The following is a 144,179-nucleotide window of genomic DNA, read 5'->3' as shown; positions in this document are numbered from 1 at the left end:
ATTGGGGTCATACTACTTTTAAGTCATTATAATTGATACTTCACTGTATTTTTCATTTAGTCTACTCTACTTTACTGAACTGTTGTGAACAATTTAAAAAAACCTGGTCTGTAAGCTAAATTGAGAGCACTACTTAAGTTGTATGCTTTTATTTTGGCTCTGTCTAAAGATTCAACCTCAGATGTTCACAGCTGTTTCTTCTACATGCTGTTTACTATTAATAAAGGCATGGTTAGGAAACATTTTAAGTACAAAATGCTCCATTCTATGACAACATGTCACTTGAAGTCTCCAGATTAATTACATCCCAGATTCCTTTGTAAAATTGAAGCTACATGTTTTCTTGCATATTTAACTATACAAGTATGGTTTAAATGTCCTTCAGAGTGAAACACTATACTGCAGGTAGACCTCAACTTACAACAGTTCATTTAGTGGCCGTTTGAAGTAACAAAGGCCCTGGAAAAAGTGACTTATTACCATTTTTCACACAACCTTTTCAGCCTGCCCCATGGTCATGTGATTTATATTCAGATGCATGGCATCTGACTCACATGTACGACTGTTCCAGTGCCCTGGGGTCATGTGATCACCTTTTACAACCGTCTGACAAAGTAAACGGGGAAGCCAAATTCACTTAAGCATGTTACTAATTTAGCAACTGCCACAATTTAACTAATGTGGGAAGAAAAGTCATAAAATGGGGCAAAACTTACTTAACAAATTTCTCATTTAGCAGCATACGTTTTGGGCTCAGTGGTGGTCATAGGCGAAGGACTACCTGTACTTGTATTTCTCTGTGCCAGTCTGCTGGGAAGAAGACATCTTGACAGCAAGCTTCTTTCTATAATATTGTATTATTTGTAGAGGAAAGCTCTTGTTTTTTCATTTATCTTAACTGGGAATATGATCACATGATCTTTTATAGAAGAAATTCTTTCCCTTATGATTCCATAGAAGGCAATCAGAAGAAAGTTTTTTTCCCCTTTCATCTTCTTTACAGGACAACGTGAATTAAGAAAGTGGTAGGAAAATGTGGGAGTTGATAGCATAGTCTGTACATTCATAGTTTGCTAAGCTAGAATGCCGCAAGGCTGTCAGGTGGTAATGCTTCATCTATGTCCTTAGTCACTGCTTGGAAAAGTCTACCTATGTGTGCAAAGGAGCCTACCTCAGCCAGATGCATGTGCAGCCCCCAGAATTGGTCATTTGGATTGATAATTATACATCTGTACTTTTGATGTGTCTGGAGGTCGGGAAAGACTAGCATAATACGTAACCAGGCACGAAAGCTATAGTCACTCCTCTTCTGCCTATCCTCTTGGCTAAGATGTCGCTGTGTCATAAAAGCCATCCTCTCTTAAATAATGGAAAATGTTGCTTTACTTGCCCCATCTCTTATTCCATATGAAATGACAGCTGGACTGAGTGGGCGCAATGTGGAAATTAATGTGTGGAAAGACATAGTGACTCACCGGAGACTGTTTAAAATCAAGCCTTCTCCTCCAGTGTTTTAGCACATGGCTTCTCTTCAGTTTGCTCAGACAGGGCAAGGGGCCATCTGTGGGAGGGAATGGGTAGGAGAAGAGGGCTGAGAACTCAGGCAGAAGGTTCAGCATATTAAAATGAAAATGGATTCAGCTGAGAAGAGGAAATCTTTATTTGTATTTCTAGCCAATATTAATTTCAGGTTGATAATTTCTAACAAGCAGATTCCCTTTGTGGTAGTCACAATCCATTTTTGTGTGTAACCCACACATATTTTAATAATGGATTTTGGAGGGGGGGGGGAAAGTATACTAATGCCATTGTGAATTATGTATCTTTGATCTTTAGGTAGAAACTAACTGTTATTCTTTATTGTGAAATAAATGTGTGGCTTGAGAACGATGTTCTTGGATTTGTTGGTGCATTTACAGAAGAAGTAGTGGTTGGGTTTCATTCCAAGACTTACAGTTGAACCTTTTGTGAGCTTGCTCAGAAGTGAATCTGGTGGGGTATAAAATCTTACCAAGCTTCATTTCACTGCAAGATCACAGTCTTAGGCACACAGAGTTGTGGCCGAATCCCAAATTGAAATTCAAATTAAACATACATAACACATATTTTCTTGAATTTATAGCTTGGATTTGCCTGAAAACAGTTCTACCACATAGCTGAGACAGCAGTGAGGAGACATGGTTTGTCCTGAAGACTCACGTCATTCTTCCTCATTGCCAAGTCTTCTTCCAGCAGTTCAAAATAGCCAAAGAAGGCATGTTCTGAAATAAATCAAAGTGAAGCAGTGTAGCTGCTTTGCTCTTAGAAATTGGCATTAGTGTTGGGGAATATTATTAGGTTATGGTTCAGAAATGCTTCATTTTCACAATGGTGTCAAAGCTCCATATATGTGTGGTATGTTCAGTTTCCCAGTAGGCATAGTTCGATGAGGCTATATAAAAACCATAACTGCTTTGAAGTGAATACTGTGGAGCCCATGAAATACTTTCAGATAACTTTCTTCATGAGCATCTTGAAATGATGTCCTTAAATAATCTTTGTAAAAGGTTTAAGAAATTAAAACCAATTCCTTAATTTGTTAAATAATGAATGCTTTCATCTTTTACAGTGTATCAAATCAGAAAAAAAATCAAAGACTGAATGCATAGGTTTTAAATCAGTCCAAGTGATTAAGGGAAGCAAGGGAAAACCCCAGTTTTGTTGCTCTAGGACAAAAAAAAAAAGTGCAGCACTGTTTCCAGTCTCCTTTTTTCTAAGAAAGGTAGCCAGGCTTTCCATGGCATCCTACTAGTACATTTAAGAATCGTGATTACTAGTTTGGCATGTAGTAATTTTACCTTCAGAATTGATTGTGCATTCTGTGTTGCTTCTGTGGGAACATGGGAGACACATAGGTACTTATTTCCTGATTGTATCATTTTTATTTCTGAAGGTATTTCCAAGCCAGCAGAAATGGAACCACTGAATGGAACAGATGGCCAGCCCGAAGGACAAAGCCAGACAGAACCACCTCTGAAAAGGGTTGAAGTGTCTCCATACCATCGCTGGGTGACCTGGTGGAATGGGATGGCAACAGGCGGAAATCTGTATCTCTTTATCCTCTCACTGTTCTTGGTAAGGATTCCATCTTAATTGGGATGGACATTGCTTTCGGACAAAAGAGAAGGAAAACATTGCTTTTGTTTTTTTTAGATTCATACATTTTAGGGGCAGATTTCCCACGTCATAAATGCTGATATAGCTGAAATTAAATCAAAAGATGTGCCGTGTTACATCAGGTAACTCAAGTCTTTTTATTCAAGTTAATTTTGCAGCTGCAAAAAGCCTCTGTGCTTTAAAAATAGTCATGGTTATAAATAAAAGATTATTAATTGAAGTCTTGGATTTGCTATTTAGCATTTAAAAAGTGCAGTAACCTCACTATTCATTATCTGTTTAAACCACAGGTTTTCTTCTTTATGTTTTGGTGTGGTGGATGTGAGACCATCCCAGCTGTTCATGATATTTTGGCTGTCTTGCCCAACTTATTTCTTCCATCACAACAGTTGGATTCAAATTCTAACCAGGTATGTTTGGTGATTTCAGTATATTTCAATGTGGGGTATCAATGATCTACTTGGTAGTGCTAATATCTTCTTGGATAAAATATTAAAATGGATGTAATACATAAAGTAGTGTTTGTTCTAGATTATGAATAGCTTCCCTAGCTAAATGATGAATAAAGGAGCAGTTCTGAACTTGACATTAGCAGTGTACAGACCTCATTGAACAAATGGAAATTGCATAATATTTCCTGCTAAGTGCACCACAATGTTTATAAAAGACAGGAAAGAATATTTGATTTGAATGAACATTTGTCATTTATTCCCCTTTTCTCAAAATGTTTGGAATCAGAAGCTCTTAAGCTACATTCAACATCACATGACTGAATTTCTATTTGCAAATAGTACTTCCCTTTTGTTTCTGCCCCACCTTCCTCACTGTATCCTGTGTGCTTTCCAGATCCATTTCAAAATATCCTTCTGCGCAGATCTGGGTCTGTTAAGGGGGTACCAGAGTGAAAGAAAAATTTCATCAGTCATGACTGAATATAACTTATTATAATTTCCTGAACTTCTTAAAAAACCCAATGCACATCCTGATTTCATAGATCAGTATATAAGATAAATGCAATAGTTTTACTCCTTGTGTAAAAAATGTTTTACTCCTGCTTTATTCATACCTGAGTTATGTCAGTTCAGGAAAACTATCTGGACACTGTATCACAATGATAATATAAAGTATAATCGGATTGCATTTTCTATGATGTGTTGTAAAGATTTAATAGATTGGAGTGCTCTGAGCTATTGCTAGATCCTTATTAAGCTGAGTCCCTTTTCTTTATTCATTGCTCTTGGCTATGACTCATTTCTTCTCTTTTATTGGCCTTATGCCACCATACAGATTGGCAGTCCTATCGTAATCACTTCCTTTCTCCAAACTCTAATTGTACATCTTTTGCCACTATAGTTGCAGGACTCATTTTCTTTGTAGACAGCAATGTGTTACAAAAAGAACATTAGCAATAGACTTATAACAGAATAACAGAGTTGGAAGGGACCTTGGAAGTCTTACAGTCCAGCCCTCTGCTCAAGCAAGAAACCCTCTACCATTTCAAACAAGTAATTGTCTAATTTCTTCTTAAAAACCTCCAGTGTTGGAGCACCCACAACTTCTGGAGGCAAGTCATTCTACTGATTAATTTTTCTAACTGCCAGGAAATTTCTCCTTCATTCTAGGTTGATTCTCTCTTTGATTAGTTTCCATCCATTACTTCTCATTGTGCCTTTAGGACCTAAACTGGAGCAATTACGATTTATCTTTTACCCTCTTCTCCCTAGAAGTATGGAGCTTTAGCTGCTAACAGGAATGTAAATAGAGCTCTCTGGTCCCTTGAGACGAATCTTTCAGGCAGGGGTCACATAGATAGGGTGAATGAGAGTCAGGTGCTAAGCCTCCTCCTGTGCCAAATGATGGATGGATGAGAGAAGAATAAGAGGAGAGACATGCAGATTTTTGTTTCCTGATGCTGCTGTTGCTCCTATTGCAGCAGTAGGACCAAACCACACAGAAGATTTACAAGACAGTGGCCAGCAATGAGAACTGGAGAAGCTGCCAAAACTTCTTAGAGCTTTGCCCCTACCACATGGTCTAGTTCTTCTTTACTGCTCTATTTCTGGCTAATCTTAGGAGTAGCAATGATGATGGAAGTGATTCTGTAGAGAATAAAGAGGATGGTCTTGGTAAGAGAGGAAAATCAATGATCAAGGCAACAAGTAAATTTTCTTACTATAGCCCATCTAAATAAAAATAATTTTAAGCCTATGTGGCATGTTTCTTGGTCTGGTTTACCTTTTCAAGAATAGAACTCAAGAACGTGAGACAAATTCTTCACTCAACAGAAGTCTATTCTCAAGTTGCTTTCAGAAGTCAAGGAGGAATGGTAACAAAGACAAATGACTTGTGCTGAACAGAGATGCTCTCTTGGGAGTGGACTAATGTCAAAAATTAATTCACAGGAGTGATCAATGCTGTCTTTGCCCTATGCCAAAGTTTGGGTCTGGATTCCAAGGAATTTAGATCATCTTTTTCCAGCATACTCCAGAATTGTCCAGTGACCAAAAGTAGGTTATAGCTTGGGCAATAATTATGAAGGGTGTCTGGGTTTGAAGAAGACCTCCAAGGAGTGGCAAACTACAGCCCTTTTTAAAGTTGCAAATTGTACCTTCTTCAGAAGTTAAGCCTTAGCCATTGTCTCATCTCAGGACCTTTTCTCTATAGAGTGAACCTTCCATTATCTATTTCAGAAGTCAAGAAAAGCATGCTTAATTACCACACCTGTGAAAGTAGCAAGTTTTTGACATTTATCCTTTCCTTGATTTCTTCTCATTTTTGATCATATTTCAGAAACTCATAATTTCACTTTTTCAATAACATTGTTTTTTCTGAATCAGTTCATAACATCATAAATGACTTAAGTAGCCCCTAATTATCCAGGAGAGCATGTGCTGTAGTTTGTTGAACTGCCAAAAAGTTTTTATTTTAATGAGTGAGAAAAATCAGTTATTTTCAAGTTTGAATTGTTAAATGTTGGGTCAAAAAATTTTAAACGATTTACATAATTTTAGAGCCACCTTCAGAACAATTTCCTGCATTTTCTTGCATGCCTCTCTGGGTCTTTCACTACCCTAAAATAACTATAGGCTTATATTCTTCCTTAGAATCTGATCAGGGATGAAGGCATCACAGTGTCTCACCTTCTGCTGTCTCTGTTCTTCCTTGGCTTGCTACTCGTAACAACATTGGTAAGCTGACATCTCGGAAGCATTTAATTTCAGTTGAAGAGTTTGCTGAATAAATGAATAATTTCTGAGTTTCCTTAGACTGTTCTACTGGTACATATGGTGAAAAATAAACTTAAATAAGCCCTAGAAATGTATGTGTACTTTCCCATAAACATTATACTCTGATAGATTCTGGGAATTAGACAATTGTAGGGTGCCCTCTGTTACTTTTGCAAAAAGAAGTGGTTTTTTAAAAAAATAATTTACTAAAGAGGGTAATTAGTTATCCCAATAAGAGGACTGATGTGGGTAGTAAGATTAGCTTTATTTATTTATTTATTTATTTTAATCCCATTTATATCCCGCCCTTCTCCGAAGACTCAGGGCGGCTTACAATCTAAGCACAAATCAAATGTGCTTAGCAATAGCTTTGCTGTACAGTTAATTTGCTCTTTGCAAAGCTCTTATTCACCAGATTTATTGTTTGATCAAATAATAAGCTACTACTGTAGAGCAGGCTAATCGTGCATATTAAAATGCAAAGGATGAGCTTCTAAATTGACAGTGAACTGTAAAAGGTTCAAACCACTTCTACAATGAGATACTCCCTGTTGTAGCGCAAACACAGAATAAGAACAGTGGGATTAGTCCAACTGAATTTTCTATAGAGTTCCACACTTTTTTCCTATTTAATTTTTAATTAAGAACATCAGTAAGTAATAAAAAAGTACAGGGAAAGGTTCTTACAGTGTACACCAATATTAGCAAAATATTTGAAGTTTTTACATTCAATAGTTCATACAATCAGCCAAGTTATGAAAATACTAGACTGTGTAAAGTTATTATCGGTAAGTGTTAAGTAGAAACCGGAACCAGCCTAATTTATACAATTAAAATGTTCCTTAGTCGTCCTACTTTATAGAGAAGAACCTAGATTTGTCATATCTTGAATATTTAGAATATATAGTTTAAAATTCCCCCATACACTACTATTTCATATTTTCAGTATTCAGTATTTGTGAAGCTCCCTTATATTTCAAGTAACAAAACTTCCATTATTCTGATTTTCTTGAGAGTTCCACAATATGCAAGGCAGTGTGTTTTGTTAAATTGGCCAGATTTTATTGCAACTGAATCACATCTGCTATGGAAGCCAGTGTTTCAGAAATGGCTATACAGTTCCTAGGCTGATCCTTCCTTTCTTACAGTCTCCTCTGTCCATGCTCCACCCTACCAGGTTCACCATGACTAATTACATAAAATGAATTTAAGGAAGCTTCTGATTGAAACTAGACAAAATATGTTCCATCAAGTGCAAAGGGATTTTTGCTTAAATATGTATGACCAAAAATTACAACCTGAGTTTCAGGAATGCTAAATGTTAAGTCAACTACAGATTTATTCTGATTTATTTGTTAAAATCATTTGCTGCTCATCTCGCCGTGGGGCTACTTGGGTGGCTTAAAACAGCAAAATGGGAAAAAATAATACACGGAAACATAAGAGTAGCAAAGCAATGAAACAATAAAAATAAACTAGGAAAGTACAATAATATGAATTAAAATATAGGAGAAAGAGGAGCAGGAAGCACAGGGGGAGATGGGGTCAGCTGATTAGTCTAATTAGCCTAGGTTATTTTATATTGCTGTCTAAAGCTTATTTATGTATAAGTAGCCCTTGACTTACAGCCACAATTGAGCCTTTCTGTTGCTACCAGGATAGTTGTTAGGTGCATTTTGCTCCATTTTGCTGTAAAATGGGGCAAAAAGCATTGGTGGAGCCTTGGTGGAGCCTTGGTGGAGCAGTGGGCTAATGCCTCTTTAAGTAACACCAGCTGCCTGCAATTAGTGCAGATTCGCATCCCACCAGGCTCAAGGTTGACTCAGCCTTCCATCCTTCCGAGGTAGGTAAAATGAGGACCCAGATTGTTGGGGGCAATAAGCTGATTTTGTAATAATGCCGCTTGGGGGGACCCGAAAGCCCTAATAAGCAGGCATATACATAGAATGAAGGCTATTGCTAAGCACATTGATTTGTGCTTTAAATTGTAAGCCGCCCTGAGTCTTTGGAGAAGGGTGGGATATAAATGGGATTAAAAAAAATTGCAGTTGTTAAGTTGCTAAGTTAGTAATACAGTTGTTAAGTGAATCTGGCTTCTCCATTGACTTTGCTTGTCAACAGATCACAAAAAGTGATCACATGACCCCGGGACACTACAGCCCTCATAAATATGAGTGAGTTGTCAAGCATCCAAATTTTGATCCCGTGACCGTGGGGATGCTGCAATGGTCATAAGTATGAAAAATGGTCATAAGTCACTTTTTTCAGTACGGTTATAACTTCGAACGGTCACTAAAAGAATGGTTCTAAATTGAGGACTATCTGTATTACTCTTAATTTGAGATAGAGGAAGAGGAAAGAAGGCTTCCTTATTAAAAAACAAACAAACCATCCACCCATGTCAGATTATGTTCCGAAAATATTCACATTTGAATAAACAATGGTAAACATCACAAGAGTTAATATGGAGTTAAGAATGTTTTATCTGTTAAAAACAGTAAAAACTATATCAGAGAAATAATTTCCCTTTGAGTAATATTGTTTCCTACAAAAAATATTCATGTAGGTAAACTTTATTTAGGAAAAGCAATTAAAAAATCAGGACTACTGATATATTTTAACCTACATGATGGCAGGACAATAAATAGAATGCTCTGCATTTTTCTACAAGGCATTTAAAATTAGGCCATTTTTGTAGTAACTACAGGTGTTTTGTTGTTAGTTGCGAAGTCGTGTCCGACCCATCACGACCACATGGACAATGTTCCTCCAGGCCTTCCTGTCCTCTACCATCTTCTGGAGTTCATTTAAGCTCACGCCTACTGCTTCCGTGACTCCATCCAGCCAACTCATTCTCTGTCGTCCCCTTCTTCTATTGCCCTCAATCTTTCCCAGCATTAGGCTCTTCTCCAGTGAGTCCTTCTTTCTCATTAGGTATTGGACGCCTTCCGACCTGAGGGGCTCATCTTCCAGCATCATATCTTTTTGCCTTTTGGTACTGTCCATGGGGTTTTCATAGCAAAGATACTGGAGTGGGTTGCCATTTCCTTCTCCAGTGGATCACATTTTGTCAGAACTCTCTGCTATGACCTGTCCGTCTTGGGTGGCCCTGCACGGCATAGCTCATAGCTTCACTGAATTACGCAAGCCCCTTCACCACGACAAGGCAGTAATCCATGAAGGGGACTACAGGTGTAGTACAATATAATTCTTCATTGATTTCAGTGGTCCAGTTACTGTAGAGACCAATTTTTATAAGGTATAAAAGGGAGAAGTTGTACGAATGACTGCTGATTTCTTATTACTCTAGCATGTATCCACTCTATATCCAGAGTCAGTATAAGAAATAGAATATATGCTAAGTCACTGTATGATTTGTGGACTTCAACTCCCAGAATTCCTCAGCCACAAGTCATAAAGTGGCCAAGGTTAGGGACCTCTGTGCTAAGTGAAATAAGATCTTTGTTTACAATAAATCTGAGTGTTAATTTGGTCATGTAATTGCTTTCTTGAGTTGAGTGTTCAATGTGATTATGAGCATATAAACAAAACATCCCTATTCTGTGTTTGCTAAAAGAAGTTTCAGGGGTAAGGTTAAAAAAAACTGCACACAATAGCACACACTTCATTTAGCATCAAATCGGAAAGGACTGCAAGATTTAGGAAGTATTTATAGTAGAACCTTAAAGCCTTTTAAATGGCAATGCATTCTTCCAAATACACATTAGAGGGAGAAATTGTTCACCGAATCTTCAACTCCTCCACAGTGACCATTATCCAGTTTTGGTGGAGGGGAAACCGCTAAATTAAACCTGGTATACATTTATCATACAGGTCATCTTCAGTGTGTATCCAGGGTACAATTATTTTGCCGTTCCTTTCTCTTTACTTTTAGATGGAGTTGAGGGTTAAGTGTGATTATGAGAGCATATAAACAAAACATCCCCAATCTGTATTTGCTAAAAAAAGTTCCGGGGTAAAGTTAAAAAAACTGCACACAAACAGATGCCTAAAAAGAAGGGGAAAAAACTTGATAATGAAATCAGAAACAAATCAATGGCCGGGAAATAAAGAGCTGATTCCCCCCACCCCTTAACCTAAGGGTACAGTAGTATGTACCTTTTTAATGCAGTGATTTTATATAAATAACAAAAGAGAAGTAGAACGTGGAACATACTTTCCTCTACCCAGCCGGCAGCTGAACTATGGGGAAAAGTCAGCAGGGAACCATGGATTCACTGAAAAAGAAGTCAAGAGGATTCATGCACACTTCTAAAATAGGGCAGTTCCCCCCCCCTCAAAGTCTGCCTATCCTTATCCCTTTTCCTGATTAAACCCAGCCTTGTTCCTAATGTCAGGTTTTGGGTGGAAACAGAATAATTATTGATGGAATTGGAAGTTATTTGAATGCTGCATTTCTTGCAAAGATGCTTACACACATATTTCTTTACCCCTCTGTTCCTTTTTGGTTCTACTGGTTTTTGCAGATTTTTGAAATAATGTAAAAATCATCTCATCAGAGATTTTAAAAATTGGATTAAGTCATAAGGAAGCGCTATTTCAAGAAGCCTTCGTCCCTGTCAATGGAGAAAAAGTTGTTTTCAGAATCCAAGAACGGTTCCTGGTAATGACCTAGTTCATTTGTGGTGGTGGTTGTGCATCTTATGACAGTGGATCCCTGTGTAAAATACATGTAAGCATTTTCCAGGGTTTCCACTGTATTCAGTGGTAATTCTACTGGGGAAAGTACTAGGCGTAAAGCTTTCCACCTTGAGTGCAAAACTACAGTATAGTGGACCTTTCTCTTGTGACATACAGAGGCGCTGCATAGCATTTCCCTGTTCTCTTCAGCAGAACCCGTAGGCTTTCTCTCTAGAGAGCATTAAATGCAGTCTAGTTTATTTTCCCATAGGTTTGGCGTCTTGTGACGGCTCCTCCAGAATCCCCATTTCCCCTCCAAGAGGACAGGCGACAGTCTGTAAGCCGTCAACCATCGTTCACTTACTCTGAATGGACGGAAGACAAAAACGATGATGACTTCCTTGATTTAGATCCTGTACCAGAGTCACCTGTTTTTGACTGTGTGATGGATATAAAAGCAGAAACAGATCCAGCAACTCTTACAGTTAAATCTGTAGGGCTGCAGGAAAGGTAAGGTAGCACGTGAAGGAATGCAATCAGCTGATCGCAGGCAGGGGAAGCTTAGCCATTATGAACAATCAACTTAATTTGGACCAAATAAACTTAATTTTCTTTAAAAAAAATAAGCAGCTTCCCCCTCAGCTCAATCATTAATTAATTCCCAATAAATATTTATCAATATACTCTATGAAGCTGTTATGGATTTCTCAAACTGTATTAACCTTGTTAAAGTGTTGAATTTTCTGGCTATTGAACAAAAGTAAATCTACTTTTACTTACTGGAAGAAAACGATCCATTTGTTATTTATAGAGTTCGTTTGCCATTGGTGCTTTTCCCACAGTTTTTGATTTGGTTTGATAATCATTGGCAGTAAAAGATTGCTTTGGAAGCAAGAATATGTCATTTGAGAGGGTTATTTAACCCTATCCTCATGTCAGCTTTCTCAGCTATTATAGTCATTCCTCTACTAGTCTAAATCTCACCATTATCTCCATGGGAATGCCATGCATGGAAAAAAAACAGTGCATGTTGCATTCATGCCTCTTTTCTTTTGCTGGGATGGATGATCTGAGAAAAACCTTAGACAGGGAGGTTATCATCTTCTAGGTCTCTGTAGCTCTGGTCTTCAAGGCAAATCAAAAAATAATCTTAGAAAAGGAAGAAAAGGTAATTCTATTTGTGGATCTAAAGCCCTTGACGATATTTTGAAATAAGGGATGTAAATTATTATATTGTCTGTTATTCTTCTAATAAATAAATAGGTTTTTCCCTGACCTGTGTTCCAGGAGTGTGAATCTCCATTCCAATATTTTCTAGCCAACGTAGTGTTAGGCTAACCTTCTTTATTAAATTGAATTATTTGTTTTAGCTGGAATGTTTTTCTCTCTTAAGTAGCATCAAATTTCAATATTCTAAACTCAGAAGGATAATATAATAACAGGTAGTCCTTGCATAGTGATCACTTAACTCAATGACTGTTCAAAGTTATAACAGCACTGAACAAGGAAACATATATCACCAGTTCTTGAAGTTGCAGTCATCGCAGTGTCCCCACAGTCATATAATCACAATTTGGGTATTTGGTAACGAGTGCACAATTTTGACTCAAAGTCACATGATCCCCATTTTATAGCTTCACTGCTACCTTCCAACAAGCAAAATCAGAGAGGAAACTGTCAGAAAGTCACAAGTCACAGTTACGACTTGTGCTTAACAACTGCATGTGAATCACTTAACAACTGCAACGCGAACTGGTGGTTGTAAGCCAGTGGAGTCATGTGATTTCTCACTTTAGGACCGTGTCTCTCCATGATGGAATTGCCGTTCCCAATGAGGACTACCGAATTAATTTTTGGTGATTGCTAGATGTATTTGATTACAGGTCCCAGCTAACCTGGTCATAGTTTATTGACTGGATGTACCGTATGTGAAAGGAAATGTAATACAATAGATCCAGAAGAATGAAAAAGATTGTGAAGATACATCTTGAATTTTTCATGTTATCTGGATCTCGGGGTGAACATCATACAAATAAGGGAAGTGAGTGATTCATGTTGATTTGTTTCATAGCCATTAACGGTTACCTCTGTATGTCCAGGCGAGGTTCAAATGTTTCGCTCACGTTGGACATGTGTACTCCTGGCTGTACTGAACAAGGGTTTGGCTATATCATGTCTCCCAGGGAACAGTCAGCTCAAGAATACCTCCAGAAAGCATCAAACATTCTCTCAGAAGAGGAACTGCACAAGAAAGCTTTAGATTCTTTTGTTCTCCAGGCAGAATTTTTTGTAAGTATTTTGGTGCCCCCGTTTCAGAAATAAAGTGTTTCTATTAGCACTGCCCCATACTGGAGCATATCAGTGCTCATAGTGATCTGAAGAAAAATATAATATTCAGTGAAATCGACTGCATTAATTTAAAACAAAAGCATTTTTTTAAAAAAATAAATTCATTAATCTCTGGAGAAAATCTAGTTAGAAGAAAGGAAAAGATGTTTTTGGTGCCCTGAATCTAGATTTGGAAATATTTCAAGGATGGCTCGACACTTCCCCACCCCCTCATTTCATCCATGGATTTCTGGAAACAACCTTCCTTTTAGGACAGCATTCAGCATGTACTTTTAACTTGCTGTTTGAATCAATGTCTGCATTTTGAAAGTTTTAAAATATATCCCAGCTATGGCTGAATAGGGAGGAAATATGAACAGTTTTAGGAGACAAGATCTTGGCCCGGCCGAACAGCTTTGAAAGGAAGCAAAAGCAAACATTCATTCTATATGTCATAAATATACAACAAAAAAGAAACCCATATTAGCATGCAGCACTTGCATCTATCAGAATCAGATTTTTGTTCATTTATTGGAGAGTTGGGGCATATACCAGTAGTAAGTTATGAAAGAATGGAAAGGTGATTTGAAGTCTAGGAAAAAATGGCTGAATGAGGGGAACATACCTTGGTAATGTAATTTCCTATGCTTACTCTCACTATATTGACTAACTTAACTTAGATATTATCCATTGCACACTCAAAAAAAACCTACAAGTTCTTGCACCTGTTTTTATGAAACGTTGCAGGTTTCTTCCTGGTAGGCATTGCTGCAACAGATCGTTCCAGCCTTATTTGTAAAGTATTATCACCAGATGGGACTTCTGCATCATCAAAACACACACAGTCCTTTATAAATACCATACAGTAATTAAAATTAAATTAATTAGATTTACTATTATTTGTACAGTGGTGCTTTTAATGACTTGCATTCCCCCTTGGTCTTATCTTGAGTAATGAAGTGCATAAAATTAACATAGATTTATTTGATAAGCCAGAAGCATAAGGATTTTTTTTACTGTTTAGCAGAGGAGTAACTATATAGTTTGAGCTCCTATAAGGTTATCCAGTGATCAACTAAGTTATTAAAAAGTTCCAGTAGAACAAAATATTAGTATATCGAATGTTAGATTCAGGTTCATAAAAAAGATCACCCATAGAAATTCACTCTGTCTCAGTGCAGTGCGCTGCATATTTTAATAAAGAGAAGGGAGAGCCCCAATATAAACTGCCTTTTCTTCCTGGAGAAAATATAGAATATAAATCTAAAAATAAGAAAAAAACACAATGTTGTACTTTAATCCCATTCATATTAAACTAAAATAAAAGGGCTTTAAATATATCTCACAGGCCCATCACATTTCCTTTAGTACTCAAATTCTCCAATTCACTGGGTTTGAATCTGGATTGAATGAGTTTCCACAATTACAATATTCTTTTTTTTAAAAAAAAAATCCACTTTCACTTTTTAAGTGAAAAGCTATTAGGATTGTAATATGTCTTGGAGTAAATTTCTTGCTGCCAATAATTCTTGTTGAAAATTTAATGATAATAATAAATTGTTAATTTTTATGATGTATCTTTTAACAGGAAATCCCAATGAACTTTATTGATCCAAAGGAATATGACATTCCAGGTTTAGTCCGAAAGAATCGCTACAAAACAATTCTCCCAAGTAAGTACATAGAAATCCATTTTTAGTACTGAAGCATTTTGAACTATGTGTTAATTTATATGTTTGTGAACTTACAAACAGTTTTAAACTTGATGGGATTTGCCGTGGTGGTGACTTGATAGCTATTTGTAAATGTCAAGAAAGATCACTGAGTTGCAGAAGCATTTTGGAGTTGTTTTAACCAAACTCCCACAAAGAATGCGGATTAAGATCAACAGCGCAATACAAGTAGTCCTCAACTTACAACAAGTGAGCCCAAAATTTCTGTTGCTAAGTGAGACAGATGTTAAGTGAATTTTGCCCCATTTTACAACCTTTTCTTGCCACAGTTGTTAAATGAATCACTGCAGTTGTTAATTTAGTAACACGGTGATTAAGTACATCTGGCTTCCTCGTTGACTTTGCTCATCAGAATGTCGCAAAAGGTGATCACATGACCCCGGGACACTGCAACCGTCATAAATACATGCCAGTTGCCGAGCATCTGAATTTTGATCACGTGACCACAGGGATGCTACCATGGTCGTAAATGTGAAAAACAGTCATAAGTCACTTTTTTTTCAGTGCCGTTGTAACTTTGAACGGTCACAAAATGAACTGTTGTAAGTCGAGGACTACCTGTACGTACATTCCCAGGCAGTAAGTATGAATCTCCCAATTTGAACGTTGTGTGATTACAGTACCTCTCAGAGCTTGAGAGATAAATCAGTCAAAATCATCTGAGATTTTATTATTTCCTACAATTTTTAGAATTTCTGTTTTGGAAGGGTCCAAGGTTATAGTGTTAGACTGCATTATATTTCCTGATATGGAAAATGTTATGTTGGATGTTGGTATTTACTATTTATCTGGTCTCAATCATTGTTCTGATTGTTTTAACAAAATGGACTAAAAAATTATATCAACTGTTTAAAATGCTTCCTGAAATGTGTTTTTCTTCTGTTTGAAATACATCCGTGCACTGAAACATTTGATCTGCATTAACACTTTACAATTGTAATTTCATTCTTTAAAAAAGCTTAAAAACAGTTTTCAATTAGACAAGTTGCCCACAAAACAGAATACGTTATTCTGAAAATAAAAGAAAATATTTAAAGTTTTCAAAAATAGATGTTCATTCCAGCTAGAACTGAAAGATAAATAGGCACTTAACTTAATGATCAGTTAGTTTCTTGCAACGCTATAGTTAATTGCAGTTAGCAAGAAAAATGATAATAGTCTTTAATTCAGCTAATGTATACTGCATTTCTTTTGCAGATTTACAGATTTGTTGTGGGTAATTTCTTTTAAGCCTTTTGTCTCAAAAATTCCATCCTAACCATATGAAAATGGTTTATTTCAGAAAGCTCATAAAAATACGTTACTGCTCAAAAGCAGCACAACATTAAATCCTATAGAATTATAGCAGATCTCTGCACTGGTATTTAGATCAGGCTACATGCAACGTTAATAATGATTAGTTCTGCAATAAGAAAGAATACTGAATTGTAAAAGGTGTATTGCAGCACCCTGCTTCTTCAGCATTGCTGTGTTCTGTTCATTGCTACAAAATGTGGTAAAAGTATTGACTAATATGGATTCCAAGGGGAATTAGAAAGGGATGTTAAGCCTCTTAATGGGTACTAGTAATAGCATCTAAATACAGCCTAGGGTTGTATCCCACTGAATGTTAGCTGTAGGTGAGCAAAAGCAATGAATACTTTCTACAGGACATCTGTATTGTAACTGTGGGAAGCAGAATTCTGAATTAGGTAGACCTTTAGCTAAAACCATCAGGGTTCTCTTGTGTTTCTTCAAATCAAACATTTGGACTGTTCCTACAATTGCAAATTAAGGGTCTGTTGTGTAATATTTTTGTACAATTCATGCTGGAAGAGAGAAAACCTTTTTTTTCCATTCCAGTTTATAACTCAGCATTGTTGCTTTCCATTTTCCAGATCCTCACAGCAGAGTGTGCCTTACCTCAGATGATCAAGACGATCCCCTTAGCTCTTACATTAATGCTAATTACATCAGGGTAAGACTGGCAGTTCCATAGAATTTTTCTGTAGAAGTGGTTTTGTTGGGTCTCAGTTATTTTTCACTAGTTTCAGAATTCCAGTTATTACAGTCCTTCCAACATGCTGACAGAGACATAGATTCAAATCTCAAAAGTTGTAAAATATACATGCGGTGATTTAAAGTGTGACTTGCTAGCAATCTCTGATAGTGAATTACAGTCATCTTTACCATCATATTCTTTACAATCCAACCAGGCCCCAAAATGGGGTGCCAGATAAAGCTCAAATGAATTCTCACCAATTCTCGCCATAGGAACTGTTAGTTTTTGTATAAATCAAAATTATGTCACTTGTGCTTATTTGTTTCACTGCATGTGAAGAGTGAGTGAGCATATTTCTTTCTAATTTACCAAAGAGCTTCTGAGGGAAAACTGAAGGACTGAGGTATACGTACATTTCAGCACTCATGATTCTTGTCTTTGTTTTGTTTTTTTGCTAGGGCTATAGAGGAGAAGAAAAAGTGTACATTGCTACTCAGGGACCCATAGTTAATACTGTCAGTGATTTCTGGAGAATGGTATGGCAAGAGCATTCTCCAATCATTGTCATGATTACCAATATAGAAGAGATGAATGAGGTAATGCTGAATCTCTCTTTTCTATTTTTTTAATCCTGTTTTGTGCCTTCAGTGTGTTCCTGAATGAAATATGATTCCATTCATAAAACTAGTCTGCTTTGTAACATCAGTAATCAAGGAAAAGATGGAATATAGTATAAAGGTTTGATGAATAAAAACTTTTAACATATACTTGAGCGTCCCAAAGGTGCTTTTTCAAAAGGCAACTGGACTTTCTTTGTTTTTGCTTGAAGACATTTTTGCTTCTCACCCAAGAACAAGCGAAAAACAAAGGAAGTCCAGTTGCCTTTTGAAAAAGCTTCTTTGGGACAGCCATGAGCTGGATCACTGAGATTCTCCATAGATGTATATTTGAGCCACTCCCGAAGTACATTTCCTATTTTTTCTTTTTGAGATTAAAATCTTCTCTTTTGAAATGTTCCTGTTGCACATGGATATTTAATTTTGTTATTAAAGTAAATGTGATTCTTGTCCTGCTATTGCTTCAGCTGCAAGGATGAATACTGATCAGAATGTGATTGATTGCAGTAGAGCTGTGTCGGAAGCTAGAAAGAAACTTTGATAAGTAAATAGTTTTTCTAGAAAGAAACTTTGATAAGTAAATAGCAGTGATGGCCTAATTTTTTTTTATTTTTTTTATTTTAATTCCGTTTATATCCCGCCCTTCTCTGAAGACTCAGGGCGGCTTACAAGCTTAGCAGTATGACTTGTGGACTTCAACTCCCAGAATTCCACAGCCAGGCCTGCTGGCTGAGGAATTCTGGGAGTTGAAGTCCACAAGTCATAAAAGAGCCAAGTTTGAAGACCCCTGGCCTAACGCTATGTTAAGACTCTACTAATAGAGTACGCGGCCAGCAAATTTTGTGGCCCTTGATTCCACCTGTTGAACACTTGTTTAGTTCTGCATTAGTAGCTTCACATGTACTTTGGCTTCTCTCCTTGCTGCCCTTTTCAACTGAGCCATAGGAATCATGAGCATCTGACTCAGCTTAAAAAAACCCTAAAGTCTGGTTGGCAAAATATTTGACCAATTATCTAGAAAAGTAGCATAAATCAGCTTTTACCAATCTAGAAAGCTTTTGGTCGACTGCCATGTTTTCATTCTATTCATCGCAATTTATAGCTGCAACATTATAGCGTTATTACAAAAGAAATGGAAATCTTACACGTCTCGAGCTCTCTGTACATACTTGTGCTTTATCAGAGAGACATGCCTTAATGAAGTCATTCATTGTTCAAGACTCTGGGACGCTTCACAATTTTTCCATTAAAAAAAGATGTGATTGAATTGTGTTGTGACTCAAATATAAATATAGACTACAAGAAGAATCTTTGTGTCCACGCTATATACATTAATTCTAAGAATACAAAGATTAAGGCTCCAGTACTGTAGCGCTCTTATAAAATGTAATGTGAACTGACAGACAGCCCACGGAAATGCGTGGGTGTTCTTCATTTCAGCTGTTCCAAGACTGAGCTATAGATAGCTACTAGCACTTCTGATTATGGTGTGTGTATGCCCCCCCCCCATGGAATGGTGGAAGAAACATTTAGGATACTGCCTGTTCCTCACCAGGATAGCTCTTCAGCATAGAGGAGAATGAGACATACTTCGGTATGGAAGGAAAAGCAAAGGAAACATAGATTGTGGTTAAAATGAGCCAGACTTACCTGGGGGCTGTGCAGGAAAAAAAATCCCTTAATTCACTCCTATGGGGGATGCAATTGAGAAGTGTTTTGGATGATTTATGAATATTGCAATCTAAGCCCACTTCCTCCTGGTAACAGGGCACAGGGCATCCAAATGCAGCCCATCCTGTGCATCTCAGTTCACACATACAAACACAGATGCAATATGAGGAAACAACAGAAAACACACACACACACACACACACACACACAGCGAGAGAGAGAGAGAGAGAGAGAGCGCACAAATGTTCCTGATTTGACCTCACAGATACACTTGTACACATACACATCTAACACTCTCTGATTAGCCGGTAGAACAGAAAGTGCACATCACACATATACTAAGAGATGAAAATGTTTCTTCATTGCAAAGAACACAGATACCCCCTATAGCTACTGTTAGTTAAGGGGGTAGAAAAAAAATCTGGATGCTTTCCCTACTTTGGTAAAAAAAAAATGCTTTTTTGACAGTGGACAAATGTGATTGTAGAATGGGTAGACTCCAGCAGATCGGGGGGAAAAACTGAACATTGAGCAGAAGAAATAGTTGGCATTATAGGACAACAGCATTTCTCATCTATCTGTCACATTCCACACCAGCTGCAGTTTTCAAGTCATCTTCAAAGCCAACCCATGTAGGGAACATTATAGTTCTCAAGGTGAGTGGTAATGAGGGCATTACTTACAGATAGTCCTGGACTTACAACCATTCAAAGTTAAAACAGCACTGAAAAAAGTGACTTATGACCATTTTTCACACTTACAACCATTGCAGCATCTCCCCTCCATTCCCCTCACACATTTTAATTCTCTATTTTCTACTTTCTTCTCTGCTCCTTGTTTGTCTGAGTCTTCTATTCTGGGAAGTATACTTTACTTGCTTGGGGAGAATTCTGAACTGTCTATAAAGTTATGTCTTATACCCTTGTATTATGCATATGACAGTGATAATATAAATTTGTTCCAATTTTTTTAAAAACAAATTCCTGTAAATATTCTATCCTTGCTGTCTGCATCTCGTTCTTCCAAAAATTAAATGGCTCCAGGCATGATGGTGATTTTCTATTATAGCCTCAAATGGGTCTAAATTTAATTTTGTTGTTTTTGAACCCTGAATCTTACATTTGAATTTAATCTTGTCATCATCAAAGTTAAAATCTGAATTGAAACTTGGCTGCTTTGCAAATCCCTACTGGTTTCTTTTGTCGCTGTAATAATGACATGACAAAAAAAAATGTGATAAGATTTTCTCATTTCTACAGTTCTTAAACCAAGGAAAATATTGAAAAATATATGTTTTAATGGGGAGCCAGGGGGAGAGAGCCAAACATTCTGACTCAGGTAAAATACCACTTTACATCAGTTAATACTTTTACTTAGAGCACAACTGATTTCTGAAAACATTCTGCAATAATTCAAATGTATACAAGTAGTTCTCAACTTACAACGTTCATTTAGTGACCGTTCAAAGTTACAGTGGCACTGACAAAAGTGCCTTATGACCATTTTTCACACGACCGTTGCACCAGCCCCATGGTCATGTGATCAGAATTCATATACTTGGCAACTGTCTCATATTTATGACGGTTGCAGTGTCCTAGGGTCATGTGATCCCCTTTTGGGACCTTCTGACAAGCAAAGTCACCAGGGAAGCCTGATTCACTTAACAACTATGCTACTCACTTAACAACAGCTGGGATTCACATAACAACTGTGGTAAGAAAGGTCTTAAAGTGCGGCAAAATTCACTTAACAACATAGCTTTTGGGGTCAGTTGTGGTCATAAGTCGAGGACCACCTTTTCGCAAGCTTAATAGACCACATTTACTTTTTTGCAGACTTCTGCCTTTATATGTGTGATTTAATTTTTGCCTAGAAATGTACAGAATACTGGCCAGAAGAGCAAATTACCTATGAAGGAATTGAAATTACAGTTAACACAGTCATACAAGCAGACGATTACCGGTTAAGGCTTATTACCCTAAAGGTAAGATATAAAGTAAGGGGTTACTCATAGACAATTCAATAAAAAAATTAGAAATATTCTTTTCATGACCCTGTCGATGATGTTGTTTCTAAATTCCATTCAGATAAGCAGCACATTGTGTACCTCGGGATCCAAAAGTTACAGCCTTTGCGGAGCTCCAGACTGAAGGCGGCTTCAGTAATGTTGATAGGCCTCTTAGAAAGAATACGTGTAATACGAAGGCCATCAAGCTCTTTGTAGAGCAATTCGAATGATGAGTCATTCCACTCAGCCGCCTACTAGCAATTTACTACCACACGCTTTCTCAATAGGCATTTATGATCTGCTTTTGTTACATTCAGTTTTCCTAAATGTACTGGCTTTACAATAGCCTTAGTATTTGTACCATATCTTTATTTTTAACCAGATTTCTACATTTGAGCAGGTTAGATATTAAAAATTAGCTCTATAGGATCTTTGGTGTGACTGGTATTAGTACTGTTGAACCTGTGTGGGGACCACAGCATGGAAGTACCTGCACTCTGCAGCGACCTTCCCAATTGCCAGAAAACCCTCCATGGACAATTTTATTTTCTGCAGATACACTCATAAAATTTTCAGTGCTGGTTCTCTTAGACAGCAACATTTCTTTCATCCTCAAGATCAATCCTTCCAAAGAGAAAAACAAATATTTATAATTCATGCCTTACTTTAAAACTGTTTCTGTAAAGTGAGTTGAGCACAGAAACAACAACAACAAAAAACATGTTACAAAATCATCTACTATTTTAGCAGCTTTTTTTGCCTGGAGAAGTGAATATTTCAATACTTACCTATTCTAAAAACTTAATGTAATCTACCAGCTAAATGTATATCTCTAATCAAAGCCTCCCCGCCCCCCGCCGCCAAAAAAAAACAACCCCTGGAATATAATCCTTTTAAGATAGAGGTAAACTCTCTATAATAGCAATGACTAGTGGAGTAAAATGTGCAAGGACTCTTATTATTTTTTTTACCTTTTTTAATATAGTAGTGCAACCTGAATTAACGGACAAAGCAACATCACAATGTAAATTATCCTCACTTGCTAGTTGCATGATGTTACGTGAGCCAGTTTAATAAAAAAAATTGCATCAGTGTTCTATTGCTGCTTCAGCTGCTGTTGCTCTTGATTTATTCTAGTTGTCAGTATGTTAATAAAAAAATCAAAGTAGCCCCCATTTAAAGGGATTGCTAACATGCTAAATAATGATAATAAGTTTTGGGGATGGAGACTGTCGAAGAATACACAAGAGGCATAGAACATGGAATAAAGGGTTGGAAGGAACCTTGAAGGCCTTCTAGTCCAGGGGTGTCAAACTCAATTTCATTGAGGGCCGCATCAGCATTGCGGTTGCCCTCAGGGGGCCGGGTGGGTATGGCCAGGGTGGGCGTGGCCTATTGGGTGGGCGTGGCTAGAGTGCGTATGGCCTACTGGGTGGGCGTGTGCAGCTCTACATCGTTTGCATCAAGGGTGCCTATGGGGGCCTGGGCAGGAGTGGGACAGATCTGAGTGTCTCTGGCAAAAGGAGGGTCTCTGGACCAGGGCCAAGGCAGTGGGGGCCGTTCCCTCACTGTTTCCAGGATGGCTTTGCAGGCCACATGAAACCACTTCGTGGGCCGGATCCAGCCCCCGGGCCTTGTGTTTGACACATCTGTTCTAGTCCAACCCTGTGCTTAAGAGGAGACGCTATACCATTCCAGACAAATAGCTGCCCAATCATCTTCTTAAAAAAGCTCCAGTGACACAACTTCTGGAGGCAAGCAGTTCCACTGATTGATTGTCCTCAGCATCAGGAAATTGATTGGTTCTTTCTTTAATGACAACCAGTAGGATTTCCTTATGTAGGTAGGCATCTCTCCTGGTTTGTTTCCCTGCAGAATTCCCTTCCTGTGCAGAATTTTCAGTATTCAAAAAATCCTCAACCCAATACCCTAAAGGTATAGAGTCATTCAGCTAATTTTTATCTAAAATTTGGAATGCAAATCAAGGAATTATATGGTGCCATATTTTCAGGAGCCTTTGAACAAATGCCAGTTGATAGCATATTTTGAGGAAAAGTCTGAGCCATTAGAACAGGGGTCTTCAAACATGGCCCTTTTTATGACTTGTGGACTTCAACTCCCAGAATTCCTCACCCAGGCACAGGGGAAAGGGAGAGGTTTCCAAGCTGAGCCAGGCTGGCAGGAATTCTGGGAGTTGAAGTCCATGAGTCATAAAAGGGCCGAGTTTGAAGACCTCTGCATTAGAAATTCTTACCTTTGGAAATTCTGGGCTTTTTGAGGTTTCTCTAATGGGAGATTGTTTCCATATCTGAAAACAAATTCATGTGGTTGCCTCTAATTCTCTTGCTCCCGATTTTCTTCCTCACTGTCTTATAGAATGGTGAAGAAACAAGAAAACTGAAGCACTACTGGTATACATCTTGGCCAGACCAGAAGACCCCTGGTCACGCACCACCCCTGCTCCAACTGGTTCAAGAAGTGGAAGAAGCCATGCATTGTGCCAAAGAAAAGAATGCCCCAATCATTGTTCATTGCAGGTAGATCATTAAACAATGTCAGAAAGAAATGAGAGGGGGGGGAAAATGATACTTAGGTAATTTTCCTATGCCCCTGCCATTCATTTGAAACATCCTTTGCTTTTAATGTTATATTTATTTATTTATTTATTTAATCCCATTTATATCCTGCCCTTCTCCAAAGACTCAGGGCAGCTTACAATCTAAGCACAAATCAATGTGCTTAGCAATAGCCTTCATTCTATGTATATGCCTGCTTATTAGGGCTTTCGGGGGGGGGCAAGCGGCATTATTACAAAGTCAGCTTATTGCCCCCAACAATCTGGGTCCTCATTTTACCTACCTCGGAAGGATGGAAGGCTGAGTCAACCTTGAGCCTGGTGGGATGCGAACCTGCACTAATTGCAGGCAGCTGGTGTTACTTGAGGAGGCGTTAGCCCACTGCTCCACCAAGGCTCAATATACAATATACAATACTGAGCTTTGCTTTCACTTTATCTTTGACATTTTGGACACACCTTTTCTATGTGTCCACTCTTAATAGTATAGCAAGGAAATATCCCCTACATCTAAGTTTGTTGAGCCCAGAGGAACCAAAATTACCACATTAGGTTTCACTGTAAACTAGGGCACGGTCTGACTCTCTTGGGTGCCTGTTACGCAGTGCAGATGAAATGTGAACCGTGCAGACATTTCATTTGTCTGAAACAGTCTGGGGCCCTGCTTGAGCAGGGGGTTGGACTAGAAGACCTCCAAGGTCCCTTCCAGCTCTGCTGTTCTGTTATCTGTTGTCGTGTTTTAATAATGGGCTTATTGTGTATTTTTATTGACCAATCCTGGATCTGGTTCACAATGTGTGGTCATTCCCCATCATTCTTCTCTTTTCCCCTTATTGTCCAATATAAAGTGCTGCAAATACTACAGAGATCAGTTTAAAAATATGTCTCAGTCATCAGTTATAAGTGGAAATCAAACATTAAAGCATCCCACATAAAGAGCCCTGTCATATCACAAGTGCTTGGGGTGGCTAGCCATCCCCAATTAAAAAGCAAGTCTTTCCTTTGAGACAGTGTCACCCAGGAGTAATTAATTTTCAGAATTTCCGGAAAGACAGGAGCACAGCCATCAGTCAGTCTAGCTATCTCTCTCTTGTCAGCAAGTGAAGGTCAAGAACAACACACCTAAAGAGGTGTTGCTTTCTGAGAAGACTCTGACTCTTTGGAAGACCTGTCTATGATTTTCCACGCCATATTGCAACTACTGAGTATACAAGGGAAGCCCCTGATTATAGAGGCAATAAGCAGATTTCATAGAAATCTTTACAGGACTCGTGACTACTTACTGATTAACTCCACCCTTAGGAAAGTATTGAACAGAGCTATATAATTTGAGGCATAATCATTGCAGATATGTTTCTGATTTATTTTTCATACAATTTGACTTTGGTGAGCAGAAAGGAGCATTTACGTTTTGAAGCTAAATTCATTTTTAGTAAGATTACAAAATGAAATCTTGTATAATGAATATTCATGTTGTTATGCAAGATTGCTGTAAGTGCCCCTTGTACAAGGAGATTATGGATGATGGGAGAAAGGTATAATGAGTCTCTAGCATTTTTCATAAACCATGTGAGAACATAATGGGCTATCATAATCTAAAGTAATAAAGTACCATTTTTTTCTGAATATTCTAAAAGTATATTTTTTTCTGTTATAATGCAGTCAGATAGCTGTAATATTGTGCACTCTAAATTCAGCATTTCTCTTTTAACAGTTTGTGTTGCTTTAAATTTACATTAACATAATTCTTTACAATCTGTGTAAAGGCATATTATTTGCAACTTGCTTCCAGTGCTTATGTATTCCTTTTCATCATTTTTTTTCTTGGAGATTACATTTATAGCATTCATTTCCATTCTTCTATATATTTGCATATATTATAGCATTCCCATACAAATCACTAACATCACTATAGCATTTCCTTGTTTTAATTTCTTCCCAAATTATTTCACGAGGTCTAATTTTAATTCCATTTCCTGCTTGTCTCTCTTTGTTTAGCGTTCTTCACTCACTTCTAAAACAATTTTTAATGTCTTATCAAAATGTTCTGCCTCTTTTAATCTTAATCCTTCCTTGTTCTCTTCATATGCATTCCTCACAATTATCTTTCCTTTCTGTACACATTATGTAGCATATTTCATGCTCAGTTTTTGCAGCATTTACCTACAGCCTCTTCATCATTCCACCAAACATCAATTTTCATACTTAGTATTCATGCAATCCTATGTATGTCTTGGCACTTAGTAATATAATTCTCACTGTGTTCCAATCAAATTCCACAATCTTTCCTTATGCCCACTTTCCACAATGAGGGATTCTCTTGGCAAGGTTTTTCAGAAATGGATTGCCCTTGTCTTCTTCCTAAGGCTGGGAGAGTATCAGGCCCAGGGTCACTCAGCTGACTTAATGCCTGAGATGGGACTATGGTAGAACTCTCAGTTGGTGCCTTAACCATTGCACCAACTGGGCTCTCTGTGAATAGAATTAGGCTCAGACTACATATTTAAGACAAATATACTTTTGCTTTCCAAACAGGTACTCATAAAACAGTCACTCATATATTCTTGAGGTTTTGAAATGTCAGTCACTCTTTCTACTCGCTCTCTTCTTCTTTACACTCACCTGTTCATGCCAACTAAGAGAATATTTATTTCACCTGATCTGCACTTATTTATAATATTGCGCAATTTTTCTCAAATCTCATCTTTAGTTCTTCAGGTATCAACATTCATTGGAGTGTTAAATACAACTATCACCAATGGATGAGTTTCTACATTTATATGCATCCACAATAGCCTAAACAATGTACTAAATCACTTGTTCTTACACATTTTAGCTGTTTCATTCATATTTAAACCTACACCTTCACCTCCCTGCATAATCTGTACTCCATAAGATCAGATCACCTTAACTCAAATCTATTAATTTCTTCACCTTTCTCTTAGTTTCATGAATACTAAGTCATTCTTTCTTTACTCTATTTCATTTGTGCATTTATGCTTTTATGCTATTTCAGTAATAATTTGTTTTACCATTTGCTCTCCTACACCTCTCCCAGAGTTTTCTGTAAAGTCACAATCATTATCAAATGGTCAGTCAAGGCTTTCACATAAGACTTTTTAATAATATTGAAAAATATAGTTTACATTACTTTCACTTCATTGATACCTTGAATTGCTCCACTGGGAGCCAGTGTGGCTTGCAAAGCAGTGATGTTATATAGACAAACCATGATTTGCTCCAAATCGCATGCACTTCTACATTCTGGACTAATAGCAGCTTTTGAAAGCTGCTCATGAGCATTCTATGGAGAACAAATTACAGTAATCTTACTGAGAGCTGCATAAGGTATGAATAAAGCAGAGCCTCCTTGTTCAGGAATGGGTGCACACAATGAATACAGAGGTCCTCTTGGCCATAGCTGCCACCTGTTCTTTGACCATCAGCCCAAAAAGACCTCTACCCCAGATTGTGTATCATCTGTGACTAGGAGAATGCTACCCATCCAAATCAAAAATAGAAAGCCTAAAACCCACAGCTGCTTGATCTTTTCTAGAATTGAATCAAAGCCTGTTCTTCCTCATCCAGATCCTTAATTGCCTCCAGGCCCTGGGAAAGAATCTGAACAGCATCATTTGGGCCACTTAGGGCAAAGATGTACAGCTGAGTATCATCAACGTACTGATGGTATTTAACTCCATGTTGATGAATGTCCTCACCAGACCTTACATAGGAGTGGGGAAAGAGTCACGCTCCCAGAATGTAAGAGTTCAGGGCTGGATCTCCCCCCCCCCCTAACCCTGACTGAAACCAGTCCTGAAGATGGAAAAGAACTACTGCAAAAACTTGCTTCCTGTTCTCAACCCCCCTCCCCAATCAGCCCAAAAGAATATTAAAATCTAGGTGGAACCTTAATTGAAATACAGTAGATGAAATATGAATGAGATTATTAATAGGAGTATTAATGTGAAATTATTAAGTATTAATGTGAAATTAAGCGATGCGGTGGCTCAGTGGGTTAGGACGCTGAGCTTGTCGATCAGAAGGTTGGCAGTTTGGTGGGTTGAATCCCGAGTGCCGTGTAACTGAGCGCCTGTTACTCGTCCCAGCTTCTGCCAACCTAGCAGTTCGAAAGCACGTAAAAATGCAAGCAGAAAAATAGGGACCACTACGGTGGGAAGGTAACAGCGTTCCGTGCGCCTTTGGCATCTAGTCATGCCGGCCACATGACCACGGAGACGTCCTCGGACAAGCGCTGGCTCTTCGGCTTTGAAACGGAGATGAGCACCGGCCCCTGGAGTCGGAAACAACTAGCACGCATGTGCGGGGGAACCTTTACCTTTACCAAATGTGAAATTAAATACAACACAAAATCTTTTAAGGAAGCAATATATATTTCTGAAGTAATTTCTAATAAAGAATAGTATGATGGGTATGCATATACATATTACCACAGGGGGGGAAACCAATCAAATCTAACATTTGTAGATCTGGGTGGAATGACTATATAAGTTGCATTTCCTCTTCCTGGGGGGTCTAGCTGATGGCCCAAATAATTTAAGTGACAGTGATGGAAAGTCATCTAAGAAGCTTTCAGCAGAGCCAAAGACTTGCGGGAAACCGAGATGCTGTTGCACCATGAAGTAATTGTTACTTGCTGTTTATCTTATTTAAAATGACATATTGACATATAAAAGCTGACAGAAACCAGATGCCTCACATAACATCTCTCTGGCTCTCTACCCTGTAACATTTTGTCCAATAAAACTACTAACCTTCTTCTGAAATAATACAGGGCCCAAGGTAAAAGATATTCTGCTGGGGGTTTTTTATTGCATAAGTTAGAGCCAGATAAGAAAACAAGCTCATTAAAGTGTCTTTTCATATGCCCAATCCATATTCAGTCTGTGGGTTGAGTAGCACTTCTATCTAGCTTCCCACATATTCTAGAATAACAGCCCCCACTACCACACACCTACCTTACTTAGTAGTTAGGGTCAGAGGATATAATATGTGAGAAGCCAGAAGACCGCCAGATTTGTACACGTGGACGAAAAATCACTTTGGGAAGCAAAGAGCTTCAGTCTAGTAAAGATTTCTGTTCGTATACTCAACCAACATTATCTGAAATAAAATAATAATTTCCTAAAATTTGAGAATACTTGGTAGAGCTAAACAGTTACGTTCAGTACCAATAAAGGAGAATATTTGTAGCACAGGGTTGAAATGAGGAGTCCCTGGTTTCACACGATGAAAACTCTTTAATTTCACAGCATATGGACAGACTTAACCATAGTTTCAGTTGGGAAAATGTGACCGTCTAGAGGCCTGGCACTCTGACAAATTAGCCATCAATAGACACATAGACATCAATAGTGCTATGCAGAGGAAACACTCAAGAAGCCAAAAAGGGAACAAAAAGGCCAAAACACCTCTCCACCAGCAATTAGCACCCAGATGAGTACAAATTAACTCCAAGATTAACATCAGACCAACAATCAAGTAAACAATACCCAATAAAACAGACATGTCAAACACAAGGCCCGGGGGCCGGATCCGGCCCGCAAAGTAGTTTCATGTGGCCCGCGAAGCCATCCTGGAAACAGTGAGGGAACGGCCCCCACTGCCTTGGCCCTGGCCCAGAGACCCTCCTCTTGCCAGAGACCCTCAGATCTGTCCCACTCCCGCCCAGGCACCCATAGGCACCCTTGATGCGAACGATGTAGAGCTGGCCATGCCCACCCAGTAGGCCATACGCACTTTAGCCAGGCCCACCCAGTAGGCCACGCCCACCCTGGCCATACCCACCCGGCCCCCTGAGGGCAACCGCAATGCTGATGCGGCCCTCAATGAAATTGAGTTTGACACCCCTGCAATAAAGGGACTGCCAAACACGCCAACAGTAAACAGCCCAACCAAAGAACAAGTTAAGACCAGCCCAACCCAAGAACCTCTAAGACCATACTTACAGGGCAAGCCACTAGAATATCAACTGAGAGCAAACCCCCCTCCATACTAGCACTGATGATATTACCTAGTTTCAGTAATGAAACGTTTGCAAGAAAACAGCCAAGCTCAGAGACCACCAAGGAGGACTCCTCAGTTATGTTCAGTTTTCTGCTCTGACTCTTGACTTCTGAACGCTGCTACAACATCCCCCTGGCCTTGTTTAAGAAGCTCGTGAATTTGGTCCCAGATGGAAAAGGTGTGAAGAAGATTTTCTAAACAATGTTCTATTTTTTTGGCAGATCTTTTTCTTCACTTTTTATTTCTTTTTCTGGTCAGTGCAGGGATTGGGAGAACAGGTTGTTTTATTGCTACCAGCATTTGCTGCAAACAGTGGAAAAATGAGGGTGTGGTTGACATACTGAGAACAACATGCCAACTACGGTTAGACAGGTAAGATAATTTTTCTGCTAAAATCAAATCTAATGTAGCTTTCCCTTAAATGGTGGCTCTTAAATGTCTTCATCACTTGAATTATTCTTTGTTTTATTTATTTATTAACTTGATATGCCACCCATCTCACTATCAAGCGACTCTGGGCCATTTCCAATCATAAAAAGAAAGGTACAGAATGTTAAATATTAATAATTGGTCAGGAATAATGGAAATTATAATCCATCGTATTTTGTAGGCATCAGATTTTGGAAGGTTGCATTCTTAATCCAGCACTCAATAACATTTACTTCTTTGTAATATGTAAACAAGTATTTGCTTCAGAATCAAATTGTGAATGTACAAATCATTTGCATGGAAAAGTTAGTGATTTTATTTGAAAAAGATTATAATTTGAAAAAAGTATTAAAATTCTTGAATTTTGATTTCCCCCCCCGTATAGCACTTGTTTTATTCCACTTAATTTTATTCACTTTATTTCTGTTTTGATTGTTTAAGAACACAGTGGATTAAAATGTACTTTTAATTGACGTTAGAATGAATTGTTGAGTTTTCTTTCTTTTTTTCAGTTGTGAGTTCAGTGAAATCAACAACATTTCCAAAACAATTACTTGCCAAATTAAAACTTAATCTTCTGTGTGAGTTAATTCAGTGGTATTTTCTGCAAACTAAACCTGGCTTGTGTTAGATAGGTAGAAAATCCTGTGTTTAAATACTTGTTCAGAATAGACTTTAGCTGGACTATACTTCTCCTTAGTAGATCGGTTTAAGCATGGAGTTGAAAACAAAAGTCCCACCCTCCCAGATCTTTGCAGATTGAAATGATTATCATGGTTATTCAGAATAAAATCCTAAAATTCTAACTGTAGTTCAGTATTACTTGCGTCCATTCTTTTTTTTGCTGATAACTGTTTTCAAGTATGGCACTAAACTTGCATTTTCCGAAGAGTTCCATAACCCAACAGCCTATTTCTACTGTTAAAATTCATTAGCCAACTGACTAAACCAGGGGTAGGCAACCTCGGCTCTTTGATGACTCATGGACTCCAACTCCCAGAATTCCTGAGCTGACTCAGGAATTCTGGGAGTTGGAGTCCATGAGTCATCAAAGAGCCGAGGTTGCCTACCCCTGGACTAAACCAAACAAATGCTCTGACATCAGTGTCCTTTTTGAATACCCTTTTCTGACCAGCCATCAGAGCTAGCAATAGCGATGCCTGCTCCCTAAGTCGGTGCTAAATGTGACCTTTTATATATGGTCTTATTACTACTAGTTTTGTACAGGTAGTTCTCGACTTATAACCGTTCTTTTAATGGTTGTTCAAAGTTACAACAGCACTGGAAACAAAGTGACTTACGATTGTTTTTCACACTGCAATGTGATCATTGCAGCAGATGGCCACAGCGATCAAAATGCAAACTCTGGGCAGCTGACTCGCATTTGTGAACCTTGCAGCATCCTGGGGGTCATGCGATCACCTTTTGCGACCTTCTGACAAGCCAAGTGAATGGGGTAGCCATTAAGTTAGTTGTTACTAACTTAACAACAGCAGTGATTCACTTAACAACTGTGGCAAGAAAAGTCGTAAAATGGGGCAAAAGTCATTTAACAAATGCCTCACTTAGCAACCTAAATTTTGGGCTCACTTGTTGTAAGTCGAGGATCAGCTGCACTGTATATCTTTTCTAGAAGTAAAACCGGTAAAACCAGTTTTCACGTCTTTTTAAAATTCTTCCTTGCTTCTCTTTCCAGGGGAGGAATGATCCAGACTTGTGAACAATATCAGTTTGTCCATCATGTCATGAGCTTGTACGAAAAGCAGTTCAGTAGAGCAGCAGCAGAAGAATGAAGATTCAGAATCATTTATTATGATAAAAGATCAAGGGAACTCTGATCAGAATCACATGTAGGACAGAGCTGAGGAGATTTCAGAATTTTTAGAGCAGAAGATATTTATTTATACGTATAAATATATATAGATATATATAGTTTTTCTTTCATATTGCTTTATTTTGCATTCAAGAATTAAGATACTGCTTTTCTTCAACATGTGACAAGGTGTTATCTTCACTTTAAAAATATAAAAGGCCTGTTTATACTGTAAATAAAATCAATAGCTTCATTTGTTCCAAAAAATTTTAAAACATCATGGTCATTTTTGGTACTTAAAAAGACAAAAAAACAACAAACCACCTTGCTACTAGATCCAAATACAATGTGAATCTCTTTGATAGATGTTTTGCTGAAGTCTGCAATGTATGTTTACTAAGCTTGAAAACTAACTTTTCTGCCTTTTTTCTGAATGATTGTTTTTACATTTTAAACTACCGGATACTGTGTATATCATAAAATCTTCTGGCCCCCTGCATTAAAGAATTCAAATGAATTCATACTAAAAAAACATGTTTTGTGCCTTGTGTATTTACTTGTTGAAAACACTCAGTCCTACAAAGCATAGTGACTGTAGTGTCGTTGTAAAACAAAAACATAAAATGAAGATAGCCATCTTGGCTATAAACAAAATATCCATAGAAGGTCAATTTTTTTCCTTAGGTTAACAGAAAAGCAGAAAATAAAGTGCAAGTATTTGAAAAGCAAGTTAAAACTCATGTACTTAAAACTTTAAAATGACATATAGTATCAATTAGGTGCTATGAGTGTTGCTGTTGGAATAAAGAAATGACCAAACAATTACTCAAAAATATAGAATCTATTTGTAATTTTTCCTTTTGGTATAACTTTCTTTGATTTTTAAAAGGGGAAATTATTTGGGCTTTTCTATTTCAGAGACTTAATGGATAAAATTTACGGTTCCTGGATCAGTTTCAAGAATAAAATAAACAATTATAGTTGTAGTATTGTCAGTCTGGAGGAGTTTGTTATGTAGTGATCTGTTAATGCTGCTTCATATTCCTAACTCACAGTTTAAATCTTACTTTATCAGTTCATGATTCAATTAGAAGCAAGGATTTAGAGTTCCTCTTTGAGGCAATACAAAAATAGAATAAAGTAATTGAGAAAGTGCTAGTCTTGTAAGTAAATAAAATTGTAAAAGAGAGCAACAAGCTCTCACATGTAATATTTCCAGCTGAATCCATGCATTAAATATTCCTGAAGTTAGCTGGACCATTTCCTCATCAACAAAATCCTTTCATTAAAGGCTCCTGAGAAAACTTGGAAGTCATCAGAGAAGAGAATGTGTTTGTGCATGTCTGAATGCAAATCCCATCTATGAACCTGAAGAAGAAGCAATTCCAGTCAGAACATAGGTTTAAAGGTTTCCCCTGTCCAGTTGTGACTGTCACAAGAGGGCAGTGCTCATCTGATCCTCAGCCAAGGGAGCCTGTGTTGTCAGACAGACGTTTCCGTCATCGTGTGGCCAGCATGAAAGTACAGAATGCGGTAACCACCTCACCAAAGTGTTACCTGTTTATCTACTCACATTTACATGCTTTTGAACTGCCAGGTTGGCAGGAGCTGGGACAAGTAAAGAGAGCTCGCCTCATTGCATGAAACCCAGGTCTTTGACTGCAGATGATAACCACATCTTTAACTGCTGAGCCATCGCGCCGCCCAGTCACAGCATATGACTAAATCCTAAAAAAAGATTTATTTGATGAGGAACCATGCTTGTCTGAGTCAAGCTTTTATTCTTGTCCCTGACTGAATTCCACTGAATCTCTTTTATCAGTTAAAAAATAGGGAGCAGGAAGCTGAAGAAATGTCACTTCTTGCAATGGAGGGATGTGATACAAAATACTTGGTGTAAAAATAAAAGATTCAAAGTAAAAAAGTATAAGGATCTCCTTCACTCATAATGGCAAATAAAGAGCTGCATATTGAAGCAAGCAACTAATTTCATATATTAATATCTACTCTACAAGTAGTTCTCGACTTGCGACCACAGTTGAGCCCAAAATTTCTATTGCTAAGTGATAAGGTGAGTTTTGCCCCATTTTATGATCTATCCTGCCAGAATTGTTAAGTGAATCACTGCAGTTATTAAGTTAGTAACACGGTTAAGTGAATCTGACTTCGGAATTGACTTTGCTTGTCAGAAGATTGTGAAAGGTGATCACATGACACTGCAACCGTCATAAATAGGAGTCAGTTGACAAGCGTCTGAATTTTGCTCATGTGACCATGAGGATGCTGCAGTGGTCATATAAGTGAAAAACGGTCATAAGTCACTTTTTTCAATGCCATTGTAACTTCAAATGACCACTAAACTAATGGTTGTAAGCTGAGGACTATGTCTATATTAACATAGCATGTGTACCTATTCTATCTGACTCTACTGTAGTCTAATCTAGTCTATATGGAGTTTCAGCTGAAAGTGCCTGGCCAACAAAGAGATCTTTGGATCATCCAACTTCATCCATCATCCCAATGTGAATAGGAGAAATTATGTATTGAAGATCCTCATGGAAGCAGAATAACAGAATAAAAGAAGAGTTGAAAGGGACTTAGGAGATCTAGTCCAACCCCTTGCTAAAGTAGGACACCCTACACTGTTCTGGACAAATGGCTCTGTCCAATCACTTCTTTAAAATCTCCAGTGATGGAAAATTCACAATGTCTTCTGAAGGAAAGAGGTTCCTCTGATTAAATGTTCTCGCGTGCCGTTTTCCTGTTCTTTGCACAGAATCTTCCTAGACCGCAATTCTAATTTAAGAGCAATGAGTATATTTGAGAAAAGAGGAAAAAGGAACATTGCTTCTTTTGAGAGTGAATACAGGGGGGGGGGTGTCCTTGGTGCTCTCTGAGCTCGCTTGTTTTCTTGCGGATGTTTCATTACTCAAACTAGGAAACATCATCAGTGCTAGTGAGCAAGCAGACAAGCCAGCTCAGAGAGCAGCAAGGTGCCCTCATTTCAACCCTGAGCTACAAACATTCTCCTTTACTGTGTGAGGGAAGGAGAATATGGTCTGCTACTGATTCCACCTTTAATAGGAACACATGCCAGAACTTGAGGGAGAAGCAATTCCTGTTACAACATATGCCTTATATAAAAGATTTCTCCTTTGGGAAGTTGCAATGCTTGTCTGCGTCAAGGTTTTATTATTAAGTTTGAATTAAGTTCAACTCCCAGTGGCAAACCCAAGACTTCTCCATTACTCTTATAAGGTAACATCTTTGGTGGGGTAAGCCATCCCCAGGGATCTGACAGAGAGAAAAGGCTTAGTTCTTCCCGCTTTGCATAGTGATCTAGGCTTCCTGCTAAAATCAGCACCAAGAAATAGGCCACAGGAGCTAAAAACATTCAGAAGCGTTCATGATATGGAGTAAATACCCACAGAGCAAAGGCAGAAATAATAATTTGATTACTTCTTATCAGAAAAGATAAAGATCATTTGAGGATCTAACTTTAAATATTTATTTTTATATATACATGTGTGTATACACACACACACACACACATATATATAATATACATATACATACATACATACATACATACATATATATAAGCTAAAATTTACACAAATATGAGCTGTCACTGTTGTGACTACTGCCTGTGGATGGCCTTCGGTTAGGCCAAAACAGGAAATAAAGATTTGTCCCATGTTTGGGGCCTAGCAAGGTTAACAAACATGGAACATTATGCCCCTCAAGGTGAGATCTGCTCTCCCCCACCCCCCACTCTGATGTTCTGTAAGAGTCTCAAAACCTGGCTCTGCTGATTGGCCCAGGGCCCTGATTGGGGTATTCCATGTTGGAGGTTCCATGTAGAAGGTCATTAATAAACTAGAAAGAAGATCCCACCTCCCATCCATAGTGTTTTGGGCTTTTTCCACTCATTTAACCTCTGTTCATTTTAATATTTAATGGTTTAATGTTTGGTATCTTTGTTTTTATGAAGCTTGGAAGCTGCCCAGAATGAGTGAGACGGGTGGCATATAAATTAAATAAACACATGTCACACACACACACACACACACACACACACACACACACACACACACACACACAAAGTTAAACATTAAGTCTTGCTGTCTGAGAACATGCTGCATTTAAATTTTAATTACTATTGTGTCCTTGAATTGTGCCTCTTTGATACTGACTCTGAAATGATTGAAGCTGCAGAAACGCATGTAACCACATAGCCCACAAGGGGCCAGTGTCTATTTAAAGTTTCAGCTACACAGAGCCATATTTGAGATATGCTGAGGGATCCAGTTCAGGCTGTGAAAAGGCACTTTAGCTAGTTCACCTCTACTACAGAGCTCAGAAGAGCTCAGAAGAACTCACTGATGCTTCAGAAAGATCTGTTTCAAAACAGCATCCATCGGTGGTCCTTTCAGCCAGAAAAAGGAAAGGTACTGTACGCACATCATTTTATTTACCTCTTGTGTTTACAATATATTACAAATGTTTCTGTTCTAATCGTTTTCAGATATGTTTTCCTTTCTTTCTTTTGAATATGTCACCTAATCTGATGTATTCTTGGAAATACTGCATTGTGTTAAGGAAAATGGAATTTCAAATAGGTATTTTTGCTATACTGTTGTTATAAAAAATGAGCTAATTTGTTTGGAGATGTGAGAGTTAGGCTAACTACTCCTGGTTCCTCTGTATTTGGAAAGAAAACACAGTAAATAATGAAACCGATGTTGTTCCTCTGTAAGTGTTTCAAGTGAAGCAGCCCTGATAATTTGTGGCACCCAAAAATACCACCAAAGAGACTTGCAGCATCTCAAGGGCTAACAAACCTGTTATGCCATAAATCATGGTTCCTTCCAACCCTTCCTGTTCCTTCTGTTCCTTCCTTTCCATAAGCTTTCATGGACTACAGGCCACCTTAGTAGATGCATCAGGTCTTGAAGCTGCCAGGAAATTGAAGCAACTTGAAGAAAGTTCTACTCATGTATGTAGAGGATTGATAGTCAATGGTGAATTCTAAAAGATTTCTAGGCCAATCGTCACACAGAATCCAGGAAAAAAGGCTTCAGCTGAGTTCCATGTGAAAATTCTAATAAGGAAGTCATTAGCTCCAGACAATGCCTTGCTGGTATAGATAGCATTCAGTTACAGCATCCAAGAGCATCCTACTTGACAGTGCTGCCATAGAAGCCATAGTAGCTTTTCATGAACTCAGGAGCCTTGGTGGAGCAGTGGGCTAATGCCTCCTTAAGTAACACCAGCTGCCTGCAATTAGTGCAGGTTCGCATCCCACCAGGCTCAAGGTTGACTCAGCCTTCCATCCTTCCGAGGTAGGTAAAATGAGGACCCAGATTGTTGGGGGCAATTAAGCTGACTTTGTAATAATGCCGCTTGGGGGGGGCCGAAAGCCCTAATAAGCAGGCATATACATAGAATGAAGGCTACTGCTAAGCTTGTAAGCCGCCCTGAGTCTTCTGAGAAGGGCGGGATATAAATGGAATTAAAATAAAAATAAATAAATAAAGATATTCTTGGTGTGTCTCCCTGGAAAGGTAAGTTAGAGACTTAAAAAAAAAAAGTCAAGCTCACTCGCCTATAGCATCTAAAAACATTGGGATGCAAAATGTAATTGTTATTGTCTTTTCCAAACAGATTTCGATATATCCTTGATATCATCCAGTGAAATTTTATCACAGTGAAACCAGGTATTTGTTGAATATTTGGAAAAGACAATGCAAACCATTAGATTCAACCCGTAATCCAAATCCCATACAGATGACTATCTATCCTCCACATGAACTAGGGATCCATTATCCACCACTTCTCAGGGTCATTGGTCCCACTGCTGAACTACTCTTATTGGTAGGAAATTTTTCCTTATCTTCATCGGGCTGGAGTCTGTTGTTCCACATCATAAACTCTGGAAAGATAGAAGACATTTTTTTCCGGGTAACTTTCAGGTATTTTGAGAGTCCATTGTACTTGATCAGAGCATTCTTCTCTTAAGACTAAACAGTCCCACTTCCTTTCATCACTCTTCATAGCACTTAGCTTCTAGTCTTATAATAATCCTTATCACCCACTGAATCTATTTCAGTCTCACTGAACCCTTTGTGGGTTGTATAGCAATTAATGCAATATTAGGTGTGGGATCTGACGGCAGAAAGTAGGGGAACTACTACGTCTTATGATTAGGAAATTATATTTCTTTTTCTGAAATCTAAAATAGCTTTTAATTTTTTTGCAGGCATGTGACATTATTGATTTACTTTATTTGTAAGCAAATACTAATACATCATATTTTTCATTATTATCAAGCCAGGTATACCTTAGGCTATATTTGAGCATTTCATTTCTGTTTCTTAATGAAGAGCTTTGCCTCTGGTTAATTTGATACCATGATGTTTGGCTTATTACTCTAACTTATCAAAGTCTCATAGAATTTTATTAATCTCACTGAATGTTATGTCACCTTGAAAAATTTGAGAAATATTTCCTCTGCTTCTTCATTTGGGTTATAAATTCATACATTTAATAGAATTTTCCAAAATTGAATTTTCTGACATCCTATATTCCAGCTTGATAACACTCCTTGACCCGCACTGTTTTGAATATGATTTTCAAGCCAGTAACCATCCATGTAATCGTTATGTCACCCAGTCTGCGCTGAACTTGTTAATCAGAATGGTATGAATATTTTGTTAAGTGACTTTTGGGTCAATCTATTTTAATGGAATATATATAAGGTAAAGGTAAAGGTTCCCCCGCACATGCGTGCTAGTCGTTTCCAACTCTAGGGGCCGGTGCTCATCTCCGTTTCAAAGCCGAAGAGCCAGCTCTTGTCCGAGGACGTCTCCGTGGTCATGTGGCCGGCATGACTAGATGCCAAAGGCGCACGGAACGCTGTTACCTTCCCACCGTAGTGGTCCCTATTTTTCTACTTGCATTTTTTACGTGCTTTCGAACTGCTAGGTTGGCAGAAGCTGGGACCAGTAACAGGCGCTCACTCTGCTACGCAGCACTCGGGATTTGACCCGCCAAACTGCCGACCTTCTGATCGACAAGCTCAGCGTCTTAACCCACTGAGCCACCGCGTCCCTGAATATATATACCATTCCATTAATCTACTAAGGAAGTTATCTGATTAAATAATATGATAAGGCAAGATTTGTTCTTGACAAATTTGCACTGGCTTCAGAATTACTATGCTGTTTCCAAGTTATTTACAGACTGATTATTGTGAACGGACTATCAAATCCATCTTTTGCAGACTAGCCAGATGCAGAACACAAATTCTCAGGAGGACTGGCTTTCCGTCATGCACATAAGAATAGAAAATTTAAGTCCTTTAAAAAGAAAAGGTGACAATGGAGGAGGAATCAGAGGAAGAAGCTGTGAACCAGGGCGAAGAAAACACACAGTTACGATCATTCCATAGTTTCTGCTTAAAGTTAAAATTTGCCAATTGTCATAGAATCATACAGTTGCAGAGATGAAAAGGAACATAAGGGTCACCTAGTAGTTCAATCTTTCATGAAGTGCCAGAAACCATTCAATTATTCTTGAAAGGAGCTTGCCCAGCTCCATAGAAGCTACGAGGATGCTCCACAGGTCATCTGCTCCACTTTTGGACAGTACTTGTCAGGAAGTTTTTTCCTTATATTTAAATGAAACCTAGATAGCTACAATTTTTGCCCAACATTTCTAGTCTTAGTTTATGTGGCAACAGAAAATAATTCCTGATCATCTTCCCTATGGCTCACTTTTACATATCTGATCACTGTACTGGTAACATGTTTCTCCTTGGCCTTCTTTTCTTTTCACATCCCAAATTCCTTCTGCGTGTGCTTACAGGGCTTGTTCTCAAAGATGATAAACTTCATCTTGTTCTCATCTGATCCTGTTCCATCCTCTCAATTTGGAAAAATAGTACCAAGAACTATAGAAAGTGCTGCATTTTTTTCAGGAAGGACCTGAAGGCATTGAAGATGTGGTTCTGTTAAAGGCCTAGAGACCGCAGATGGAGACGAAGCCAATCAAGTGGTTGGCATGATTGTGTTTGTTTGATGTCATGGGGGATGGGGAGGGGAGAGAAACTATGGTTATTGTAATGTGCATTTTTAATTTTGTAAGGCTGCCTGGATCACTCTGAGTTGAGCGGCTATCTCAATTTGTTTAAAAATGCTTGTTTATAGGCGACCATTTGTAACTTATTTTGTAATTTTCAGAGCTCTTATATTTGTTTTCTTCTTTTTAAATAACAATTAAAAATAATATTATTTAAAAAGTAATAATAATTTGATTTTGTATATTCGCGGTGGAATTGGAAGAAAGGGCTGAAGCCTGCGGTCACATATTATTTCACTATGAATGAGCCCAGGAGATGGTATTATTGAAGTTATTTCAGTTCTTTACATTTTAGCCTTCTAATCAATAGAAAGGCAGTACAGGTTGTGAAAGCCTTATTTATCTGATATACTTGGGTGAGGGGGAAGATGCCAGATATACCATCTGAAAGTGGTAGCACCAAGATCTCCAAGCAGTTGCCCCAAAGTGGGAGGTAGACGCCTGATGGAAAGTCCTAGAAGCAGAGATTTGAGATTCTGGCCTATATAACCCTATGGATGTAGCCATTTCTCTACACCGCTTCTTTTATGATTTCATCTAGAACCTTTATAGGTATTAATGCCCTGCGCATTGATCTGTAGGAATGGAATGGAATGGAATGGAATGGAATGGAATGGAATGGAATGGAATAGAATAGAATAGAATAGAATAGAATAGAATAGAATAGAATAGAATAGAATAGAATAGAATAGAATCAGAGCTGGAAGGGACCTTGGAGGTCTTCTAGTCCAGCCCCCTGCTCAAGCAAGAGAACCTATACCATTTCAGACAAGTGACTGTCTAACCTCTTCTTAAAAACGTCCAGTGATGGAGGGCCCATGATTTCTGAGGGCAAGCTGTTCCACTGGTTAATTGTTCTCACTGTTGGGAAGTTTCTCCTTAATTCCAGGTTGCTTCTCTTTTTGATCAATTTCCAACCATTGTTTCTTGTCCTGCCCTCTGGTGCTTTTGAGAATAGTTCCTTGGATCTTTTTTTTCTAACAACGACAACCACATTTGCCCATTTCTAGACATCTGATATTTCACAAGTTCATCAGGATTTCCTAAAATTATACATCCATATTAAGCCATATCTTTTCTTTCCCCCTTTATTCTGGGAAATCCAATCTGTTTCAGAAATGCATCCCTTCCATATATGTAGCATTTTGAATTACGACTTGTTTTCGCCTCTATTCTTTTGTTAACTGATTAGTATTGTTTTTATTCTTTTGTTATCCATCAGAGGAACACTCAGGCTAAAAATATGGGATAAACTGAGCCATCCTTCCCAACACTGGTGCCCTCCAGATGCTAGGGATTCATCTCCCTTGACCAGTGTTTTTCAACCTTGATCACTTGAAGATGTATGGATATGCATGGTTGGCTGGGGAATTATGGGAGTTTATTTATTTATTTATTTTTGGGACTTATATGCCGCCCTATCTCCCGAAGGACTCAGGGCGGCTTACAACAATAAAAACAACAATACAAAAATTAAAAAAGAATTAAATAACAGCCCCAAAATAAATTAACTACAGTTAAAAATTAAAACATATTTAAAAACCCATCATCAATCCAGGTCAGCCTGATGGAAGAGAAAAGTTTTGAGGTCGCGGCGAAAGGTCCGGAGGTCCGGGGCCATCCGAAGCTCAAGGGGAAGTTGGTTCCAAAGGGCTGGCGCTCCCACAGAGAAGGCCCTCCCCCTGGGGGTCGCCAGCTGACATTGTCTGGCCGACGGCACCCTGAGGAGGCCCTCTCTGTGTGAGCGCACTGGGCGATGGGAAGTCGTCCCCGGTAGCAGACGGTCCTGCAAGTATCCCAGGCCTAAGCCATGTAGGGCTTTAAAGGTAAGTACCAGCACCTTAAATCTCGCCCAGAAGACAACTGGTAACCAATGCAGAGTTGAAGTCCACACACCATCATGTTGCTGAGGCTGAGAAATATAGGTTTAGATTGTGACCTAGCGAAACAGAATAGATATTTACATTAAATTACTTAAATGACTTTTTATTTCCTTCCACAGCTCTTATAAATTCCGTAACCTGTAAAACTATAGGAATCATTATGGCAACTGCAGTCCTGCAGATGGAAACTCAGGTCCAGAAACATTACTCTTCTGAGGTTTCTGCCTCCAGTTCAGTTGAGCATATGACTCAGACAACCAAAATCACAGAAGGCAAGTAGTTGGATGATTATCTTCACAAGGTCAGAATATCAAAAAATGTTTTTAAAGAAGGAACTAAGAACAGTTATATTAATTAATTCTAAGTCAGCTAATGTAGACAGGTTGGTTGTATCTAGAACCCCAGAAGGGGGTAAAACCTCTTTTTCACACCCACCCATCAATTATCACTATAATCAGTACTTTGGCTTAGCATACGGGAACTGTAATTCACAATTATGTTTAACTTGGCCTTCCCAAATTGAATGTTTCCCAAATGTGATGGTCTGTTATTCACAGTGCAGTCCTGACAAACTGGCATTGCAGATCGCCAATTGCAAAAGCCAATTGCCCTTTCTAATTCTGCCACCCAAAGGCAATGGAAAGTCTCTTGGTGTCTTATATTCTTTATTTTGGTATTTCTAGGCTGCTTTGATGCCCCTGTTAGCAATAGCACTTAGACTTATATACTGCTCCATAGAGCTTTACAGAACTCTCTGGGCAGTTTACAATGTCAGCATATTGCCCTCAACACTCTGGGCTCTCATTTATGTGATATCAACCATCAGCCTTACAGGTAGACCAAACAGGAAACACAACCAGATCAGCTACTGGAATTCTACTTTATTGTAAGGTTACATTAAAAGAATCTTGCAAATCTGAAAGTACAATTCCTCCCCATTTCCTTTACCCCCAATATATAAGGGAGAGTCTCTTCTGAGCCTCCTACCCCATCCACTAGCTAGCAGAGTCTTTGTAGGTCAATTCCTTTATATGATTACACCCACTTTCCTCTACCATCTAGCCTTAGTCCCAAATCAACCTCTCTCGTGCAGACTCTGAGGTCATACATCCATGATTACTCTTTCTGTTCACTCCGGTCTCAGATGGCTTATGTCACAGGGGCAGGGAATTCTTTTAGTTTATGATCTACTTTATAGCAAGAGGAGATGACATCACATAGGTGAAAGGCACATTTTCCCCAATCTTTTGTATGCATTTGTTTTCTTGTTTTCGATTGTAGCAATTAAATCTAAAAAGCTACTGATCCTAGTATATTTTAACTTTCCTATAATTTGGACAGCAACTAATGCAAAGATATTTATCTCTTATGTAAACAATGACATTCCACCATTGCTTGCAGAATAATGATTTGCTTATTTGCATTATCAAGCAATAGATTTTATCAGTAATTTTCTCAAGCAATGCTGTAGACCCATCTTATTATACTGTCCATCTACTGAAACATTGCCTATATATTTCCATTTTCTAATTATAACTGATTTACCTGCTAAAGGTAGAAATTTAATACGTTTTTATTTTGCAATTTTTTCCCCTAATCCTCAAATATATGCAGTAAATTTAATTTTGGAGAAAATTCAAAACTAAACTAAAACTTAACTAAACTTCTGTTTAGTTATGTATGGTTTTTATTAAAAACCTTTCTGCTAAAATTCTGAATTCTTACCCAAAATGAAAAAAATGTTCCCTTCAGTTTATAGTCTTGCCAACAATTTACTGCACCTTGATATGATTTATACAAGATTTTTATTGGAATTGATGGCACTGATGTAAAAAGATACATTTCCTATAGCGTTGTTTATAAGCATCCCTCAGGCCACTGTAGAAATTGTTAGTTCCATCAAAACCTATTTCAAATAAGGTCTGATGTATTTTTGATATTATAGCTTTAGGTTCTATAAAGAAATTTTTCAACATTAGTGTATTACCTATCTCCATCATTCTTATTTTGCAATTATAAATGATTTAACCATACAGAAGTGATGACATCTTATATTTTCATTGTTGTTTTGGTCCAAATTATAAAGTATTGTGTTGTTATAAAAGAAATACTCTGTATTAACTGAGCTACTTGGTTATATAAACAAGGTATGCTCCCCAATTCTATCTTAATTTGAGAGAAGCATGAAATATTGCTTTTTAGTATATTGTCACTTGATTTAAACAAAATAATAAAACACTTTTTTCAGTTGGTTAAGAATTGTTCCATATTTTCATGTCTTTTCTTAATTTTTTAATATAGACATAATTTTTTTACAGAGCTATAATTATTGTTGAATAGCTTATTAGCACCCTGATACTCCCATATTACACCCCTCCTGCGTGAGCTGCATTGGTTACCGGTTATCCTCCGGGTGAGATTTAAGGTGCTGGTACTTACCATTAAAGCCCTACATGGCTTAGGCCCGGGATACTTGCAGGACCATCTGCTGCCGGGAACGACTTCCCATCGCCCAGTGCGCTCACACAGAGAAGGCCTCCTCAGGGTACCGTCGGCTAGACAATGTCGGCTGGCGACCCCCAGGGGGAGGGCCTTCTCTGTGGGAGCGCCAGCCCTATGGAACCAGCTCCCCCCTGAGCTTCGGATGGCCCCAGATCTCCAGTCCTTTCGCCGCGGCCTGAAAACACTCCTTTTCCACCAGGCTGACCTGGACTGACAGGGATTTTAATTATGTTTTTAATTTTTAACTTTAATTTTTAACTTATTTTAATTTTAATTTTAATTTATTCTACAGGGCCATTAATTTAATTTTCTTTTAACTTCTGTATTATTGTATGTTATTGTTGTTAGCCGCCCTGAGTCCTTCGGGAGATAGGGCGGCATATAAATCCCAATAATAAATAAATAAATAAATAATATTATAATAATAAAATATTACTGAATAGCTCTTGGATATATTACTCTGGATAGTTAAAGATTTTTGTATTCAAAAGCAACTTGTAAAATATTTGATATAATTGTTTACTTACTGTATGAGACTGAAGTTGAATATAAATGATATATTTTTTTAAAAAAAAAATGATTATTAAGCACAGACTCAAGCAAATTTTTGATCTTGTTTTTCATAAGCTGGGAGTACGTGAAGCATCAGAGAGGGTCATATTTATATCAACAGCAAATAAATCCAATAGATAAATTTTGCCCTCTTATTTGTTCTTTGATGAAGGCCATGGGAAAATGAAGAATGACATAATGACACCTTCAAAAGAAAGGGACCGGGGAAGCTGGGATCCTTTTCCACTTTTAAACAGAATTTGTGGTGAATATTGAACTGTGAGATCTGTTCTAAAATTTACTGAAATCATGATGCACATATTTCTTTTAGTGTTTCAATATTTAGCCATCCACTGCTGGGGGGGGGAAACGAAACCCTGAGCCTTTTTTCCCCCCTACCTATTGTTTTCTGCAGATATTTGCAGACCTAATTTTCAAACCGATTAATTAAAAAAAAAAGTTATTTTGTATGACACATGCCTGCTTTTATCTGCAGAGGAAATGGTTTCCACGAAATCCTCTTCTTCTGTAGAGTCCTTCAGCATGGTTTCTCATTCTGTGGAGATCCCGGCAGGAGAGAGCATTCCTGAATTAACAGAGAAGCCTCAGCCACTGACAGTTCATGAAGGTAACTTCTCATTCACCCTCCATATTAACCTTCCTCAATGTAATATTTGCAGATGTATTAGACAACAACTGCCACATTTATGTTCAAGAAGAAAGGATAAGTAGCCTTTTTCTTAAGTAGAATACCAAGATTTCCAGCATTAATCTCTTCGTCACCACCACAGAAACTCTCCTAAAGCTGAATTTGGATGTGAATGTTAATGTTAATGGACAGAAAATTGGGGCGGAAGGCATTGGAATGAAGTCACCCAGGCAGAAGCATTCCACATGGTAACTTTTTGATGTAGGCTCGACTTGAATATTCCAAACTTCTCTGTATGAAAAGCTGGAGCTGGTCATATGAAAAAACACAACAAAGTATTTTTCCAGTAGAGAATACTAAATAGGTTGGTTGGTTGGTTGAGTTTTTAGGCCGCCCATCTTCTAAGCAACTCTGGACAGCTTCACAAATTAAAAGAACATACAAACACAAACCAAGTGATTGTATACATTCCAGTTATATCTTATCCAACTGAAAGGAGACACTGCGACCGTTATAAATATGAGTCAGTTGCCAACATCTGAATTTTGATCACTTGACCATGGGTCAAGTGCATTGGTCATAAATGTAAAAAATGGTCATAAGCAGTGGAGGGATTCAGCTGGTTCGCATCACTTCGGCAGAACCGGTAGCTAATTTTTTATTGCCCAGGCTCAGAATGGACTTCTGGAAGTGGCATCCACACAGAGAACTGGTTGTTCACATATTTGAATCCCACCACTGGTCATAAGTCACTTTTTTCAGTGGTGTTGTAACTTCAAACAGTTAGTGTTGTAAGTTGAGGACCACCTGTTGAAAAAACAGACAAATCAGTCTGTTGCAGCATCTAACCTCTCTTGTTGATCCCACTTAGTTGTTAAAGAAAGAGGGCGGGAGCATCGCATGTTGAAGCAGCCTGCAGATTGCCCCCAGTTGTGTAAATCTGGTACATTCAAAGTCATTTGTTGTTCCATTCTCATTCTGTGTTGCTTGCCAACAGGAGATAAAGCTACATTCCGAGCCAAAGTGATGGGTAACCCCAAGCCCAGTGTTACATGGAAAAGAGAAAGTGGGGTGCCACTCAGAGAGGGATCAAAGGTATTTTTCGACAGCATCAATAAAGAGTACGTCCTCAAGGTAAAAATGTGTGGCTTTTTAAAAGTTGCTCCTCTCTTTTGCTTCTTTCTCTGCCTTGCAAAATAACACTTTTTTTTAATTTCCAAGAGTGATCTTCAACACTGCAGTGTTCATTAGCATTATATAGAAAATATAACAACAACAACAACAACTTATGGATGAAACGTGTAACACTGATACCCATTGTCATCGGGGCACTGGGAATTATGTCCATAAACTTTGCAAAATACAACAAGAAATTGCAGCTTCCTGCAATAACTCCAGCAAAGCTACTGTACAAAAAACTGCGTTACTCAGAACATCTTACATTTTAAGGAGATACCTGGTTGATACCTAGGATGCTGGCAGCAACCCGTGTCAACCATTAGTGCCAGTCAATTTGAGTGTTCAGTTGACTGTGTTTCATGTTTTATGAATAAAAGTTTGATGATGATGATGATGATGATGGAAGGGACCTTGGAGGTCATCTAGTCCAACTGCCTGCTCAGGCAGGAAACCCTATACCATTTCAGACAAATGGCTGTCCAATATCTCAGGGGCTACCACAAAGAAGAGGGAGTCAAGCTATTTTCCAAAGCACCTGAAAGCAGGACAAGAAGCAATGGATGGAAACTAGTCAAGGAGAGAAGCATCCTAGAACCAAGGAGAAACTTCCTGACTTTTAGAACAATTAATATAATGAAATGTTGGAACACTGCTATCGTGTCACCCCTCGTCCTTCTCTTCATTAAACTAGACATACCCAATTCCAGCAACCGTTCCTTATATGTTTCAGCCTCCAGTCCCCTAATCATCTTTGTTGCTCTTCTCTGTACTCTTTCTAGAGTCTTGACATCTTTTTCACATTGTGGCGACCAAAACTGGATGCAGTATTCCAAGTGTGGCCTTACCAAGGCATTGTAAAGTGGTATTAACACTTCACGTGATCTTGATTTTATCCCTCTGTTAATGCAAAATAAGAACATTTTAGTGAACCTTGGGTACTGCATACACTAAATATGAAAAAACCCACTTGGGATATAGAAAGTCATGTCATATTAAATGGAACACTTTATTTAAAGATAAACATTCCATTTAATATTATTTATTTATTATTTAAATTTATTATAACTGCCCAATTTGAACGGACAGCTTTAAGATGTGTAGACTTCTTGCTTGCTGTGGAATTTTGGGAGTTGAAGTCCACACATCTTAAAGTTATTAAGTTTCAAAACACTGCTTTAGAGTCCTCATCTTTTATTTCATTTCTGGTTTTATTTTTACAAATTCTGCAACATTTTGGATCAAACACTATATTCTCCCTTGTACAGTCTATTCCAATATTCTCTTGCTCTTTCTTCTCAAGATTGAAATCTTTACTCTGTAGCTTTTCTTCAGAATTGCCTTTGTTCAGCTCTCTTTCTCTCTAGGTCAGAGAAAAAAAAATCCACACAGCAAATGCCCAAATATTTTTAATGAAACAAAGTATGGATAAAGGATAGAAGTCCAATTGTGAACTTCATCCCATTTTCCTAATTAAGGTTCCTCTAGTTGCCTTTGTCTCTATAACTTCAGATGTGGTCTTACAAAACATTCTTGCATGTTCACTTCTGTTTTCTACACAGGAAAAAAAGCCTTCTTTCTATCATCTTGTTAAAACTTTCTTTAAATTCTCCTTTGTTGAATTGAAATATGTTCACTCTCTAAGTCAGGGGTCCTCAACCTTGGCAACTTTAAGACTTGTGGACTTCAATTCCCAGAATTTGCTGGCTGAGGAATTCTGGGAATTGAAGTCCACAAGTCTTAAAGTTGCCAAGGTTGAGGATCCCTGCTGTAAGTGCTACAGACTATGCCCCATTTGACCTCCAGAACATTAAGGGCAGTGCTTTTTTGTAAGAAAAAAGGTGCCGGAACTCACATCTTGTTGATCAGTTGTGTGTAACGAAACATAACAGTCACTGCCTGCAGTAAGCACTCAGCACGCAACCACACAACCAAGCACAAGCCGAGCAGTGCCACAAGTCAAGCAGCACCATCACAACCACCGCAAATGAAGTATGCATGCATCAGACTCAACACACAAGCATCCCGCATACACCGCTTTAATGATTTTACTGCCAACCTGCTACGCTTGACAGGGCAATTCAAGTCCACGTGGACCAAACATCAAATTTTCAAAAACTACCTTTAAAAGGTGCTGGAACTCCGTTCCTGTGCGTTCTATGACAAAAAAAAAAGCACTGATTAAGGGTACTTTCATTTTACTGTAATCTGTGTTGCTTTTTCATTGCAGATAAAAAATCTCACAAGTGCTGATGCTGATCTTTATAAGTGTGTGGTTTCCAACAAGCATGCTGATATTATCTATACAGTGTCCCTGGTTATAACTGAAGGTAAACAAGAAACACAAATTCAGAGCTGGAAAGAAAAATAATATCCCATTTTCAAAAATAATATCCCATTTTCAATCCCTGTAGCTTTTCTTTCAGTAAAGGAATCTAGATGCTTCTGGATCTCTAACCCATAATTATGCAACAACTCCTCTCTCTCCAACTTAACCAATTCTAGATGTGTTGGAATTGATACTCCCTTCAATTATGCTGGCTGAAAATTCTGGAGGTAGCAATCCCAAAGTATCTGGGAGGTGTTGGGTAATGAAAGACCGCCATGAGCTATCCAAAGCATCTACATTTTGCTTCCCTTACACCTTGGCAACTCTAAGATGTGTAGACTTCAACTACCAGAATTCCCCAGCTAGCATCATTCATTCAGCATGCTGGCTGGGAAATTCTGGGAGTTGAGGTCCACATGTGTTAAAGTTGGTAAGATTGAGAAACCCTGTCTTATACTTTTGGCTGCCTGGACTAATCTCTTTCTCTTTTTTCATGATTTTCTTAAAGGCCAAGAAAAGATGGATTTAAAAAAAATGCTGAAAAAAAGGTGAGATGCTTTCCGTCTCTTACCTTTAGCCAAACAAAACAGTCATATCCGACAGGATCACAGAAAAGTCTTCAGTCCCAATGGGGGGAAAGCAGATAAGGTTGAGGCCATCTGGCTTTCTTTCTCTTTCCTATATTCAGCTACTTACCAAACCTGAACATCCAGATTTGTAGCATCCAACATAATTCCTTATGTCTCCTGAAAAAAACCCTATCAGTTTGCACCAATTTCCCCATTTGCCCAGATGTAATGGGATTGAGAATAACCTTGGGAGACTGACAGCCAAGACAACAGTAAGAGAAGAGATATCTCAGCCCACAGAAGGAATGGGAGTAGAGAAAGCATCTCAGAAGGGATTTTCCTTAGTTCTCTGGAGAGCAAAAACATCAATCCCCTGGGATACTACAATCCCCTGGGTCCCAGAGAGATGGGCAAAGTTGAGCTGTTCCCAAAAAGCTTATTATATATTGAGCCTCCTTTTTTCATCCTAAATAGTAAATACTGTAGTAAAACATATATAAAATGAAGAGGTAACTAAGGGAAAGAAACACAGTTTGGTGTATTGGTTAAGGCAGCTGGCTGGAAACCCAATAGGCTTGTCACTTCTCTCAGCCCTCGGAAGCAGGCAAGATGAAAACCACTTCCAAGATCCTACCAAGAAAACTGCAGGAGTACCTAATAAACAAACAAACAATACCCCAACTCTATGGTAAAAATGAAAGCAAAGGTAATCAACTCAACTTGGATTGCCTGGGTAACCAACTAAGTCTTGAAAAGACTGTTGGGAGCCAACTGAATTTCTCTCAGACAGTTTCTAAAGTCAGAGTACTGGGGCAGACAAGGCTTCTTTTGCCCAGTTTAGTCCAGTGGGGTCCATTCTTACTGTCTCAAGGAACCATTTTATGCGGTTCTAAATATAATCAGGGAAGAGAAAACTGATTAGAATTGTTTAAAATGGCAGGAAGAGCCTTCTTGTGCTGGAAAAGGACTTCTCATGTCATCTATAGCCCTGGGATGTCCTAGTAATTCCATTCAGGAACTAACCCATCCTACCAGGCTATGTTTTTTGAGATTAGCCAAGTGCTGATCTGGGTAATACATAAGAGCTTTTCACTAAATTTCACGAACCAGGTTGCCTCAAGAGGCTTTTCATGATATTTTAATAGGTAGCATCAAAATAATGAGAGAATAATACTGTAATTTGGTAGATGTTTGGGGTCAAAGTTCTTGATGAAATTATTAATGGCTTTCCATTCTCTCCTCCTATAGTTAAAGATGTAATTGTAACTTTGACCAGAGGCAAGGGAGAAGAAGGGGTTCCACATAAGAATTCAAAGAGCTGTAGTTTTTATGACCAGTTCATTGATCTTGTCTGTCTGCATGTAGGGGGCTTCCCACTACAAAAAAGGAGAAAAAAGTGGTTGATGAAAAGGAAATGCTGGAGATTCTCTCCTCCGTGCCTAAGAAAGACTTTGAGAAGGTCTGCATGGAATATGGTTTCACCGATTTTCGAGGACTTCTTAAAAAGCTGAAGGAAATGAAGAAAAAAGAAGTTGAGGTCAGTCATGGATCCATCCAGACCTTGGATGCTTGAGTTGCCTTACATGTGTGTCATAATTTAAATGTTGGGCAATATTTTTTTTAAAGGATATAGATGCTGTTATGTATAGGGTAGGAGCAGCAGCTCTGCAGGTACCACCAGGTGGCGCTGTGCTGTGGCTGGATTGGCTGAAGGATTTTTGGTGGGAGATTTGGATGGATGGATTGGCCAGAGTGATACCTGGCTAGGTATATAAGGGGTCCAGGTAACCCCCTTTGTTCAGTACGCGCCTACCACTAATAAAGAGCTGTCATGCGATACTCATCTGTTTCTTCCTTGCCATGCGGTCCAGAACCCAAAACACAATAGATGCTGTCTGTCTGCTATGAGAAAATGATTTTTTACCCCTGACCCTGTAATCCAAACATGTCAAACTTGCGATGTCACATGATGTCGCAAGATGTATCGGGACTGTTTTGCCATTGCCGGCAATGGGTGGGTGCAGCTTCCAGATGACGCATCCAGCCCGCAGACCGGCAGTTTGACACCCCTGATCTAGTCCAACCCTTTGCTCAGGCAGGAAACCCTATACCATTTCAGACAATTGGCTGTCCAGTCTCTTCTTAAAAACTTCCAGTGTTGGAGCATTCACAGCTTCTGGAGGCAGGTTGTTCCACTGATTAATTGTTCTAACTGTCAGGAAATTTCTTCTTAGTTCTAGGTTGCTTCTCTTTTTGGTTATTTTCCATCCGTTGCTTCGTGTCCTACCTTCGGTGGTTTGGAGAATAGCTTAACACCCTCTTCTTTGTGGCAACCTCTGAAATGTTGGAACACTGCTATCATGTCACCCCTCGTCCTTCTCTTCATTAAAATAGACATACCCAATTCCAGCAACCGTTCCTTATATATTTTATCCTCCAGTCCCCTAATCTTCTTTGTTGCTCTTCTCTGTACTCTTTCTAGAGTCTCAACATCTTTTTCACATCGTGGTGACCAAAACTGGAAGCACAATTCCAAGTGTGGCCTTACCAAGGCATTGTAAAGTGGTATTAACACTTAATGTGATCTTGATTCTATCCCTCTGTTAATGCAGCCTAGCACTGTGTTGGCTTTTTTGGCAGCTGCAGCACACTGCTGGCTCATATTTAAGTGATTGTCCACTACAATTCTGAGATCCCTCTCACAATTATTACTATTGAGCAGGGTACCACCTATACTATACCTGTGCATTTGGTTTTTCTTGCCTAAATGTAGAATCTTACTTTTTTCACCATTGAATTTCATTTTGTTAGATAGCACCCAATGTTCAAGTCTGTCAAGATCCTTCTGTATCTTAAGAGTGTTGGCTATTCCTGCCAGCTTGGTGTCATCTGCAAATTTGATGGGTTCCTTATCTATCTCCTCATCCAAATCATTGATGAAGATGTTGAAGAGCACTGGGCCCAGAACGGAGCTCTTCCCTCCATGTAGATGTAGTTCCATTGAGGACCACACGCTGAGTACAGCCGGTCAGCCAGCTACAAATCCATCTGGTGGTGATGCTGCCTAACCCACATTTTTCTATCTTATCAAGTAGTAGGTTGTGGTCTACTTGTATCAAATGAAGTCCTTACTGACGTCCAAGTAAATTATATCCACAGCATTCCCCTGGTCCACTAATTTTGTCACTTGGTCAAAGAATGCAATAAGATTTGTCTGGCATGATCTGTTTTTGACAAATCCATGTTGGCTTTTGGTAATGACTTTGTTTGCCTCTAGGTGTCTGCTGATTCGTTGCTTGATTATCTTTTCCAGAATCTTCCCAGGTTTTGAGGTCAGGCTGATAGATCTGTAATTCCTTGGATCCATTTTTTTTCCTTTTTTGAAGATGGGAACTACATCAGCTCTTTTCCAATCCTCTGGTAGTTCCCCAGTGTTCCAGGATCTTTGAAAGATATAGTTAAGTGGTTCTGAGATCACGTCTGCCAGTTCCTTCAGAACCTTGGGGTGTAATCCATCTGGTCCTGGTGATTTGAACTCGTCTAGGGTGGACAGCTGCTCTCTTACCATTTTCTTGCCTATCTTAACATGTTTCTAATCTATTTTTTACGGTACTGTTTTTTATAGGTTGGACTGTTTTTTCCCTTTGTGTAAAGACGGATACAAAAAATGAGTTAAATCGTTCTGCTTTCTCCCTGTTGCTTGTCACCTTCTTGCCACTTTCTCTCACTAATGGACCAATCATTTCCTTAACTTTTTTCTTGTTTTTTACATGTTGAAAGAAGCTTTTTTTGTTATTTTTGACTTTTGTCGCAGGCCTTAGTTCATTTGAGCCTTAGCTTTCCTCACTTCATCTTTGCAGGCTCGGGCTATTTGCTGATATTCTGCCTTAGTTATGTGCCCCTCTTTCCACTTTTTATTCTTGTCCTTTTTGTCTTTCAATTTATCAGAGAGTTCTTTATGCAGCCATGCTGGATTTTTTTGAGAGCTGTTATTTTTCTTCTTCGTTGGTATTGTGCTAGACTGCGCTTTTATAATCTCACTTTACAAAATTTCCCAAGCTTCTTGAGTTGTTTTCCCCTTGAGGATTCTCATCCATGGAATCCTTCCCAAGCTCTCTCTAAGTTTATTGAAATTAGCTCTCTTAAAGTCCAAGATTCTAGTTTGACTGTGTTCTATTGCTTGTGCTTGCATAATGTTGAATTCCAATATTGCATGATCACTCCCCCAAAAGGTTCCTGTGGCTTCAACACCTTCTATCATTTCATCTCTGTTAGTGAGAATTAGATCCAATATGGCTAATCCCCTAGTTCCCTTCTCTACGTTTTGGCAGACAAAGTTGTCTGTTATCTTTGTTGGGAATCTGTTTGATCTTCCACTTGGTGCAGAGTTTCTCTCAGTTGATGTCAGGGTAATTAAAGTCTCCCATTACTATTGTGATGTGCTTCCTACATACCTTAGTTAGCTGACTAACAAAAAGTTCATCTGTTTTCTCTGTTTGGTTGGGTGGCCTATAGTATACACCTATGGCAATGTCATTCCCCCCTGCTTTTATATTGACCCAAATGCATTCGAGACAGTTTTCATCATTGTCTATTTCTTATACAGAGAGCAACTCCACCTCCTCTTTTATTTGGTCTGTTTCTTTTAAATAATTTAAATCCATGTAGCTGTGTGTTCCATTTGTTGGTTTCATCCCACCAAGTTTCTATAATGGCATCATTAACATTGTTACTAAAATAAAACAAGTAAATAAAGCTTTATTTTGGTCAAAGACCAACTTTATATAACAAAAATAAAAACCCACCAACAGAGATGCAAGTAAAATAGCAATGCTATAATTAAGTTATCAAAATAATCAAGTAGCAATAGCAATAGCACTTAGACTTATATACTGCTTCACAGTGCTTTACAGCCCTCTCTAAGCGGTTTACAGAGTCAGCATATTGCCCCCAACAATCTCATTTTACCAGAAGGATGGAAGGCTAAGTCAATTTGAGCTGATGCGAATCGAACTGCCAAACTGCTGGCAGCTGGCAGTCAGCAGAAGTAGCCTGCAGTACTGCATTCTAACCACTGTGCCACCAGGGCTCTTATGTGATATAAAGGAAATTTGATTTGGAATTTGATACTCCAAAAACAGTCCAAAGAGTTTGATACACAACAAATAGTGCCACAATACAAAAGATATGTATGAAAGTTCTGCCAGAATATATTTGTTGGCTTGAAGATGCTGAAAGATTACTAGCTACTGATTCTCTGTTATATACACAACAAAATACAAACACACAAACACAGAGTAAATTCCACTGTTCCTTTTGTGGCCAGAGGCTTAACAATGCAGCAGCATTAGAAGTAGTATTGGAAATAGATTAAAAGAAAAATATTGGGTCACAGGATCAAGAGACTTATAATCAAATCCATATATCCAACATGAGTATTGCACAAGTTGCAGTAAGTAAATGGAACAATGAATAAGATTAAAAATAAATATAAAAAATAGCTAAAGATTTATCTCTTTTTATGTTTCAGGCTATAAAGATTCTAAAACCCTTAGAAGATGTTTCTGCTAAAGTGGACTCTACAGCGATATTTGATTGTATTCTGGAACTCAGGGATGCCAATATGAAGATGATGTGGCTAAAAGTAACTGTATTTTCCTCTATTGTAGCTGAAATGAAAGTTGGTGGCTGAGAGCAAAGGGCTCTGTAGGTTTTGTCTACAGCAAGATGAGCAATCTCTTCCATTCTGAGAGCTGAATCTGGTGCTTGATTGTGGGTTAGAAGTACCATTGTTGACAAGTAGCACAATATTCCATCAATCACACATACACTTTCACAATTACTGCAGGTCGGAAAGCCTTATCCCAAGCCACCTTGATGAGAAAATAGTTCTGCAAGGCAGTTAAAGTCAGGAGCAGAAAAAAATTATATTCTATGAAAAGATGGGGCAGGGCGGAAGGATTAGTTGTACTGTAATACATAAGATAAAGGAGTCCCTGCAGATTTTACTCCGCTAGTCATTGTCACCCTGTCAACAAAAGTGTGTATAGTCATGGTCTTCCCAGTTGCAATGTATGGCAGTGAAAGTTGGACCATAAAAAAGGCTGAGCGCCAAAGAATTGAGGCCTTTGAACTGAGGTGCTGGAAAAGACTCCTGCGAATCCCTTGGACTGCAAGGCGATCATACCGGTCAGTCCTAGAGGAGATCAACCCTGACTGCTCTTTAGAAGGCCAGATCCTGAAGCTGAAACTCAAATACTTTGGCCACCTAATGAGAAGGAAGGACTCACTGGAGAAGAGCCTAATGCTAGGAAAGATTGAGGGCAATAGAAGAAGGTGACGACAGAGAATGAGGTGGCTGGATGGAGTCACTGAAGCAGTAGGCGTGAGCTTACAGTAAATGCTCCAGAAGATGGTAGAGGACAGGAAGGCCTGGAGGAACGTTGTCCATAGGGTCGCGATGGGTCGGACACGACTTTGCAGCTAACAACAGTCATTGTCGACTGTAGGGGGCAGTGCTTATCTCAGTTTCAAGGCCATTGAGCCAAGTGCTGTCCAAAGACATTTCCGTAGTCATGTGTCCAGCATGGTGTCATGGAGTGCTGGTACTTATTTATCTACTCACATTTACAAGCTTTTGAACTGCTAGGTTGGCAGGAGCTGGGGCAAAGATGGGGGCTCACCCCATCACATGGCGCTTGGGTCTTGAACCTGGGCTGCCGGCTTTCCAACCGACAAGCCCAGCATTAACCCCTGAACCACCTCATTGCCTTTTTGTAATGCATGCTCAAAGGAAAGTGCCCTGGATTTTGCTTCATTATTTTTTCATTTTACCTGCTATGCAGAATGTATTAGCTATGATATACCTCTAAAGTAATTATTGCTGTATGAAATGTCCAACTGAATCCATGCATTAATTTTCAAATAAATGTTCACTATTTGGAAATTTGAATTTTACTTACTTTGGAGCCAGTTACTGAATGTGCAATTTTTACCTGAAAGTTGTCATTGCCTTAATAAGACAGAACATTCTTGATAAGAGCTCAAACAAGTATTTATGAATTTATTTGATACTTGAGGGTGCCAATCATAAAAGAAGATGATTAATCAGGTGGGGTAGAGACAATAAAGATGATAGAGATAGACATAGCTATCTTACAAAGCCCTCTTTCTTGTTTTAATAACAAATGTTTGCCAAGTGTTTACTCAACCTTTCAAAAACACCACATTTTCTTCTTTCTAGGGTCAAGAACCCCTGCGTCTTCAATATTCTTTAGGAAAATATGACGCAAAACAGATAGGCACTAAGTTTTTGCTCCACATCTTTAACGTCAATGAACGTGACATAGGTGCCTATTCTTTTGTTGTAGGTGATAAAGTTCTCTCTGCAAATTTGCATGTAATCGGTAAGTTTCATATCTTTCTTTTTTAAAAAAAATTCCATTTATATCCCGCCCTTCTCCGAAGACTCAGGGCGACTTACAAACTTAGCAGTAGCCTTCATTCTATGTATATGCCTGCTTATTAGGGCTTTCACACACACCCCAAGCGGCATTATTACAAAGTCAGCTTAATTGCCCCCAACAATCTGGGTCCTCATTTTACCTACCTCGGAAGGATGGAAGGCTGAATCAACCTTGAGCCTGGTGGGATGCGAACCTGCACTAATTGCAGGCAGCTGGTGTTACTTAAGGAGGCATTAGCCCACTGCTCCACCAAGGCTAATTTAATATGAGGATGATGAAAGGTCATGAAAAGTCTGGGGTTTGCCATCAGGGCCATAACAAATCCACTAGAGAGTTTAATATTTTTTCTTAAAAAGGAAACATGTTACACCGAACATCACAAGCTTCTGAATTTTGACAGTCTACCAGGGGTAGGCAACCTTGGCTCTTTTATGACTCGTGGACTTCAACTCCCAGAATTCCTGAGCCAGCATGGCCTTCATTGTGAGTTTTATCTTCTTTTGACAGACGAGCCCCTACAGTTTTTGACAGACCTGCAACCCATGAAAGTAAACGAAAGGCAAAGTGCTGTGCTTGAGATCCGACTTTCCAAAAAGATCTCCAACTTTGTTTGGAAACTGAATGGAAAAGAGCTGAAGCGGGATGACAAGTATGAGATCATCACCTCTGAAGATGGCTTGACTCACACTCTGAAAATTAAAGATGTCCGCCCGAGTGACATGGGAAAGGTCAGCTTTGAAACTGGAGGCCTGTTGACAGAAACGGAGCTTTTCATTCAGAGTAAGAGACACTGGGATTAACTATTTCCTATTGCCTGAGTTTCAGGCAAGCAACTGATGCTTTACTTATATTAAAGGGATGCTATTTAGTACTGAACTGAAAGTAAAAAGAGGATACTTTGTCTTCTTTTTCTGATAACTCACTTGTTCCTATTTTTACCTCAAGTTTGGAACTAATTAACAGATGAATCTTTAATTTTAAATAGCAGATTAATCTTTGTTACTAATTTTAAAACTGCAGTGATTCACTTAACAAAAGTGGCAAGAAAGAGCAAAACAGGGATCACAAATGTTTCACTTAGCAGTAGAAATTTTGGGCTCAATTGTGGTCGTAAGTTGAGGACTATCTGTATTACTAATTAAGTCACATGACAATAAGAATGGAATATCTAGAAGAATTTGTTGAGTAATACAGTGTATTCAGAGATAAGGCATAACAGAGAAACAAAAGCACGATGGGAAACGGGAAGATAAGATAATTTGTGTAAACCATATTTTATGAACTTCAATGGGCAATAAAATTGCTTTTCGCCTGATGACTCTCCATTTTAACGCAGTAAAATGCAGCATCCATCAAAAGACTGATTTTGAGATGATCTGTTTTTCAACAAGGTTTCATTTTCCATAGCTCCACATAATAAGGGGGAATATGGAGTTCAGAGAAAAAGATTATCATTGGAGAACACTTTAGAATAGAATAGAATAGAATAGAATAGAATAGAATAGAATAGAATAGAATAGAATAGAATAGAATAGAATAGAATAGAATAGAATAGAATAGAATAGAATAGTCAAACTGCTGGCCCACAGGCCAGATGCATCACACCAAAACTGCAGCCACCCCATTGCCGGCAATGGGGAAAAAGTCTCGACATGTCGCATGACGTCATGTGACATAACGAGTTTGACATGCCTGAAATAGAATAACAGAGTTGGAGGTCATCTATAGTCCAACCTCCTGCTCTGGCAGGAAACCTGATACCATTTCAGACAAATGGTTGTCCAGTCTCTTGTTAAAAACTTCCAGTGTTGAAGCATTCACAGCTTCTGGAGGCAGGTTGTTCCACTGGTTAATTGTTCTAACTGTCAGGAAATTTCTCCTTAGTTCTAGGTTGCTTCTCTCCTTGATTAGTTTCCATCCATCCACAGTCACCAAAAACTAGAGAAGGGAGGGAGGGGATTTAGTAGTTGACAGGCTTGTTCTCAGTTCAGAGGGAACCTTATGAGAAGATCTCAATTGGACACCCTAACTGGAGTGACTTGGATGTATGATAATTTCTTTCTAATGAGACTGTCGTTTAGGATTCAACTCCATCTGAAACACTGTCCTGTTCCAAACTGCTAATTCATGTGGATCCAACCAACTGTGCCATCTAGCGATAACATGTTTTATTGCTTTCCGCTAGAGCAGGAGTTTTCAAACTTGGCCCTTTTGTGACTTGTGGACTTCAACTCCCAGAATTCCTCAGCCAGGCACACTGGCTGAGGAATTCTGGGAGTTTAAGTCCACAAGTCATAAAAGGGCCAGGTTTGAAGACCCCTGCACTAAAGTTTTCAAAGAGAGTCTAGCAGCAATCCTAAGCAAATGTATGCTCAGGATTCTAGTGCCAGAATGTTCTAAATGTTCTAAAGCTTGTTCTAAAGAGTAGCTACACATTTTAATTCTTAAGCATGATTGCTACATTTGCACTATTGTTTCCCGCAGCACACACAAAAATTTTAGACAGACGCATACAGCCACAAATATAGAGTACAGTTAGGGAGACCGTATTAGCTACTGTGGCATTCAGAGATATTTGTATATTCTTTTTGCTACAAAAACCGCCCGTGTTTTCTGAACGAATATGGAGATACCCTAAGGCTAGATAAAAGATTACAAGTATGCTTTTGATTTTTTTAGAGAAAGCAATAGTATTTACGGGCAATAAGTCTATTTTAAGATTGCACATTTTCATAAATTGCTTCCCCATTTCCAACCCTTGGGCACCTTTCCATTGCTTACTTTGCTGCACATCAGCATGCCGCTTGTAGCTACCAATCTCAATTCCCATAGATGATTTGCGTAGCACTGAACCATACACAACCATCTTCTGTCTTCTCTCCCTTAAGGGACACCAATTAAGTTTGTCAGAAACCTGAAGAACGTCCGAGTCAAGGAGAAAAGCAAAGCTTGCCTGGAATGTGAGCTGACTAGTAAAGAGGTAAAGCTGAAATGGATGAAGAATGGGAAGGTGATTGAACGATCCTCCAAATATACTATGAACCGTGAAGGAAAGATGGCAGAATTGATCATAGATGATGCTGAACTGAGTGACTCAGGAGAATATATGGTAATTGCCACGCAAGAAAGTGACCCTACAGAATACTACAGCAATTGCAATGTAACTGTGGAAGGTAAGAGGTCTAGCTTGAGAGGATGCTGTGTGCTTTGTTAGCAGCCTTTCTTTATGAGTAATAAGTTCTGAGTGGAAGAGAATGACAAGAAAGTTGATGTGGCAGTGGGCAACTTTCAGTCTCAAGTCACAGATGACTCCAGTTGATTCAGGAATGTCCAGCTATATCCATGTTCTTTTCTGCATAAAAAAAATTCAACACCTTGATTTAACTCTGGGCTCAATGCTTTTAAATACTTCACTGCACTCTAACATCCTGGAAGACTGCTGCCTGACATACCGGAAGTGGTATGGAGACACACCAGGTCCAATAGCTTTCTCTCAATTAATTTGCACTAGCTTAGCTTATCTCATTCTTAAATGCATGTTTGGCCTTCTAATTTCTCTCCTTCTCCAATCCTCAGAAAGATTTGCTACAGTCAAGAGTGGTTTATCAGATGTCCAAGCAGCTACAGGAGACCCAGCAGAGCTCTGTGTTGTCCTGAATGATGAGAGAGTGGAAGGTGTGTGGCTGAAGGATGGCAAAGAGGTAAGTGGTGAAGAAACCTGAGCTTCCTAGAATCGTAATATTCATATCTCAGGGCTCAACTGAGGACTCTTATGGAATAATGGGCATCATGTTAAATTAGGATGCTTGAATATATGTCCCACGGAGACCTGAGCCTAATAGTCATTCAGAGGTACCTGTTTCTGATTAGATTTTGAGACATGTATTTTTTTTAAAAAAAAAACATCTTTCTGCAGATCACAGATATGAGAGGAATCCAGATTGTCAAGCAAGGAGCTGTGCACAAATTGATCATTGACAAGATGGGCGAGGAATATGAAGGGAAGTATACTTTCAGAGCAAAAGGGGCAGAAAGTGAGGCCACCGTCAGCATTGCAGGTACGGGATTCTTGCTGCTCTGGGGTTGTACAGTAATTCTGGTTTTACTCTGGAATTCTGCTAGTCCTTTTCTCTAGCCACTTATTTCTCCATGTCTTCTTGGGCTTCCATTACAAAAGCATGGTAGATATCCACCTGGGTCGGTGTAGTTACCAAAATGCTGTTTGATGCAGAATAATGCAAAATTGTATTCATGTGTCCTGAGTAGTATGTGTTTTGCTTAGCCTGTAGTGTGAAGCCAGGCACCTATGGTCTATTCAATAGACCATGAATAAAAAAGTCTTGGGTTATCATTATGCATGAACCAGATCAACAGAAACTCCACACTGTGTGAAATTTTACTGTGAAATCAATTGGCCCTATTTGTGGAATTCTTATTCAGAAGTGGGTTTAGACAACTTTGACTTCCATTCATAAACTTTTCATGTTTTCCAAACATCTTCTTTATCTTTTCTTAACACATATAGTATATTATAGATTGTTTGTCTATTACAAATTTTTTTGTGTTGCCCAGGTCAAAAAATAAAAATCTAAGCATTTTACAAAAGCAGTAATCCCTAATTAGAAGGTGCATATACTGTATGAATTTTGGATGGCTTGTACTGCACTAATCTGGGAACTGACCATTTTGAAGAACATTTTTCAAACTGTGGTCCATGGATCACTGGTGTTGCCGAGAAGTCCACCAAATGATCCTGCATGGCTTCACTGTATTTACGGTCAGTCTACAGCAGGGGTCTTCAAACTTGGCCCTTTTAGGACTTGTGGACTTCAACTCCCAGAATTCATCAGCCAGCATGCCTGGCTGAGGAATTCTGGGGGTTGAAGTCCACAAGTCATAAAAGGGCCAAGTTTGAAGACCCCTGGTCTACAGGGTAGAAACTGCTCTCTGTCTCATTCCACCACCATTCAGATGGCCAGACCCCAGGCTACTTGCCACTTCAATCCCCATCTCCCCATGTCACTTGCCAATCAGCTGGCACTCAAAAAGTGAACCAACAGCTAAAATATATTCATTGAAGCATTCAAGTGATAATGAAGATGGCAGTGTGAGTACTAAAATTCTAAAGCTTGACAATAGACCGTGCCTCAAACGGAGCTACCAATGCATGTTCTATACCAGGGGTAGGCAACCTTGGCTCTTTTATGACTCATGGACTTCAACTCCCAGAATTCCTGAGCCAGCCAGCCAGATTTTTATGAAACATTCTTGACCAGAAAGTTTTTGCTAAGTACAGTTATTATGGTATGGAATATAGAAAATAATTTGACTGTTAAATACCTAAGTTTTAGACTCTAAAAATGGGAAATGCAGTAAGAACAATTCTGTCTGAGATGCTGAGTCCATGCCTAATTGTTGATATTCATACAATTTCTGCTTGAATGTTATATCATGCAACATTGAGTCCTACAACATACTAAGCCATATTTTAAACATTCTTTGTTGAATAAATCAGACCAGTTGGGTTTGCACAATATGCTAGGTGAAAAGCCACAATAAGAAAAACCTCTAAAATTACAGAACACCAAAGTCAAATAGAGCTATTATGCTTAATGTAATGTATAATTCCATCAATAAATAAATAGCTCTTTTGTCACATTAAAAGGTATGTTAGTAAGTGAAATGACTTCCACGACTCATTTGATAGACTGCATGTGAAGTATAAAGCAGTTGAAACCACTCAGACCTCACTTTTGTATCTATTATAATTTTTTTTTCCTCAAAAGATTTTAATTTTAACTCAGGAATGCTATTACAGGCAGTTCTTGACTCACAACCATTTGTTTAAGCAATGGTTCAAAATTACAACCGCACTGAAAAAAGTGACTTATGACCATTTTTTCATAGTTACGATGGTTGCAGCGCACACGCGCACACACACACAAACACACACAAACACACACACACACATGATCATGTGATCAAATTTTGAACACTTGGAACCTGGGCGTGTACTTATGATCCTTTGCGACCTTCTGACAATCCAAGTCAATGGGGAAGCCGGATTCACTTAACAACCATGTTACTAACTTAACAACTGCAGTGATTCACTTAACAACTGCAGCAAGAAAGGTCGTAAAATGTGGCAAAATTCCCTTAAGAACTGTCTTGCTTAGCAATTGAAATTTTGGGCCCTTTACCTGTACTGCAAAGTCTATCATTGTCACTGGTGAAGACTGAACAGTGAAGAGGCTGTTTGCAAAAGCCTGATAGCCACCTTCTGATCTATTTTTCCCCCAATTTTCTTCTCTTAAGACCCACCATTTATTGACCCCTCCCTCCTGGAAGCTTTGGTTGCCCACCCAGTGACCGTGAAAGCAGGACAGACAGCTTACATTAACATACCGTTCAAGGCCAAGCCTTTGCCCAAAGTCAGCTGGTTTAAAGATGGGATTGAGGTGACTGAAGAAGAGAAGGTCACCATGGAAAGATCCCATGACCAGGCCATGCTCACCATAACAAAATGCGTGAGAGAAGACACTGGAAGCATCATGTTGAAACTGAAAAGTGACTGTGGATCAGCTACTGCCCAATTATTCCTTAATGTTATTGGTAAGTTTAGGGTGATAACTGTGGGCAGCCTTCCTCATGTATAAAGTAGTAGTGAACCATCAAAAGTGCTGGGTTTGGGTTTTTTTAAAAAATATATTTTAATTTACTAACTTATCACAATCTTGGAAATATTTAAATAGATCTGTGATTCTAAAATTAAATTCAGGATTCCGAGGTGACATAGGGTGGAGGTCAAAACAGGCAGACTAGCAGGTTAACTGATGCCAGAATTGAACACCCATCCCTTTTGTACAAGCCTTGATGTCACAGGCACATATAACAGGATAATAGAGTTGAAAGGGACCTTGGAGGTCTTGTAGTCCAAACCCCTGTTCAAGCAGGAGATCCTATACCATTCCAGACAAGTGCCTGACCAGTCTCTTCTTAAAAGCCTCCACTTCTAAAGGCAAGCTCTTCCACTGGTTAATTATTCTCACTGTTAGGAAATTTCTCCTTAGTTCTAGGTTGCTTCTCTCCTTGCTTAATTTCCATCCATTGTTTCTTATCCTGCCTTCTGGTGCTTTGGAAAATAGGTTGACACCTCCACCCACCCCTCTTCTTTGTGGCAGCCCCTCAAATATTGGAACACTACTATCATGTCACTCCTATTCCTCCTTTTCCCTAGACTAGCCTTAAAGGTAAAGGTAAAGGTTCCCCCGCACATGCGTGCTAGTCGTTTCCAACTCCAGGGGCCGGTGCTCATCTCCGTTTCAAAGCCGAAGAGCCAGCGCTTGTCCAAGGACGTCTCCGTGGTCATGTGGCCGGCATGACTAGACGCCAAAGGCGCACGGAACGCTGTTACCTTCCCACCGTAGTGGTCCCTATTTTTCTACTTGCATTTTTACGTGCTTTCGAACTGCTAGGTTGGCAGAAGCTGGGATGATTAACAGGCACTCACTCTGTTACGCGGCACTCGGGATTCGACCCGCCAAATTGCCGACCATCTGAGCGACAAGCTCAGTGTCCTAACCCACTGAGCCACCACATCCCTTTTAGACTAGCCTTACCCAATTCCAAAATCTATTATAAATATAAAAGGGGCACTGCTTCTGCCATCAAGCCTGGAGATACCCCTGCCAGAATGCTCAGGTGCTCTCTATGTAAGGAAGAAATAGGTGATTCTATGCAATTCTTTTTGGAAGTAATGCTGACTGTGTGGCTGCAGTGGCTGAGAATTATAGTTACCGATTACAACGCATTTGAGTGCAATTGTTTGAGGAAAACTGGAATGAATGCACAGTAACCAGAAATAGAAAAGGACCAAGCCCAAAACACAATGACTTCTTAATGCTGTAAAATGAATTTTAGAAGGAGAATGTTAGCATATTAAATTCAGAGCAAGTATTAGCAGCAGATTCTGGAGGAGATCAAGTGCTCAAGAACAGGCTCTATCCCAATTTTATACTATTAAGCTCTTTGATGCTCCACAATAGGAACTTGCTGATGTGCAATCAAAAGTTTAAAACCGATCTGTAACCAAATAAGGAGTTTAGTTCCAGAACACTAGGCTAAGCTATTCCAATGATCATTTCATTTCATGACCACCGATACCTTTGTGTTTCAGACAAACCGAAACCACCCCAAGGAAAAGTGGAATTCTTGGAGACCTCAGCGAAGTGTATCAAAATGAAATGGAAGGCCCCAAAAGACAATGGGGGCAAGCAAGTGACTCATTTTATCATTGAACGGAAAATAGTTGGGAAAAAATCCTGGATCAAAGTTGGGGAAATTGAAAGCAAGCATACGACGTTTGCCACGGATAAGGTGGAAGAAGGGAAAGCCTACCAGTTCCGAATCCTGGCTGTAAATTCTGAAGGTGCAAGCGAACCACTAGAAACAGATGAAGTTTTTGCTGGGAATCCAATTGGTAAGCATCCATTTGATGCTGAGCCAATCCATTCTTAAAGGCTGAATAATGGCATTTGAGGTCCATCAAAAGTTTACTTTAATTGGGGTCATTTATTTATGATTAAGGCCAGGTGAGGATACTCAAAAAGGGATTCAGTGTATACAGTTGTCTTTAATAGTTCAAATCTAAACACCACATTTCTTGAGAAAGAACACTTGTCATGTGCTGGAAGGCTTTTCCTTTCAGTGAATTTTTTTTTTCCATTCGTTAGAAACTCTTAAACATATTTATAGTGGAATTTGCAATATGCCACTGTCTTTTCCAGCAAGTTTGCAGTCCATAAGTATTTTTCATTTAATTTTACACTTACACCTTGTACTATTAGCCTGAAAATATGTACTTCAGAAAAAGCTGAAATTCCCAACAACAAGATTTACTATGCGCAGTCTTGCGGATATTGGATCAGAAACTAGTTACTTACAGTTCTTATTCTTACTTTTCTTCTGTTTTGTTGTGTCAGAAATAAAACTCTGACTTATTTTTTCATCTACAGCAAGAATAAAATGCAAGTTTCCTCTTACTAGTAGTTCATCTACCTCTCAATGTTGATATCCCGAAGAAGCTCAGAAACGGATGGTGGCCATGATAGTGTAATCAAAGCTCCATCTTTTTTTTTAAGTGTGACACATGTCAAATTACCCAGATATACTGTATGGTGGGCTTCCCTTCATGAGATACCCTTCTGTCTAGGATGCTTTAATTTGGAGCAGAAGATTGGGGTCAATGGCTCTAATGGTCCTTTCTGGATCTGGGATACTATGATTCTAGGCTGCTACGTATAGTTCCTCTACTCTAGGACATTAAGGCTATCTCAGGAGGCATTTCTGGCAGGTTTCTATTGATAAGATTGATAAGATAACCTTTATTGTAATTTTTTACTGTGAGCACAGTGGCACATATTAAAAATGAAATTCTGTTGCCTGCTATCAAAAGAAAGTATATATCTACCCATATACATGCATAATGCACCTATACACATGCTATATACATACATATATATACTTACATCATATATATATATATGTGTGTGTGTTTATGTGTGTGTCTGTGTGTGTGTGTCTGTGTGTCTGTGTGTGTGTCTGTATGTATCCATTTTAACATATTTGAATGTTGCTTCTCTATCAGGTCTCTGTGTTTAAAACGATATAGAAAAGCAATTAGGAATTATGTGGTCTGCTTCACCATGCTTAAATTTTTTTTTTTCAGATCCTCCAGGACAAGCGTCTCAACCTCAAGTTACTGATGTTTCCAAAGAGGCTATTACCATTACTTGGAATCCTCCATCTAAAGATGGTGGGTCTCCGATTACAGGTTACATTGTGGAAAGAAGGAAGAAAGGCAGTAACCTTTGGGTCCCTATATCCAAGGAACCAATTCAAGGTCAGCAAATTCCATTGTGTAAGATGAAACCCAGTTTGGTTTAGTGTTTAAGGCATCAGGCTAGAAACAGGGAGACTGTAAGTTCTAGTGCTTTTGGCACAAAGCCAACTGACTTTTGGCCAATTTTTTTTTCAGCCCTAGGAAGGAAACAGTAGCAAACCATTTCTGAAATCCTGCCCAGAAAACTACAGGGACTGGTCCAGGCACTTGTCAGGAGTCCAAAACTGACTTCAAGACACCAAAATAATAATATATATTTTTTTAAAATGGAAAACTCTATTGTTTTATTGAGTTAGCTGTCTAAACCTTTCCATATTTACTTCCAAATTACAGTAATAGCATGAAAGTTCATCAAAATTTGTTGTTTTCTTGCAAATGTTTCATTACCTAAACTAGGTGATGTTATCTAGTTTGGGTAATGAAATGTCTGCAAGAAAACAAGGAAGCTTAGAGCACCAAGGATCCTTCATATCAACCCTGAGGTACAAATATTCTCTTTTATGTGTGTTTATGCCCAGCAGGTGGCAGCAACATGTCACAATGTGATACAATTTGATGATAAATTAAATCAAAGGTCCCCAACCCCCTGTCCGTGGACCAGTACTGGGCTGCGGTATGCCAGCAACTGGTCCCCACAAACAAGCAAGCAAAAGATTGGAGACCTCTGGATTAGATGTGTGTGTGTGTGAGAGAGAGAGAGAGAGGGAGGGAGGGAGGGAGACCCTCAAATCCATGTCAACTCCAAGCAATCACATATAGACAGTGTCATGGTTCCGAGCTGTCTCCCATATAGCCCTTTAGCTCTTTTAAAATGCATGCATTGCTGTTCTAATGGACTTCATTCACCTCACCTCTGATTGTCCTCTTATTACCTTCTGCCTTTCCCCAAATTATAGCGTTCTTAAAGTCCAGAATATGACTCTGATTATGACACAGGCATCATTTCATCTTGCATGGGAGAAGGCAAATGTATTTCATTAAGAAAACCACAAGGACAGCCAATAAAAACTGCCAGAGATGGGCCTTGTAAACACAATCTAAATAGAACATGGCAAAGCAAACTCATTCTAGATCACCCAAGGAGTAAGGCAAAGCTGCATAGCCTCTCGTTACTTGTTCCACCTACCTGCTGAATATACAATATATTGAGGAAAGCTGGGTTGGAAGAAGAGGAGCATGGATTTAAAAATGGGGGAATAAGCATAAATAACCCACTCTGTGCCGATGACACTACTCTGATAGTTAAAAAGGCAAAAAAAATAATCTATCAGCAATGAAAATCAAGCATCACAGTACGAAACAGTGATGATGATTAAGTGTAAAGACAATAGCAAACAACTTTAAAATTGATAGAATATTAAAGTGGGGAATAGATCTGCTTTATAGGATCAACTATCAAACAGTAAAGGAACTAGCACTCAGGAAATATGATACAGACTAGTACAAGTAGTCCTTGACTTACAACTATTTGCTTAGTGACCACTGTAAATTACAATGGCACTGAAAAAAGGTGATTTTCACACTTATGATTGCTGCAGCATCCCCCATGGTCACATGATTTACATTCAGATGCTTGACAACTGACACATTTATGACGGTTGCAGTGTCCTGGAATCATGTGATCCCCTTTTGCAACCTTCGGTCAAGCAAAGTCAGTGGGGAAGTCAGATTCACTTAATAATTGTGTTACTAATTTAACAACTGCTGTGATTCACTTAACAAATGTGGCAAATAAAAGTCGTAAAATTGGGCAGAAGGCACTTAACAAATTTCACACTTACCAACATTAAATTTTGGGCTCAATTGTAAGTTAAGGACTACCTGTACTTTGTAGAGTAGCAATGAAAGCCATGGAAAAGATATTTAGATGCCAGAATAGGTCTATGCCAGAAAATGTCTCTATTTGCAAAGATCAGAAAAGTGCAGGAAACTATTTTCCCTATGATGATATGTGAAAGTAGAAGCTGGACTTTGCAGAAGCTCAATATAGAAACTATTGTGATGATAGCCAGGAAAATAAAAAAAATGCATTATAAAATAATTCTCAATTGAGGACACAAATAATATGTTCAAAATATGATAAACACCTACTTTCTCTTGGATGGACATGTGTAAAAGCAAAGAGATATTGGACAAAAATACATACTTGGCTAGAAAAGATGTCGGGGAAACATGTTGGTTTTAAACCTGAACTTTATTTATTAGGTATAATGCCAGGAAAGCTTGATTAAACAAAGTGTATATTTGATTTTGCATGTGACAACAGCAGCAAGAATTATATTCGCACAATATTGGAGATATGAAGAAATACCATCAGAGGAAGAAATAATAAAAAAAATACTAGACTGTGCGGAAATGGACAGACTTACTCTGAGGTTGAAAGAAAAAGAAAAAAACAGAATATTTTCAAACTCGGGACTTATTTTATCAATGGTTAGACAAATGTACTAGGGATTAGGAATGTAATTTGTATTAGTGAACGATAAACTCAGGCAACCCGTTTGCGGAATAGGTACAGTTGAATTGTATTAAAAAAATCAATAAAAACCTATAACACAGAGTTTTAAAAAAAGGAAGTCTATAATGCTGAGAAAGGTGAAAAGAAGAAGGAGAAGAAGATGACCAAAGTGAATAGGTTTACTTACAGCAGAAATGGGAGCGCTGTTGAAGACTTGGGAGTCTTCCAATAGTGAAGATTCCAAAGCTTGGAGTCTTCCAACTGAGGGAGAGATCTATTTTTGTGGTCACTAAAAGCTGATGGTACATAATCTATATCTATATCTCTCTATCATCTGTTTATCATCTATCTAGCTATCTAACTAGCTATCTCTATCATCATCATCACCTATCATCCATCTATATTTGTATATAGATACTACTTTGTTATGACTAGGTTTTAAGTGAGATGTTTATTTGAATATTTTTTTCTTACTCAGAATCCATTATATCATTTATTTTGAAAGCTAACTTCTTTCAAAATGTGGTTTTTATTGCCAGATACTAAGTGCAAAGTGGATGGTTTACTGGAAGGTGCAGAATATGAGTTCCATGTCATAGCAGTGAACCGAGCAGGGCCTGGCCTTCCCAGCAGTGCTTCCAGCTCAGTGGTGGCAAGAGATCCCATCAGTATGGTTCTACTTTTCATTTATTTCTAGTGTCCCATACGTATATATATGGTGTATGGTGTATGGTGTATAGTGTGTGTGTGTGTGTGTGTGTGTGTGTGTGTGTGTGTGTGTTGTGCCTCTGTGTGTGTGCGATTCAATTTATGGGGTTCATTATACAAGCAGAACATAGTGGGATAATCAGGGAACTTGATTGTGGCAGCTTGTGTTTCTTGCTACTGCTTGCTTCATTTCCATTTTGTAATGCCACAATCATTTAAATTTCAGCATGTGACAAGGTGATCCTCTTTCAAATAATACTGAGTTGACCTAATTAATGGTGGGGTTGGCCCAATTATACAGCAACACCTATTAATCAATTTATTACAGTTATTGCAACACCTATTTATTGCAAATCTATGATCTTGTGGTAATAACAAACTAACAATACAAGCCAAGTGATGGCAAAATGATTCCAGGCTCCTGAAATAAATACTTCTTAAAGCATTTTACCTGACCTCTGACAGATTGTCCAAGCTCTGACTAACGGTGCTAAAATCATTCTGCCCCTTATGATAGCTATTGTGCTGGTTTAAGGCACAGAACAAGACTGAGTTATCCAGCTATTGTTAAAATAGCTGTCATTCATCACTACAGTCTGCAGGTTGGGATTGTGGGTTACTGTAGTTCAGCAACACCTGGTGGGCCATTGGAAATGAAGATTGGAACATGACACAAGAGGTACAGGGTATTTGATTATCAGCTAAACTAAAAGGTAAATATTAAAGTTCTGGTGGTGATTTCCCAGAACACTACATGTTTCATGCCAGCTTCCCAAAATTCCCTGCTAGGGAGAACCTGCAAATACTAGCATCTAGGGGTAATTTTTCCATTTTGGAAATTTCCAGGAGCTGAGAGATCCCTGCCACCTGCTAAAATGTGCCAATTTTTCCATGGAGTCTGACTGCTTGAAAGAATGTCTACTGGTATGGCAAAATTGGCATCTGTTCTACATTTCCACCTAAGAATGAGGAAGTAGGCCATCGCTGATTTATAAGCCATTTTTGGCTTCTTTTCCATTTGTTTTTTCAAAATAATGAAGTAGTTTTCAGATTCATAGAGCTTTATTTGTGTGGGATAATCCTGAATTTCTGTCTGATATTATATTTTGTTTAACATATCAAGTCAAAAATATGTACACTAGGGGGTTTTGTTTTGTTAAAAAAATGTATTGTAAAAATTTTCAATAAAAAAAAATATGTACACTATATGAACTGGCCAGTGGCGTAGCGTGGGGGATGCAGGGGGGGCCGGCTGCACCGGGCGCAACATCTGGGGGGGGCGCTCGCACTCACAGCTCTCTGCCCCTGCCTGGCTCACTCACTCTCTCTCACTGCAGTGCTGGCTGTGCAAATCCGATCCGAGCCGCCGGGTCTCCGCCCACTGTGGAGGGGGGGTGCCAGGCGCAAATTACTTGCCTTGCCCCGGGTGCTGACAACCCACGCTACGCCACTGGAACTGGCCCAGAGGCTAACATACCTCAGTAAGTTTTAGCTATAAATTATTACCAATTCTTCACACACAAAATGTCTCAGACCAGATGGCGCTCATGAATTTGAGAGGCAGGAACACTACCTACTCTACTAAATCGAAAAGCTTGAATGGTCTATCAGTTCAAATAAAATGTTTCTTTCAATAACTTACAACTTTACTGATGTTTACTATTGATCCAGAGCCTCCTGGGCTGGTGAAGGGATTGCACGTGGCTGATTCTTCCCAATCCAGCATTTCCTTGGCATGGCAAGAACCTGATGAGGGTGATCCACCTTCGGGATACATACTGGAGATGCGAGCTGAGGACACCAAGGAATGGTCCAAGTGCAGCAAGATCCCAATTTCTGGCAATTGTTACACAGTGGGAGGTCTGCAGGAGAAGCAGAAGTATTTCTTCCGCATCCGAGCTGTCAATGAAGCTGGAGTCGGAGAACCGATTGAGCTGAAAGAAGGTGTTCTGGCCATGCCCCCTCCAGGTACGACTTACCCAATCTGGCCTTCGTGCGATCATGCCTTGACTGCTGGTATGTTAACTCTTTTGCAGGAAGTGAGGGATACCGATTTTGAAACAGAAGGTAATACAGCAAATGAATGGCTAACACCCAGAAAATCCAGAAAACATTCTATCAACAAATCTAAGAGATTGGACAACCACTTGTCTGAAATGGTATAGGGTAGTGATGGCAAACCTTTTAGAGACTGAGTGCCCAAAACTTGGCTCCGCCCGCCCGCAGGTCCACCCACCACCTCCACGGCCCACAGCAACAGATCGCTATGGTGGCCCAGCAGTGCCATGGTGGCCACGCCCTCTGCCCCGCATCATCAGTGCATGATGGGGCACGAGGGTGGAGTCTTGTTAAAGTCTGCCCAGCTGCTATGTCCTTGGCTGCGCTGTTCCACGTGAACCACACCCAGGCACGACTCTCCTTGACTTTGTAATAATGCCGCTTGGGGTGTGTGTGAAAGCCCTAATAAGCAGGCATATACATAGAATGAAGGCTACTGCTAAGCTTGTAAGCCGCCCTGAGTCTTCGAAGAAGGGCGGGATATAAATGGAATAAAAAAAAATAGAAAATCAGCTAGGTATATTTTTGCCTCTCTCCAAAGGAAGGACATTTCTATCTTGTCAAACAAGCACATTCTAATTAAATTCAGGGTAGGCCATGAAGTGGTAAAAAAGATAGTGGAAAATACTTATGCACCTACAACTTCATTTAGTTTGCCCCTTAGCTACCTGTGATGCATTGCCGATCAGTTGTCATAACCCTTGAATGTATAGTCTAAAAATTCTTCCCAAATTAATTTGACAACTCTGCTGTTGGAATCGAAGGAATATAATAGGTAGTAGCAGAACAAATAGATCCTACTGTTTACTCAGGCATCTTTTTGATGAACATCTCACTGGCAGGCTATTTGCTGTGCATACAAAAAGTTCTAAAGTTTACCCACAAGACCAAACTTCTAGCCAATTACTGGCAGTACTGCCTTAAATGAGTGAGTAATTTGATTCAGGATTTCTAATATTCCATATTGCGCTCTCTCTCTCTCTCTCTCTCTCTCTCTCTCTCTCTCTCTCTCTCTCTCTCTCTCTCTCTCTCTCTCTCTCTCTCTCCCTCCCTCCCTCCCTCCCTCCCTCCCTCCCTCCTCCTCCTCTCTCTCTCTCTTTCTCTCTCTCCCCTCTGATATGTTATGCAGCTGCTCCAAAGTTTGATCTGACTGTCAGACTGAAGAATCATATGGTGGTTCGTGCTGGGACTGCCCTCTGTATTCACACTTCCTTTACTGTAAGTTGTCTTTTTTCATCTGGAATATTACATTTAAAAATGTTGCATATCCATATCTTTGGAAATTAGTCAAATTGAGACTAGTGAGACTTTGAGCATAAGGATCTGGAATGTTGGTATTGCAAATAATTTTCTTGCAAAAGAGCCAGGATTCAATTTCTGGCATCTCTGGTTAGAAGCAATCCTTTTTTATTGATTGCCTCATTTAGAAACCATTTGCAATTAGAGTAGTGATGAAAATTAGGTTTGTGACCAATCCTCCCATTTACGACCTTTGAAGGCCTGTAAAGCAAGGGGAACCTTTCTGGGTTGGCGGCCTGGAGGGAAAGGGAGGAGCAGGGAACTGTGTGTGCCTGTGTGTGTGTGCATGAGCCAAAGGGCACACACAGAGTGGTGGCGCTAGTGCCCGTGTGCATGTGCAAGTGGGCCGTGCACGCCCATGATGGTGCTGACATTGGTGCTGGTGCCCACGCACATGTGCAAGCAGGCTGCTAGCGCCGAGACACTGGCGGTGGTGCTAGTGCCCCCTGTGCATGCACAAACGGGGCTGCTAGTGCCTGCATGGTGGCGCTAACACAAGTGGGAGGGCACGCACACATGCGCACCCTTGCCAGCCATTCCCATGGCCCAGTGGCCAACAAACCAGGGCCCGGAAGCGGGCTGTGGCCCACAGGTTGGAGACCGCTGAATTAAGGCACCAGGCTAGAAAGTGGGAGCTTCTAAAAGGAGATCAAGCTGGCCACTTCCAAGCTGGAAGAAAATGTTAAAAACTGGATTAATTTAGAAATTTTTTCTTAAGTTTCTGTATGATGACATCTAGTTCTCATTGCTCTCATTTTTTTCCTTTATATTCTGTTTCTTACGTTTTTGTTTTGTGATTTTGTGTGGCTATTGTTACTGTTACTGGGACTGATTTTAAGTTTACTGCAAAGGTTTTCATTCTTGTTTTAAACAGCATGCTGTTTAACTGTAGTTTCCAGTTAAAAGTAAAAATCTCAGATATGTGTGATGTAAAGTATAATTTCCGAGGTTGACAGATCATAAATGAAATCTATTCAGGCCAGGGGAAAAAAGCTTGTTAAGAAGAGGTGGCAGCTTGAATATGTATAACTATTTTAACGGGGAAGCTATACATATTCAAGCCGTGGCTTTTCATACTCCTAATCTGTATCCCAATGCCAATTGGGATATTGGACTAATTAGAGTTTTACGAACCCTGTAATTGCTGCTCAAAGCTACACCAGGAGACTTCATTGTTGGATCAGGCCAAGCATTCCACTATAGGGATTCCTTACTCTTTCCCAATTTTAGCCTGAATGATTTTTATGACTTAGGAGTCCTTGTTACTCTGCTGCTGCTACTTGTTTCACAGAGTAATTGACTGGATGTAAGGATGCAACAATTGCTCCAGGTGGTCCTTTAATCACAAGAGCTTCAAAGGGCCTACTTGGTGGTTACGGGTGATAGGCCTCAGCCGAGAGAATTCCTTGAAAACAGGACTGAAGCACCAGTAGCTTTTAAGTTCTTTGTAGAAATTATTTCCAAGCAAGCAATATCAACCTCTGAGAAAAATTATTTGTTTTTCTCTGACAATATGTTGGATGAAGAGGGGCAGGGGGAGGATTAGGAAATGGATATAAAATCAATCAGAGGAGGAGGAGGAAGTAGTAGTAGTAGTAGTAGTAGTAGCCCATTTATTTGATGACTTTGCTTCTATCTGCCCTGATTGTTCAGCCTCCTCACACTAACAGTTCCCCTCCTGAAGGAATACTTGCATATGTCAAAGTTTCAGTATCCTGTAGGATGCGTTTTTTTTATTAAGCAACCCACAATATGGAAATAGCATGATCCAGAGAATCTCCTGCTCATCTTGTTCTCCTACTTTTCCTGGGCTCTGTCTCCCTCCTTATAGAGAGCAGAATTCCAAATAGAGAAAATGTTTGATTAAGAGACTAGGCAAAAAAGCCCCAAAACACCCAAGCATGAGAAGGTCTCTCTCCTGCTTCCTTTGAACCTGATTTGTCTCCAACAGGGCTCTCCTCCTCCCAACGTTGTGTGGCAAAAAGATGGGGCTCCCACAAAGGGGAGAGAGAGCATTACGAAAGGCAAGCATCACTCCCAGTTCCTCATCCACAGCACCAAACGCTATGATTCTGGACTCTATCGGATCGTGCTGAGTAATGACTATGGGGAGGCCCACTATGACATCCATGTCCGAGTGACAGGTAAAGGATCAGAAGGAGGGATAAGCGGGAAGGTGTACTCTGCCCCATCTGTTGATTTAGCCAGGGGGCACTGTCCATCCTGAAGAAGTAGGGAAATAGACTCAGGCATTCTCTCCCCACCCACCCATTCCCCCCCAAAAAGAAACCCCTATGAAATTGTTTGTATGTACACTGAAAGCTTTGCACCAAAGACAAATCCTTGTGTGTCCAATCACACTTGGCAATAAAGAGTTATCCTATCCTATCCTAGAGGGACACAGTGGCTCAGTGGGTTAGGACGCTGAGCTTGTCAAGGTCGGCAGTTTGGCGGGTCGAATGCCGAGTGCCGCGTAACAGAGTGAGCGCCTGTTACTCGTCCCAGCTTCTGCCAACCTAGCAGTTCGAAAGCACGTAAAAATGCAAGTAGAAAAATTGGGACCACTACGGTGGGAAGGTAACAGCGTTCTGTGTGCCTTTGGTGTCTAGTCATGCCAGCCACATGACCATGGAAATGTCCTCGGACAAACGCTGGCTCTTTGGCTTTGAAACGGAGATGAGCACCGGCCCCTAGAGTCGGAAACGACTAGCACGCATGTGCGGGGGAACCTTTACCTTTTATCCTATCCTAGGCAAACAAAATAGTATTGCAGACCAATGTTCACTAGAGGTTGCCTCTGAGAACATCTCAGCCCAGGAATTTATTATATCCAAGCTTAAAAGTCCTTCTAAGCACAAACACCCACTCTTTCAAGAACCACAATTTGGGATGAGAGCAGGGAATGTTTCATTTTGGGATGAGACAAATTCAAAGGGAAGCAACCTGGAAGTAAGGAGAAACTTCCTAACAGTGAGAACAATTAACCAGTGGAACAGTTTCCCTTCAGAAGTTGTGGGTACTTCATCAGTGTGTGTGTGTAGGGGGGGGGGGTTTAAGAAGAGACTGGACAGCCACTTGTCTCAAATTGTATAGGGTCTCCTGCTTGAGCAGGGGGTTGGACTAGAAGACCTCCAAGGTCCCTTCCAGCTCTATTCTGATTGGCTGAAAGAATGGCTAGATGCTAATGATTAAGCAATAATCCAAGACATATTATTTTAGTTTTTAACCAGTCTTTTTCAGCTCTAGCTCACTTTATACTCTTACGATTCTTATGAGCTAATGCTGAGGTCTATATTTCTGCTGATGAACCGTGGACCAACAATATAAAACACCCATAATGTCAGCCAATCGGGGAAGGGCAGTATACATTACAATTCTTGTTTTGGACAATTTGCCTCTCTTTATAAATTAATATCTCAAAGCCAGGTCATCAAACCTATATTTTTTGGGGGGGAAAAGGATTTCATGTGGTAAGCTGCCCAGAGTCACCTCACAATGATACAGGTGGCAAACAAATTCAGTAAATAAAAAAAAAAGTCATATAGTTATTGCCAGAAAAGGGACTGATGGATGACTTAGAAAGAGGAAAGAAGCTCTGGTTCACCTTTTGTATTTCTATCTCAGACTTCCCAAGGCCACCTACTAACCTGAACCTCTACGAAGAAGTGCCAAACACGGTAACACTGAAGTGGGACCATTCTCCAGATGTGAAGGAGGATGACAATGCCCATTATGTCATTCTAAAGCGTGACACCAGCACTGCCACTTGGTTCACTGCAGAAGAAAAAGTGTACAGTAACAAGTACACTGTTACTGGTCTGCTTCCTGGCAGGAAATATTTCTTCCGGGTACTTGCCCGCAATGATATTGGTGACAGTGATCCTTTGGATTCAAAAGACTCCTGGCATATCAATAAAGATATAGGTAAGTAGGGACGTCTCTATACTATAGCGAAACTTAGAGCAAAAGATTTTTTGGGTGTTGGGGGTGGGGTAGTGATGTGTTTCAATGGATCTCACTGCGTTTGGCATTTTTAACATGGATTCCCTGCAAGTGGAAAGGGAAGGACCTGTTGGGTAGCTGACAATAGCAATATTACTGTTGTATGCTGCTGGTTTGAGACAATAGTTTGTTTGGTTTGTTACAGATGTAGCTACTATGACTGAATAATCATTTTCTCAAATCATTTTCTCAAATCATTTTCTCAAACTGGGTAGATGCAAGGAAAAAAGAGAATACTTTGGCTTTTTCTTTCAGACAGGGATATTTCAGCCAAATTTTCACCAGCGGGGCATACATTTCTGACAAAGGAGCTGAGGGATCTGTAGGAATAACCACTCTTTCACTGTGCAGTCTGCAGTCTCCCAGGTTTTTCACACTTCAATTAAATCTGGAAGGAAAGCCGTATCCAAATATGGCTTTTAGATTAGAAAGTATGATAGAAACTGCAATGCTATTTTTTTTCCAAGCAACAACAAAGTTACTGGGCAAAAGTAACAACAAATAAATCCTGCAATTTGCAGCGGAAAGATAAGTTTCAAACACCACCAAAAGAAATTAGAACCAATGTGAGGTGGCGGTTAAGACGTTGGACTTGGAGACTCTAAGGCAGGGGTAGGCAACCTTGGCTCTTTTATGACTCGTGGACTTCAACTCCCAGAATTCCTGAGCCAGCTGGCTCAGGAATTCTGGGAGTTGAAGTCCACGAGTCATAAAAGAGCCAAGGTTGCCTACCCCTGCCCTAAGGCCATCCTGAGCCTTCTTAGCCAGAGGATGATTTTCAGCCAGTCACTCTCTTTCAGCCCATACTACTAAATAGGAGGTAGGAACAACTATCTAGTCCTTGGTAACGTCCACAATTAGAGCCCAAAGTTTCTGTTGCTAAGTGAGACATTTGTAAAGTGAGTTATGCCCCATTTTACAACCTTTCTTGTCACTGTTGTTAAGTGAATCACTGCAGTTATTAAGTTAGTAACACGCTTGTTAAGTGAATTCGGCTTCCCCATTGGCCTTGCTTGCCGGAAGGTTGCAAAAGGTGATCACATGACCTCGGGAGACTGCAACCATCATCAATGTGAGTCAGTTGCCAAGCGTCCGAATTTTGATCACCTGATCACAGGGACGATGCTACCATCTTGTGAAAAATAGTCATAAGTCACTTTTTTCCTGTGCCGTTGTAACTTTGAATGGTCATTAAATGAATTGGATTACTTATAGAAGAGAGCCAGTTTGGTGCAGTGGTGAAGGTGCTGGCATAAAAAGGAGAAGATGGTGAGTTCTATGGCTGCTTTAGGCATGACAGCCGAGTTGTTGCTGTGGGGAAAACTTGACTTGATCGTGTGTGTGTGTGTGTGTGTGTGTGTGTGTGTGTGTGTGTGTGTGTGAGAGAGAGAGAGAGAGAGAGAGAGAGAGAGAGAGAGAGAGAGAGAGAGAGAGAGAGAGAGAGAGAGAGAGAGAAGAATGTTTGTGTGTGAATGTGAGTACGTGTATATGTACAAAAAACATCCCTTTTCACCCTTGTAGCTAGTTTGTGTCTTCCTCAATCTCGGGGTCCTCTACCTGAGAGTTTGAGGGTTCTGCGTATGACCTTCTCTTCTGGACAGAGAGCTCTGATGTTGTTCCTGGGATTTGTTGACACTATTCTCTCAGCTTACGAGGTCACAGCCCTACCACCACCAGGCCTACTTTGGCCTTTACTTTCTACATCCTCTCTAGTTCCTCCTTCAGGCCTTGGTATTTCTCCAATGATATAATAAAGAATAATAATCTGTTTACCTTAAAGAAAACTGTTTATGTCATCTTGAGCTCCTGGAAGAAAGGTGGGAAATGGATTTAACAAGTAAAGTAATTTTAAAGCAACCTAAAAATAAAATAGAAAGAAAGGAATCTGTTTTATAAAGAGAAATTAAAAAAAAACTTTCAGGAAACTGGAGGGTTGATTTTGGTGTAATGTTCCTGTCTCTATATAACTTGTGTAGAGCTATATGCATGGATATGGCTGAGGAAACGAACTCTCTTTTGGAGCTCATCGTCAATCTCTTTGTTTTGTTAACAGAACTTTTTAATGTCAAGGTGAAGGAGTACCATGAGCGGGACTGGAGCCATGCTCCCCATTTTATAACTCCTCTGAAGAACCATCTAGTGTGCCGAGGCCATGACTGTACCATGAGCTGTGCTTTCTTAGGAAACCCCCGCCCAGAGATGACATGGTACAAGGGCGAAATCAATATTACAGCCCATTCCAAATTCTGGTACAATTCAACCAGTGGTGTTTGTACGCTGATGATTCCCACATGCACTGCCAAGGATAGCGGCGAGTACACCATAGTAATTGAGAATGAGCTTGGGAAAGAAAAATGCAGTTGTACCTTGACAGTATATGGTAAGTTCTCTTTGCTCTTTGGCACAGATTGAAGATATTGTTACTATCCGATTCATTTTAATATGTCCCATATCAGAGGTTCATTGCAGAGATTAAAGCATCAGGATAGAAACCAGGTGACTGTGAGTTCGAATCCTGCCTTGAGCACAAAGCCAGCTGAGTGACCTTAAGGCAGTCACACCCTCTCAGTCCTAGGACTGAGGCAATGCCAATCTATTTTCCAAAAACCCAACCAAGAAAACTGCAGGGACCAAGTGCAGGCAATTGCCCAGAGTCAAGTCTGACTTGATGCCCCCTCCCCCCCGCCCGCCGCTTCCACCAAAGTCAGATATGATATAATTTCTGCTCGGAGAATGACTTCTACTGAAGCTGATACTTTTTGTACTAGTTCAGAGAAAGAACCTGAATATTTCCCCCCCCCTTCTGACAGAGAGATGGCCACAGCTGGTCTCAAACTTGGGAAATTTCAAAACGTTGATGAGGTTGTTGATCACTTAATACACAAATTGTGACATTTTTATATCGTGAATTTAAGGAATGGCATCAAAGGAGCTTTTCTTGGAATGCTATAAAGCCCTTGAATCACCCAATGTCGGGGGAGAGATATCAAAGTTGACAACTTGGGGGTTTGTGTACTCAGTTACAGAAGAGGTAAGGCTAAGAAAGGAAGTTGAACGAGGCAGTAACACATTTTGGGATCTAGGAGAGAAGCTCATTTCATTCAGTTTCATCGTTGTATGTAGTACCTGCTTCAGCCAGTGCCTATCTAGACCTCCAAGTCCAACTCAATGAAGAAATATTCAGGTTCACTTCTTCAGGAGCCACAAAGGTTCTGGACTCCCTTATCTTGTTGTAGATGGTCCTTTTTGTTTTTAGAAAGTTGCTGAAATACGTACATTTGCCTAAAATTCTTGCAAGCCAGGAAGTAGTTCTTAACATGCAATTGATTTTTTTAAATTTCCTCCATGCCACCCCATTATCAAGCACTGACCTTAAGAATAAGAGACAAATGCCTTGAGAATTTGATTATGAACAGAATTTTCTTGCCATTCAATAACAAACTTCTATTTACTTATCAAATGTGTACAGGTGCCCATATCACGAAAAAGTGATTCTGGGTGGCAACATTCAATAAAGCAGGATCGGTTAATATTTTTTATCCTTTCTCTTTTTTAGAAAAAGATGATAAAAGCCTTTTGGACACAGTTATTGGCAGCCTGCAGAAATCAAAACATCTCATGTGAACTGCGTACCAAATGCAAATTTCAAGTATGGTTCAGCATCATTCAGACTGTTTTGGGTTGTGTGTGGTTTGAACACCTTAGTAGTCTTGTAATACAAATAAGATGCTGTCATAGGGAGAATAGATTTGCTATCAGAAGACTAAGAAGATATAGATTATACTAGTTATAATTAATACAGTAATATCTGGCATTTATTAAGTAGGAACATTTAAAATGAGACAAATATACTTTTGTGCCTTCTTTCTATTTTTTTTCTTATTTACCTAAATCCTGCAACTTGCCATTCATTTCCCCACTGGAAGCTTGCATCAGGTCATGTCATTATATAACACTACTGTACACACACACACACACACACACACACACACACACACACACACACAAAATCTATGACTTTGCTAACGATATTTTGCAATTATCTAATGGAATAGAAAAATGGCCATTTCAACTGTATCTAATCATAATTTCAATGTAAAGTTGGTAAAGCACACATAGCAATAAATACTTAAGAGCTTATCCAGTTGAAGTAGGACATTTAGGTTGAAATGCCTTTTGGAATTATCCTCAAAGTATCAACTGCCAACATACTTTTGTTATGGGTCTTTTCTTATTATGGAAAGGTGCTATATTTATTTTAATGTGTGACATAATGTATATCTAATCTATAAACCCAATATCTTAAACACGACCTCTGTTGAATCCTTTACCGCCATTAAAGATTACTACAACAATCAGTATAAAAATGTGGCAGCGGTCAACCAGAAAGCAAACATAAAAATAAATCATTTCAACTTTAGGACTGCAGAAAATTTCAATTAGTGGAAACTGACTACCATGAGTAAACACTACTAGTATCATATTACAATTTTTTCCAGGGTTTTAAAGCCACTAATTCAAAAATAGACCTTAGACAGAAAACCCCTTACAGGTGACTCCACCATAGAAAAGGAATTGTACATGGTAGGCATATCAGAAGAGGGAGGTCCTCAGCGTCTCCGATAAAGATGCAGAGAATGTTATATGAAAGACGAAAAATGAAAGCATCCATTAAAAAAGAAGTCAGTTTTTGCAAAATCTAGTTGAGTCAGAACTATAAGGATCAGCACACCTTAATATCACCAATTTTGCAGAGAAAGGGTACTTTGATGTAAAGTACTGTACATTTTAAGCACTTTTTTTTAAAAAAAATGACAATGATTTCAAGCAACTGCAACTGCAATTACAAAGCTTTCACAACTTATGAATAGATTTTCATATATATAATATATATATACATATATACATATATATATATATATATATATATATATATATATATACATACATACATATATATACATATATATACATATATATATATATATACCGTATATATATATATATTATTTTATTAGTTTTCTAATTTTACAATTAAACATTTAAAAAGCAACGTGGTGGCTGTGTAGTCAAGAATTCAATAACATACATAAATCTTTAGCACAAATCTCAATACAACATCAAACATTTCCTCTCTTTTTCCCTTAATATCTACTATCTCATATTGAGCTAATATAGTTCTAATTGTTATCAACTAATTAAAACCATCTTTGTTACATTTATCAATAGCTTTTAGCTTATACATTTCTTAATTGTGTTTGCATTCAATCCTTATATACAATTGATGTCCTGTTATTGCTTTTTTCCCAGGCTTTAATTTCCCCTCAATATTCAAGTTAACATTTGGTATATTATAATTTCCAAGCTTTAGGCGACCAGTTTCCCTTATCTCAACTTCTACATTTTCCCCTTTTTATAACAAAATCTAAAATTCTAAATACACATCTTGTCTATTTGCATATAATCTTACTCTATTTTCTAAAAGTTATCTATTTTTCACCATATTAAACCAAAAGTATTAATATTATTACAAATCTTACCTATTCAATTATAATGTTACTTTATTTTCTAAAAATTATCTATTTTCCACCATATTCATCCCACTAATCAATAGTATAAAATCCCCTCTAGTAGATCAAAATCCTAGTTTCTTTCAGCCTTACTCTGGCTTTTTTCCTTTGCCAACTAACCTTCCATGTCAATACTTTTGAATCCTCAAACTGTTCTCCCTCTATTATTATATGTATTATTTGAAATAAGAAAGACCATTTTAGTTACAGTTTTTTTGGAAGGATAAGCCCAATTATATTCATTTAATGTCCTCCCTATTACTCCAATTTCCCACAACTGTCCTGATAAATTTATCTTCCATTCAATCTGTTCTTTTCCTTTTCCTCAAATTTCTTCTGATTTATGTAAAAATTTTCCATTTTCAATGTTGTCACTCTCTTTTCTAATTTTCCCGTTGGCTGGATCTGTTGGTCAATTGGGTCTTCTGTCTTAGTATTTAGTTGTTCCACTTCTCCTGTTACTTGCTGCATTGTTAGTTCTTTGGTTGTAGTCAAGATCTGGGTTTGTATATCTAAGCTGGCATCTTGTATCTTTATGTTGCCTCTTATTTTCTTACATGCTGAAAGAATGGTTTTGTGTATTGATTTCAACATAAAAAGGATTTTTTTCCTGAACTTCATCCATATTCTCTTGATAATGTATTAAGTTGAAAATTTTAAAATGAAATGTTAAAATAGTTTTTTGTTTTTTATAGCTAGGTATGGGACATGTTGTAAGTAGTCTTTATAGTGGAAATTGTTTGCCAAGTAAGAATTTATAGTCCAAAGTATTCCATCAACTTGTATAATAGCAGATACTTTTCATGTAAAGAAATAGGAAAACAATTTCCCACATATAGCTCTGAAAATCAGTAAAGGTTTATCTTCGTAGTTCAAACAAGCCAGATATGCCACCCTGCAGTTTACAGCTGAGTTTTTCACAGGTTGTATCTGACAAGATCAAAGAGTTTTTTCTAAATTCTAGGCTTCAAGCCAAGTCTCTTTTAGTCAATAACAAGTTGTAATACCATACTTCACCACAAGATGTCACTGATGCCATTTAAAACTTTTTAATCCCCAGTTTTTATAATAGTTTTTCAAAGTTTATTTCTTTTCTTTTTAGATAAAAATCAGCATATCTGGTAGAAATAGTAATAAGAAAACTTTTAGGAAATCTTTTTAGTCCCCAAATTTCAAAAGTATATGCATCTAATTATATTTAAGTTCTTTTTATAATTGCTTTGTTTCCCCTGGGTAGTCAGTTGCCACTGTTCTTAGAGAGTGGGGCAGGAATTCCCTTCCCTCTTTCCTCACAGGGAGAAAAATACTTAGGGCAGCTTTTGCAGAAAAGATATTTAGAGTCTTAAAGAGAAGATCAGATCTCACCCAGTTTCATCTGGGTTGTTTTAAAGGTGCTTGATAGTAATTTTGACTTCGGCTGTCAGCAGCTTAATGACGGGCCATATTGCTATGGCCAGTCTTTCCCCCGCCAATTTGGAGAGCTGCCCAGGATCAAGCAGAAGGGCTGTTGCCCTTCTGTGATCAAGTGGGGATCCCCTCCTCACTCATTACCCCTACAGGGTGACTTTCGACCCTTTCCAGGGTCCCCCAGTGGGATGACATCGGACACTGAAGATGGTGTTTGCCTCCATGTGTCCGCAGGCACCGATGGCAAACCGGAAGTCCATGAATAGATTTTCTAATGTTTAATATAGGGATAATAAAAAACCCAGGACTCAGTTTATAACTCCCAAGTCCCATTCACTTCATCATGCATTAAGCTACAGACCAAAACTCGGTTTATTTTTTTTATGTTTCCATAGCACTGTACAAAATGGAGGATAAGAACAAATTTACCCATATTATGCAGTTATATTTCTGTAAATACAGAAAAGACACAAGGTCCTAAGGAACTGATCTGTTTCACTCCTGCTGTTATGGGTATCCGAAGGGTGGTAAACATTATCCTGGAAGGGATATGCTATATAATTTATACTTGTGAAGGGCAGAATGCTGGTCTTCTCGCATTTCCTTGACCTTTGTTACAATGGTTCAGGATATCATCAAGAACTGATACCAGTTGATTCCTCACTTAAAAAAAACCCACATAGTAATGTGCTTTGTATTAAATAAACCAACCTTACCTAATACGAATTCAGAATTTTCTGTGCATTTAAAAAAAACCTCTTCGACTAATTTCTTACATTTTCACAGTAATCCTGATTTGTACGTTCATACATTTACATGCTGCTTGGAATGCATAAGCCATGTTATCAAAAGACAGAGAGATAAGACAGAAGCAGCCGTGAACCAGTTGAGTACCACAGCCCAATCCCATCATTTGGCAATGGAAGTTTCGGAAGAAGCTGGCAGATGCAGGCCCTTGTTCTCCTGCTTCTCCCTATAATATTGGCAAGTTGAGTGTGGAGGTGGTTCACAATGCACAAAAGGAACAAAAGGCTGCTAGATTCGTCTGTCACAATTGTGTTGATCCTAGAGAAATGAAGCAGCCAAACCTGGAACCTGTGAATCAAGCATTAGGATCTTGTTATCCAGCAGAGATAGCTTATAATTCCAGCCTTTCTAATAACTTCCTGTTCACAACAGTGAATAAGACCAATCTTTAATCTGATACAGGAAAATAAATATTTTGATTGGCAGGAATCTCCTTATGGTTCTCCTTTTTTTTGTATCCAAGCAAAGTATAAACAAATTGTAACATAAATAAATCACAGTTAAGACAATTTCAAAATGCTAAAGCTTCACAGAAAAATCCAGCTTCTGATTAAAATGTTCCAGAGCAGACTGCCCTGTTCCAGAGACCGCTCCTATTATTATGAAACAGGTTCACATGTTGTATTATGCCAAAAGGGGCATGAAAAGGTTGGTTTGGGTGAAATGTAATGTAGGAATGTAGTCATTGTAGTTTGTAAGCCACCATTTTAATCAAAAGTATGCCCCCCCAACTATAGCTTATTTAACAAAACTATAACTTAAAAAAATCCATGAATTAGACTCTGTGTGTGTGCATGTATATGAATGACAAGAAAAATGTAAAGGCATGAACAAAAATGAAAAGAGGAAAAATCCCTCGCGAAATACATTTTTACAGAACTAAAAGTTCAGATCTTAAAGTAAACCTTAGCAGAAGAGAATAATGTGATTGGACATTCCATTTTGTCAGTAAAAGGCCTGTTCATGCATAGAAACTGAACACATGTCTTCTATCTGGGGTTTTAAATCATGTGTAATAGTTTTCTCCATAATAAAGTAATATTTTAGCTATAGCTCATCCACAGTAAATTAAGCTCTTTGTATTTTGATATGTTCAATGTTTTTAGAAAATAATTTGAAATCCTTTTCTTTTTATTTCTTTTCCCAGTCTTATGAATGAATCAAAGTGGTCAAAACACTTGACTTAGTGTCCAATCCAAAACATTACACTTTCAACTTAAACCTTGGAGTGCCCAATAAACAAGTAAACTCTTGCATTAATTACATCTTAAGATAATGACATACTAATTTATTTATTTATTTATTTTAATTCCATTTATATCCCGCCCTTCTCCGAAGACTCAGGGCGGCTTACAAGCTTACTAATTACATTAATTAATGTAATGTTCTCAATACTCCAACCCACTGGTTTATTAAAACAGGACATTCCAAACCAGTCTTAGTATTAGGACACTGTATGCTTCCCTTACAAGGGACGCGGTGGCTCAGTGGGTTAGGACGCTGAGCTTGTAGATCAGAAGGTCGGCAGTTTGGCAGGTCGAATCCCGAGTGCCGTGTAGCAGAGTGAGCGCGTTACTCATCCCAGCTTCTGCCAACTTAGCAGTTCGAAAGCACATAAAAATGCAAGTAGAAAAATAGGGACCACTACAGTGGTAAGGTAACAGCGTTCCGTGCGCCTTTGGTGTCAAGTCATGCCGGCCACATGACCACGGAGACGTCCTCGGACAAGCGCTGGCTCTTTGGCTTTGAAACGGAGATGAGCACCGGCCCCTAGAGTTGGAAACGACTAGCACGCATGTGCGGGGGAATCTTTACCTTTACCTTTATGCTTCCCTTTAATTTTTTTATCCATTCATTCTACTACACTACACCTCTCTGAAGCAACAGAATATACTCTACATACATTTTCTGCCTGGCAGCCTAACAAATTATGCTGTCATTCTTTAATCTAATCCTCACCAGGATAAGTATAGTTCGCTTTCAACACTTCCTCACAAAATGTATGTCTATATGAAAGGTGGGCTTCCCTGCTTTCTGTTTTACTAAATAATAATAATAATAATAATAATAATAATAATAATAATAATAATAATAATAATAACAACAACAACAACAACAACAACAACAACAACAACCAAATAATACACCACACCTGTGGTTCTTTTGCCTAGATTTTCACTTTATTTATATGGTATATACAGCATCATATATTGAAAATTTTGTATATATACAGTACATATATACACACACATATACATTTTACATACACAAACATGCACACAACCGAACATTCTTGATACTGTAAATTTAAAGAAATTAAAGCACAAAAGAAGAAAATTTTGCATTGTATTTGCTTCTAAGTATCTTTGCAATTATTATCCACAGATCCATTTCCATGGATTTTTAAAGAAAGCATTGCTAGGAATCTAACAGGATTTATCGTGGTTTTGTATAGTGGTGAAATTATTGTTGATTAGTGAGTAAAAGAATAATTCATAATGCATTAGACATTATCTCAGTCTGATTCATATCACATATTAAATAGAAGCCATCACTCAATTTGTAGAGTTGCTGACTATTAAATGCCATAAAGAGACCTCTAATAAATACAAAAGGGGAAAAATGGTATGAACTTGTTTACGCAAATCTCTAATTATTTACTAAGCTCTCCCTCATTGCTTTTGTATACTAACAGAATTCCCCGTTCTCAACCATTGAACCATCTAAAAGAAAAAGGCATTACTGAGGGTTCTGCATGCTATTTTCAAACAGAGTTCCCCAAAACTTTGAATGCTCTTACTCTTCATGCTTTCTTGTGCACCATCAATCATCGCTTCAGCCGTCTAACACAGAGGTCCCCAACCTTTTGGGCCCCAGGGACTGGTTACGTGGAGAGAAGTTTTTCCGTGAACCAGAAGGGATGTGGTTTTGTGTGCTGCCTGCATCCTGCAGATGGGGCTTTGCTTGTTTGTGCGGACTGGTTGCTGCCAGGCTATGGCCCAGTACTGGTCCACGAACCGGGGGTTGGGGACCCCTGGTCTAACACACAAACTCCTTGCATATATAGTCCACTACTGTGTTCATAAGCATCTTTAAATTGAAATTCAAGGGTGTCATTGTTAAAAAAAACAACCCTAAACATCTCATGCCTCAAACCAGCAGGAAAAGGAGGGATTATGTTAGGAAGACCCTCACATCTGTTCCCTTTTTTCATGATCATAGTTAATAATGCCATTCTGATAGCTGCAGCATTAACTATGGCATACAATAAGGGAAAAGCTTCACCTTTTTCAGCATTGTCGCTTTCCCAAATCACTCTTATTCTTTTTTTTATCTCAGGGAATTGAATGGGATGGAAATAGGGGATTGCCAACAACTGGCAAATTACTAACATAAGCATAATTCATCTCAAAATCTTTTACAGTAGAGGAATACAATACTGTCTCTTCTCAGAACTTGATTTGAGGAGTTAAATTCAACAGTGCCTAGTTTTTTCTGCAGTGTACCACAGTATAAACCAGCTCCTAATTTATAATCTTCCCAAAAACATATTGGGCAATGTAGATGGAAGTGTCATTGGAAATTCTGGGTTTGTTGCAGCTGCTAATGTTAAAATACATGGAAATAGAAAAGCCAGATGTATTCTGGTCTTTGACCACTAATTGTCGGCTGGTGAATTGTTCTGAGTCCTGCATGTGTTATCTTTGGACCCAACTCACAGAAGCAGCTTTAAGCGTTAAAGGCATGAAGGCCTTTTGACAGTCATTTCATCAGATCAATTCTATTTGAGAATATCCATTTTCTCAAATCTTCACATTTGAGAAAGTGAGCCTGTTTATAATAGCACATGCTATAATATATGTCTTTGATTAATACTTCACTGCTTTTGCTTTTCCATGAGGCACATCAAAAATGTTCTAAATGTACACCTAAAAGCATAAGACGTGAACAGAAAAAGCACACGCTGGCAAATTTATCTATTAAAAGAGATCCACAAATCACAGAAATGGGATTGAAAGGTATTGCATATACCTTTGCTGATAAGTCTATTGCTACATAAGATTTCCAACAGCTCATACTTCGCTGTACGACATATTTATTGAAAACATTTTACAGCTCCTTTGAAAGCCAAGTCTTTAGTAGTACCACTGTTGTCCTGAATTGTATCTTCTGTGAAGACTGGCACAAAAATATGATTTGTTTTTCATCTGCCTTGGGAAAGGCAGTATTGCTGTTCTTAAAGCTGCTAAAGGCCTTCACCTAACTCTTTTCTTTCAATGTGATGACAATGTGGAGAGAACTGGGCAATTCAGTTAATTTGATTTATAAAGAGATTTAGCAAGATTGTGATTCTATTCTATTCTATTCTATTCTATTCTATTCTATTCTATTCTATTCTATTCTAATTTTCTATTCTACTCTACCCTACCCCACCTACCCTATTTTTATCCCTGCATGAATAAGCCAAACTGAGAGTGTTTCTGACTGTAACAATATGAGCACAGGATGGCTATTATTGTGTGTGTGTATACACACACACACAACTTTATGCAAAGTTTGACAGTAAGAAAATCTTGCAAACCAAAATGGTATTTTAACAGCATAAGGTACTTATAAGAACTACAGTATGTAGCAACATTTGCAAACAACAAAATTAATGATCCCAAATTAAAACCCCAGAGTCTTTCTTCCCTTCACTCTGTTAATGTCAATTTTGTTCACCTCTTCAGTACAGATAATGCAATTTCCATAAGCAAATCTAAAGTGTTCCAGAGATACCTGCAAGGAGGGAATGAACAAAAACATTCCAGAGTGAAAGATCACGTCGTGGAACCATATATCTAACATTCAAAACTCCAGGTTTTTCTCTCTCTCCTTGGGGTTTATCACCTTAAAATGTGTTTGTTCGGGGGTTTTTTTTCTTTTGTTCAGAAGAAATAATGGGAGGTTTTTTTCCCCCAAAGAAAATCTTTTGAACATTCTATCTACATGATTTATCTACCATCAGATGTGCTCCTCCCATTCACTTCATTCACTTTTCTTAATCTTTCAATATTTTAAAAGATCCCCTTTTAGATCTTCATGTATCCAGAAGCACGTCTATTTCTCACTCGGCAGTCACACTTTTAGTTAGTTATGATCATCTAACGAGGGATGAGGAAGAAGGATGCTGAACTTACAAAAGGTGGTGTCCACAGAAGATACTTAACAAAATGTGGCAAAGAATTCATAGTCCTTTTGCATAAAATGCTAACCTTGGTATGTGGTATGGTATTTTTGTGGCTTATTATGTTGTGGGAATCCACCCTCTTTATCCTTTAATGTAACGGAGCCCAGAAAATTGGTTAATTCAGTAACAAAATGAAAGACATTTGTGTGAATGCAGAGAATTTTTCCTACATTTTAGATTGAGGACTCTTTTTTCTCTCATTCAGTCACTTTCTTTCTCAGACATGTGCATATATTCTAAGAAGGGAAGCATCTTTCCAGTCACTTGGAAAGGAACTCAGAAACTATACAGGTAGTTCTTGACTTACAACAGTTCATTTACTGATTGGTCACAGTTACAACGGCACTGGAAAAAGTGACTTATGTTTTTTCACACTTACGATCGTTGTAGCATATCCATGGTCACGTGATCAAAATTCGGATGCTTGGCAACTGGTTCATATTTATGACGGTCATGTGATCACTTTTGGTGACCTTCTGACAAGCAAAGTCAATGAGGAAGCCAGATTCACTTAACAATCATGTTACTAACTCAACAAGTGGAACGATTCACTTAAGGTCATAAAATGGGACAAAACTCACATAACAAATGTCTCACTTAGCAACATAAATTTTGGGCTCCATTGTGGTCATAAGTTGGGGAACGACCTGTATAACCATCACCCACTTTCTGAGTCCTAGAGCACAGAAAATATGAGTTAGAAAATCTGAAAGAACATTTCATAGCCCCCATTCCATTCCTTCAGATTTTCATCCCCAGAAAAAAACACCACCAAAAAGATAGGATTATTTATGTTAAACGTATTTTGCAGAATTGGGATAATTTGGAAAAACTTCAGATGCGCAGGATTTCTGTGATGATCGGAGCACAGAACAGAGTTCATACTGAGAGTGGATGATTATCAGTTTGCTAAATCTTCTTATTCCTCTTTCACTCAGATGAGTCACAATTTCTAGCAGGAATGAAATGTTGACTATGTTATCCAACAACATTGAAGATTATCCATGTCGTTAGCTCTGTCATTCAAACCAGGCCTTTCGTTGAAGCCCATCAGCCTGCCCTAATTTCCTCATTTCTAGGAAATAGCATCCTTCACAACTTTTTCTTGTGGGTTAAGGTTATCCTGGACTGTACTGGACTTTAAAAATCCAGAGTTTGATTAACCTCTTGTGGACACACAGATTTTTTTTTCAGCCGAGTTATCATAGCTGTTATTAGAAAGCAACCAAACTGACACGAAAATTTAAAAATTGTATGAAAAAATAGCAGTAATCTTTTTTTTCTCAACCCAACACTATTACCGTACTTAACTGCTTGTTAAATATATTTAACAATTTTTTAATATATAAAAATGTGGGGCTTCTTTTAAAAATTTAATAGAATTACATATTTTTATGCCTGTTCAGATTTCTGGCAGATTATCCCAAGAACTTTTTGGTGTCACAGTTGAATTTTGTATGTTATGCCACCTATAATTTCCATTTTGAACCAACAATTCCTTTCTGATGAATCTTTGAAGAACAGCAGAAAAATCTTAGAGAACATGTTAATATGCCCAACGTTAACAAAAAATAATCCCTCTCACTCATATTTACACACACATACCATATTTTATATGATAGGTAGAAGTCTTAGGAAGCATTTCTGGTAAACTATAAAGTATTTAAAATGTGCAAAAAGCTCTGTATTAACATCTGGGTAAACAAGCTAGGGGCAAGCAAAAACATTTTTGTCATTTACTACATGGGTAGATGATCTGAAAAGTTCTCAATTGTGTTAGATTAAGCTGAGAAATTTGAACTCACTCTTGTTTAAAACAAACCTAAATATTTAACCTTTTTTTAAAACAAAAGTGGCTTCTACTCCGCAACTTCAATGCAGTTCTGAAACCAATACTTGTCTTGAACACTACTAATTAAGTTTCGGTTGTATGATTGCAATCAACGAACTGGATCATGTCCAGAGAAGGATGACAAAGATAGTTAAGGGCTGGCAGCCAAACCTGGCAAAGAGAAGTTGAAGACTGAATATGATAGCTATCTTTAAACATTCAAAGGATTGTCACAGGGTTGATTCAGCAAACATGTTCTTTGATGTTCAGGGGTGAAATTACTATGCTTAAATTACAGGGGAAGATGACTTTAATTCAGTATTAGGAAGGACATTCTGATAGCATGGGGTGTTTGACAATATAAAAGGCTATCCCTAAAAGAGATGATTACTATTATTGTGGTTGGTCACAAGGTCATTGGATATTTAGACTGGATATGGCATTTTTGTTTTCCTATTGAATCCTTCCCCAAAACCTGTGATATGCAGATATTATTGTTTAATAATATTAAAGGTATTGTCACAGGATGTAAGCTATTTCAAAAAAACTGTCTTTTACAATTAATTGTTGGTGCTCCAGATTATTTCGGATTACACCCAAGGCAGCCATCACTATTGGTATTATCTTTGCTTTCTTTTGCCACAATAGTTCTTTATTTACATCATCATCATCATCACCATCACCACCACCACCACCACCATCATTATTATTATTTGTGGGGAGTGTAAATGTTGAAACCAGTTAGCCATTTGTGAAGGCTGCAGTGGCAAATGAGATGTTAGGTCCCTACCAACGCTGTCAACAAAAGTGCGTATAGTCAAGGCTATGGTCTTCCCAGTTGCAATGTATGGCAGTGAAAGCTGGACCATAAGAAAGGCTGAGCGCCAAAGAATTGAGGCCTTTGAACTATGGTGCTGGAGAAGACTCCTGCGAGTCACTTGGACTGCAAGGCAATCAAACCGGTCAGTCCTAGAGGAGATCAACTCTGACTGCTCTTTAGAAGGCCAGATCCTGAAGCTAAAACTCAAATACTTTGGCCACCTAATGAGAAGGAAGGACTCACTGGAGAAGAGCCTAATGCTGGGAAAGATTGAGGGCAAGAGAAGAAGGGGATGACAAAGAATGAGGTGGCTGGATGGAGTCACTGAAGCAGTAGGCGTGAGCTTAAATGGACTCCAGCAGATGGTAGAGGACAGGAAGGCCTGGAGGAACGTTGTCCATAGGGTCGCGATGGGTCGGACACGACTTCGCAGCTAACAACAACAACCAACGCTGGAATGTATTTACTGTTACACCCATTAGTTTCTCTGAAAATTCTGGAATTCTAGATCAAAACAAATAAACTAACAACTTAATCTGAACAAAGTACTAGACTTAAGATAGTCGATGAGACTAAAGAACAGATGGAGAAGACAATTTCATAATACATTGAAAGACTCTAGAATGCCTATTATTCAATTTTGGAAGGATATATTACAAGATCATCACCTAAAGAACCCAATGTAAAATGCTTCCACCAGAAAATGTATATCCATGTTTGGCTCATATATGTCCATATTCTCCTTCTTCTTCTCTTTCTTCTTTTTCACATTAACAAGAGTGTACCTTAATTGTATCAAAGAGATTCAAAGGCTAAGTCACATATGAATCAGTTCTCTTTATGAGCCGCTGCCTAAGCAGTCTCAGGTCAGGCATCCTCATTCAGAAGAGATTATAATCAGCCAAATTGAACAGGTACATAAAAAAAATGTCCATACGATCAGCTAACTCTTTTAAGAAAAAAACAGAAACAAATCAGTTATGAAATAGAAATACATGATCAGCAGCCTTGTTCCCCTGAGGCTGGTTCATTGAACAGCTCTGCAGCAGGAGTTCTGTACTTTTAAAGAAGCAGTTGGAAAATTTGGATGTCATCACGTCCCTTATTGCTATGTTGATTTAAAATTTGGCCAGATAAAGGAACAAAATGATTTCAGAATGGTTTGACTTTGAATTGTTCCTTGAATAATTGCTTCCACAAATCAAACCTATTCTAGCAGCTGTCTGCAAAATACGCTGCTATAATGAAACAGTAGTAAAGACAACATCCATTTATAGCACGGCAAAATTTCCCAATTTCCTGAACTGATAGTAATGTATTGCTGGAATAATTAGGGAAAGTCTTAAAATACATCTTCCATTTTCATGGTTTAAAATCTGGAGTAGAGTTGTATCTCTGAGAAACCTGGGATCACAGAGACTATGGGCTGGATGTCTAGGATTACTTTTGGCTGATAGGACACAGCTGTGTAAAAGGAGATGGATGATACAGGCAAGCTGAAATATTTTCAACACTGATAGTTCTCGGTTAACAACAGCAATTTGGATTGGAATTCCCATCACTAAGTGATACAGTTGTAAAGAGCAAGATCACACAACTCTGCTGCTTACTGACAACAGTTCTGGCACTTGTTACTATTAAGCATACCTCACAATGCCATTAAGCGTGATGTCATGTGGCTGCCATTCGTGACAAAGGTCACAAATGTCAATCAAGTGATTATAGGATGCTGCGACATTGTACAGTAGTGGCCAAAATTGTGGAAACCTTTTGGGAAAAGTGTATTTTTGAGGTTTGATGGCTAATACCACCACTTTTTTTTGGAGTAGTACCACAAAATTACATATCAATGGAAAGATAATTTAATCAAAAATGTAATGCAACATAAGTTTGTTCAATTATCTGTATGGTATTCTATGAAAGGTTATAGCCAAATAACCAGAAAAAGGAAGCACAACTTGCTTAGGTTGATATCAGGTAGCTTTCCTTCACCTGATTGTAGCCAGTGAGAATGAGTGTTTAGAGAGCCAATCAGGTGTCAGCTTGTTTTGGCAATGAGCCAATCAGATCACAGTAGGATTCTGTTATTGATATCATGTATTGAAGCTGAGAGGAGAACATTTGTCAGTGTGTTATGTGATTGCTATCAAGTTGGCTGGGGTTTTTTGTGTTCTTTCATTTAGTGAGCTTGTAAAACATAATAAAATTAAAGTAATGGTGCAAAGAATTGACTGGTTGCCCAGAAAGTGATGTAAACTAGTACTATTAAGTGAACAAGGCTACAGTTATAAAGAAATTACAAGAAAAAATGGTGGAAACTTAACCAAAAGTGGCATTTCTATTCTATACTTTTCCCAAAAGGTTTCCACAATTTTGGCCACTACTGTAATTGCAAGCTGGTTGCCAAGCACTTGGATTGCAATCAAGCAACTATGGGGATGCTGCGAGAGCTGCAACTCTGACTGATTATATATACATATACATACATATATACATATACATGTGTGTGTGTGTGTGTGTGTGTGTGTGTGTGTGTGTGTGTATACCACTCATTCAACACCATCAGAACTTCAAACAGTTGTTGAACAAGTGATTGTTGAATGAGAACCTTCAGTTGTCAAATGTTTAGAATTCCCAACAATTTTCACTATAAACATTTTGTATAGAACTTATACAAAATATAACTCCCATGACTACATTTCTACACAATTACTTTTGCGAGCAGAAAGAGAATCCTCATGAAATAATACGATGGGAGAATCTAATGAGATGCTCTACATCAGCGGTCCTGAACGTTTCCAGCTTTGCAGACTGGCAGTGGTGGCCAGGAGTGGGAGAGAGCAGGGGTGGTTCCCAGCAAAGGGGGCTTTGCCCACGAATGAACACGCCTGCCACTCATGCAAATGGAACTGTGCACGTGGGCACGCAGTACCAGGCAGTAGCCTGGGAATTGGGAACACCTGCTCTACATTTTATATCAGTCTTCCCCCCTGGTGTCTTCCAAGGAGTATTACAACTCCTATGGTCCTACAGCTGTTAATGCTGACAAAGAATTCTGAGTAAGTTCTAGCAAATCTGAATGGCATCAAGCAACCAAAACGTTAACAAATAAACACCGACATGATCATATATATAACAGATTGTGGAGAACAGAAGGTAGTAAGAAAAATACATAGGGGAAATGATTTTCCCCACCCCCAAAACACCACTGAGCAAACCAGAAGCGGATGGACCCAAGTGATTTCACACTGATTGCTGCACTGCGAGTCAACAGAACCCATTTTGTACACTGAATGCCACAAAACCAGGGAAAGTGCCAGCACACCACTGGACTCCCCAGCCAGGTTGACTGGCGGTAGTTCATTGTTGCGAGAGGAAAATGAGCAAATGAGTGATTTTGGAGCATGGTGAAGCGATAGTCTCTCAGCACTTTGGTGATTGGCTGTGCCTGCCAGCATGATCCGTGCTGCAGCTGTAGGCATGAAGGCACCTGCAAAGTCTACAGCTCTGGCTGGATGTGAAGGGATAACATTAATGTGTACATGCACAGAAAGACGAGAGCAAATGCCTGGAAGCCACTGCTTCACTTTAAATAGTCCACAGGTGAAGGGTGAATTGCAAATGTTACCTTAGAAATCCATTTCACAGTCATTCTTCATGACATCATGACCAGAGTCTTGTGTATGCAGTCTCTTTCAAGACACTAATTGTGGAGAGGAAAAGAGGCTGAGAATCTTGTACAAAAAAGGTGATTTTCTTGGCCAATCAATTATGTCCACAAAGCAGCTGGTGTCTTAAAAATGCCCAAGTGTCCTTCTTAGTGTTTCAGCACTAATAACGTTGGACATTTTCCCTTGGAAGAGCTAATTCACTGCACAGCATGACTTGTTTTATTGTTAAAAACCCTTTTCCCCCCACATTTTTTCCTTTCTCCAACCTCAACCAGCCTGAGAAGTTCATTGCATTTTGTTGTTGCTTTTAAAGTCTGCAGAAAAACAGATGCTCTGCAGGATTCACATTCACCAAAATAATAATAATAATAAAGGCTATGCATGGCCTATAAATAAATGATTTCATGAATCTGAAATTTAAACTGACTTCTCCCAAGGACAGCATATATTACATTACCCATAGTGATTATCATGAGTGCTCCTACATCTTGTGGTATTTTTCAGGTCCCAAAGATTTCTTGTGTAGACTGATAAGGATTCACAGTTCTATTGCAATGTATGCAATACACGGGCTTAGGCAACACTGAGACTCCTTTTTTGTGTGATTTTGCACATTCCGTGTTGAAGGCAAAGCTCTTAAATTCCAGTGGATTGCCTACCCTATTTAATAGTAACATTGTCCTAAAATGAGCTTTGTCCCACTGGAATGTTCAGCACCAGTTTCTGTACTATACAAATATACTAATGTGTTAAGAGAGGTTTCCAAGGGTCAGGAAGTAAATACTCTAAAACAGGGGTGTCAAACTGGTGGTCCGCGGGGCGGATGTGTCATGCATAGGCCACACCCACCCTGGCTCCACAAAGGCAAAAGAAGTTGCGATACATCACGTTACGTTGTGTGAGGCGACCGAGTTTGACATCAGTGCTCTAAAACAATCTAAATCTCCACTGGGAGTTCCGTACTCCAATCAACAGGACTAGACAAGATCATCCAAATACTATAAAGAAAAGCTTCAAAGAAGCAAGACTTGTAGTCACAGATTCTGAAACATCCTCCAGGATGAGGGCAGCTGTAGCATCCCCTACATCAGACGTCCTCAACCTTAGCAACTTTAAGACTTGTGGACTTCAACTCCCAGAATTCCTCTGCCAGCTTTGCTTTCCACAGGTCTTAAAGTTGCCAAGGTTGAAGACCCCTGCCCTATAGAGCTGGGGGATACACGGGCATCAGTCTCTATTTTCTCTTTTTGAAAACATCTTCATCCTTGCTCTCCACCGCAGAAAGTGCAATGAGCATTTGAGCCGTGTAGTAAGTGGCCATGATGATGACCCGTGAGTAGGGGACAGGAAAGCAGAATTTGTTGACAGCAATAGTCAGGTCAGACACCATGAAAAGCACGGAACCGATGCAAGCAGAAAGCTTGGTCCAAGTCCAAAGGTCGTTGCAAAGCTGCACACCAGCCATAGCCCGCCAGCCCATGAAGCCAATTAAGGCAATGTAGACAGCTACCAAATAGGTAAACGGGCCCGAGAGGTAGGAATAAAGGAAGGTGTAGCAGAAACTGGACACCAAGCCAATCCCAAGGCCAACTTTCAGGTCCCAAGGTTTAATTCCAAATGCTGAGGAATACAGTATGTGTGTAATACCGAACATCAACAAGCCTGGGTAAGGAGAACAAATGGTCTGAATTAGTAGAGAACAAAGTATTTAACATATGCCACAGTAATAATTTTAGAACAATGCTCAGCAAAAAATTTACCACTGAAAAAATCTTGTATGCTAGTTCCAATTCATTTCTACAAATTCCACCATTTACCTCGCAAAAACAGTGCCATTCCCACAGTCAGGAAACACCAGCAAACTTTTGGCAACATCAATGTTTGCAAGAGTACAAAACATATTTTTGAAAAATAAATCTATATAGGGAATTTCATAACAGGACAATAAAGACTGACTATGTGTCCTGAAACTCAGTCATCCATGTTGCATTAACTTTGTTAACCATGGGGCCAAGCCTTATATTTCCTAAAAAGCTATCTGGAGCTACTACTAGATGTTAACTAAAAAAAATAATAATAATCCAGATAACCCCTAGAGAGCATAAAGAGATAAAGAAAAAATGTAATTCTTTGCTGCCTTTTAGTAACTATTGGATTTTTTTGTAACCCAGATATGGCTTCCCTAAATCATAGAGTCATAGGGCTGGCAAGGACCTTGAAAGCCTTTTAGTCTAATCTCCTGCCCATTGCAAGCATCTCTATACCATTCTGGACAAATGGCTGTCCAATATTTTCTTGAAAATATTTGATTGCACCACTGTGGATGAAAAAAATGTGAAATAGAAAATATCAGCTTTGCCTTTGACTTTGCAGTAAGTAAAAAGAATGTAAAAATGGCCATGCCATTTCAGACTAAGAGAGCAGTTCTCACACAAGTCAAAAGAAAACACCTTATATTTATTATCTTTTGCTCTGTTCTGTTTTTTAAAAAAACAAGAAACAGATAGAGATTGTCTCTCCCACTCCAAGAAGAATGGCTTCTAGCCCTTTGCATCATGTGAGTAGGAAAAAGAGGTACAAGAATCTGAATCTTGATTTTACTAGAAACAGAGCTTATGTTTGATAACCAGCAGTTGGCAGAATTGTATTGTAAGGTCTTTGCATCTTTTCTACAATAAATCTTCCAGTTTGAGAGTTTGTGTCTTTGGAAAACCATTCTGCCTGGCTAGCCAAGGAGAGCCTGACACAGACCCAGCTGTCCTTACTTATAGACTGCTAGTGCACAATGGTAAAACCCACTATTTGGAGATGAAATGATTGGCTTTATTCTAATACTGAAAGGATACCTTGGATTACAACAAAAATCTGCAAAATATATTGATGGGGCAAAACTAGTGAACGTATATTATAGGACATTGTACCGGTAACTCTTAGAAAAACAGTTGATGTCTCCTGCCAGAAAAGCTGTCACAAACAGTCGCATCTTCATTTCTTTAAGGGTAATTGGGCTGCATGAATGACAAACTAAAAATACTACCGTTCTCTGGCATCTGTTGTGATTATAAATTTGTTTCTTGGTTTACTAATTCAACACCTGCACATTAGTAATTTAGAAAAATTAGTTCAGGATACCAAGGGATAACAAAGACTATAGTGAAACTATGAATTTCATTCTATGACATACATACGTGTGTGTGTGTGTGTGTGTGTGTGTGTGTGTGTGTGTAAATTTTTTGGCTTGCTATTCTGAATGCTTAACAAACATTTAATACACACACACACACACACACGTGTGTGTGTGTGTGTGTGTAATTTATTTATTTATTTTGGCTTGCTAACAAAGAATAAAGGGAGACCTTGTTAGCAAGCAAAAAAAAAATTACACAAATATGAGCTGCCATTGCTGTGGCTACTGCCTGTAGATGGCCTTGGGCTAGGCTGAAACAGGAAATAAGATTTGTCTGGGACTAAGCAAGTGTATTCTGAATGCTTAACAAACATTATATATATATATATATATATATATATATATATATACACACACACACATATATATGTGTGTGTGTGTGTGTGTGTGTGTGTGTGTGTGTGTGTGTGTGTGTTTTCTGAGGTTTTCGCGGGTGTTTGTATGTAGATCTTTGGTCATTCGGGTTTTATTCCACGTAGAATTGGAGGTATCAGGGCAACGTTTCGACGAAATCTCATCCGTCATCCTCAGGCTGGTGACTTCAGCTTCGTTCTTCTGGGAGAGGTGTGTGAAGAACGAAGCTGAAGTCACCAGCCAGAAGAACGAAGCTGAAGTCACCAGCCTGAGGATGACGGATGAGATTTCGTCCAAACGTTGCCCTGATACCTCCAATTCTACGTGGGGAAAAACCCGAATGACCAAAGATCTACACACACACACACACACACACATATGTAAATTTTAAATTGCTAACAAAGAATTAAGGGAGACTGATATGCATTTCAAACTTATTAGTTTTCATCAGTCAGCCATACCCTTCTGAGATTCGAACACATATTTCACACACACACACACACACACACACACACACACACACACACACATATATATATATATATATATATATATATGTATATATATATATATATATATATATATATATATATATATATATATATATATATATATATATATATATATATGGATGTTTGGTCATTCGGGTTTTTCCCCGCGTAGAACTAAAGGTGTAGGAGCAACGTTTCGACGAAATCCCATCCGTCATCATCAGGCTAGTGGCTTCAGCTTCCTTCTTCTGGGAGAAGCATGTGGCTGTTTGTTCCTCTTTTTTAAACTGCCAGAAGGGGTGTGTTCTGTGGGTGGAGGTATGTTCTGATTGGGTGGGGATTAAGTGTGTTCTGATTGGGTGGGAGTGTGTTTTGAATGGTGGGTGTGTTCTGATTGGGTGGGGGTGTGTTTTGAGTGGATGGGCTGGTCTCAGCTGCCAGCCTTAGACCTGAGCTGGTGAGTTGTGCTGCTTTTGTTCGGCTTCGTGTTTGTGGTGGTGCCATGTTTTTATAGTGGGTGTCAGTTTGCTTATTGTGTGGTTTGGAGGTGTTTAAAGTGGCTGATGTTGCAGCTGTAGTTAGGTTTCTGTTTTGTGGTTGTGCCTCGTTATCATTGTGGGTTCGGATTTGCTTTTTGAATAGTTGTGTGGTGGTGATGTCATGTGATGTTATCATGAGTTTGGGTCTGGTATCATTCTTGGTGGTTGGGACTCGTCTGTCAATCAAGGCGGGTTTCCAAATAGCTGGTAGGCGAGAGGTATCATCTCGTTTGTTCATGCTGTGGGGGCGTTTTTCTATCTCAATGGCTTCTCTGATTATTCTGTTGTTAAAATGTTCAATTTTGGCGATAGTTTTGTTTTTTTTAAAATCAATTTCATGTCCCGTGGCTTCAAAGTGTTGGACCAGGGATGAAGTTTGTTCTCCCTTTCTGAGTGAGTTTTTGTGCTCTTCAATGCGTGCACTTCAATGCGTGGCTTGCTAACAAAAGAATAAAGGGAGACAGAATAAAGGGTTAGGCTGAAACAGGAAATAAGATTTTTCCCGTGTCTGGGACCTAAGCAAGTGCATTCTAAATACTTACTGTAGATTCCGGCGTATAAGACTACTTTTTAACCCATGAAAATCTTCTCAAAAGTCAGGGGTCGTCTTATACGCCGGGTGCTGAAACGTTAGGGACAGGGCTGGCTGGAAAACCTGGAGCGGATCTTCCATTTAGTCTGCGCAGGGAAAGCGGGACCAATTGGAGTAGAAGCTGCAGTCTGTGATATTTTACAGGCTGGGGTCTGGGCTTTTTTCCTTCTAAAGTTGAAGAGCAGCTGTAGGCAGGTGGGGAATGCAAGAGCAATTTGAAAGGCAGGTGGGGAATGCGTAGCAGAGCAGCAGCTTAGCTCTAAGGACACATTTGACTCAGGAACTGGGCGGGCTGGCTGGAAAACCTGGAGCGGATCTCCCATTTGGTCTTTTTTTTTAATCCCATTTATATCCCACCCTTCTCCGAAGACTCAGGGGGGCTTACAATTTAAAGCACAAATCAATGTGCTTAGCAATAGCCTTCATTCTATGTATATGCCTGCCTATTAGAGCTTTCACCCCCCCACACAAGCAGCATTATTACAAAGTCAGCTTATTGCTCCCAACAATCTGAGTCCTCATTTTACCTACCTCGGAATGATGGAAGGCTGACTCAACCTTGAGCCTGATGGGATGTGAACCTGCACTAATTGCAGGCAGCTGGTGTTACTTAAGGCTCTGCGCAGGGAAAGCTTTAGAGTGAATTAGGAAAAGTGAAAAAGTGAATTAGGAAAATAGGAAAAGGGTTGCTGGAATTGGGTATGTGTAGTTTAATGAAGAGAAGAGTGAGGGGTGACACGATAGCAGTGATCCAATATCTCAGGGGCTGCCACAAAGAAGAGGGAGCCTAGCTATTCTCCAAAGCACCTGAAAGCAGGACAAGAAGCAATGGATAGAAACTAGTCAAGGAGAGAAGCAACCTAGAACTAAGGAGAAACTTCCTGACAGTTAGAACAATTAACCAGTGGAACAACCTGCCTCCAGAAGTGGTGAATGCTCCAACACTGGAAGTTTTTAAGAAGAGACTGGACAGCCATTTGTCTGAAATGGTATAGGGTTTCCTGCCTTAGCAGGGGGTTGGACTAGATGACCTCCAAGGTCCCTTCCAACTTCTTCTTCTTCTTCTTCTTCTTATTATTATTATTATTATTATTATTATTATTATTATTATTATTATTATTATTATTATTAAAGTTTAATCCACTTGCACTGTTTTATGTTTACATGTTTGATGACAAACAGCCTTATGTTTATAAGTGACAGTTTTCCTACTAAGTACCTGCATGTCATAAGCATTTGAATTAAAATTACCATATTAAAATCAAATCTGATGTTTTTTAATTTTTATTTGGTGTGCGTTGGAAGAGGGGTAGTCTTATACGACGAGTATAGCCCAAACCCTATAATTTAACAGGAAATGTAGGGGGTCGTCTTATACGCCCAGTCGTCTTATACGCCGGAAAATACGGTAACAAACATATATATATATATATATATATATATATATATATATATATATATATATATATATATATATATATATATATATATAGAGAGAGAGAGAGAGAGAGAGAGAGAGAGAGAGAGAGAGCGGGGGGGAGGGGAGAGGGGGAGAGAGAGGGGGGAAACAGACAACAGAAAAGATTTCAGGGGAGAGATCCTTCACTATCCAATAGATCTATTCCTGTTCCTGTATGAGCCAAATGGCACCCACTTTCTCCCCATTCTGCAACTTAAATCAGGGTAATTGGAGTGAAAGTAAAGAAGTTAGAGCAGGCAGTCTCTTCCTTCCATGTAGCAACATGACATTTTCTCATCCCAGTCTCTTGGTACTGCTCCCCACATCTCTAGTTATATATACTAAAGTTTCACACAGGAAGAGACAAGTTCCACGTCCGGTATCAAAACAGCACTGGGCATTTTCCCCAAAGGTTCTGTGTCAAAGAACAGAAGAAGAAAGACACAAAGAAAGAACTGTGTCTTTCAAAGCAGGCAAACCCACTAACCGTGCACAAAGAATCCTTGCTCTTGCCAGATGAGGAAAGCATCTCCCAGAGCAGAGAATATCAAACCAGCAAAGATCCTACAGGCATTGTGATGGGCTGTCAGGAAACTGATCCCGTGTGCCAGCAGGAAGACCCATAAGCAGAAGATTGGCAAACACTTGATCAGGGCACTGAACCAGGAAGGGCTGGAGGTTGGCAGCCAGAGGACAAAGTAGACACAGGTGGCTTTGAAAAAGGGCACGAGTTTAGGGCCTTCACTCTTCACCTAGAAGAAACAAGAAGCGGATGTTAAGTTATTTGCCCTGTCAGGTCTATTCCGTAGCCATAGAGTCCCAAAGAATAGCAGTAAACAACAGTGCCAAATTATTCCCCTTGGTCCAGACAGCCTGCTTCCCCTTTTCGTTCAGAAATCTTGCTGATCAGCAGCATCGTTGAAAACAAAAGTATCTTGAACTTTACCATACTTTCGCCCTCTCTATATGTCACCAGCTGTTTAGCCTCAGATGTCAGGTCCCCAAATCCTTTATTGTGTATCCTGCATATATATTCTTGTGCTTTTGTTTTGGGATCTGCCATTCTACTGGGGGGAGGGGCCTATTTACTTTTGCTGGGATAACTGGCTTTCTACTTTTCCTCTCCAGCCTCCGTCCACTTGAGAAAGGAATGTGTCTCCCTTATCAGAGAAACTAAACTGGAGAAGTACCCACACATTGTACCGCCTGTGAATTGGCTGGATTTCAAATGAACATTATGACTCTGGTGGAAGGAGGAATATTGCTGGTTTAACCTCGGCTCTTTTATGACTCATGGACTTCAACTCCCAAAATTCCTGAATCAGCATAGCTGACTCAGGAATTCTGGGAGTTGAAGTCCATGAGTCATAAAAGAGCCGAGGTTGCCTACCCCTGAACTATACCATTTCTCGCCTTGACTTCCCTACTGTCACTAACCCCCTAATAAAAGTTTCCTTTTGAGATAATGCCTGTTTCAAGAGTTCTGCTTTCTTGGGTGATTAGCTGAGGCGGGTCCTTACAAAAACAAAACTGGAGTTTAAAACTGCTATGCAAATTCTGTATTTTAAAAAAGTTAAAAGCTGAAAGTTTTACTACATTTCTTCCTTGCCCAAATATGTACCATACCTTTGCCCTCTCCACATGTCATCAGCTGTTTAGCCTGAGAACTTCTCCATGCCAAGAACAGAGATTTACTTCCTGCAAAGTATCAACATCATCCATCTGTCTGATTATGCTTAGGATTTTTACATATACTCAGTGCTTTTTTTTGTAAGAAAAAAGGTGACCAAACTTGCATCTTGTTAATCTTTTATTTTAAAAAGTATATATTCAGTTCTGAACATAAATTTAATCTATTGTATTTAAGGCAAATGTTCATAGTAAATTTTACACTAAACATTACAAAAAGATTTTCAATTCACCAATGATTTTTTAAAATAATTACTTACCTTTCACAGGGAGTCAATCACTGTTACACACATGCCAGTTGTGTAACGAAACATAACAATCGCTGCCCGCAGTAAGCACTCGGCGCGCAACCACACAACCAGTCACAAGCCGAGCAGTGCCACAAGCCGAGCAGTGCCATCACAACTACAGCAGATGAAGTACACATGCATCGGACTCGACACACAAGCAGCCCGCATGCACCATTTTAATGATTTTGCCACCGACCTGCTACGCTCGACGGGGTGATTCAAGTCCACGTGGACCAAACGTCAAATTTTCAAAAGTTACTTTTAAAACTTGGAAAATTCATCGAAAAAAGGTGCCAGAACTCTGTTCCGGTGCGTTCTATGACAGAAAAAGCACTGCGTACACTGAACTAGTGTTTGTACTTAGTTGTTCTGAAGATGAGTTCTCTCTCACACACAGAGATGCGCTCATATATACAATGTACGTTCTACTCTGCATATACTAATACATGTTCAAACAAATGTAATTTTCCAAAACCATAGTGGTATCAGGGCACAGGCTGCTTTATTGTCGGTTCCTGGCATCATTCATTTATTTATATACATATATAGGAAGGAAGGATTTTGGAAAGTTTTAAGGTGTAAGGGGTCCTTCAAGATGTGTGAGCCTTTACTCTTTTAATTTCTTTGGTCAGCATGTAGGGCACTAGATTAGGGAATATTAGGCTAGATCAAGGGCAGACAATGTTTTTTAGCTGAGATCAGAATGACTCTTTTTAAATTGCTTTGGCTTCCAAGGTGAGCAAGAGTGTATGCCCAGTGATGTGGTAATGCCACTGAATGCATGGAGATGAAATGCACTTACGTTTGCTTGAAAATAAGGAGACAAACTAGCAATAGTCAGCTATTTTGCAGCCAAATGTTATGGTGCAAAATGGGTCATTACCACCATCAAGATCCTTACACAGCTATAACCACTCATCCACTGTCATTCAATAAATATTTCTCAACATGATGGTAGATAGAATCAAATTTCCTGGTAGTGTGAATTCCCTTAATTGTGTGAATTTACCTTTTCTACAATCTCTTTTTAATTGCTTTAGAAATATGGTTAGTCCTAGCACTTTTCTGGTACATGACAACTAATGTTAATGAACTGACCTCATTTATCATCAATTTGCAAGATTAAGGCTGCAAAGATTAGGAATTTAAATTCAGAATGACCCAAATAAACATTTGCCTTAATTATGGCTATAATACATCCATGATTCCATGACAGGCCCGTTTCTAAGTTGATTCTATGCAAACCCATCAGTATGATTAGTTTGGCAAATTATGTCCCAAACCTTCTATATTTTCAATGAATAACACTGCATTTGCATTACCTCATTATATTTTATTGGTTAGCTATCATCCTTATGACAGTTTTAAATTTATACTCTTGACACTGAAATTATAGGCCTATGGGTTAGAATTTGATTTTCAATAAGTGCCCAAAATATCAGCCTTAATAAGTCCGTGCCAAAGAACCTGGTTTTTTTTTTACTGTGAGCTGGATAAATGTGTAAATATTTAGAAATAGCACAACGTGTTTCATCCAATAGCTTCTCCAAAGCAATTCACCTTTATTAGCACTTACAAATATATCATTTCACACTGATCTCTACAACAGCAATAACATCTGCTACAAACGCTGTAAGATAGATAGCCTACTAGAAAAAAAGTTTACTAAGCAGTTGTTTTAGTATTGCTTGGTCTCCCCCCGAAAAAATGTATTGCTGAACTTAGAAATTTTTCAGTATTTCATATGAGACATGATTCACAAATTTAAACTGGCATTGTCCATCAACACACATTCTAATTCAGTGACAATAAATCCTGCTTCTATTTATAAAAGTTCTGGAAAGCATTCAAATCAGTATGTTTAAATAATGCATTCGGCGGCTTGTTTAAAAGAGAGGGATGAGAACACATCTTTTTTTTCATGCAATTTAATCAGAAGAGATTCTACAACCTGCAAATGGTGGTAGCTGCATTGAAAATGGGTATTTTCTATGGATGGGGGCCCTGTGACAGAGAGATATTTATTCTAATAATACTGACATAGAGAAAGCTTAGGAATGGAGGCAAACAGATGGAAGATGCAGGATTGATTGACTTGCCATCTTTCCTTCCACCAAATGGAATGCTCCGCTTTTAGGTGAAAGCCAGCCCATCCTGCCAAACAGGTCATTTCATTCTTCCTATATTTCATTTTACTTTTCCAACACTTAATCTACATTTTAAAGTAAAAAAACATGAGTGGTAATAACTGGGCTGTGTTGAGTGGATTTTATCTTTCTGAGTGTTTTAAAAAGAATTTTCTGTATCTTTGCAAACCTTGGACCTTTTCCCAAGCATACCGCTCTTCATTTGTTTCTTACTGTTCTCAGTTTAATTTCATCACCTTCATTTACAAAGCAAGCTTTAATACAATCTATATGATTTACCTCTTCACTTCTGACTCTTCTCTCAGTACAGCATTACAATAAGGCTATTAGATCTGAGCTAAAAAAAATTTAAAAAATTGGATAGCCTACAAGAAATTTAAAATTATGAATTGGAGCGTATTGCCTTACGAAATCAATGGTCCCAATTTTCATAAATACCAAATGTTATGTACTGGGCTCTTGAAGAATACCACGTGGGTTGCTGGAGCAGCTAACGGCTCTCCAGCAACCCAGACTACAAGTCTCCTGTGCTGCAATTGGCTATCTCCAGGAGGCAATGGTTGATTCAAACCTATTGGCTGCCGCCTAGGGGCTAGACTATATATTGCGGCTAGTTGCAGCCATTTCCCCAGTACAGTTACAGCTTGAAATAAACTATGAGTTACCTTGTACTCCGTTCCGCGTCTTCATTCTTGCGCCAAAGAACCCGCTATTTAACACCAAATATATTCCTTATGAGCTAAAGACTAAATCAATTCAATAAAAATTGGGGAGGGGGTAGATTTAGTGTTAGTCACCATCCTTCTTACATTGGATATGTAATAAATTTGAAGGCACTTTAATATGCATGATTTGGCTATGCTCCTTTCTGATTTGACATTAACACTGTGATGGAGCAGATGTTTGGAATGAAATAAAAAAGTTTAATATATACTGGTAAATTATATTCAGAACTTTGAAATTAATTCTATGAATCAGAAGCTTTGGTTATATTGTACTTGAACAATGCTGCCCCCAAAAAATCATTATATACTTCTGCAAGGATATTTGTTTCCCAAAGTCTAAAGGGTAATTTAATAAAATTTGTCAATTCTCAGCTTTTGAATTGGTTCTATAGCAATAAGGGAAAAATAAATATAATTCTGTGTGATCTTATATTCTTGTATTGTAGTAAATTAGATAAATGTCATTGTTTATGTCTTTCTTTTTAATCTTCTTCCCTGTATTTATTTCTTTTATATCTATGCTGTCTTATAGTTTGTAATATTTAGAGTCTGAGAGAAAGAGAGAGCTTACTTTGAACTGTTTAAATGACATTTGCAGGTTCTGCTTTTTGCTTCATTTTTATATTTATTAAGAAATTCATTAAAATCGTGCATTACAAAATCTGGGTTGCGAAAATCTAGCTACCAGAGTGCAGCATAGCTACAGCAAACTAACATTGTATTGTCATACAGTATACATTAACCTCAGATTATGCAGTCCATGTCTGTTAATTGTAATGAGGAACTGCTGCAGTTTCTTCACATAATCAATATTATCTGAGAGAGGGCACTGGATCACATGCAAATTGCTATCGTATAAAATTTCCAGGTAATAAGGTGATGATATTTTTTTAAATCAAATATATGTCCAAATTTGTCTCGAAGATGACCTTTCTTACCAAAAGGAGCCTTTTTGCATTACCTCAGAGCTTCTCACCTCAGCTGAGGGAAATTGCAGAGCTGATATCCACAAAGTCTGACTTTTTGAAAGAGTAAACAGGGAACATTTGCCAGAAAAATATAATTAAACCCTTGGCAACAGGCCCTTAAAACCCTTCATACTGAACCTGTCTTTGCTTTAATTCGGCATTGAAAAATAAAAGAAACCTGGCACAACAATAAAGTGCAGAAAATGAGTAAGTCAATGAAAATTAATCAAGTCAGCATTAAAAAAGGCCCGGCCTATCAAAGGAGATACAAATTCCTTAGAGTTATATATTAGCATCCCCAGTTGATTGATACATCTATTCAAAGAATTATATTACTTCAATATCTGGAGTTTTGCAGCCCAGGTATATTATTGGAGTAAAATAAATTCTGCTATTAATAGCACTTATAAACTCTTGTCCCTCCCTCCCAAATTTATGTATAGTTTAGACATACAGATTATAACTTATTAGGACTGTGTACACTTTGATTTTTTTTTGGGGGGGGGAGGCTAACCCTGAGTACTATGGATCTTGTGCAAGCAGAGTATCAATCTGCTACTCATTAAATTAGCCTGACATTTTTCAGACCTCCACTGCTTCAAGAAGCCCACTTATTAAAGTTAATGAGACTCTTAAAGTGGCTCCATACATGGAAGCCTGAAAAAAAAGACATGGTGAAATGAAAAATAGCGTTATGAAAAGTGTCTACGAAGGGGGAAGTGATTGATAGACTGCAGTAAGGTAGTAGGTTCCCAGGAAGGAAAGATCACATTGGGAGCAGGGGAAATAAGATACAGCACATTCTGGAGCTGGATTTGGGAAGGGAAAGAAATTAAGGAGACCTGCTCCCTAGAATTTCCCAGGGTGCATTTAATCAGATTATTTTACTGCATAAATCCAATGCAGACAGGGATGAGTCAACTCTGAAGACGTTTCAAAGCCAACATAACGACCCAGCCTCCTTGCTGATGAGGCATATATTGTAACAGGGTCTCCAATGAAAATCATAGGTTACCAGCAATCTCATATGAAAATAGGTGGTCTTTTGGATAGCCTAGTCAGGGGTAGGCAACCTTAGCTCTTTTATGACTTGTGGACTTCAACTCCCAGAATTCCTGAGCCAGCCATTCTGGGAGTTGAAGTCCACGAGTCATAAAGGAGCCAAGGTTGCCTACCCCTGATCTAGGTTATTGAGATTTAAAATCAAACCCGGGGCTGACTTCAGAAACAAATTGGGAGCCCTTACAAGGTACCGTATTTTCCGGCGTATAAGATGACTTTTTAACCCATGAACATCTTCTCAAAAGTTGGGGGGTCGTCTTATATGCCCAGTCGTCTTATACGCCGGAAAAAAACCATAAATCAATCGAGTGTCCCCGTTCTTCCAAAGCAACTTCAAGCCTCCTTAGTCCAGTCCCCCCTCCAATGTGACTCTCCCTTCACACCCCCAAGAGCCTCTAAGCCCCTTCCCCTCCCCCTTGCAAATGCCAGACCCCGGGAGCGGCAGGAAGCCCCTCCCCCTCACCCAAGCGGCATCTGAGCATAAGCAGAGCGTGCCCTGCTACCCGCTATCTCTCCCGGCAGTCTGGACAGCGGTACTTGGCAGCCTGGCGCCCCTCTCACCCGCAGACCACGCAGCAGCCCTCGCCAGCCGGCCTCGCATGGCCGCCCCAAGCCCGGCTCTCCAGTGCGTCTTCCGGGCCCGCCTGGCTGACCGCCTCCTGGGCAGGGCTTGGCTCCAGACACGCGGCTGCTCCGTATGCAAATCCGCTCTCAAAGCCGGATTGCGCTCAGCTGTGCAGGCTGCCAAAAGGCGGGGACTCGGAGTTCCCGCAGTGGTTGCGGCTTCTGGCGTGCCGTTTGCAGAGTCTGGCTTGGAAGAGCGCGTCTTGTGAACGCAGCTCTTGCGTTTATTCCAAAGGGTGGGTGGAAGGAAAAGCCCCTTTGGGCTTCAAAAGGGAGGCTTTGCACCATCTGCATCAGACGGGGCTGAATCAGGCTTGTGTCGGACACTTGGCAACTGGCATGTAAGAATTTTCCGGTGTATAAGACGAAAAATCTTGAAAATCTTCCCAAAAGTTGGGGGTCGTCTTATACGCCGAGTCATCTTATACGCTGGAAAATACGGTACCTAAAGGGTTAGTTCGTACAATATATGCCAGAGCACAATTTATGTTTGGCTTTTTTTTGCTACTTGAAATTTCAGAACAATTTTCAAGGTAGCTTTTTGAAAGTAAAATAAACAGCCTAAATGAGAAATAAGGGAAATAAGGATTCCCCCTATGGTCAAGTCAAGGAGGATTATGAACTATCAAGAAGCAAATTTGAAACTAGCTAGGAAAGAAAAAAACAAAGGTAAATTTCCTACCCATGAAATCACCCGGACAAAGAACAGAAAGTATAGCTTCACTTGGAAGGTGAAGGTGACTTGGAAGAAATATTCCACATGCAATGCGCTGCAGGCACTATTCCTTAAAAAGAGTTTTGGGCATAGATTAAGCACAAATTGTGAGTAAAACAATGCTGAGAGGAAATCATTGGCAGTAGAGTAGAGTTCAGGAAAAGGATATAGACCGCATGGCCATTCAACTCTGTTATGTAAACAACATACAGTGATATGTGCACACCCTTCTCAAATGCTAGATGCCTGAAGTAGGTAGTAGATACAGGCAATAGGAATTCTGATTTAAACAACTGAGGGGGAGTAACTAGCACGCATGTGCGGGGGAACCTTTACCTTTACCTTTAACTAGCAATACCATGAGCCTCCTGCCTGGAATGTAGTAAGTAGTCAAGCCTCTGTCCATAGTTCTTCAGGCACTCTGTCTATCAAATCTAATTCCTTAAATCTATTTGTCACCTCCACTGTATATTCAATAGGGATATGATTTAATTCATACCTGAGTGGCCTAGTGCTTTCCCCTACTTTCTTCAGTTTAAGCCTAAACTTTGCAATGAGAAGCTCATGGTCTGAGCCACAATGAGCTCCTGGTCTTGTTTTTACTGATTGTATAGAGCTTCTCCATCTTTGGCTGCAGAGCACATAGTCAATCTGATTTCTATGTTGACCGTTTGGTGATGTCCATGTGTAGAGCCGTCTCTTGGGTTGTTGGAAAAGAGTGTTTGCTATGACCATCGTATTCCCTTGACAAAATTCTGTCAGCCTGTGCCCTGCTTCATTTTGTACTCCAAGGCCAAACTTGCCTGTTATTCCGCTTATCTTTTGGCTTCCTACTTTAGCATTCCAATCCCCCATGACGATAAGGACATCAGTTCATGGATGCAAGCAAATTCAGTACCCCTGCATTTTAATTGTGCAAAGGAGGGAATTTAGGCACACTATCACGTCACGATGTTTCATAAGCCCTGCACAATCAACATTTGATTTTCCCTGCTTACATATGTAGCCTTTATCAGAAAAATGAATCTCAGTCCCTCTAGTTGGTTTTGGGCAGTTCCACAGTGCACTGGCCTCTCTTCCTCCCAGAGGCCAAGGAGGCCACAGATAAACAAGCAGAGGCTCTAAATTACCATCTGTAACCATAGTTATAGCCATTGTGAAGAGTGCATGTAGCAGACTGCTGCCATCCTGTCCTATTATTTCAGGAGCAGATAGATGTTTGTTTGTTTTTTAACAGAAAGCAGGTTCCTTCCTCCAGTAATAAGGGAATGGCTACCAATATATTTAAATCTTGCTTTCTAAGGAGCAAGGGTGAGAAGGTGCTTGTGATGTTCAAAGGGCAAGACCCCATTTGGGTTTCATTTTTTTAACCTTTCTTTCTGTCAGGTGAAAGAGAAGGGATTGGTTCCTGGTTTCTTCCATCCCACTAAAAAACTCAATTTAGTATCATTTGTGGGGGATTCCAGAAGCTGCATCAATCATTCTGGGAATCAGGTGCTGTCCTAGAGAAGGAGTCTAATTGACTTATGTATTACATATTGTGATTTTATGTCATTTTCCAACCATTCCATACACAACACTGTAACAGTTTTAAGAAAAAGCTAGAAAAGAGGCAAAAAAAAAACCAACCACCAAAAAAAAATGTTGGCTATTCTTCCTGGAATTACTTCTTTTGCATAGAAACACATATCTGAAATTAAGTTTTACCTGTAGCAGAATTATCCATTTATCAGTTTCAAGACCAAGAAAGCAAGTTATTTATTTATTTTTATTTTTATTTTAATTCCATTTATATCCCGCCCTTCTCCGAAGACTCAGGGCGGCTTACAAGCTTAGCAGTAGCCTTCATCCTATGTATATGCCTGCTTATTAGGGCTTTCACACACACACACCCAAACGGCATTATTACAAAGTCAGCTTATTGCCCCCAACAATCTGGGTCCTCATTTTACCTACCTCGGAAGGATGGAAGGCTGAGTCAACCTTGAGAAACATGCAACAAATATTCATTTTTGTTGAACTGCATGGCAAGAAATATTTAAGTGTTCAGTTTACTTGCTTGCTAAGATACTAATATTTGTATCAAAGCTATCACTCCTTTCTAATCTGTATTGGTCAGACTGAAATTAGAATAATGGGGCCAGTTATGGCATTGCATTTCAGCAAAGATACTGACGGAGCAGGTCCAGAAGAGAGCAACCAAGGTGATAAGGCACCTGGAAGATAAAAAGTTACTGGAAATGTTGGGTATGGGGAGACAGGACAGCCATCTTCAAAAGTGTGAAGGACAGTCATGAGGGCAGAATTGTTCCAAATTGTTCCAAAAGGAAATATCAGAAATGTTGGATTTAAAATACGACACTTAGCAACCATTGCATTCCATTTACAACAGTTGCAGTGTCTCATGATCACCTGTTCATGACTTTCCCAGTTGGCTACCAACAAGCATAAACAATGGGAAAGCCAGCAGGAGGTTGCAAGTTGCAGTCATGTGATGTCTGACTTAATCACCATGGGCGATTCATTTAACACAGGGGTGTCAAACTGCCGGCCCGTGGGCTGGACGCATCACAAGGAAACCGCACCCACACCATTGTCGGCAATGGGGAAAAAGTTCCGATATGTTGTGCGACGTCATATGACGTCAGAGTTTGACATGTCTGATTTAACACCTTAAAACAGGACTGCTGTTACTAAATGGAGCAGTCGCATGATGTTTCACTTAATGACTTCACTTACCACTGGAGTTGCTGACCTCAATAGCATTATTAAGTAAGAACTACTTGTACAAGGAAACAAGTCTTCAGCTGGATATCTGAAAGAAGCTGCTCAACAACAAACAGCCTGGGGAAGTGGTGGAGGGGTTTAAATAGAGATCGGATGGCTCTCTCTCTTACTGTGAAAAACCTGATCTGTGTATTGACCTCTGGACCGGTAAGAAGACTTTGTATTTTGGATTGCTACTTGGACTGTTTATTTTTGACTATGCATTTTTGTTTTTACACCACCTCAAAAGTAAACTACTTTTTGCTTTTACAACTCAGTGTACTCTTGTGGTTACTGTGTGACTCTTACTGCTTTCAGTACCCTTCCTTGTCTGTGCAACTCTTTGGTAGCACAAGGAGACCTCTGCACAACAAATTCCTTAACACTAAGAATGGTAGTTTAGAACTTTACCTCTGTCTCAGTGAATGTGGATTTTCAGAATACAGGAACAATCTGGTACACTGGAGCTTAAATAAGTCACTACCTACAGTGTCCACATTAGGGGCTGTAGTGAAAAATAGGTATGATCCTTAATAGAACTATGTTGATCTTGACAACAGTAGCCTCACCCTACATTACAGAAATCTATTTAACTAGCTTAGAAATTAATTCATCTGGCTTGCTGTTAAGGCATGAGAGAAACCTAGCATCTTTTGACTCATTCAGACTTACCCTGGGATAAAAATGTACAGGTCCAAGCACTGGACAGAAAGCGTTATAACTGAAAAATGTAGCTGTGGAAAATATCTGTAGCTCGGGTGGTAGAGGTTGCTGGTGCTTTATTCTCTGAGTTTCTTGTTTAGGCTTGCAAAACATCATATTTATTTTTAAAAATATGCTCAAACTTTACTAAAGTTTTTATTGTACTAAAGTATTGGGATAGAAAGGGTATAAAAGAAATTAAAGCTGAGAGAAACAAAACTTGACCCATACTTGAAAGATACAAAAATTCACCATGGATGGAATAAAGTTTACATTACACCTGTAGTAAAATAGATGACCCACATTTTACAAGACAATAAATTATTAATCTGTATTGATTCAAGAACTAATGGCTTAACATAAGGATCCAGAGGAATTTCCTAGATGAATATGCAGCTCTCTTTGCCAGTCTATTTTTCTATCTTCTGCTACCTGACGTTTTCTGCAGGCAAAATATTTAGAGGACTATAACAATTTAAAAACAGTGGCTGTGTTATACTGTGTTAATGGGAAATTAGGGTTTATTTAAGATTGCAGCAAGCTACCTTTCCCATAGAGAGGATAAAAAACTCTTATTTCTTTGAATTGTCTTCAAAAATTCTGTAATATAATTTTAAAAATGCATTAGACTGACTCATACAATTTATGCTGTTAGCTCCTGAGATGAAAATTGTTGGTTTTTAAAGCATTAACAAAAAGACAAAAATAGGCATAGAAAGGACATTTCTATAAGATTAAATGTTGGATCTTGGCTATATTTCGGGCAGATTACCAATTTTATTTCTAAATCAAATGTTTCAAACATCTCAGAAGCATGTTCTGATTATGATTTGTCTAGTTCAAGTAAACAGAACATCTCAAGGACAAACTGAAAATAGCAAGTTTCTAGACAATCAATGCCATTCATAGTAATATCTTCCTCAACTAAATTAAAAAATATTGACCTGACCTTGTAATGCAACTGAACAGAAAACCATTCACCAAGGTCCTACATTTAGGAAAAAAGATGATCAAAACCCAGCTTAAATTGTGGTCCAGAGTTAAAACAATGTCCAGACATGTAAGCTAAAGTTTGCAGAGAAATCCAGCAGTTTACATCAATGGATCTGACTTTCATAATCATGGCATATGATGTGACCAAAAAAGTCTTCCCCTAGAATCTGCCCTTCACCTAGTGGCAAATAAATGCTGCGTATGTATGTATGTATGTATGTATGTATGTATGTAAGGGACGCGGTGGCTCAGTGGGTTAGGACACTGAGCTTGTCGATCAGAAGGTCGGCAGTTTGGCGGGTCAAATCCCGAGTGCCGCGTAACAGAGTGAGCGCCTGTTACTCGTCCCAGCTTCTGCCAACCTAGCAGTTCGAAAGCACGTAAAAAATGCAAGTAGAAAAATAGGGACCACTCCGGTGGGAAGGTAACAGCGTTCCGTGCGCCTTTGGCGTCTAGTCATGCCGGCCACATGACCACGGAGACGTCCTCGGACAAGCGCTGGCTCTTCGGCTTTGAAACGGAGATGAGCACCGGCCCCTAGAGTCGGAAACGACTAGCACGCATGTGCGGGGGAACCTTTACCTTTACCTTTTATGTATGTATGTATGTATGTATGTATGTATGTATGTATGTATGTAGATCTTTGGTCATTCAAGTTTTTTCCCACGTAAAATTGGAGGTATCAGGGCAACTTTTCGACGAAATCTCATCCATCATCCTCAGGCTGGTGACTTCAGCTTCGTTCTTCTGGGAGAAGTGTGTGATAGTGGCTGTTTTTTCTTTTTTAAACTGCCAGAGGGGGTGTGTTCTGTGGGTGGAGGCTTGGCTGTGTTCTGATGGGGTGGAGGTGTGCTCTGATTGGGTGGGGGCTTAGCTGTGTTCTGAGTGGGTGGGAGTGTGTTTTGAATGGGGGCTGTGTTCCACCATCCTAAGAAACCATCCAGTTCAGCATACACACACACACACACACACACACACACACACACACAGACACAGCTCAAAAAAATAAAGGGAACAGAAAATAAGACATCCTACTATTAAATACAGTACATTGTGTTGTTTAAGTGTTCCCTTTATTTTTTTGAGATATATATATAAATCAAGCTTTAAAAAATATCCGCATGTAAAATGTAGTAAGGATGTGATAACCCATTGTCAAGGACAACATGATAGGTGTTGTCCTTTGGGGTCATTGAAATGAATGCAACCACATTTAAAACTAAACATTTGGAAGAATTGGCTTCTCTAATCTCTAGGCCAAGTAGCAGCAAGGCCAAATTACTCATTTCACATTACACATGGAATGGGGTAAACTCTCCCTTTTCTTAGCTGAGGTGCAGGAAGCAGCTGGAGCAGAGGCTGCACAGTTTATATTGCCCTCTCTCTTGTGCAGTCCATAAGAGGCATAATAATATGGGGATTTCCAAATGGGATGTCAGTCTGATTGTGGCCTGTAGTGAGATGAAGATAGAAACGAATGTATATCCTCTTAATGTTATGGAATGGATTCAACATATAGTTATCAATTTTCAAAATGCATTTGTATTTTAAAAATGAGAAGATGGTGCAATATTCTATATGGTCTGGCTTAACAATATGTTTAAAGACTGGATTAATTTTATATTGCATCATATGTATATTTTTTCTTTATTTGCCTAGGTTCTGTTTTCTTCACAGGACATTTAGTTTATTTTAATTGCTGTAATGTATGTATTTCTTTCTGGATTATTGCAAATGCATTACTTTTTTTTTCCTTTGATTGTTATGCTTCATCAATGCAACTATTAAAAGATACAGGACTGCAATGAGACACCATCGCCATAATCTCCACCATCACCAATCAGATGCTGCCACAACAGGAAGCTAGCAAGAAGGAGGAATTTTGATCTGTTTTTGTGCTTCTGTTTCTCAGGAATGGTCATTTCAATTACAGTGAATGTCACTGCCCAAGTTACAAGGTTTTACATCCTTTGTGCCTCCATTGGAGGACAGCCACACTTTTTCTGCCTTCTAACAGGCTTGGGCAAAACAACCGAAATGTACTATTACTGGCAGGATAATATCACTCGCCTTGACTGGGACAGAAGCATACAATGCATACAAAGCAAAAGGATGGGCGGGTGGCAGACATTTATCTTCTCTTATTTCACTGAGGAAGGAGAGGCGGGCAGAAACTTGAGCTGGTGTGAGACAGTGATATTAGTTGCTGACTCTGTTGGTCAAGCAGAGTTGAATGTAAGCATGCCCTGTCATAGGATCAGGAAAATGGAGGAAGAATATGATTGGAGAATTGAAGGGGTGGACAGAATGAATAATGTCCTGAGAAAGAACTTACAGAAAGAATAGGCAAAATAGCCAGCTTAATGAAAGAAAGAATAATTAAAAGGCAACAAGGTTCAGAGAAGGTTTTTGTATTATTAGTTGCAAAAACACAACCTTACATGGCATAAACGTTGTAGTGGGGAAGAGAGTTGGGCCACGAGTGCAGGATGGTGGACGGGGGTAGCATCTCCTATACTGAGTTTAGACTATGCAATAAAATCTTCAACCTAAATCCCTTGTTAGTACTGAATCCAATATTGTTTCCTTCTCATTTCTGGCTTCCAGGAAAACCTACCCCTAGTATTACACTGGATAGCAACGTTCCAATATCTCAGGGGCTGCCACAAAGAAGAAAGGGTCAACCTATTCTCCAAAGCACCTGAAGGCAGGACAAGACACAATGGGTAGAAAGTAATCAAGGAGAGAAGCAACCTAGAACTAAGGAGAAATTTCTTAACAGTTAGAACAATTAATCAGTGGAATGAGTTGCCTCCAAAAGTTATGGCTGCTCTAACATTGGAGGTTTTTAAGAAGAGACTGGACAACTATTTCTCTGAAATAGTATAGGGTCTCCTACTTGAGCAGGGGGTCAGACTAGAAGACCTCCAAGGTCCATTCCAACTCTGTTATTCTATTATCTCCACATGGAGTTACCACTGTTGGGCAACTGCTGCCTGCTCTTTATTTCTCAGGATTTTATAAGGAGAAAGCAAAGCCAAAGATGATTTTTCACGAGGCAACTGGACTTTCTTGTTTTTCTTTGAAGATGTTTCGTTTCTCATCCAAGAAGCTTCTTCAGCTCTAACTGGATGGTGGGGATAACTATGACCTGGATGACTGAGAATCTCCATAGACGTCAAAGCAATGGAAACAAAGGTAGCAAAGGGTGGATCTTATTTTTCCCCCTTTTGTTTGGAAAGGGGAGAGGGGTGATTTATTCCTCCAAGGCTATTAGTGGCATGAATGGGGCCTGATTTCTTTGCATGACCTACAGATGTGCTAACTGCAAGGATGTCTACACGATGTGATCCAGAAAGACAAGATGACAGCTATGATGGTGCAATTGAAGCTCTGCCTATTTACAGATGACTGTCTCCTAAGAATATAACCTGATATATCAAAGCTATAATTCCCTTCCATTCTCTCATAAAATGACATGGCTGCTGGCTTGGACTTTTTTTTTTTAGCATAACCCATGGACACCTCTCTAGAAGTGAACATAGAGTTAAGTTTTGAGAGATTGGGAAGATATAAAAATGCCTTATGTACTCGCTTTATTACCAATACATTGCCTTTCAGCCAGCATCTTTTGGCAGATAAAGCGCAGGGTTTGGAGACAAGGCAGTTTAACAATCCCTTTTTGCTTTGTCCCATTGGTGCGCGAGGCTAATGGGTTACAAGTTATATAGCGACAGGACAGATATGCTGCTACTGATGTGCTCAACCTGACGGCCACTGATCCATCCATTTAATTCCAAACCTATTGCAATTATATGTAATTCTAAAAGTAAAAAAAAAAGGGGGGGGAATCAGCATTTTAAGCAGATCTTAGGGTTTCTGTGAACCTGAAGGGAGATGGGAACACTTCACAAGGCCAGTCATGAGCAACAGGAAGATTAGGGTTGAGAGCCAGTTTAGTGACGTGGTGAAGGTGCTGACCTAGAATCCAGGAGACGGTGATTCCTAAGCCTGCCTCAGTCATGAAAGCCGGCTGTGTAACTTTGGACCAGTCATTCTCTCTTAGCTCAACTCACCTCACAGGTTTGTTGTTATGAAAAAACAGGAGGTAAGAGGATTGTTAGGTATGTTTGCCACCTTGAGTTATTTATAAACACAATTAAGGCAGGATATAAATCAATCAATAAATAAAATATGCTTTCCTTACCATAAAACGTTCAACCCTCAGCCTCTAACCAAGACACTACAGCACTGCCTTTTGAACGGTAACCCTGAGCTGTGTTGTAGGATTATTGGAAAGTTGATGAAATACAGCAACGTCAAGGGCAGGATAGATTCTTAAATTGACTAAGCAGTCTCTTAACTGCTTTTGCCTAAATATGATTTTACACCAGATTTCATTCTGATTCTCTGCATTTTAAACAGTGGGGGGAGGGTTATTTACAAAGCATATCAGACAACACATGTCACATGATAATTTTTTTAAAAAAATCTTGCCCTAAGATTTGCAATAAAAAGTGGAGGAGGCATTTAAACCAATGTATCCAAAGAGAAAACAATTTGAAGGTGACAGGTTCCAAGAATCAATCACCTACAATTATGAACTAAGAGTATGCACTTAGTTTGCCCATGGATGAACTATTCAACCTCTTGGTTGTATAGGCAGTCCTTGACTTATGACCAGTCACTTAGCGATCATTTAAAGTTACAACAAACCTACCTGGAACTACTGGATTCAAAAATTCTGACGGTCACCATGATTGAACTTTAGCCACTTGTCAACTGGGCCACATTTACAGCCACATTCTGCAACACATTCTTGCAACATTCTGCTGTCATGTGATCATGGTTTTATAATGGTTTTGTCAAAAACCCACATTTACTTCTTTTTTCAGCAAAACTGCACACATAACGAACCATTGATTTGCTTAACAACTTGCAGTGGCCACTGTACAACTGTAGCATTCACTTAACAACCACTGCAAAAAAGGTCATAAAATTGGGTTGGTCATGTGACCACGATGGGCATAAGTCAAAAACTAGCTGTAAACTATTTAAGGAAAGTTTCCTTTGTTTTAACAGCTCCCACTTGTTCATGAAAAATATTTATATGACCTGAACAGGTACAAAGATAATATGGCTGAAGTGGGTGTGGGGGGGAATCAAACAAGGAATACCAATGACCACTGTAATGTGATAAAATTCTTTAACAATTTTGCAAAATTAAAAGGGTCTCAACTGAGAAACCAGAAATAGAAGGAAAATCCAGAACTTGAAAGAGTTAAAATTATTGATTTAGAATGAACGAATGGAGACAAATACTGAAAAAGAATAGCATAAAAATATTTAGTTGAAGAACTATAAGCAAGGGAAAGAAAAAAAAACATTTTAGGCAACAAATGACTGAATATAAGGCTCCCATTCCAATAACTTTGGCAATGGCTATGGGTGTACTTTTATGCCCATTTATCTTTGAACAATAAAAGCATCAGATGAAGGCACTCAAGCTTTCTTATTCACAGAATGTTGTAAAGGGGATTTCAAATTACCCTAATTTAAAACTGTCCTGTATTTCCCCATGTTTATTTCCTACACAAAATCCATTTAGGGGAGAAGGAAGAACTCTGTAATATATTTTGATTGGCAAAGCCATCTATCTAGAAGCATCTTGGGAGTTAAGTCATACTAATTACCAGTGGGAGGGTTTTTAAAAAATTAAACATGAGTGTTCCATGTAGAAGGATATGATCTGTCACTTTTTTTTCCACTGAAGTGAATGGAACATTACCATGAAAAAATGAACATAGAATAACACAGAATAAAAGAGTTGGAAGGGACCTTGAAAGTCTTCTTGTCTCAACCCTCTGCTTGAGAAGGAAACCCTATACATTTCAGACAAATGGTTGTCCAGTCTCTTTTTGAAAGCCTCCAATGATGGAGCACCTACTACTTCTGAAGGCAAGCTAGCGCATTGATTGCTTTCACTGTTGGGAAATTAGTTCTAGGTTGCTTCTCTCTAGGTTAGTTTCCATCCATTGCTTCTCGTCTTACCTTCTAATGCAGACATGTCAAACACAAGGCCCGGGGGCCGGATCCGGCCCACGAAGTGGTTTCATGTGGCCCCTGAAACCATCCTGGAAACAGTGAGGGAGCGGTCCCCGCTGCCTTGGCCCTGGCCCAGAGACCCTCCTTCTGCCAGAGACCCCCAGATCTGTCCCACTCCTGCCCAGGCCCCCATAGGCACCCTTGATGCGAACGATGTAGAGCTGGCCATGCCCACCCAGTAGGCCATACACACTCCAGCCGCGCCCACCCAGTAGGCCGTGCCCACCCTGGCCATACCCACCCGGCCCCCCGAGGGTAACCACAATGCTGATGTGGCCCTCAATGAAATTGAGTTTGACACCCGTTCTAATGCTTTGGAAAATAAGTGTACCCACTCATCTTTGTAGGAGCCCCTCAAATACTGGAACACTATCATTAGACTAGACATCCCAATTCCTGTACCTGTTCTTCATGTGTTTTAACCTCCAGCCCCCTGATCGTTCTTATTGATCAGGAGAATTCTACTTACCTAGTAGAGCCTCCAAGGGCATTTCAGGGTAGATATGCAAACAATAAAGAATATAGGTAATTTTTTTCATTGTTTTGTGCACCAGATTCTGGAGTCTTTGCTTCCCTTTCTCATTTAAGCTCTGTCTCTTCTGCTGATGTCACAGTGCTACCGGACATATTCCTGCAGCCCAATGAAAGATGAAAAACTGAATTGCAGACCCTGATCCCTCAAACATTAGCCTCCCTGTCCTAGAATATAAAGAGCCTTTTCTTATTCATTGTTCATGGGATTTGTGAAAACTGCATACGGTACATGCTCAGTTTCTCTCTGCCACACAGGGAGGCAGAATGTTATTCATTTCCTAAACTCAGACTTGCAGTGAGTATCCATCGTCATTCAGATCACACACCGAGGATGGCTTCCACTCCATAAAACAGGAATAGCAAAGTGATTACTCCTTAACAGCAAAATTATCATAATGAATGAATGAGCACATTAAGATTCCAAAGCATCTATTCACTTCTAAGAATGCTATAAAAAGAAGGAGATGCTTTTGGTGATGATAGCATTTGAAAAATAGTCCCAGGGGAAATACAGTGCAGAAAAATGATGGTCTTTTTCAGGAGCAGTTGCACTGGGAAGGGGTGTTTGCTTTTAATTCAAAAGCTAGCTAAGCTCCCAATTGCTACACAAGGCACAGCCCAACTAGATGCCTTTCTGTCTGGAAGTTCCACAATTAATCTACTTATCTGAGGCCTGATTCCAAATATTTTGGGGGCGAGGAAGAGGCACTGCATTTTGAAAACATAATTTTATTAAGCATAAGAGGTGAGAAGCAAACAAATGTAATAAATAAATAAATAAGAAAGAACAAAAGATATATTTGTACTATATGTGAGATATAAACTGAAATAGTAATTTTGCCACAGCGTACTCTTATTTATAAACTGTACTTAGCTAGTTTTAAAATATAATATTTGTGCAAATATAGAATACGGTTTAATACTGTACATCCGCCTAAATTTTAATACATTAATTATATTTTTTTATTTCATATTTACCCAAAAGCTTTAACAAGCAGCTTCTCTAAGCAATTTTCTGTTTAGCTGAGAATGACGAGAAAGGGGATCTTAGGGTGATGAGTAAACAACTCAGAGAAAGCACTAATATAATGCATAGCAACTATAGGAAGGGCAAATGTTAAGGATTACTGAGAAAGGGATACAAAATTCCAAGGTGTTCATAAATACTAATGTTTGTTTATTCAGCTATCAAAAAAAATACATGTAAAAGATGCAGTCAAAAACTGGATTTCTCCATGAGGAAGTTCTAAAATATTTAGAAAAGTTTACAAAACTTAATAAACAACCACTTAAATGGGAATAGAGTCAACATGTACAATATAATCCTATGGATATTAGTTCATACATAATTAAACAGGTGAATTTGATAGTAAGTATATTTAAGACTGTAATAATCCGGGATATGAAAAAAGGGAAATAAAATATTCCTTGTCCCTCTCAGAATATTCAAAGTTATTCAGAATTAAATGAGCACTTGATTCATAATTGATAAAAAATACTTATGAAAATTAAAATAGTTCATTTACCTAATCTATCATATTCATTATAAAATGCTAAAATACTTATTATATTGAATTTTAACTGATAATAAAAAAATTAACTCAATAATCAATGGATTGAGGGGAAAATAATTATAAGGTAAACAATCATTTCCAAGGCCTGGGACAATTAATAGTAACTTGGATAACTTTAAAATGGGATCTCTAAAGTTCTGACCATATCCTCCAGATATGAATGGTTGCAGGAATTAGGTATGGATAGTCTAGAAAAAAGAAGGACTGGGGGTGACATGAGAGCAATATCCCAGTATTTGAGCGGCTGCCACAAAGAAGAGGGGGGGTCAACTTATTTTCCAGAGGCAGGACAAGAAACAATGGATGGAAACTAATCAAGGAAAGAAGCAACCTGGAACTAAGGAGAAGCTTCCTAACAGTGAGGACAATTAACCAGTGGAACAGCTTGCATTCAGAAGTTGTAGGCCAGGGCTTTTCAACCAGTGGTACGGGTACCACCTGTGGTACATTGGCACCTGGCAGGTGGTATGCGACCATCCTAGAAAAGTGGTAGCGGGGGAGGGGAATGAGCTGAACTGGTGGCAGCACCACACAAGCCTGAGCAAGAGATGGCTGGAGCTACAGGGCTGTCAGGGCTCAGTGGAAGCGCCAGGATCAGCGCTTCTTCGGGGCTGTCAGGGCTCAGTGGAAGCGCCAGGATCAGCGCTTCTTCGGGGCTTTCAGGGCTCAGTGGAAGCGCCAGGATCAGTGCCAGGCTCCAACTGGAGCTCGGCGCTGATCCTGGTGCTTCTGCTGAGCCCTGAAGAAGCACCAATCAGCTGGAAAGCAGCACTGATCCCGGTGCTTCTGCTGAGCCCAGAAGAAGTGCTGATCAGCTGGAATGTTGCAGCATCTCCAGGGTCTTGTGATTTACATTCAGATGCTTGGCAACTGATTCATATTTATGACGGTCACAGTGTCCCAGGGTCATGTGAAGTGACCAAAACCTGCTTCAACCACCCAGCAGATGGAGAGAGGGGAAATAAACACCACCCCACCCCACCCCCACGGCCAATCCTCAACAGAAATGCTCACAACAATGAAAACCTCGGACAGAAGGAAGAGCGCCACCGGGCAGGCAGGCAGGTGTCTTGCTCAGCTGTGGCTTGGGGGGCACTTTTTCCAGTGCCATTGTGACTTCGAACAGTCACTAAGCCAACTGTTGTAAGTCGAGGACTACCTGTACTTTATCATTATTTTCCTTTTTTTTGTCATCATGTTTTTGACACTTTGCTAGGCGACTGGTGGTACTCGGATGCTGCCATATCCTAAAAGTGGTACAATGGGTGAAAAGGTTGAAAAGCCCCGTTGTCGGCGCCTCATCACTGGAGGTTTTTAAAAGACTGGACAGCCACCTGTCTGAAATGGTATCTCCTGCTTGAGATACCATTGGACTAGAAGAGCTTCAAAATCCCTTCCAGCTCTATTCTGATTCAATGTGTTGGAGGCTACAATATCCAGCCTTTCCATTCAAAAACAATCAAACGTACACTCTACTCAGAGTTTATATAACCCAATGCTATTGCTGTGGCTAGTCAAGACACCGAGTCCTCTCTGCTGAAAACTTTCCACATGCACTGAACTGTTATTCCTATTATATAATAATAATTCAATTATTCCTATGTAGCAGGCAGTTGGGCATGATGGGGATTACATTTCCTAGTCTCCTTAATATTCTTTTTTTTTTTTTGCCCTTTAAAGATGAGAAATTAAGACACCGGGGAACTTGTCCAGGAAAGTAGAAGCAACACTTTTCGCAATCTTTGTAGACAAAGCACCACTAAGAAGGAAATGGAACACACAGATGTCTTGTAAAACAAAACAAGAGGGATCCTTCTTCCTTTTTTATTCACAGGGAAGTAAACAGGGGCATTTCATTAGGCTGCTTGGTCATATTTTTCCAAGAAAATTTCATTTCCTGATACTTGGCCATAGGGAAGGCTGAATGAAAAAGAAAACAGTGTGCTACATGGTACAGTATTTCTCAGAACAGGAGAGAAGATCCTTGTAGGGTTTTTTTAGTCCATTTTTTTCTGTCCTGCATCTTTAACAAAGTCACCAAAAACAAACAGGACATTTTGACTGAAAAGTGACCTCTCTCCCTATGATGTAATAAGGATGTTCCCATTAAAGATTTATGAGATGCTTTCAAGAGAGTCTGAGGATAATGGGCACTTGATGCTAAACCAAGAAAACAACTGCAGCGGGAGAAAAACAGAATTTAAAAGTTATCAATATAACATTTCAGGCTACATACAATGACAGCCCTCTCAACCTCTCCCCATCTTCCATTGATGTGGTTCATTCATCATACTGATCAAAAGGTGGTTTGATTTTGGCTTGACTTGGGATCCCAGGCACTGCAGTTTGTAATCCATGATGTAGTATATAAACCAGGCCAACGTTATTTCACCACCAAAAGCACTATCAGCCATTTACCACCAGTGATCAATAGTGAAGCTTGGCACAAGAAGCAGACAAAAGTATTGATTCACTTGGGATTCTCCTACCAGCAAGCTATTATTTTTTTAAAAAAATAAACTACTTTCTTCTAGTTAACACTTAAAATACGAAATGTTTGTTACTTCTATTAATTATGGTAGACTCCTAAACAGAGCTCTACAAATGCTCCCAAAGCATCTCTGATTTATCACATCTGTGAAAAAATTATTCCCAGTAGGTATCTTTTCGTTAGCCTTTTTCTTACGTTAACCCACCTAGTCAGAAATGGCGAGTTCTTTTATAATGTAAATTCAGAATCTCCAAAAAGACAGTATCAGTCTACATATATTTCAGATTGGCTATCTAGACCGTTTCATCAGAGAGGAAACTTCTTACACAATTTCATCAGAGATGAAGATTCTTATACAATTAATCCAAACTGCAATGATTTTTAGCAACTGAACATGTCTGAGATTATATCGTTTTAATCTACTGTTGGTGCTCTGTGGACAGTTTTAATTTCTCCCTAAGTGATTATACCTCCAAGCTTTATATAAGCAGATATAAATCAATCCAAATTTCTCACTTTGAGGTACAAATGAAATTATTCTACTGAGAGCTTGTAGTAGTTCTAATAGCAGAAATTGAAATCTGCAAAAATCTCCTATTAGCAGTTCAAATATATACCTACTGCATTCAGCGTACATGGAGTGCCCATTAGTGTCTGTTGGTGGAGTGCAGTGAACTTCATGAAACCAGATAAAACAGCCCACTTCATTTGCAGGTTCAAAGAACAGGAAAAAATAGAAGTAATTGGAAACATCTAGAGACAGAATGATGAAAATGGTTGAATATGTCCATGCTCACTTTTCAAAGCATTCTCTCATATACAATATGGTTAGTGTTGTTTTTTTTAAAAAAACAATGTTAATAAATGCTGCAGTTTGGCACAGTATATTCTACACACCCAAGCATATAAAGGGAGCATCAAGTCTACAGATAGGGTAATATAAATCCCTATTTAGGATTTCTTTTCCGAACAAGCTTTTTAACTTGTAGAAAGAGAAGTTCTGAAATTATATTGATAATAAGCAGGATTGCTCATCACTGCTTTGCATTTAAACAACACAGTGACAAATTAATATATAGCACTTAGGTATTATATTTTTCAGCATCAAAAGAAAAAAAGAGCCAAACCCAAAAAAGTTGGAAAAATCAGCTTAATCATTCCTTTTTCTTCTGTAGTACCAATGAAAATATATTTACAACCCCACACACAATCTCTGGGATTGCCACATTTCTATGACCACCACAGAGAATAATTTAATCTTTTTTTTAATTGTTGTGGCTCTAACAGAAATCCTAACCCTGAAATAAGTGGTTGACTCTTAAAGTGGTAGATATGATATTGTATTCCTATACAGCAGATCAGGCCATCATCTCAATCTCTTTCACTATAAACAAGATAGGAGGGGATTACTCACTTATGAAGATCCTTGATTGATGCCCGATAGGTAGTGCAAAATAATGATTGAGATGGAAACACCTTGATTTAAAGTGGTTGATTTAAAGCGGTGCATGACCAGTAGTTCAATTACCAATAAGGGAAATTGATGAAATTACTGCCTGACATCTCACTTAACCCTCAGCTCCAGGATGCTGTCAACCACCTCAAATCTGCCTTTCCTGTTTTCTTTCTGTTCCAGAACTGAACGGGTCACCACACTTCCAGACAAAAACCAAGGCTGCATCCATTCACACCTGCTATTTTCTAAGAGCCTTCCCACTCCTGAAAATCCATTAGCGTGGGGAGTTTGTACTGTCTTTGCACTATGTAAGCTGCTTTTTGTGTATTTCTAATTAAAACAATTCATTGTAATGTTATTGCTAAAGTTAATTACTTTGGATTTTATTGTTATAATTAAGTGGAGCAAGGAGGATGGCAGGCAGTACATTGCCTTCACATTGCCAGCTTCATTCATAAGCTAACAGCAAGAGCTTCCGGGGTTCCATTATTTCTTGGCTTCAACCTCAATCTATTCTATTGGTCTATCTCACAGGACTGTGTTAATGCTTGTGAGATATGCCTGGAATACTAAGGAGCAATGTTGTTAAGCACAGTTGTTACCTAGAACAGAAATAAATCATCCACAGCATATGGTAGTGAAGCTTAGGAATGAGAATACCCCAATCCCGTGGGATGGCATACTTTACATGAGAAATAGTTCCATATCTCCTCAGTTGAGGATATTCTAGCTCTGAATACAAAGCACGATTCCTCATTAACTTCTTTTCATATGAATAAAGAATGGTATTTGCACTATTTCTAACAGATTTGTTTGAAATATTTTTTGGAGTTTCTAAACTTTTTTTAAAAAAATGGCATATTATACTAATGTTATCACAATTACGTGTCTGTGTGCCGTGTGAATCCTGACCTCTGGTGATTACATGGACAGGACGTGAACTTTCATGAAATTTTCTCTTGGCAACATTTTTGAAACATGATTTGTTATTATTACATTCTTCCTAGAAGTGAGAGATCACGTCTCACACAGTTGATTTCTCTGCCTAAGAGAGGACTAGATTCCTATGCCTGCATATTAACCACTAGACCAAACTGGTTATAGTTATGCACTTGTTGCAAAAAGCAGGATGGTGATGGGGGAGACTCTAAATTTTTTCCCACCTCACAAAATAACCAGTAGTAGTATATTCATTTGAACAGGGAGAATGCATGACTCTCCTGCAAAGCAGGCCAGTGTTTCTTATCTAGTTTTTTCACATTGCCCTTAAAAAAAAAGTACACATACTGTGTGGAAAATTTACTGTAGGAGTATTGCCATGCATTAAGGATTTGAGGTAACATCCTACTACGTATATAAAAGCATGGTGTTAAACAAGGTTGTAGGTATTCCTTTCTTTTACCTTCTGAATGACAGTCTTCCTTCCTAGAGCAACCATTGGTAGTAAGACAACTCGTCAGGTAGCTACTTAGAAATAGTGTCTGAGTATCTAAAGAATTTTGTTGTGACTTTGTTACCTAGAGCAGGGCTTTTCAACCTGTAGTACGCGTATCACTGGTGGTATGTCGGCACCTGGCAGGTGGTACGCTTACGATGGGTTGAAAAGCATTGTAAAAAAAAAGGTGTAAAGTAAAATGTAAAAGTGTAGTGTGGGGATGAGCTGAAGCAGCGGCAACACAGGACAGGCCTGTGGGAGTCCCAGCTGAAGCCAGTGTTGCCGGGGATCTGCTGAGTGCCCAAGATCCATGTCAAGCTCCAGCTGGCTGGCGCTTCCGGAAGCTGTGCACAGCCTGGGGAAAGGAGCCAGTTGCAGCTACACCGAAGACAAAAGAAGGAGAGGATAGACATGCCCGCGGGTGTGTACATTTGGCCCTGGAGACAGCAAGGGGCTGGCCCACCCCAGCTCACAATCAAAGGAAAACCCCAAATCTTCACGCCCCCTGGACACAGACGCAGTCACCACTCCTCGCCATAGCTAATAATAATAATAATAATAATAATAATAATAATAATAATAATAATAATAATAATAATAATAATAATTTAATTTTTATACCGCCCTTCTCCCGAAGGACTCAGGGCGGTGTACAGGGCAATACAATAAATACAATATATAAAAATTAAAAGAAATATTAAATACAACAGCCCAATTCAATAGATTAATACATTAATCCCGCTAGGGCGGGACTTGCAAGTATCTCTGTCCTGCAAAGCGGTGCTCCTCCGGTACTCCCACCCGCCCCGACTAAAGGCCGAGCACTCCAGCCTCGCCTTGCCAAGCAAGGGAGCGGCGGTCAAGACTGCATCCGATTTGCAGCTTGTCAGGGATGCTCAAAGGCTGCCCAACTTTACTCTGGAATTTCGGAGTTGGAAAGCGGACAGGCAGTGCCGCATTTGCAGGCCTGGTGGCACCTGCTGGAAAGCCTCCTGGTTTCCTGCAGCTACCTCCTTTGGAGCCATCCTAATTCTGATGGGCCTACCAGCATGGAGGCGCTTTGCAGGATGAAGCTGGCGGAACTATGCTGCCAGGCCCGTCGGAATCAAGATGGCTCCAAAGGAGGTAGCTGCGGGGGTGGGGGAAGCAGGAGCCTTTTCAGCAAGTGCCGCCAGGCCTGCAAATGCGGCGCTGCCCCTCCGTTTTCCAACTCTAGAATTCCAGAGTAAAGTTGGGCAGCCTTTGAGCGCTGCTGAGAAGCTGCAGATCTGCTGTAGTCTCAGCCATTGCCCCCTTCCTAGAGAACAAAGCCTAGAGATGGGCTCCAAGCTGCATTAAGCAGCGTTACATAATGGAAGGAAGCCAAGAAAAGTATTTATTTGATGTGGCAGAGACCTTTGTAGACTAAGAGATAGGAAGTTGACTAGCAGATAAGTGAAAGCAAACAATTGGCTCTGCTTCACATAGTTTTATAGCTCTCTCCTTTCCATTAAGTTCTCGGTCTATCTATTGAGTAAATAGAATACATTCTGTCTAATCTGGATTAAGACACATTTATTTTTCCTTTTTTAGTTCTTTAATTTTATTAGGAAGGCCAATTTGGAGAAGTGGTTAAGATACCAGGCTAGAAACTGGAAGACTGTGAGTTCTAGTCCCACCTTTGACAGGAAGCCAGCTGGATAACTTTTAAGTCAATCTCTCCCTCTCTCTCTGTAAGAAGCGGGCAATGGCAAATCACTCCCAAAAAACCTTGCCAAGAAAACTGCAGGGACTAGTCCAGGCAATCACCAGGTGTCAAAAACTGACCTGAAGGCACACACTGTTTAACAATTTCCTTGGGGTTTTTATCCAAGGCATGAAGACAGTCTAGAACAGGCATGTCAAACTGCTGGCCCATGGGCCGGATGCATCACAACGAAACCGCACCCTCCCCATTGCCGGCAATGGGGGAAAAGTCGCGATACGTCGCATGACATCACGTGACGTCGCAAGTTGGACATGCCTGGTCTAGAACCATGTTTGCTCAACGGAAAAAAAACAGGGATAATTTTACTGTAGAAGTGGCTCAAGATCAGATGATGAACCTGTTTCCTAATCTGATAGGTTACTAAAACTCTAAAAGTGGCAGATTTCTGATATTATCAAGTGTTGGGGTGGGGGTGGGGGAATTAAATATATTACCAGATACAACATTTGAGGTCCAGGGACAAATACATAAATCCAAGAACACTAGCAAAATAATGCTCTTGGTGTAAATAATACAGACATTTTATTACATTGACTGATGAAAAAGAGATGGATCAGCACTATGAAAATAAAATAATGCACAAAATCCTTGCTGCATACATTTATTCCCCCAGTTCCCAATATAAATGGGGAAACATGTTCCATGCAGGTTTCACTACTACGTGATGACCATAAATATTTCCCAGATGAAGTGGAGGCATGTAAATCAACAGAGATTTTCTCTGATGTCAACATTTCTACGTTTCATTCTGAGCCTCTCCAGGTAAGTCTGAAAAAGTTTCTGGTTGGAATCCCTGGAAATCTGCTGACAGTCAGTGTAGACAATAATCAGTCATACAAATCAAGATATAACAGTACGATCCCTATTCTACACAATGGAACCCTTTTCTTGACAAATACTAAAAGCAAAATGTACAGTAATGTCGTACACTCAGATTGCAATAATGCAGTCCTCAGGAAGAAATTCTCCACGAGAGAAAACCAGCTTTTGTTCTTTTACAGTTCTTATTAGTGCTCAAAAACTTTCTTTATGGGAGGCAAGATAATGCATAATTTGCGGGATAGCTCTAAGCAGGTTCGCCACATCTCATGGCCATACCTATTTGTCACCCCAAAGATCAACCTTTAAACCTATAAAGTAATGCATTGAAAAGAAGAATCTGCCACATCTTTCCTTCCATTTTCCAGTCTCTTCAACTGCAGTTAACTGTTACAATTAGAAAAATGAATGTAGGAACTGAGCTTCAGCTTGTTTTAGATGGAATTACACTCTCCTTGAAACAGCAGGTTCTCAGTTCTGGAAAGCAAATTTGTCACTGAATTCCCAGGCAGTATCCCTAATGGTGCATAATTTACAATATGTGGTACCTGGGATTGCACTTGAAAAGCAGCCAGAAACTACAGTTGATGCAATGCGAGGCAGCCTGGTTGCTAACAGGTATGCGGACCAATGGTGCCTTTACAATACTGAAAAATCTGCTCTGGCTGCCAATTGTATACCCGGTGTATTTTATTTGCTGATATTAAACTTTAATGTCCTAAGACCTAAGTCACTTAGTGACTAAGAGAATTTCTCTCCTGTTACCAGCCCTGTCCTGCTGATGGATCTGCAGAGACCTCTCTTCTGAAGATACCTCTGCTAGCACAGGTCTATTTTTCTGGCATGAGGGCTTTATTGCTTCCAAACTATGGAATGGAGGGATTTTTGGCTTTCAGATACCTTAGCTCAGCATTCTGTGATAAATTAATTTAGATAAAGACATCTTTCTTTCACCAAGCTTTCAATTATTAGTTGGCATCAGTATTATTAATTATAGCATTGATTTATGCTTTAACTTTCTAGACTCCCAAGTCTTTTTTCAGTTCTTTTAGCTAATATGAACAATCCCTAAAGCAGAAAAACAAGAAATAAATGAGTTAATCCCAATCAAAGCACGATACCCGGAACTATTTAAAAGGCCTCAATCACAAATTAGCCTATTACTGCTGTTAGTTCATGACCCATACATATAATTACATCATTCAGAATTCTCCACCCCATTTGGTGATAAAAAGTGAACAAACTCCACTGCTATTCAAATTGGCAGAAAATGGCATGCATTTATTATTCTGCTCCTGCAAGGAGTCTGGAAAAGATTTCCTAAGGCAAACCTATATTATCTTTCTAATAGTTTGCAAAGCAGAACCCAAGGTGCTTCATGGTTGACCACAGAACCAAATTCAAGTCTCATTCACAAATTGTAAAACTGTTACAAGTCTGGCCAGTATTTTCCTTCAATACTTGCATCTGTTACTGGGGATACAATTATTTACTGATTTGATTCGATTTTTATCTCCCCTTTATTACTTTACAAGGAACTCAAGGCAGTGAACATACCTAAAACTCCTTCCCCCTTCTCTTTTCCCCACAACCACCAACCACCCTGTGAGGTGGCTCGGGCTGAGAGTGAGTGACTGGCCCCAAAACACCCAGCTGGTTCTCACGCCTAGAACTCACAGCCTGCTGGTTTCTAGGCCAGTAGCTTAATCCAACTGGCTCATCCTAATTTAAATCCTAAATTTAAATCTACTCAATTTACATTGCTCTGCCGACATAAGAGCAGTTGTTGCTCTTCCGTTTGTTTGTTTGTTGGCAATCTAATGGTTGGTGTTTGGGGAGGAGAGAGCACAAAGAAAAACAAATAGAACTTATGCTACGCTGTGGCCGACTTCTCTCACAGGAATTCCCCGATCTTCGGCAAGGCAGCATCAAACTCGTCATCGAGAATTTTCGTGTATTACGGCTCTCACGTTCTATTTACTACAGGCCAGCGTTGGCAAGCAAAACCACCAAACATCACTGCAGTTAAAATTCTCTTCCGAAGCCAGAGGGGTGGGGAGACATTAAAGGAAGATTTGACTCTGGAACCTCTTTCTTCCCCCGTTCCACCCTCCTTCTTTCTTATCTTCCTGGTTGCCTACCCCCAACCGATGAGATCCGAGGAATGAAATCAACAAAGTCACGCTTTCTTGTCACATGTTTAATGTTTTCATCCAATCGAGCTTTCAGATGCGCTTTTTTTTTTTTGAGGTGGGGGGGGGTTTAAGAAAAGCCACATTTGGCACGCCACATTTTCTTTCTAACAAAGCCGGGGGAGGAAAGAAAGAAAGAACGAAAGAAAGAAAGCTGAAAACAGAGCCGAGTACGCACTAGAAAGGAGAAACCCCGGAGCCTAATTAACAGCAAACATGTTGGAGGCAGTCTTTAACTGCCTCGCAGTGACTCTTTTATTTATTGTGGCTCTCGTCTGTTGTTATCTATCAAAAAGGACTCCTGCGCGGATCATAAAGTCGCCTTGCAGATACCGCAGCTCCTTTCCGTCTGATGATACTATCTGGGGGTTGTTTTTTTTTTTTTTTTGGTCCTGCCTTTTCCTCTTGCCAAAACAAAAAAAAAAACACAACTGACTTGAACTCACCACGGTCACCGGGGACACCATGTTTGCTGAGGAGGCTTCTACAGGCAGCTCTTCACGCTCGCTTCTATAGCTCGCTCTCTGACTGCGGGTTACGGCTCCCGCTTTTAATAAGATCGGAGGGCATCTATTTTTCCTCAATGCCGATCGTTTTCTTCCCTGCTTTTTTAAGGAACGCCGTGACGTCGCAATGCTCGGAGCGAATGTGCAGAGGGAAGGGAGCGAGAGGGGCGGTCCTGCAGCTAATACGTCTCCACCCCGCTCTCCTCCTACCAAGGGCTTCACGCCGTGCTGAGTAGACCCGTCCCGATCCGTATTGTAAGTTGTCCCAAGGGCAAAAACTGCTTTTCCCCTAAAAGATGTTGACCTCTATAATTGCGCCGATTGACAGTTTCTTTCTTTCTTTCTTTCTTTTTTTAGCGGTTCTAAATGTTTTTCATCGCCCTTGCCTTGATAGCGTTTGCTGATTTAAGAACAAGGTTAGCTGTCACTGTGGCTCACGTTCAGCTACGGTCTCCTTTATCGGAAGAGCCAAAAAGAAAAGAAAAAAAGAGTATGCAGGCTGCAGCTCTTTTTTTCTCTCTCTTCTTCTTCTTCCCTTGAATACATACTGGAAGTTGTACAACGCTCAGTGGAGACTGCAAGCACAATAGTAGCTGCCAAGGTTTCAGTCCAATACCTGTTTATCTCTCCTTTCCCCGCGGCCTTAAAACATTCCTTTTACATCAGGCTGACAGGGATTTTTAAAAATGTTTTTAACTTATTATTGGGGCTGCTAGTTTAATTCTTTTTTTTTAACTTTTGTATTATTGTATTTTTATTGTTAGCCGCCCTGAGTCCTTTGGGAGATAGGGCAGCATATAAGGGGGTTGGACTAGATGACCTCCAAGGTCCCTTCCAACTTTATTTTATTATTATTATTATTATTATTATTATTATTATTATTATTATTATTATTATTATTATTATTATTATTATTATTATTATTATTATTTCCCCAAAATAAATAAATAAATAAAGTAACCCCACTGCAAGACAACAAGGTACACTCGTAAATAGACATGTACAGCAAGGCTGTGTAGATTAAGGCAGGCTGACAGACATACTGACTACTGAGTGATGCATCTAGGCTAGTTCCCCAAAGTGAAAAAAAAATCACATAAAGCTCATATGAACTGAAATTTAACAGATAACAACTAAATGATAAACATTGAAAGTGATGATGCCCTTGCATTATCTACCTGCATATAAACCTACAGTTTTCTTAGGTAGGCCATGGAAATAGCATTCACGGGATTCTTTTTTTCCCCCTCTGTCTTCTTCCATTACACACATGGAAATCAGGGATTTACGTTTTAAGTGTCAGAAAGGAGGCAACTCTAGTCCACCCTTCAATCAGTGATTTCTAGACCCTGCCCCATCCCCATGATCATGATGCTGCAAGCTCCAGGTACTGAAAAAGGCAGAAGATTGTGCTGGCATAGCCACACGCTCCATTACTTTACTATTATTTATTTATTAGTCTATCCATTCTTTATTAGTCAGCTAGTCTGCCACTGAAAAAGTCACAAACCTACTACAAACAGGATCCAATCTGCAATCCAATCTACCAACAAAAAGTTAAGTAATTTCTGCTATCCAACAGGGAAAAATTACTAGAGTGAAACTAGATGGTTCTCTCTGACATGTGCATTCCCTGCTCTCTTCCCCCCCCCCAAACGAACATTTTCAGGGTAACTGAAACAAGCCAGAGCAGATACACGTGTACAAAAGAAAAAAAAAAGCTACAAGCCAGATCAAGTCAAGGAAGAAACAAACAAAAGAGTAATATGAAGGTCAGGCACCATGAAGGGAGTGGTTGGGGCAGAAAAAAAGGAAATGGGCACAGCTTGGGAAAGACGCAATGGCTCAGTGGGTTAGGACGCTGAGCTTGTCGATCAGAAGATTGGCAGTTTGGCGGGTCGAATCCTGAGTGCCGCATAGCAGAGTGAGCGCCTGTTACTCGTCCCAGCTTCTGCCAACCTAGCAGTTCGAAAGCACGTAAAAATACAAGTAGAAAAATAGGGACCACTACGGTGGGAAGGTAACAGCGTTCCTGGCGTCTAGTCATGCCAGCCACATGACCACGGAGACGTCCTCGGACAAACGCTGGCTCTTCGGCTTTGAAACGGAGATGAGCACCGGCCCCTAGAGTAGGAAACGACTAGCACGCATGTGCGGGGGAACCTTTACCTTTACCTTTGAAAGAGAAACAGGAAGTGCTATTGAAGATAATAGATGGAAAACCACATCTAAATTTGAGACTTGACAGGTGGAGCATTTGCACAGCTGTGTAGCATCTGAAATTGGGAGGGACAAATTTGAAAATCTCTTAAGGCCACATTTGCCCTTTAAGATTGAGCAAAAGCACTCCCAACTTGCACCCCTCTGATTTATAGGACCAAACTGTAAATGACAATATATGGGAGCTCATCTGCATTATTGATTCTGCTTGCACAAGTCTGAACTGTGTAATCAGGAAGGTATGAACTCTATAATCTAGCTACTCCAGACAATTAACCCTAAGGGAGTTAACTCTAGCCCCAGACAACTCTGAGTTCATTTGGAACTAAGGTTACTATTCCTATCAGCCATATTATCTAGATATTTAATGCTTGTTAACCTCTTTATTCATTATGTATGATTGAGACATCCTAGACAGATGCTGCTAAAATGGGGCTCCTTTTGCAAAGACAACCAATCAAGTAGCAAAGGAAATCCTATTATAAGCTTGGTAGCATACAAAAAAATAATGAGTTGGCCCAGTAAGTTACATTATTTATTCAAATATATGCAAACTTCAGTACTGGCTTTACTCCTAATTCATAGGACTAGACAAAGGGTCCTGATCCCCTTGGGCAAAATAGCCCCCCCTTTCTATTAAAGCTGGCAGCATGGGCAATATAGCAATAGAAAACTATATAATAGTTTGACCTTTATTCTTATTGTGGATGGAAACAGGGAGAAAACAAATAATTTACTAATCTTGTTTGGTTCTCTTATTTTGCATGGAACTTTAAGAAACGTTACTCCCAACTAGGTGCCCTTGAGGCATGTTAGACTACAATTCCCATCTTGCTTGGGGCACTTAATTAGACTGGGAAATCTTTTGAAGGATGGAGGCTGAAGTTTACCTTTTGTGTCAGGCAAAAGCTGATATGGGCATGGTAATGATGCAAAGTGGGTGATGGGCAAACCTGAGATTTTCCTGTCATTATTGAGTTTAGGGGGATGTTTTAAGGTTAACCCACCATTTTGGATGCATTTCCTATCTCCAAATGGCACACATTTTCAACAGTTGTTACCAGAGGAGCTTTTGGGTGGGTCATGAGGAGGAGTGCCTGGACTTGCATAAGGGTTTAACCTACCTCGATCATTCTGTTGCATGCCATGAATAGTAAAGCTCAGCCAGCAAGCTCCAGCAGTGCATGGGAATGGAGATTTGGGTTGAGAGAGGTGACTGAAGTATGAGCTACATAATGCTTGCAAAAATACTACTTGCTGCAAGGGTATATTGTACCAACCTTTCCATAGGGGAGGGAAGGAAGGAAGGAAGGAAGGAAGGAAGGAAGGAAGGAAGGAAGGAAGGAAGGAAGGAAGGAAGGAAGGAAGGAAGGAAGGAAGGAAGGAAGGTTGGTTTCAGTAGGGATCATTCCTATCTCATCTTAGAATCAAAAACAAATGGGTCTTTTGATTACCTCAGACTTGTCTTGAATAAACTGATGTTTTTATATCCACTCGTGTACATGAAAAAGCTTCCAGTTATAATTCTATGATGATTACTTTTAAAACTAAATCTAGTTCACTCCAAACCTTTGGGCCTGTCCATTGGCCTTCATTTGTAGCACCTTTTGGAATTCTGCATGGTGAGCTACTGAATATTCCAATTCGCTTGGTCTTCCTTTTAACTCGGTGCCTATGTTCACGTCACACAATTCAGTTGAGGTAAAATCCTAGCAGTTATATTTGTAATTTATATATAAGATTAAACTTGGTTACTTTTGAAAGCTTAATGTCTTACACAAACACAACTGACTGGATTAGCTTATTGCACAAACCCATAGAATGGGTTAATTTAGTAGCAACATTAAGCATGTTTTGTGAACACAACCACTTTAGCCCAGGAACGCCTTAGGAACCTCCTATAAATGTGTTAAAATTGCATATAAATTTTTTTGCCTGATAGTAACTGATGCAAGAACAAAGAGCATCATTATTAATGAGATTTAGCAACAGCCATATAATCCTCGAGAGCCAGTTTGGTGTAATGGTTAAGGCATCAGGCTGGAAAGTGGGAAACTGTAAATTCTAGTCCTGCCTTAGATACAAAACCATCTGGGTGACCTTGGACTATTCACTTTCTCTCAGCCCTAAGAAGAAAGCAATGCCAAAGCATTTCTGAAAAACCTTGCCAAAGAAACTGTAGGAACTTGTCCAGCAGTGTGAGAACTGGACATGACTGAATGGAAGAATACATAGAGAGACACACGCAGAGACACAGATACGGATGCTTACAATATTTGATATTATATAATTATATTATATTACATTACATTATTATATTATATTATGGCAATTTGGAAATCTCTGTTTAAGCATGTGTGAGAAATAGGTGGGGATAGCGATGCCCGTCCTATGGTGCCGTGTGCAGTAGTTCAGTAGGAAGTGAGGACTGGAAGAAGGTTGTGTTGTAGCTGACTTGTCCGCTAGAGCAACTGAAAATAAACCCTGCCATAGAAAATCCCATCAAATGTGAAGTGTGTGCAGTAATACGATTCCTATGTGCAAAAAAACTTTCAGCAGCTGCGATTCATCGATTCATCGCGAACTGTGTAAGGTTTACGGACCAGACGTGATGAGTGAAGGTGTCGTACGTCAATGGTATCGCATGTTTAAAGCTGGACGAACTGGCATGCTAGATGAGGCTAGAAGTGGCTGCCCATTTGTAGTCAGCGATGAACTCATGCAAGAAATTGACAAAAAGTTCCGTGGAAGTCCATCAGTTCACAATATCTGCACTTTCTTTACACTTTCCCCAAATTTCTTGGACTGTTTTGTACAAAATAGTGACAGAAAATTTGGGATACTGCAAGTTCTGTGCTCCTTGGGTACCAAAACTCCTTAAGCACAAAACACACCAAATGGATTCATGATGCTGTTACAGGGTGGCTTCATTCCCTGGCAGGAGATTTTTTTTGCAGAATTTCAAACCTTGTAACCTTGTATATAATAAAAGTTTTGTACCTGCAAGTGTCTGTCATTGATAACCAAATGGTTTAATTCTGAAATTCTATTCTATTCTATTCTATTCTATTCTATTCTATTCTATTCTATTCTATTCTATTCTATTCTATTCTATTCTATTCTATTCTATTCTGCTTATTAAGACAGAGCTGCCTTAGTAGTTTTTATGGCACATTTGTCTTCATTGCTATCAAAGGCTATTGCTGATTGTTTGGTTGTAATAAGAGCAAAGAAATTTCATTGGTTTTTTTATAGATATAATAGATCCTTGGTAGATTTTTCTGTTACACCTAGGAGACATTCCTCTATCTCCATGGGTATTTTACTCAAAATGAGCAAGAAAGAGAGATAAAGGAATAGGAACATTCATGCTTGGAGTCCCAATTTAACATTTTATTTTGTATTCATGTCTTTTCACAGATTAGTCTCCATAGAAATCAAGAACTGTGGCACCGTTCTAAAACTTGGCTCCAAACCCACTGCACATTAATACTGTAAATTTGGCCAGTTTAGCTACTTCCATTATGTCAACACATGGAGAGAAATTCTGAACTGTAGAGTGGGGAACAGCCAATTTCCCACTCCTATACTGATTAGGAATTATGAAAACTGTATTCCAATATTGATGGAGGATACCTGTTTGGAAAAGGCTTACAGTTCTACATCCTGTATAAGCTTGGTTATGAATAAGCTGAGCATCATAAAACTCAAGATCATATTTCACCTGAAATCAGTAAAGAAGACAGTCAAGACCCATCTTTCTCAAAAAACAGGGTAGAGGTATTAAAGAATCATAATCTAATTTAGAAATACAATTATTGTTATGGAAGATGCAATAAAGCAATTACCTGGGCATGGCAAAATGATTACATATTATATATTTTCCCCACAGAGATTTGCAAAGGAGGTGTCTGTAGAGCTGTTAACATATTTGCTAGTGTTAGGAGCATTGCCTCTTCACTGGTATGCGTGAACTTGAGTGAATACAGGATGCATGATTAAAATAGTAAATATCTGGATCAGAACTTATTTTTTTCCTACTTATCTGAACCTGAAAACATCAAGAGAGATGCTAAGCAATGTAAACTATTGTGAATTCAATTTGTGCTATATTGGCATGCAAATAATTTCATTCTATGGATATTATCTCCACAAAAAGAAAAGCTTCCCTTGATCTAACCTCATTTTTTTAAAAAGGCATTTCCACTGGAAGATTCTATACAAATTCAAAAGTCACTTTAGACCTTGGCAATCCCATATAAGCTTTATCGGGCAACTTTACTTCTGCGTCTCTAAGTTCCATTTTGGGAAAGTGTACAGTATATATGTGGAATGACTGTGGGTAGAGAAGTCTGGTTAAGGTAAATCATAGCCACCTGAAAGTGTAACCAGTTGCTGCATTCTAAAAATAATATATTTTATGGAGAACTTTACTCTTCCTCATTTTAGCCTCCACTGCTGCAGCCAGAGGCACGGGATTATAAAGTCAGTGACACAGTATCATGCCAACTGTACAGCTCTTGGTGAGATTTTTAATAGAGGAGATGTGATGGGTGGGCAGCCCAGCAGTTTCGTCCTATTACTGTACAAATGCTCAAATCCTTAATTAAAAACAGTCAAGCACACACCATATACTGAAAATGTGGATGGGAAGCAAACATTAGCATTATTATTTCCTGTTCGTTTTGAGTGGAGGTGAAGGGACTTTTTCTAGGTCGGATTAGTAGTAGCGAGAACAAGGGAATAATTTAACAACCTGTTTTGTTCACACCCATTCGTCAACTTGAGTGAAAATGCTGATTGGCTCATTCTTTTTTCAGTTTTTCAAGTTCAGCATTAATGAAGATGATGGGCAGATAAGAATTGTTTTCATGGACTGGGCAGTGGAGTCAATGCCATGTGCATTGTGCAAATGAACAAGCTTATTTCTTTGCTCTTGTTTTCAAGGGCAGCTGACAATCTGGTTTCAGCCTTCACTCCACTGAAATTGCCCTAGCAAAGAATTTTGTCATGGCACCTGCCCTTTGGAATTACACTCCCCCTCCAGAGATTGGACCACCTGAACTCTGGACATTTTAAAACAATTATATTTTTCAAGCTTTAGGATAAATTTGTGTTGTGCCCGTCAGTGTTTACTTTGCCTTGTTCCATCTGCTATGTGCTGCTCTATGATGTTATTTGCTTGTTTTTAGGCATTATATCAGTTTTAATTTTATGTCATCTAGTCTGTGCTGAGTTGGGCAACCTTTATAAATCTATATGAAAAATAAATAGCTTTTTGCACCAAATTCAAGTATTTCTATTCTTAAATATGTTCCCTTATTTATAATTCATCATGCTCTCATTTTGGAATTCTGCCATGGCTTAGTATTTCCAAAACTATTAACTCATTCATAAATGTTCATTTTCTCTATTGTTCCTCTAGCAGGGGTGTCAAACTGCCGGCCCGTGGGCCGGACGTTTCATCCAAAAACCGTGCCCACCCCATTGCCCGCAATGGCAAAACTCTCCCGATACGTTGTGCGACGTCACATGACGTTGCGAGTTTGACATGTCTGCTCTAAGGTCTCCTCTGGTTTCCCAGTATCTTCCCCTCTCCTGTAATTCTCACTACCCTTATTCTAATGGCATCCATTTTATTTTTTCTTTCTATGGAACACTCACAACCATCTCAAATGATAACTATCCAATTCCAACCAACTTATTTTGCTTCCAAGCCTTCCTATCACTGAACTCTGTCCTTATTCATCAACATCACAATCTATTTGAACAGTTCCAAGTCATTAACATTAAGGTTAATTATCCAAAAGGGAATTTTCTCCATATACCTTCCTATGGAAGTTTGGTTTACTTGCAGTCTCTGATCCATCAGCATAATATTCTGCCTTGCTTTCAGTCAGCCAAGCACTCCACCTTGACATTATTCCAAAAATAGAAGCAGCCAAGGACAGAGAAGAATAAATAATCTGCTAGAAGATCATGAAAAGATTTTATGAAAATCTAAGTTCTTTTGGGTTTTCTGGCTTATTCCTTTAATTCCCATCTTTTCTAACAAACTTTCAGCACAAATTGAATTTCCAAAAATCTCTCTACATCCTATTCTTATCTGTTTCTTCCACTGTCTGATTTTGACTGTAAACTCTTTGTAATAACAATCTCACTAATTTAACCTAATCTACAAATGGCTTTATGTTGTATTTTACTTATATGACTTATAGCAAGAAAAATGTTTCTAACGATCTTATCCCAGGACTGGAAGATGAGCCAGGTTTTGAAAAACTTTTGCAACATTATCAGGATAGGAGCCATGATGTATGCATAAATAAATTATACTATTAATAATAAATGCGGGTATACATTGATTTAAAAATATTAGGTTGCCAAAGATAAGCAGAAAAAAGTTTTTATTCTGTTAAGATCAACATTGTTAAAATTATGCATAATATACATACTAGCTGGTAGGAGAAATTCCTAATGCGCTTATTCTTGTGTGATAATGTTCTCTCATTTAAATTCATGTATTTCTGGAATAATTTTAACTGATATTAATTACTTCCATGT

The 144,179-nt window shown here is 39.1% G+C and overlaps 3 protein-coding genes across 5 annotated transcripts; 2 read left to right on the top strand and 1 right to left on the bottom strand.

The window, feature by feature from the left end:
• Nucleotides 1-2,952: 2,952 nt before the first annotated feature.
• On the top strand, nt 2,953-32,660 carry PTPN5 (protein tyrosine phosphatase non-receptor type 5; the record flags this gene model as incomplete). The annotated part of the gene is made up of 12 exons (XM_081312532.1): nt 2,953-3,114; nt 3,447-3,566; nt 6,261-6,344; nt 11,296-11,534; nt 13,124-13,313; nt 14,941-15,025; nt 16,963-17,042; nt 17,525-17,662; nt 21,228-21,338; nt 23,739-23,899; nt 30,223-30,336; nt 32,090-32,660. 12 exons carry the CDS (start codon nt 2,953-2,955, stop codon nt 32,184-32,186), a joined length of 1,581 nt encoding a protein of 526 aa, XP_081168658.1. The 3' UTR covers nt 32,187-32,660.
• A 13,121-nt stretch (nt 32,661-45,781) lies between these two features.
• IGSF22 (immunoglobulin superfamily member 22) lies at nt 45,782-105,833 on the top strand. Of its 3 annotated transcripts, none has more exons than XM_081312527.1 (22): nt 45,782-45,913; nt 46,932-47,068; nt 49,341-49,440; nt 49,948-49,987; nt 51,374-51,545; nt 55,539-55,652; nt 57,252-57,414; nt 57,982-58,254; nt 60,363-60,647; nt 61,051-61,175; nt 61,391-61,532; nt 63,790-64,086; nt 65,651-65,953; nt 67,202-67,375; nt 70,373-70,501; nt 72,213-72,509; nt 73,729-73,817; nt 75,850-76,042; nt 77,523-77,822; nt 79,954-80,280; nt 81,457-81,549; nt 105,817-105,833. In XM_081312527.1, the coding sequence occupies exons 1-21, from the start codon at nt 45,787-45,789 to the stop codon at nt 81,522-81,524; spliced, it is 3,855 nt and encodes a 1,284-aa protein (XP_081168653.1). In that variant the 5' UTR covers nt 45,782-45,786; the 3' UTR covers nt 81,525-81,549; nt 105,817-105,833. The 3 variants fall into 3 exon arrangements, with proteins under 3 accessions (XP_081168653.1, XP_081168652.1, XP_081168651.1); XM_081312526.1 differs by lacking the exon at nt 105,817-105,833 and adding an exon at nt 104,987-105,103; XM_081312525.1 differs by lacking the exon at nt 105,817-105,833 and having other exon boundaries at nt 81,457-82,801.
• Nucleotides 93,834-135,519, bottom strand: TMEM86A (transmembrane protein 86A). The gene is made up of 3 exons (XM_081312537.1): nt 135,339-135,519; nt 104,346-104,610; nt 93,834-98,898 (listed from the first exon to the last, which is right to left on the bottom strand). The coding sequence occupies exons 1-3, from the start codon at nt 135,357-135,359 to the stop codon at nt 98,471-98,473; spliced, it is 714 nt and encodes a 237-aa protein (XP_081168663.1). The 5' UTR covers nt 135,360-135,519; the 3' UTR covers nt 93,834-98,470.
• Between the last annotated feature and the right edge of the window lie 8,660 nt (nt 135,520-144,179).

The sequence above is a fragment of the Vipera berus genome (assembly GCF_964194415.1).
Source record: "Vipera berus genome assembly, chromosome: 1".
NCBI lineage: Eukaryota > Metazoa > Chordata > Lepidosauria > Squamata > Viperidae > Vipera > Vipera berus.
The sequence above is the reverse complement of the archived record's forward strand: the minus strand, read 5'-3'. Positions and strand labels throughout refer to the sequence as shown.

What these genes read in the sequence shown, in the direction of transcription:
- TMEM86A (XM_081312537.1), bottom strand. Translation starts at nt 135,359, where the DNA reads ATGGTGTCCCCGGTGACCGTG. An exon ending in TGGTGTCCCCGGTGACCGTG is followed by an intron (nt 104,611 to 135,338) that starts GTGAGTTCAAGT and finishes TGTTTCTTCTAG; the next exon opens with GTGAAGAGTGAAGGCCCTAA. An exon ending in GCAAGGATTCTTTGTGCACG is followed by an intron (nt 98,899 to 104,345) that starts GTTAGTGGGTTT and finishes CTCCTTACCCAG; the next exon opens with GCTTGTTGATGTTCGGTATT.
- IGSF22 (XM_081312527.1), top strand. Translation starts at nt 45,787, where the DNA reads ATGGTTTCCACGAAATCCTCTTCTTCTGTAGAGTCCTTCAGCATGGTT. An exon ending in TGCAAATTTGCATGTAATCG is followed by an intron (nt 57,415 to 57,981) that starts GTAAGTTTCATA and finishes TTCTTTTGACAG; the next exon opens with ACGAGCCCCTACAGTTTTTG. An exon ending in TTTTGCTGGGAATCCAATTG is followed by an intron (nt 65,954 to 67,201) that starts GTAAGCATCCAT and finishes TTTTTTTTTCAG; the next exon opens with ATCCTCCAGGACAAGCGTCT.